The 142,982-nt window shown below is 38.0% G+C and overlaps 1 protein-coding gene and 1 pseudogene across 3 annotated transcripts; one reads left to right on the forward strand and one right to left on the reverse strand.

Moving 5' to 3' along the window:
* Positions 1-2,646: 2,646 nt before the first annotated feature.
* UBE2K (ubiquitin conjugating enzyme E2 K) lies at positions 2,647-83,979 on the reverse strand. 2 transcript variants are annotated; one of them, XM_082653932.1, is made up of 8 exons: positions 83,738-83,979; positions 44,749-44,805; positions 42,727-42,820; positions 38,497-38,555; positions 28,460-28,542; positions 10,315-10,414; positions 7,070-7,198; positions 2,647-6,741 (listed from the first exon to the last, which is right to left on the reverse strand). In XM_082653932.1, the coding sequence occupies exons 1-8, from the start codon at positions 83,798-83,800 to the stop codon at positions 6,667-6,669; spliced, it is 660 nt and encodes a 219-aa protein (XP_082510058.1). In that variant the 5' UTR covers positions 83,801-83,979; the 3' UTR covers positions 2,647-6,666. The 2 variants fall into 2 exon arrangements, with proteins under 2 accessions (XP_082510058.1, XP_082510059.1); XM_082653933.1 differs by lacking the exon at positions 44,749-44,805.
* On the forward strand, positions 72,686-73,933 carry LOC309821787 (polyglutamylase complex subunit TTLL1-like; annotated as a pseudogene). The gene has a single exon. The product of its transcript is annotated as a polyglutamylase complex subunit TTLL1-like (transcript).
* Positions 83,980-142,982: the final 59,003 nt, after the last annotated feature.

Consider the following 142,982-nt stretch of genomic DNA (forward strand, 5'->3'; position numbering starts at 1 on the left):
TGTGCTCTAGAGCCAGAGCGCCACAACTACTGAAGCCCACGCGCCTAGAGCCCATGCTCCGCAACAAGAGAAGCCACCGCAATGAGAAGCCCACGCACTGCAACAAAGAGCAACCGCTGCTGGCCGCAACTAAAGAAAGCCCGTGCACAGCAAAGAAGACCCAATGCAACCAAAAATAAATAAATAAATTTTAAGAATGCACATTTATTATTTGGAAAAATAATTTTTTTAATGAAGAAAATCAACCATGCTAATAATCACCTCAGCAGACTATTATCCTGAATTTGTTTCCTTATTAAAATTTTGCCTTTGTTTTACCTCCAGGTCATGACATCTTAACTAACCAAAGATGAACTACCTCTTCTCCTCATATACACAGAAGTATGACATTATGCAATTAAGAACTAAAGTATCTGTAATGGAATACAACATTTAGGGCCAATTAGATTTTGCAGTCTAAAAGATCTTTTTCTATGGGTTGCATAAACCAAGAACAATGCTATTTATTCTATTCTTCCAAACATCAGAAAAAAAGTGTGCCTGGTGCATGTAAAGCAACTTCAGTAGAAGTCATGAAACCCTACAGTTGAACTTAGTTCATCAAAACATTCTATTCAATTCATACCATGAGGAGTGGTTTGGATATACTTCCCTTGGAATGAAGACCTCACTCTCACCTGAACTGGTTTTCCTTTTCATGCTTGCAAAGGATCCCTCCACATTTCCTATTTTTAAGGAAAACAAGAATAGCATTTTAGGTCTCAAAAAGCTACCAGGTTTAGTAGGCACATATAAATAACAATATTAAGGGATTGTCCCCCCCAAATAACCTGTGACTCTAGGTATCCAACTTATTTTAATCGATCTATTTTAAAAAAGGAGACTGGAAGGTCTCCTTTTCCTTAAAATTCTGTAATTCTATGAATATGGTTAGGAGATACCACCTGAACGTCATTAATCCTGTTCCTCAGTACTACTTAGGACAGGAGGACATTCATCTATCAATATAATACAAATAATAATGAATGTATATAGCAAAGGAATATATATTTTTCACATACTAAAAATGAAGAGCTGAGGAATACAGTAACTAGAGAGCTGAATGTTAGCTGTGTAGGAGATAAAAGTCACTATTTGTTGCTCTTAATAAAAATGAGGTATATTCTGTACATGTAGCTAAGCTTTTACACTGTAAGGGAGAAACAGAGTACTAGGTATATTAACTAAGTATGAAACACTCTGAGTTTCTGAAATTTTGCCCCGTTTTATAGTGTTTGCCTTGTTTTATCTGTGTATCTTGAAAAAAGGCTCTACAAGTATCAAGTATCGTAAACTGAACATTTAAAACAGATTGCCCTTCTTGACTTTGGTCAACATCCTATTAAAAAGTAATTTATGATAAAAGATTAAGTATATTTATAAAGTTGTGCTTTAATATACTTTTACTGAAATTCAATGAGGGGAAATGAACATTACAATATGAATACTTGAGTAGATAGTATATTACTGTAGGAAATACTCCTAAAAACTTTAGAGAATTCATGTTAATTCTTTGATGAATGAAACAAAACACATACCAAGTGTTTACTATCATTTGAATTTGACCATCCTGTGCTAAGGATTAGCATGAGGACTCTCGAATTCCATTTGTTATCCTTGATTTTTAATATGTAAGGATATAGCTTGCTCCATGAAAAGAGCCCTTCATACTGGTATTCCAGTGAGAAGCAATTCCATCTCCAGGCTATAGTAACTCATAAGCCTGCTGAAAGCTGGTAGTAAATACCCTAGAGACACAAAGTTAACAATCAGTTTGCCATATGAAATAATACAAACCCTAACCAACATAGCCTCTTCTAATTATCAGTATCAACAGTGGCAGAAGTTATCCAGTATAACCCAGAACTTGCTGAAACAATTCAGAGTCCTTGTCACTGTATAGGCAACCTTTCCAGAAAGATTTGTGTGCTTACATGAAAATAAATATTACTTTCAGTATCAACTACCTCTGGATTACTCTAAATTTTGGATTAGAATCTAGCCAAATAGTGTTATATTTTCAAATAGTTTTAATGAGAATTTCAATCTATTTTAAAATTCAAAGCACTAATATAATTTATTGCATTTATCAACATATACTCATTACTGTAAAACGTGCCTAGTAGAAATATCTACTTGGTTGTTTTTCTTGTTTAAAGCAATGTGGAGGCTTAACTGTCTGTCTATTGATGAGCACCTAGAAAGAAGATATAAACCATTTTCAGGGGAAAACATGCATGCATTTATTTTTAAGAATTCCCAGTAAGGGGGAAAAAAAATTCAACATCTTTAAAAATGTGTTTATTTTTTAAAAAATCAGTTGTGTACAAAAGTGTTTCGTAGTTTTTAATTCTCAAGACAAATACCCAACCCTCCACCCCCAGCCCACCCTGCTTCAATAGTCTTTCTGGTAACCCACCCAATTTTCCCCTTACAGGAAGTTAACGGCTCAGAATAGATCCTCCTATAGAATTTATCATCACTAACAGATTGTTTAGAATAGAGATCTAGAGAAGCTAACAAGCAAGATTCTTTCTCAGTGAAGTTAATGAAAATCCCTATAATGGCAGTAGACTTCCAGCAGACACCACAACAAAGCACCATCAATTGCTGAAAGCTAAAAAATAGATATTATTTTCAATAGTATTTCATTTTCTATTGGAAAAGTCTTTAAATTACATTAAATAAGTCTCTTTCCCCCCAAAGAAATAGTCTAGCTTTTATTATGATGCCTGTAAAAAGTAGGTAACAGCAAGCACACAAGGATCATTTAACAGCACAGTGCAAATGATATGAATCCACTCACCCCCTAGGACCAAACCGATAAACTGTGCCACACCTGATTATATACAGCAGCACTGAATATATACATATATATGTATATATTCAATGCTTGGTTGAAATAACCAAGCAAAAGGTGACACATTCACAACTTACATTTAGGTGATGATCACAGGTTTATGAGGGTAGATCAGTCCAACAGAGCAGTAACAGAACAAATGGGACAAGTGAGATACTGACATTCCCCTACCCTTATGCCACAAGATTTTTGATCCATATTGCAACAGTGCAAACAGAACATGTAACATAATATGTAGACACGGCAGAAAAGTCACACTTGAAGAAAGGCTATTTATCAGTAAATACTTCAAGTTACCTTATTCCCCAAGTGACGGCAAATAGCTGATGTTAAGCATTTATTTTTAACTGGTACTAAAAGAATGGAAACGCAAATTTTTAAAATCAATTGTTTGTACCCTGGAATTGAAATTTCTTGAACTAGAAAAAGTGATTAAATACAACATCATTTTGTAAAACTCCATGAAATCAAGTTAACTGTAAACAGCTTCCTTTTCCTATCCAAACATTGTTTCCATCTAGGTACAAGAGTATACCTGGCTCCAACTCTTCCAAGCCCAAATCCATCTTTAAAACACCAAAAAAAAAAAAAAAAAAAAAGTTTTTGTTTCCTGTGCTAACAAGGATCGTGGAACATTATTATACCCCTATTGTAGAGTTTTAAAAGCTCAAATCAGGCATACACTTAGAGCCAAGAACTGCTTTTCACATTGATAAACTTACAAAGCAGCAGTAATACGATATGCTGCATTCTGTAGTGCATAAATAAGCAATATCCACTTTATCTGCCAATTTTTTCCTATACTTTAAAATTATTTTGCATAGTTTTAAGCACCACCAGCAATCACAAACGTGAAATACTTCCAAAAAAAGAAAAATTATGTATTTCATTCCATAGATAACTCTCCTCAGAAGCAAAATGGTCAGAATACAAACACACACATATATACTTGAACGTGTTATGTGTTTAAGTAAATCATAGTCACAATTCCAAACATTTGGGGGAGCCAACACAGAGCATCTGATTTAGTACCAGTTTCTCAAATATTTATATATCTTACCGTATACTTATTTGGGTCACAAATTGCTACTCATTCATTTAGTCATCTGTACTGAAATACTACATAACTAATTATTTGTTCTTTTAAAGGTCAGGCACATACTCAGGAAACAGACCTGATTACAGTAAAAGCCTATAGGAGTATCAGTGACTTGTAGCAAATCTGTCTGCCCTAAATGGGATAAAACTATTTATATTTTTTACCACAATTTTTGAGGCCTTCACAACTGACAAATCACAAATGATTGAGAATTATAAAAATAATTTCCATCAGGGTACCTCTTCCCTAGACCTGCACTTTTAATGTTCTTTTTCCGAACATATATAAGACCACAGAAAAGAGCAACTGCCTTTATTTCTATGTTTGGGAAATAAATCTACCTGTAGAAAAATAGGAAAAAAACAAAAACAAACAAACAAAACAACAGAAGGCGACAGTAGGAAATGTACCAGAAAAAGAAAGAGATTATCACATTAAATGTAAATGAGGTAAATTTTAGAAATGAAAAATTCATTATGAAGAACCTCTCATACAAAATATTGTACTTTTCAATTTCCTGGGCATTGGGGATGTTGAACTGTAGTTAGATGAGTAAACCCTAAGGGGCTAATGTGCATAAAAGTCATAGGCAAGGTATAGCTGCCTCCAAGAGCAAAGTATATAATGCTTGACCCTTAGTAAATTCTCAGTTCTTTCTCTCTCATTTGTCAAACCACAGGACAATTAAATATACCCTGATAAAATAGGCAAATAGTAAACTGGGTAGAGGTGTCTGATATTTAAAATAATCCAAATATTACTAATATTACCAAGCCACCCGCCACTAAAAATAAAAATTAATTCTAACCAACAATGGAACAAAACTGTCCACATTTTCACACAATTCCAACCTTACTTCAAAAATATAAAGAAAAGTACACGGTTTCAGCTATTTAAAATAAATAAAGAAAAATCTTGTTTCCTTTGGCATCTTTAGAAAGTAACTAAACTACAACAAAAGGAGGTGATTGTATAAAGAAATTTATACTTAAGCAAACATATAGGGGAAAAAAACAGCAACTTGTGTTTAGTATGCAATAAAATCAACTACAAGAGTTTACTATTGATTAGGAAAGCCTTACAAGTTGTTGGAAGAACCTCCACATCTTAACATTACAATATATTTAATAATGGTTCTTTTATTGCTTCTAAGATTATTGAGAAGTCAAATGAAATTATGCTGAATTTATGGTTCAAAACTATTTTCCAAACACTTAACCATTGTAATTTAGGATAAGTAACACTTGAAGAAAGCAAACCTTTTATAATATGACTTTCAGTATACAGCCTTACTTTAATTCACTCTGATTCCATTACATTTTTGTTATTTTTGCATTGGTCCTGAATATGTAATAATAACTGTGTTTCTACGTATAGAACAGCCTACACAAATCCATTTCACCCTTCATAAAATGGTCACATTAGTGTTTGAGCTTGCAAAACTAATAATTTTCAAACTTTTGAACTTAGAATGAAATGTAAGTTTAATACGTATAGAAAGTCTGACTATGTACAAGAGAAGGTAAAGTTTTCAATTCTCATATTATCAGAAACATCATAAAGAAAGCTAGATTTATAACACACTTCTATTCCTATGTGCATCTGAAGTATGTACAGTAAAACACCAACACAGCTTTCATGTGTCAATTGGGGGAAATGCACACAAGAGTGACTTTTAAAGGATCTGATAAAGCAATCTCTTATAAAGCCAAAATTAGGCTTAAAAAACTGCCAACAGTTGATTTCACCCTTGCAAGTTGTCAAAAAAAAATTTCATCAGTTTAAAAATAGAAAGATGTTAAATTCACTGAAAAATTAAGCTGGGTTCTTTCATTAAATCTGGGAATACTGCAACATCAAGTTTTTACTGTTTTTGCAAGAGAAACGAAACTGGCAGCTCCGTTTTTACATTATTACTTATATATGAAAGTTCTAAGAGTGAAGAATTGTGACAAAACATTCCAAATGGACAACCTAAAAATGGAGCAAGGGATACTGTCCCTCAGCACATTTCCCCACCAAAGAGAGAAATTTACTATTAGAATATTAGCTGTGTGTGGTAAGAGGGGAAAAACAGATATGGTGTCCCAGTCTGCTGACAAGGACAAAAAGGCTCTGAATAGGTCACCATCTTCAATTCTGAATAATCTCATATTTAAGAATTCTCAAATGCTTAAAATGGTGGTCTTTTCAGCTACCCATCCTAAGAAGTCAAGTACAAGCATGCAAGTAAATTCACAGGCACAGAGGATCCATGTTAAAAACAGTTAAGGTAGCTGTGATGCAACACCAACGATTTGAATGGCCCTGACACACTCAAAATATTATCTTAATTATTCAACAAAATCCTGAAGCAAACTCTTGCTAGTCTTGGTACACTGCTAAACACTAAAGTAGCATGTTTTTTCCATGGTTTTAGCTTAGCTCAAAGAATTTTTACACTATTAAGTAAGAAAAAAATTAAAGTATTTCCCCTTTTTAAATTTACAGAGACGTTTAATTAGCTTTATTTACAGAGCAGAGATTTTTTTCAGTCTCCAATGGTGCCTAGATAACATCATTAGGCAAGAATGCCAGTTTAAAAGAAATCTACGCAGAATCCTAAAAATAACAGATGTTGATGCTCCTCAAGAAGGGGCAAGCTTGACTATATCAGCAGCTCTATGTCTCAGTTACTCAGAAGCAATTCTGTTGCAGTCTCTACATCCCAAGATTTTGAAGACAAGGCCACTATTACTGCATTCTGTAGAAAAGAAAAGGGGACAAAATAAATAAATAAATAAAATCTCAAGGAAATATTTTTAAAATACTGCATCACCCACTGTCTTTATATTAAGAAACCACATCTTGTTTTTTTCATTTTTAAGTTACCTTGCACTTCATAAAAAGAAGCTTCTAAAACCAATGACTGGAATCAGCCAAAAAAAAAAAGAAAGATCACTGGTTTTAATAACAAAGTTTGCTTATCAAAATCAGATTTAGGGTATTTTTTTGAGCCACTTTTGTCAGCCAAGGATTTGCAGCAATAATTTAATGAATAAGTAAAAATCAACATGCCTTTATGTACTTACCCTATCAAAGCCCATAGCACATAGGTTTTCTATTTTTTTGGTGTATTCTGGACTAGAAACTGGTGCTCCAGCATACACATGTGCCCAAAGTCGAGCTGTCTGTTTGAACATTTCGGGATTTTGTTTGTACTATATGGGGGAAAAAAATTGATTGGCATGACAATGCAGTTATAATATTCAATATAGTTAACTCATGTCCTAATTGCCTAAAAACCTGATTTTTCTAAGTAAAATGTAGATTCAATTTTTAAAATGTGACTGATTCACTTTCCACTGCAAACACACTATGTCACTCAAGGAAAGACTGTTTAACCTGAAGCTGTGATTCACAAGTTGCACTGAGGAAAGAAAAACAAAAGTAACGTTTATCAACTTTAATCCCCAATTTCAACAAAGTAGCAGAAAACTAATACTAAATGGAGTTATTAGAGTTGTCTCTAAACACTGTGCAGTGGCAAACATTACAGAGATAAACAGAATTACTAGCTTCTAAAATTATGTGGACATTAATAAATGTAACCAACTTCTGTATCAATCATAGCTCAGGCTAGAATACAACTTGACTTTGCTGTTTTGCTAGAGCTGTATTAGTGTACAGGGATTTAAGAAAACCCCATATGCAAAGTCCTAACTTACAGCACATGTTTTGAGATGATTATAAACTCACCATAGAGTACTTTTCAAAAGGTAAGATTTTCCATATGCATTGGAAAGAAGTAAATTTATTCTCAAATATTCTGGGACTACCATTAATTAATAAAGCCAAGTATAAATTTAAAATATTAAATTCACTTTAATATTTCTTAAGATGTTTTATACACATTAAATATTTCTATACATTAAAATGATAAATCTAGTTTCCACCATTATTAAAAGGAAATAAGTCAAACTACTGAACAGAGTTAGAAGAAAACTGAGTCCAACCTCAACCTTTGAGGCTCAGAACTCAACAGGAAATCAAAGCTGGAACTCAAGCCATGTTTCTGACTATCGAAAATGAACCAATAGCACATATATAACACGTTAAACCATAATTCTAAGCACTCTAAGGCAAATAATAGTAGAACACATTAACAAGGATATATACAACATAAGGAGTGACGAACTTTTCAAAGGAAAGTAAGAAGTTTCTAAGAGGAAATGTTTTCTTAGGCAGAGGGAAAATGGCAGACTGGGTGAAATGACATGTAGGAATGATACCATCTTGAACAGCGTGAGTTTGAAGAACAGTAAGAATTTAGGAGATGAAACTGGGTTTACAGACAGTTCAAATCATGGAGGAACTCTTCAAACTAAACAATTTGGACTTATCAAGTAGGTGATAGTAAAGCTACTAATAGGTTTTTAACAGTAAAGTGAAATAAGATTTACACTTTATAAAGCTAACTGCTATCAGTGCAGAATATGAGGGGAAGAAGAGGCTGAGGTAGGGAGCTCCATCAGAGCAGTAAAATGAGAAATTTTTAAACATGTGAATTAAGTCAATCAGAGAAGTATTACGACAGAGAGATACTGGGATACGAGAGAGAAGGAGACATAGAGAAGTACTCCAAGCCTGTGACTGGGATATATAAATAAGCTGATTATATTACAGAACGATGAACAGGTTCACAGGTTTAAGATTCTGCATTCAGTTTTGGGAATGCTGTACTAAGGTACCCATGGAATATTCATATAGAGCTCTCCACTTCCAAACAGGCTCTTGGGCTCAGGACAGAGGTCAAGCCTGAATATCGTTATCAACATACAGGTGGTAATATCAGCATGGATATGATCGTCCGAGTGAGCGTATAAAATGGAAAGTGAAAGAAACAGTGTAAGAACTGAGAAAGTATATTTAAAAGGGAGGAGAGGTAATTCCTTGGTGGTCCAGTAATTAGGACTCCACACTTCCACTGCAGGGGGCACGGATTCAATCCCAGGTTGGGTACAAAAATGCAGGGCGGCAGAGTGGAGAAAGAAGAGAAACAACTGTAGGAAGTAGGAGGGAACAACCACAACTACGAAGATGGGAAAAGAGAATAGTATCTCAGAAGTCAAGAAAAAAAAAATTTCTGGGTTAAAAAACAAAAATAACAGGGCTTCCCTGGTGGCGCAGTGGTTGAGAGTCTGCCTGCCGATGCAGGGCACATGGGTTCGTGCCCTGGTCCGGGAAGATCCCACATGCCACGGAGTGGCTGGGCCTGTGAGCCATGGCTGCTGAGCCTGCGCGACCGGAGCCTGTGCTCCGCAACGGGAGAGGCCACAACAGTGAGAGGCCCGCATACCGCCAAAAAAAAAAAAAAAAACACACACAAGGCTCAATAAATCCTACTGGTTTAGAGCAGGGGTCCCCAACCCCCAGGCTGCGGACCAGTACCGATCCTCGGCCTGTTAGGAACCGGTCCACACAGCAGGAGGTGAGCAGCGAGCGAGCAAAGCTGCACCTGCCGCTCCCCATCGCTCGCATCACCGCCTGAACCATCTCCACCCCACCCCCCACCACCGGTCCGAAGAAAAATTGTCTTCAACAAAACCAGTCCCTGGTTCCAAAATGGTTGGGAACCACTGGTTTAGAGTGTGGGTTGGCAAACTTTCTTAAAGGACCAGAAAATAATTATTCAGGCTTTCAGACAATACTGTCTCTGTCATAATTATTCAATTCTGCCACTTGTAGCTGTAAACAAATGAGGGTGGCTATGTTCCAATAAAACATTATTTACATAAACAGTCAGTCTGGCAGTAATTTGCTAACCTCTGCCTTGGAAATCAAAGATCACAACTGAAAAATATTTATTCCATTTGGCAATTACAAGGTTTTTGATAACCTTCACCATGCAACTACTCAGTGCCACAGTTGGAGCTGATTAACATTATCATGAGGGAAGGATCATCACTGAATTAAGAGACAGACAAATGGATACACACATGATAAAGCACATGAAGTAAAATGTTAATCCATAGAATCAAGGTGGTAGGTAGATATGTGGGTATTCACTGTGTAATTCTTTCAACATTGTGTTTTTGATAACTTCATAATATGTTAGGAAAAAAGCATCTACCATATAAACAAACTACTGTGTTAAAAAAAATCACAAAATTAGGTTTTCACTATTACATCTGATACAATAATCTCACAGCAAGAAAGGAAACCATTTCCAAATTTACTTTCAATAGATGTATGCTTCTGTTCTAACCACTGCAAACCACTAAAGTAAACACTCATAGGTAAGTACAAGAAAGTCGTTCAAAAGCAGCTACCTTACCTGATTTGCTACTACTGCATCTTGTGGATCATCTGGTTCTGCAGCTGCCAGTAGTGCTTGCAATGACAATAATACCGTGCGGAGAGTCATTGCTGCTGCCCTGAAATTCAAAATAGGAAGATATCCCAGTTAAGAACAAACCAAAATAGAGGTTTTCTGAATAAAACATGGAAACTACTGAAGCTAAAAATAATCTAGATTTTTACCTTAATCATATAATTAAGTCTTAGAAATTTATAATTATATATCTGCCTACCCTTTTTTTTTACAACAAATGAGTCATTCTATTTCTTAAGACACCTCAAATTGCCCTTAATTGGCTTAGTTTTTTTCGTATTGCCCGTGTTGTTGACATATCCTTCTGGTCAGCTTTATCTACTGACTTACTTTCTATCCATTTCTATAGACACAAACTTAAAATAAAGTGATAAAGTAACATGTGAAACTTCCTTTCTGTGCAATTCTAAAAACAAGATACTATCAAGCAAATATCCTTTATTTTCAAGAAAGCATAAAATTACTTGGAGGGCATTATGCTAAGTGATATGTCAGATAAAGAAAGACAAATACTATGTATGATAGCACTTAAACATGAAATCTAAAAAATAAAACTAGAGAATACAACAAAAAAGAAGCAGACTCACAGACAAAGACAACAAACTAGTGGTGAGCAGTGGGGAGAAAGAAGGAGGGAGAGGCAATATTGGGATGGGCTGTAAGAGGTACAAATTATCAACTATAAAATAAGCTACAAGGATATACTGTACAACATGGGGAATACAGCCAATACTTTATAATAATAATAAATATATATTATTTTATAAGTATAAATGGAATATAACCTTTAAAAATTGTGTATCACTATATTGTACACCTGTAACTTATAATACTGTATACCTGTAATTAACATAAAATTGTACACCTGTAACTTATATAATATTGTACAGCACCTATACTTCAATAAAAAATTAAAGAAAATTAAAAAATCATTCTATAACATTCTGAAAAGGGAAAATTTTTTGCTTCATATACATAATATTCATGCCTCTAAATGTGTTTATAAAGCAAATATTTATCTAGAAAATGGTATCTACCTAACCAAAAAGGACTCTTAGCATTTCTGTTAAAAAATTACTTGACCACTTAATATACAAATATTTCTGAATACAATAGTGAAATAGCATAGTAGTGAACTATTTTAAAAGTTGAAGATTATTTTTTAAGATGATCATATGGTTTTTATTCTTCAATTTGTTAATATGGTGTATCACACTGATTGATTTGCGTATATTGAAGAATCCTTGCATCCCTGCAATAAACCCCACTTCATCATGGTGTATGATCCTTTTAATGTGTTGTTGGATTCTGTTTGCTAGTATTTTGTTGAGGATTTTTGCATCTATGTTCATCAGTGATATTGATCTGTAATTTTCTTTTTTTGTAGTATCTTTGTCTGGTTTTGGTATCAGGGTGATGGTGGCCTCATAGAAATGAGTTTGGGTGTGTTCCTTCCTCTGCAATGTTTTGGAAGCGTTTGAGAAGGATGGGTGTTGGCTCTGCTCTAAATGTTTGATAGAATTCACCTGTGAAGCCATCGGGTCATGGACTTTTGTTGGAAGATTTTTTTTTTTTTTGCTGTAGGCGGACCTCTCACTGTTGTGGCCTCTCCCATTGCTGAGCACAGGCTCCAGACGCGCAGGCTCAGCGGCCATGGCTCACAGGCCCAGCGACTCCACAGCATGTGGGATCTTCCCAGACCGGGGCACGAACCCGTGTCCCCAGAATTGGCAGGTGGACTCTCAACCACTGCTCCACTAGGGAAGCCCTCTTGGAAGATTTTTAATCACAATTTCATTACTTGTGATTGGTCTGTTCATATTTTCTATTTCTTCCTGGTTCAGTCCTGGAAGATGATACCTTTCTAAGAATTTGTCCATTTCTTCCAGGTTGTCCATTTTATTGGCATAGAGTTGCTTGTAGTAGTCTCTTAGGATGCTTTGTATTTCTGCTGTGTCTGTTGTAACTTCTCCTTTTTCATTTCTAATTTTATTGATTTGAGTCCTCTCCCTCTTTTTCTTGATGAGTCTGGCTAAAGGTTCAGCAATTTTATCTTCTCAAAGAAACAGCTTTTAGTTATATTGATCTTCGATAATGTTTTCTTTGTCCTATATCATTAATTTCTGCTCTGATCTTTACGATTTCTTTCCTTCTGCTAACTTTGGGTTTTGTTTGTTCTTCTTTCTCTAGTTCCTTTAGATGTAAGGTTAGATTGTTTGAGATTTTTCTTGTCTCTTGAGGTAGGCTTGTACTGCTATAAACTTCCCTCTTAGAACTGCTTTTGCTGCATCCCATAGGTTTTGTATCGTTGTGTTTTCGTTGTAATTTGTCTCCAGGTATTTTCTGATTTCCTCTTTGACGTCTTCACTGATCTCTTGGTTATTTAGTAACATATTGTTTAGCCTCCATGTGTTTGTGTTTTTTACACTTTTTTCCCCTATAAATGATTTCTAATCTCATAGCATTGTCGTCAGAAAAGATGCTTGATATGATTTCAATTTTCTTAAATTTACTGAGGCTTGATTTGTGACTCAAGATGTGATCTATCCCGGAGAATGTTCCGTGTGCACTTGAGAAGAAAGTACAGTCAGCTGCTTTTGGATGGAATGTCCTATAAATATCAATTAAATCTATCTGGTCTATTGTGTCATTTAACTGATATAAATATCAATTAAATCTATCTGCTTCTATTGTGTTTCCTTATTAATTTTCTGTTTCGATGATTTCTCATTGGTGAAAGTAAGGTGTTAAATTCCCCCACTATTACTGCGCTACCGTTGATTTCCTCTCTTATAGCTGTTAGCAGTTGCCTTATGTACTGAAGTGCTCCTATTTTGGGTGCATATATGTTTACAATTGTTAAATATTCTTCTTGGATTGATCCCTTGATCATTATGTAGTGCCCTTCCTTGTCTCTTGTAACATTCTTTACTTTAAAGTCTATTTTACCTGATATGAGTATTGCTACTCCAGCTTTCTTTTGATTTCCATTTGCATGCAATATCTTTTTCCATTCCCTTACTTTCAGTCTGTATGTGTTCTTAGGTCTGAAGTGGGTCTCTTATAGACAGCATATATTTGGGTCTTGTTTTTGTACTCATTCAGCAAGCCTGTGTCTTTTGGTTGGAGTATTTAATCCATTCATGTTTAAGCTAATTATCGATATGTATGTTCCTATTACCATTTTGTTGATTGTTATGTTTTTTTTTTTTTGTTTTTCTTTGCAGTACGTGGGCCTCTCACTGTTGTGGCCTCTCCCGTTGCGGAACACAGGCTCCGGGTGCGCAGGCCTAGCGGCCATGGCTCACGGGCCTAGCCGCTCCGCGGCATGTGGGATCTTCCCGGACCAGGTCACGAACCCGTGTCTCCTGCATCGGCAGGCGGACTCTCAACCATTGCGCCACCAGGGAAGCCCATGGGTTTGTTTTTGTAGGTCCTTTTCTACTCGCATTTCCCACTTAGAGAAGTTCCTTTAGCATTTGTTGTAGAGCTGGTTTAGTGGTGTTGAATTCTCTTAGCTTTTGCTTGTCTGTAAAGCTTCTGATTTCTCTGTCCAATATGAATGAGATCCTTGCTGGGTAGAGTAACCTTGGTTGTAGATTCTTCCCTTTCATCACTTTAAATATATCATGGCACTCCCTTCTGGCTTGTAGAGTTTCTACTGAGAAATCAGCTGTTAACCTTATGGGAGTTCCCTTGTATGTTATTTGCCGTTTTTCCCTTGTTGCTTTTAATAATTTTTCTTTGCCTTTAATTTTTGTCAATTTGATTACTGTGTGTCTTGGTGTGTTTCTCCTTGGGTTTATCCTGCCTGGGACTCTGCGTTTCCTGGATTGGGTGGCTATTTCCTTTCCCGTATTAGGGAAGTTTTCGACTGTAATCTCTTCAAAAACTTTCTCGGATCCTTTCTCTCTCTCTTCTCCTCTGGGACCCGTATGATGAGAATGCTGTTGTGTTTAACGTTGCCCCAGAGGTCTCGTAGGCTGTCTTCATTTCTTTCCATTCTTTTTTCTTTATTCTGTTCCGCAGCAGTGAATTCCACTATTCTGTCTTCCAGGTCACTTATCTGTTCTTCTGCCTGTTATCCTGCTATTGATTCCTTCTAATGTAGTTTTCATTTCAGTTACTGTATTGTTCATTTCTGTTTGTTTGTTCTTTAATTCTTCTAGGTCTTTGTTAAACATTTCTTGCATCTTCTCGATCTTTGGCTCCATTCTTTATGAGGTCCTGGATCATCTTCACTCTCATTACTCTGAATTCTTTTTCTGGAATTGCCTATCTCCACTTCATTTAGTTGTTTTTCTGGGGTTTTATCTTGTTCCTTCATCTGGTACAAAGTCCTCTGCCTTTTCATTTTGTGTATCTTTTTGTGAATGTGGTTTTCCTTCCACAGGCTGCAGAATTGTAGTTCTTCTTGCTTCTGCTAAATGTTGAAGATTACTAAAGAACATGCCCATTTTCACCACACAAATTAGATAATTCTAAACCAGTCTTTTTGAACTGGATTCCTCATTTTAACCACAGAACAGAGAAAATTACTAAGTATTTTCTCAATTTCCCCAAGGATAGTATATAAATAGTACCATCCTGGATGCTTAGGAAAAAACTTAATTTATTATCAGCAACAAATGTCTTAAGGAATGCGCCTTCTTCAACCGGTAGCAGCAACATCACTTGGGAACTTCTACAAAATGAAAATTCTTAGCCCTGTCCCAGACCTACTGAATCAGAAACTCTGGGGTGGCTTAACAGATACTCCAAGTGATTCTGATGCAAACTAATTTTTGAGAAATACTACTTCAGTGCATTACAGCTTAAAGCGAATTGAGAAAGGCTGTTCTAAACCAATATAATTAAACCAGTATCACAAACGTGTATATTTTATCTACTAGGGAAAAATTACAATACAAATGGTTCTTAATCTAAAATGCTATCAGAATTGTCATTTATATTAAATTCCAGAAAATGCAAACTAATCTATAGTGACAGCAGATCAGTGGTTGCTGGGGAATGGGGGAGCAGGAAGGGTGGGAAGGAGCAATTACAAAGGGACACTCACTAGGAAACTTTTGTCTATGTTGGTTATGTTCGCTATCTTGATTTGTGATAGCTTCATGGAGGTATCTGTGCATTTATCAAATTGTGCATTTTTAACGTGTACAGTTTAAGATAAATCATACCTCAAAAAGCATTTTTTAAAGTTGTGTTTAAAAAACAAAGCTATCAGAATAAAAAATTTTATTGATCAACTCATCCTTTTAGAGAAGCTACAGAAATAGGAAAAACTTTGGTTACGATGTTTTAAAATTAGGTGAAATGCTAAACTAGCATTGAAAAGAAAAAATTTTAAAAACTTTTTAAACCACTACACATAGTTATATGAAATGGAAATTTTTTTTTTTTTTTGGCTGCACTGCACGGCACATGGGATCTTAGTTCCCCAACCAGGGATCAAACCTGCGCCCCCTGGATTGGAAACATGGAGTCTTAACCACTGGACTGCCAAGGCAGTCCTGTGTAATGGAAATTTCTAATTCTGAAACAGGGCTGGGAAAATAGAAATTATTTTTCTAGACTAAATTTCTAAATTTCCTAAGAGTGTGCACAACTTATTTTCAACCAGAAGTTTTAAAATCTTTAGAATGGACAATATTCTTTTAAGACAGTAATCAAAACATAAAATTCCAAATTTAGTCCTTAAATGTTAATTCTTGTTCTACCATTCATTATCACTATTAACAAGATGAAATCTTTCTTACTTATTTACTCTAACTTCATTTTATATTTGGGTAATTGTACAGAGAATGTTTAAAGGCACATGCACATCAAGAGCTGCCCAGATATATCACCTTGAAGCTGACTTAAACCACTCAAAAAAGGACAAAAGTACAAAATATCACAGAAATAGGATATACAAAGCCGGCTACTCTAATGTCCCACTGGAATTAAGCATCCTGATTTAGAAATCTGTTGTTTTTTTTGGCCACACCACGCAGCAGGCAGGATCTTAGTTCTCCAACCACGGATCGAACCTGTGCCCCCTGCATTGGGACCACTGGGCCACAAGGGAAGTTCCGCAATTTAGAAATCTATAAAAATACTTTAAACAAAATATTAAGTTATATAATGTTTAATTGATCCCACATGATGCGTGGCATGGCCAAGAGAATAAATAAATAAAATAAAATTATTTCAAGGAAATGTATCTGAATATGGAAGAAAAATCTTCAAAGAGTATTTAATTGTATATACTAAAACAACTATTAAACTCAATAATTTTAATTTACAATAAAAACAAATATGTTTACAACTCAACAAGGCAATAAACATTATTCTTTACAACTTAATGAGTTCTACTATTTACGACAGCCAGAACATGGAAGCAACCTAAGTGTCCATCGACAGATGAATGGATAAAGATGTGGCACATATACACAATGGAATATTACTCAGCCATGAAAAGAAATGAAATTGAGTTATCTGTAGTGAAGTGGATGGACCTAGAGTCTGTCATACAGAGTGAAGTAAGTCGGAAAGAGAAAAACAAATACTGTATGCTAACACATATATATGGAATCTTAAAAAAAAAAAAAAACACGGTTCTAAAGAACCTAGGGGCAGGACAGGCATAAAAACGCAGACGTAGAGAATGGACTTGAGGACACTGGGAGGGGGAAGTGTAAGCTGGGACAAAGTGAGAGAGTGGGATGGACATATATAAACTACCAAATGTAAAATAGATAGCTAGGGCCCTGAACCAAGATGGCGGAATAGAAGGACGTGCTCTCCCTCTTGTGAGAACACCAGAAGCACAACTAGCTGCTTGATAATCATCGACAGGAAGACACGGGAACTCACCATAAAAGATACCCCACATCTAAAGACAAAGGAAAAGCCACAAAGAGACGGTAGGAGGGGCGCAAGCACAGTAAAATCAAATCCCATAACTGCTGGGTGGGTGACTCACAGACTGGAGAACACTTATACCACAGAAGTCCACCCACTGGAGTGAAGGTTCTGAGCCCCACGTCAGGCTTCCAAACCTGGGGTTCCAGCAACGGGAGGAGGAATTCCTAGAGAATCAGACTTTGAAGGCTAGTAGAATTTAACTGCAGGACTTTGACAGGACCGGGGGAAACGGAGACTCCACGCTTGGAGGGCACACACAAAGTACTGTGTGCATCGGGACCCAGGGGAAGGAGCAGTGACCCCAGGGGATACTGAACCAGACCTACCTGCTAGTGCTGAAGAGTCTCCTACAGAGGCCGGGGGGGGGGGGGGCGGGTGGAGGGTGGTGGCTGTGGTTCACCGAGGGGACAAGGACACTGGCAGCATAAGTTCTGGGAAGCACTCCTTGGCCTGAGCCCTCCCAGAGTCCACCATTAGCCCCACCAAAGAGCCCAGGTAGGCTCCAGTGTTGGGTTGCCTCAGGCCAAACACCAACAGGGAAGGAACCCAGCCGCACCCATCAGCAGTCAAGCAGATTAAACTTTTACTGAGCTCTGCCCAGCAGAGCAACAGTCAGCTCTACCAACCAACAGTCCCTCCCATCAGGAAACTTGCACAAGCCTCTTAGACAGCCTCATCCACCAGAGGGCAGACCGCAGAAGCAAGAAGAACTACAATCCTGCAGCCTGTGGAACAAAAACCACATTCACAGAAAGATAGACAAGATGAAAAGGCAGAGGGCTATGTACCAGATGAAGGAACAAGATAAAAACCCAGAAAAACAACTAAATGAAGTGGAGATAGGCAACCTTCCAGAAAGAGAATTCAGAATAATGATAGTGAAGATCATACAGGACATCAGAAAAAGAATGGAGGCAAAGATCGAGAAGATGCAAGAAATGTTTAACAAAGACCTAGAAGAATTAAAGAACAAACAAACAGAGATGAACAATAAAATAACTGAAATGAAAACTACATTAGAAGGAATCAATAGCAGAATAACAGGCAGAAGAACGGATAAGTGACCTGGAAAACAGAATGATGGAATTCACTGCTGCGGAACAGAATAAAGAAAAAAGAATGAAAAGAAATGAAGACAGCCTAAGAGATCTCAGGGACAACATTAAACACAACAACATTCGCATTATAGGGGTCCCAGAAGGAGAAAAGAGAGAGGGAGGACCAGAGAAAACATCTGAAGAGATTATAGTCAAAAACTTCCCTAACATAGGAAAGCAAATACCCAGCCAAGTCCAGGAAACACAGAGAGTCCCATACAGGATAAACCAAAGGAGAAACACGCCAAGACACATATTAAGCAAACTGGCAAAAATTAAAGACAAAGAAAAATTATTGAAAGCAGCAAGGGAAAAACGACAAATAACATACAAGGGAACTCCCATAAGGTTAACAGCTGATTTCTCAGCAGAAACAATACAAGCCAGAAGGGAGTGGCATGATATACTTAAAGTGATGAAAGGGAAGAACTGACAACCAAGATTACTCTACCCAGCAAGGATGTCGTTCAGATTCGATGGAGAAATCACAAAAGCGTTACAGACAAGCAAAAGCTAAGAGAATTCAGCACTACCAAACCAGCTCTACAACAAATGCTAAAGGAACCTCTCTAAGTGGGAAACACAAGAGAAGAAAAGGACCTACAAAAACGAACCCAAAACAATTAAGAAAATGGTCATAGGAACATGCATATCGATGATTACCTTAAACGTGAATGGATTAAATGCTCCAACCAAAAGACACAGGCTTCCTGAATGGATACAAAAACAAGACCAATATATATGCTGTCTACAAGAGACCCACTTCAGACCTAGGGACACATTCAGACTGAAAGTGAGGGGATGGAAAAAGATATTCCATGCAAATGGAAATCAAAAGAAAGCTGGAGTAGCAATACTCATATCAGATAAAATAGACTTTAAAATAAAGAATGTTACAAGAGACAAGGAAGGACACTACATAATGATCAAGGGATCAATCCAAGAAGATATAATAATTATAAATATATATAGACCCAACATAGGAGCACCTCGATAAATAAGGCAACTGCTAACAGCTACAAAAGAGGAAATCGACAGTAACACAATAATAGTGGGGGACTTTTAACACCTCACTTACACCAATGGACACATCATCCAAACAGAAAATTAATACGGAAACAAAAGCTTTAAATGACACAACAGACCAGATAGATTTAATTGATATTTATAGGACATGCCATCCAAGAACAGCAGATTACACTTTCTTCTCAAGTGCGTACGGAACACTCTCCAGAAAAGATCACATCTTGGGTCACAAATCAAACTTCAGTAAATTTAAAAAACTGAAATCATACCAACCATCTTTTCGGACCACAATGCTATGAGAGTAGAAATGAATTACAGGGAAAAAAACCATAAAAAAAACACAAACACATGGAGGCTAAACAATACGTTACTACATAACCAAGAGATCACCGAAGACATCAAAATAGGAAATCAGAAATACCTAGAGACAAGTCACAATGAAAACACGACGATCCAAAACCTATAGGATTCAGCAAAAGCAGTTCTAAGAGGGAAGTTTATAGCTATACAAGCCTACCTCAAGAGACAAGAAAAATCTCAAACAATCTAACCTTACACCTAAAGGAACTAGAGAAAGAAGAACAAACAAAACCCAAAGTTAGCAGAAGGAAAGAAATCATAAAGATCAGAGCAGAAATAAATGAAATAAAACAAAGAAAACAGTAGCAAAGATTAATAAAACTAAAACCTGGCTCTTTGAGAAGATAAACAAAATTGACAAACCATTAGCCAGACTCATCAAGAAAAAGAGGAAGAGGACTCAAATCAATAAAATTAGAAATGACAAAGGAGAAGTTACAACAGACACAGCAGAAATACAAAGCATCCTAAAAGACTACTACAAGCAACTCTATGCCAATAAAGTGACAACCTGGAAGAAATGGACAAATTCTAAGAAAGGTATCATCTTCCAAGACTGAACCAGGAAGAAATAGAAAATATGAACAGAACAATCACAAGTAATGAAATTGAAACTGTGATTAAAAATCTTCCAACAAACAAAAGTCCAGGACCAGATGGCTTCACACGTGAATTCTATCAAACATTTAGAGCAGAGTCAACATCCATCCTTCTCAAACTCTTCCAAAACATTGCAGAGGAAGGAACATTCCCAAACTCATTCTATGAGGCCACCATCACCCTGATACCAAAACCAGACAAGGATACTACAAAAAAAGAAAATTACAGAGCAATAGCACTGATGAATACAGATGCAAAAATCCTCAACAAAATACTAGCAAACAGAATACAACAACACATTAAAAGGATCACACACCATAATCAAGTGGGATTTATCCCAGGGATGCAAGGATTCTTCAATATTCCCAAATCAATCAATGTGATACACCATATTAACAAATTGAAGGAGAAAAATCATATGATCATCTGAATAGATGCAGAAAAAGCTTTTGACAAAATTCAACACCCATTTATGATTAAAAAAAACTCTTCAGAAAGTGGGCATAGAGGGAACCTACCTCAACATAATAAAGGCCATATACAATAAACCCACAGCAAACATCATTCTCCTTGGTGAAAAACTGAAAGCATTTCCTCTAAGATCAGGAATAAGACAAGGATGTGCACTCTTACCACCATTATTCAACATAGTTTTGGAAGTCCTAGCCATGGCAATCAGAGAAGAAAAAGAAATAAAAGGAATACAAATTGGAAAAGAAGAAGTAAAACTGTCACTGTTTGCAGATGACATGATACTATACATAGAGAATCCTAAAGATGCCACCAGAAAACTACTAGAGCTAATCAATGAATCTGGTAAAGTTGCAGGATACAAAATTAATGCACAGAAATCTCTTGCATTCCTATACACTAATGATGAAAAATCTGAAAGAGAAATTAAGGAAACACTCCCATTTACCACTGCAACAAAAAGAATAAAATACCTAGCAATAAACCTATCTAGGGAGACAAAAGACCTGTATGCAGAAAACTATAAGACACTGATGAAAGAAATTAAAGATGATACCAACAGATGGAGAGATATACCATGTTCTTCGATTGGAAGAATCAATATTGTGAAAATGACTATACTACCCAAAGCAATCTACAGATTCAATCCAATCTCTATTAAATTACCAATGGCATTTTTTACGGAACTAGAACAAAAATCTTAAAATCTGTATGGAGGCACAAAAGACCCCGAATAGCCAAAGCAGTCGAGGGAAAAAAACGGAGCGGTAGGAATGAGACTCCCTGATTTCAGACTATACTACAAAGCTATAGTAATCAAGACAGTATGGTACTGGCACAAAAACAGCAACAAAGATCAATGGAACAAGATAGAAAGCCCAGAGATAAACCCACGCACCTATGGTCAACTAATCTATGACAAAGGAGGCAAGGATATACAATGGAGAAAAGACAGTCTCTTCAATAAGTGGTGCTGGGAAAACTGAACAGCTATATGTAAAACAATGAAATTAGAACACTCCCTCACACCATACACAAAAATAAACTCAAAATGGATTCGAGACCTTAACGTAAGACCGGGCACTATCAAATTCTTAGAGAAAAACATAGGAAGAACACTCTGACATAAATCACAGTAAGATCCTTTCTGATCCACCTCCTAGAGTAATGGAAATAAAAACAAAAATAAACAAATGGGACCTAATGAAACTTCAAAGCTTTTGCACAGCAAAGGAAACCATAAACAAGACCAAAAGACAACCCTCAGAATGGGAGAAAATATTTGCAAACAAATCAACGGACAAAGGATTAATCTCCAAAATATATAAACAGCTCATGCACCTCAATATTAAAAAAAAACAACCCAATCCAAAAATGGGCAGAAGACCTAAACAGACATTTCTCCAAGAAGACCTACAGATGGCCAAGAAGCACATGAAAAGCTGCTCAACATCACTAATTATTAGAGAAATGCAAATCAAAACTACAATGAGGTATCACCTCACACCAGTCTGAATGGGCATCATCAGAAAATCTACAAACAAATGCTGGAGAGGGTGTGGAGAAAAGGGAACCCTCTTGCAATGTTCGTGGGAATGTAAATTGATACAGCCACTATGGAGAACAGTATGGAGGTTCCTTAAAAAACTAAAAATAAGATTACCATATGATCCAGCAATCCCACTACTGGGCATACACCCTAGGACAACCATAATTCAAAAAGACACATGCACCCCAGCGTTCATTGCTGCACTATTTACAATAGCCAGGTCATGGAAGCAACCTAAATGCCCATCGACAGACGAATGAATAAGGAAGATGTGGTACATATATACAGTGGAATATTACTCAGTCATAAAAAGGAACGAAATTGGGTCATTTGTTGAGACGTGGGTGGATCTAGAGACTGTCATACAGAGTGAAGTCAGAAAGAGAAAAACAAATATCGTATATTAACGTATGTATGTGGAACCTAGAAAAACAGTACAGATGAACCGGTTTGCAGGGCAGAAGTTGAGACACAGATGTAGAGAACAATCGTATGGACACCAAGGGGGGGATGCCGCGGAGGGGTGGGGATGGTGGTGTGATGAATTGGGCAATTGGTATTGACATGTATACACTGATATGTATAAAACTGATGACTAAGAAGAAACTGCTGTATAGAAAAATAAAATTAAATTAAAAAGTTTAAAAAAAAGAAAAGCATTGGCACAAGGAGAGAAAATAATATTCTTCTTCAAGTAAAAAAAAATTAAAAAAGAAAAAGGAGGAAGCTCCCAATTTCTCCTAACATTATCATTTTTTCTTAATTTGCCAAAAATGTGGGATACATGTATATCTATAACTGATTCAGTTTGCTGTACACCTGAAACACAACATTGTAAATCAACTATACTCCAAGAAATTAAAAAATAAATTAATTAATTCAATTAAATAGATAGCTAGTGCAAAGCAGCCACATAGCACAGGGAGATCAGCTCAGTGCTTTGTGACCACCTAGAGGGGTGGGATAGGGAGGGTGGGAGGGAGACGCAAGAGGGAGGAGATATGGGGATATATGTATATGTACAGCTACTTCACTCTGTTATAAAGCAGAAACTAACACACCACTGTGTAAAGAAATTATACTCCAATAAAGATGCTAAAATAAATAAATAAATAAAGCTACTATGATAGGAAAAACAAACAACAACTTAATGAGCTCTCAGAAGAGTGAAGGTGGACCTTTGCCATGCCTTATATATAAAAATTAACTCAACACAGGGAACTATACTCAATATCTTATAATAACTTTTAATGGAAAAGAATCAGAAAAAGAATATATACATATATATGTATAACTGAATCACTTTGCTGTGCACTTGAAACTAACACTACATTGTAAATTAACTATTCTTCAATGTTTAAAAAAATCAGAAAAAAAATTAACTCAAAATGGATGAAAGACCTAAACGTAAGACTAATTTTTTGCAGGGGGGCTGCACCGCATGGCTTGTGGGATCTTATTTCCCCAACCAGGGCCCCGGCAGTGAAGGCACTGAGTTCTAACCACTGGACCTCTCGGGAATTCCCAAGACTAAACTTATTATAAAACTCTTAGTAGAAAACATAGGGTGAAAGGTCCACGACACAGCAGTTGGCCATGATTTCTTGGATATCAAAGGACAGGCAAAAGCACAGGCAACAAAAGAAAAAAATAGAGAAACTGGTCTATAACTACATCAAAATTAAAAACTCCTGTGCATAGAAAAAGAAAAAATTTTTTAAATCTTCCTAGGCAGAGAATACAGTCAATAGAGTGAAAGTCAATAGAGGAAAAGAATAGAATACAGTCACAGAATGGGGAGAAAATATTTACAAATCATAGATCTGACAAGGGAGTTAATACCTGAAATATATAAAGAACTCCTTCAACTCAACAACAAAAAACAAACCTGACCAAGAAAGGACTTAAACAAGCATTTCTCCAAAGATGATATACCAGTAGCCGATAAGCACATGAAAAGATGCTTAACATCACTAATCATTAGGAAAACGTAAATGAAACAATGAGATACCATCTCACATCCATTAAGACAGCTACTGTCAAAAAAACAGAAAATAACGGTGGCAAGGATGTGGAGTAATTGGAATCCTGTGCACTGTTGGTGGGAATGCAAAGGGACAGTTTATTCTCAAAACTGAAGGAAAAATCTAGAGCTGTAACTTTACATTCAATTCATAACAATCTCAATGAGCAAAGTTTTAAGTCTTCTGTATGCTTGAAAACTTTCATAATAAATGCAAGGGAGGTATTCATAAACCATTAAGAATTAATTAGCTAAAAAGAAGCCTAAATGAAAAGTTTTTAAAAGCTGAACACAAGACCAATGGCAAACAATGACAATGTTTTCATAATTAGCTGTAATAAAATTAACACTAAAACAAAACTTATTCTTTTGACCGTAAATACTATAGAAACTATAACATCTTTGATGGTATAAAGAAATGTGTACACTTTTTGTTCTACATAAATTTTAAAACCTAAACTTGGTAATGTGAAAAAATACACAAACAAAAATAAAACTTTCTATTCCATTTATTTTGCTTTTCACAAACTGATTAAATTCATACTACATTAATATTTTTAGCATTTAATGTGTAAAATTAGCATAAATCTATTAAAAACAAATCCTAAAAGGCAAACAGAAGTATGAAATTTCAAAATGTGTTAGCTAATTTTAATTAATCAGTGGATAAAAATAAGTGAGTACTTTATAAATCTATCTTCAGTAAATTAATTTTGCTCAGATCTCAAAAATCAATAAGCACAGTTAATATGGCTAATATTCATTCATATGGATAGGTGGGGCCTTTAATATGTAGAGTAAGCACCAAATTGTGTGTATTGTTGACTAACTTGTCTGTTAAGGATCTTCCAGAAAATCATTAATAATCTATGTTCATTATTGAATGCTACTTAAAAATAACGGCAGCTTTTTTGTTATATTTTTTTGTTAAGGTATAATCAGAGTAAAATGCTTGACAGCTAGATGAATTTTTATATATGTATACACCCGTGGTAACCACCAGCTAGATCAAAATACGTAGTACTTCCAGCACTCAGAAAGCCTCACTCTTGCCCCTGTTATTCACGACCCTACCTACCCACCACTGTCCTAGTTTCTATCACCCAAAATTAGCTTTGACTCATGTTGAATTTCATAAAATGAAATCATACAGTATGTACTCCTTTGTGTCTGGTTGTTGCCACTCCACATGTCTATGAGAATCATCCATGTTGTTTGTGTCAACATGCCTTTTTTTTTTTTAACTGCTATGTAGTGTTCCACTGCATGATTATAGCATTATATATCCATTCTCTTGTTTACAGACATTTGGGTGACTTGCAGTTTGAATAAATCTGCTATGAATATTCTTGTACAAGTCTTTTGGTGGACATATGCACTCATTTCTCTCGGATTTCTCTTGGATATATACCTAGGAGTAGAACTGCTGTGCCAATAGTGAAGGTGTATACTTATTTAGCTTTGGCAGATACTGCTGGTTGAGTGGCTGAACCACATTCTTACCAGCAATGCATGAGAACCATTTGCAAGTGTGTAGTGGCACCTAATTGTGATTTGAATTTGCATTTCCCTGATGACTAATGGTGCTGAGCACAGCTTATCAACCATACAGATATTCTCTTAATGCCCATTTGTGTCTTTTGGAAGAGCAGTATCAATGAGTGCAATTTTTATGTGTTGTCATTTTCTTCCCCAGGTAAAGAGACACCTTTAGTCATAAGAGGTGTCGCAGAAAAACATAATATGGTTTCCACACAGGGTAAGTTACAAAGTTAAGAAATAACCCATACTAACATAAGTTGTTAAATATTAAAGGTAAATCACCATCCACATGTATTAATAAAGACCAAGGTTAACAAACTGTTTTCTAAGATAACTGTTCCAAATTAGCCTAAACATTGACATTTAGATATCCACTGAATGTCAATTTACTTCAATAAAGGGGGGGATATCCACTGAATGTCAATTTACTTCAATAAAGGGGGGGGGCTGACAAACCCATGGATATCCAATCTCACCTATTTTATCTGATGTCTCTGATATCTTTTAGTATTTCAATGATATAGATATGAAAAGACTAAATTCAGCTATTTGACCTGCCTTAGGAAATGGGAATAGCTGATAAAAAGTGTTCTGATACAAAATTTCAAGTTCTCTATATAAACCATAATCTTTCAACTATTTATAGGAAGATAATCAGAAGTGGCAGTACTGCTGGTTTAACTCTGAGCAAGAAGAGAAGACAGTGGAAAATTTTAGTGTGGAGTTTTGTTTTCAAAGGGGTGGAGGTTTCATTCTGTCTGCTGAGAATAGCCTGAGTAAAGTCAGAAGCAGAAGGACAGGCTACTGTAACCGTCCAGGCAAGAGGCAATGCAACTTTGGACCAAGGTAGTAGTAATGAACTGCTGCTAAAATGTTGGCGGTTTCAACAAGAGGATTTGCAGATTTCTCTGGTATAAAGGTACCAGAGAAAGAAGAAAGAAGAAACAAGAATCACGATGAAGTTTTGGCCTTAGCAACTGCAAGGATGTAGCTGCCAAAACTTACATGGGGAAGAAGTAAATTTTGGGCTGGGGAAATAGTTCAGTTTCCAACATGTTTAAGTTTGAGATGTCCATTACATATTCAAGTATAGATGTTAAACAGGCAGCAGGACATGAGTCTAGAGTTCAGAAAATGTGAGTTGCAAGTATATAAACGGTGAAGTTATGAAATCAGATGAGCTCACCAAGGAAATGAGTATAGATTGGAAAAAAGCAGACTTAGCCCTGAGGTATTCTCATGTACAAAGCTCCCGGAGATGAGGGAGGAACTAGTTGAGAAGTCTAGGATTGGGAAAAGGAAGGGGAGAACAGAAGAACTGATGTCCTAGAAACCAAGTGAAAAAAAGGACAATGTCTCTAATACTGCAAATTTTCATTAATATCACTGAACAACAGAGCTATAAGGGGTCTTCGAGATGACTTTATAGATAAAAACATGGAGGCACAGAAATTCAATAAATTATGAAAAGTCACAAATCAAAAGAATGACAGAAGATAAAGTTAGGTCTAGTCCACAATGTTCAATGTTTAACAGTATGGAATACAGATCAAGAAACTGGATCCCAAGAGATGATCTACTGAGGGAGAGGCTTTACTCAGGTGTGCTATTAGAATGGAAAAACAAAACAAAACCAGCAACTCTTGTCTGTTTATCCAATTACTAAATATACCAAGTGACCCATATGCTAAATGCTGTCATCCTGTTTCAGCTTATTCAGGTTCATTTCTTTCCCTTTCTTAACAAATCAAACACATAACTTATTGTTTTCTTCAACCCCAATGTCTTTTTATATCTCGTCTTGGTTGTTCAATCCATACTGTTAGAATATGCCAGGCTCTAATCTAAGAGAAATACATAAAACAACTCATTTACTCTTCTCAACAGCCCTATGAAATAGGTATTAACCCCCAATTTTTTCCAATAAGGAAACGAAGGCAAAAGACCAGGTAATTTACTCAAGCCCACAAAAATGAGTAAATTGCAGAGCCACGATTTTAACCTAGTGGTTAAACACTATCCTGCCAAGATAAAATCATACAAAACATGTGAAAGCACTGTACAAATGACGATACCACCTACAAAGGTACTTCTTAGAATCTTAGAACCTTAATCGCACTCAATTAATACGTTTTAACGTTTTCGTTGTCTACGTTCCATCCAAGTCAGAGCTGATTACTACAATACTTATATTATTTTAGTCTTTCACAAATATCTTTCTGAGATAGCAAAAAATCAAATTTACCAAAGCGACAAATAAAATCCAAGATTTTTCAAGATGGAAAGCTAGCATCTGACATTACCTAATAAATCACTATTTAAATATAGATTCCAATTTCAACTGTAACATATTTTCTCTTATGTACTTAAGAGACTTCATCTAGTTTTAAAATTATTGCCAAATAAAAGTATAATATATGCTTATGTTTTGAGGCAAGTACACATTTAACACTCTAAACAGTCTTAGAATTCATATGAGAGAGGGTTGAAGGTGAATTCAAAATCTCTTACCATTGATCTTTCAGGATATCCAAACAAATAGCCCCTGTGACGGAACTAATATTAGGATGCCATATTTTAGTGATAAACCGGACCTAGAATATAAAGCACATTTGAGTTTTAAAGTACAGAAGTAAAACATATATAGTTTAAATAGAACTATAAGAAAATGAAATCCTCGAGCTAAAAAAAATGCTCATACTTACATCATTTTGCCTAAGTGAAGGGAAGGGTGTAGGAGACAAAGCATTCAGTGAGCCAAATGCTATCAATGACATACATTCTTTTTAAACCTTTTAATAAATGCTCAAAGAAACCCAACAATTAACTAGGTGTTTATAAATTACGTAGCATAGTGTTAGATGCTATGAGAAATTTAACATGGACTAAGATCCATTCAGGTAGATAAAGTAGTACAGAAAATCAAAATATAGATAGTAAATGGCAATTTTTCTAGAGTGAAGGGTGTAGAATAGGTTTGAAGGAAAAAGTAAGCAAAATCAGTACATGGAAACAGAAGTAGAAAGTGACTATAAGATTACTCCTGATTTTTTTGTAGCACTTTTTTTCTTAAATACTTTAAAAAATTTTTTGACAAATATTTAAAGGCCTACTATTATTTGCCAGGCACTGAGGCTCAGAGTTTAAGAAATTTACCCAATATCAAGTAAGTAGTTTACAACAGAAGATACAAACTCACACAATCTAATTTCAGATTCTGAGTGTACTTATTTAAGCATGAAAGAATAAGAAATCAACGATGTGAAAATGCTAACTCTATCACATCACCTTGAAATGAAATCTACTTCATCAGCTCTTATTTATGAGCTTTTGGAGGAAGAACAGGAGGAGGAGGAGGATTATACCTGACACATATATATGATAGTCATCTAGGTCAAAATTCTTTAACATTTAACAGATTAATTACTATGAACCAAGCTATGTTCTAGTACCTTGCAAAAATTAACTCATCAATATATGCTGTGATGAACTGGGAGATTGGGATTGACATTATACACTAATATGTATAAAATGGATAACTAGTAAGAACCCACTGTATAAAAAAATAAAATTCAAAAAATATATATGCTCCAAATGTAAGCTATTTATGAAAAGAAGCTAAAAGAATTATCATGCTTCCACTTCTCTCCCTGTGACTTGTCTATACTATCTGTTCTTAATTCCTCACATATTCACTCACTAACTTACAAGCCATCTGAAAAAGCACTTCCATTCACCAATGACTTCAAAACACTTAAAACTAATGGAGACTTTCCACTCCTTGATCCTTTTTAATTCTTAAAATAACCTTACTGCTTTCAATGATATCTACTTCTTTCCATCCACAGAACACCATGTCTTTAAAGGAGACTATCATTCTTCACCTGGGTTACTGAACAGTTTTTGACTTTACTGCCTTCAGTTTTCTTCCCTCCAATCCATTCTCCACACTGAAACCAGAGAGCCCTTTAAACAAACCTGATTCATGTCACTACTCTACTTAAGGCCCTTTAACGACTTCTCATTCCGTTTATGTAAGCCCACACTGTTAAACTGATTCTAGCCTCGCTCTCAAATCTCACATCTACCCTACATTCAATACAAGTGCTCAACAAGTCATATTTTAAAAAAAAAAAATTTTTTTTTTGGACTCAGGGTCTTCATACATTTCTTCTTTCAATAACACACCTTGATATCCTCTTCTCCTGGCTAACTCCTACTTATCATTTAAGTTTCAGCTTCCATAATCACTTCTTCCTGACCTGTCCTATAGCACCCTGTACTTTCTCCTGTGTCACAGTACTTGATCACACTTCTATCATCTCTTTCTTATTTGCCTGGTCTTCTCTAAAATGCATGGTGTCTATCCTGCTTAGTAGAGCATTCCAAGCATCTAAAGTGCCTCACACTGAATGAATGTGCAATAATATTTATTATATATTTTTGGTTTGTTTGTTTTAATATTTTGGCGACGTCAAATAGCATGTGGCATCTTAGTTCAATCCCCCCAGGGATTGAACCGTGCCCCCTGCAGCGGAAATGCAGTCTTAACCACTGGACCACCAGGGAAGTCCCGAGGAAAACAGAATTTTAAATTACTACTGAAGATGTCAGAAGGTTTACAATTTAGGCAGATGATCTAAGGATGTGTGAATTATTCTTGCTTTTTAAAGAAGAATCTTCAATACATGATTCTCTGAAGACTCTACATGAAAAACAAATATGCTTATATGCAGGACCAAGGAAATTATTAAACTATTTCTTTGTACTACAATCTACAGTTAGAAATAAATAACTTTGAATTTGCAGATAATCTAATAAAGAAATTAATTTTCAAGAGGCCACTCCATTATCTACCAGTACAGATGTAAGTAACTTCTGTAAGTAGTTCTTTGTGTGGTTTTACACTCTTTTATCTATTCCTCTCTTTGTCATTCTTTATCATCAACTATCTCCTTTCTTAGATTTTTCACTTCTTTCTCAACTCTTAATATTACCAATGGTAACCACATATACCCCATCATTCTACGCTCAATTCATATCCATTGTATTCATCACATTCTCCCAGAGTACTACCATCCCCGACCTATAGCAACAAAAATGTACAAAGAACTTGGAAGGGATGAAGTATAAAAGTAACAATACAAAGACATTTATTATGACCTACTTGAGTCATACTTGACTCAAATATGAGATGGTTTACAGTACTAAAATACTTATATGAATAACAATTCAAGTTTCCTTATTTTCACAAATGAAACTAATACTAGCACTGTCTGGGTAACTTGACAACACTCATTAGCTTTGAGGAGCACTCAAAGAATTTAGAAACAAAAATCTTAACACTATGTACACAGTGTTACCAGACTGAAATAAAGGAAGGGGACGATTCTTAGGGGACGATTCTTAGTTATTTATATTGGTACACCATCATCAGTAATCTTATCTCCTCCCACAGGATGCAGCCTATATTTATGCACTCTTTAGTTCAACAAATATTTTACCTTCCACCTCATGGTAGATGTGAGCTCTATTTCCATCAGGAATTTCCAGTTTCAAGCTTGGAACTCAAGGAAGTTACAATATTAAACCTGCTTTAACTAACTTATTGTACAAAAGAAAATGCTATTTTATTTTAAATATGCATGTGCAGAAGGGAAGACTCATTGAAGGCTATTAGCATCGGTATTTATACTCAATTTCATATATAAAAGTACTTATAACACAAAGGAAAAAGAGGAAAATTCACAACCTAATCTCCAATAGTAAGTTCGACAAATCACTGAGCTAGAGTTTTCCTAATTTAATGGGGTTTTCATTCGTAGAATATTATTACAACTTACTTAAAAATAAAGTATGTGGCCAACAAACACATGAAAGAATGCTCAACATCATTAATCATTAGAGAAATGCAAATCAAAACTACAATTAGATATCATCTCACACCAGTCAGAATGGCCATCATCAAAAAATCTAGAAACAATAAATGCTGGAGAGGGTGTGGAGAAAAGGGAACACTCTTGCACTGCTGGTGGGAATGTGAATTGGTTCAGCCACTATGGAGAACAGTACGGAGGTTCCTTAAAAAACTACAAATAGAACTACCATATGACCCAGCAATCCCACTACTGGGCATATACCCTGAGAAAACCAAAATTCAAAGAGAGTCATGTACCAAAATGTTCATTGCAGCTCTATTTACAATAGCCCGGAGATGGAAACAACCTAAGTGCCCATCATCGGATGAATGGATAAAGAAGATGTGGCACATATATACAATGGAATATTACTCAGCCATAAAAAGAAACGAAACTGAGCTGTAATGAGGTGGATAGACCTAGAGTCTGTCATACAGAGTGAAGTAAGTCAGAAAGAAAAAGACAAATACCGTATGCTAACACATATATATGGAATTTAAGAAAAAAAAATGTCATGAAGAACCTAGGGGTAAGACAGGAATAAAGATGCAGACCTACTGGAGAACGGACTTGAGGATATGGGGAGGGGGAAGGGTGAGCTGTGACAGGGCGAGAGAGAGTCATGGACATATACACACTAACAAACGTAGTAAGGTAGATAGCTAGTGGGAAGCAGCCGCATGGCACAGGGATATTGGCTCGGTGCTTTGTGACAGCCTGGAGGGGTGGGATAGGGAGGGTGGGAGGGAGGGAGATGCAAGAGGGAAGACATATGGGAACATATGTATATGTATAACTGATTCACTTTGTTATAAAGCAGAAACTAACACACCATTGTAAAGCAATTAAAAATAAATAAATAAATAAAGTATGTGGGCTTCCCTGGTGGTGCAGTGGTTAAGAATCTGCCTGCCAATGCAGGGGACATGGGTTCGAGCCCTGGTCCGGGAAGATCCCACATGCCGCGGAGCAACTAAGCCTGTGCACCACAACTACTGAGCCTGCGCTCTAGAGCCCGCGAGCCACAACTACTGAGCCCACGTGCCTAGAGTCCATGCTCTGCAACACAAGAAGCCACCACAATGAGAAACCCGTGCACCACAATGAAGAGTAGCCCCCACTCGCCACAACTAGAGAAAGTCCGTGTGCAGCAACAAAGACCCAATGAAGCCAAAAATAAATAAATAAAATAAAATAAATTTTAAAAATAAATAAAGTATGCATTGAATCAAACTTCTTCTATCCTATACTCAGCTGATTCAAAGATACATCTTCTCTGTTCAGAAGTAAACCTTCTGCTCTTCAGGTCAATAGTTTATTGCAGAGTAATAAAAAATACTCTGTAACCATGTTAAGATAAAACAATGTAAGTTTTCAACTGGGTGCAATTTTAGCTGCACAGTAGTGAGAACATGACAGTTAACGTCAATACTTTTACCTCAGAAGGCTTAAAATTAAACCTGAGGCTACATATTAAACATATGTGAACATAATTATGCAAGAAATTTACACAAATATTCCCCACTCTTTCCATCATTATCTACCAGTCAAAATTCAAATCTAATATAGTAAATATCTAGAACATATTTATCAACATTAATTAGCATCTACTCCAAAAGCTTACGGCCATAAATGGGAGGAGTACCATATTTAAAAGAATACTAAATTCCAAATATAACTAACTGGTAGAAGCCAGAGGGAGACAAATGTGGGTTGACTGAAGGAAGACCTTTCTAAATCTTGAAGTTACTTCAACATAGTATGGCTGGAATTGAGACAGTAGTGGCCTGAAGAGCAACATGAACTAGTAGCAAAAACATCAGACAGACCTCAGTTCTTATGTTTTTAGTCCATTTTTCTTGCTTTTCTGAAAAAGGTGGGAGGAGGAAGTGTTAATACAATAGTGATTTCAAAGATTAAATGAAATAATGTATCAAGTGCCTAAGACAGAACCAGAACTATGCAATCACTTTTGATTTACATTTACAGACTACAGAGGGAAATAAACACTTTTATTGAGACAATAATTTGCCCCCATTTAAAGTGCACAACTTCATGGTGGTTAGTACATTCACAGTTGTGCAACCATCACCAAAATCTAATTTTTGACCATTTCAACACCTCAAAAAGAAACTACAGGGACTTCCCCGGGGGTCCAGTGGTTAAGACTCCACACTCCCAATGCAGGGAGCCCAGGTTTGACCCCCGGTCAGGGAACTAGATCCTGCAAGCCGCAACTAAGACCCGGCGCAGCAAAATAATTATTTATTTATTTAAAAAACAACAACAACAACTGGGCTTCCCTGGTGGCGCAGTGGTTAAGAATCCACCTGCCAATGCAGGGGGCACGGGTTTGAGCCCTGGTCTGGGAAGATCCCACGTCATGGAGCAACTAAGCCTGTGCGCCACAGCTACTGAGCCCGTGTGCTAGAACTACTGAAGTCCACACACCTAGAGCCCGTGCTCCACAACAAAAGAAGACACCGCAATGAGAAGCCCGCGCACCACAATGAAGAGTAGCCCCCGCTCACTGCAACTACAGAAAGCCTGCTCACAGCAACGAAGATCCAACACAGCGAAAAAATGAATAAATTAATTAAAAATAATATTAAATTAAAATAAACGAATTGTATTTCTATAAACTGTAAATAAACAATTTGAAAATGAATTAATTTTAAAAAAAAGAAACTACGTAACCAACAGCAGTCACTCCCCATTCCTCCACACTCCTCCAGCCCTAGGCAACCACCAGTCTACTTTTTTTCCACTGTGATTTGCCTCTTCTAATGTTCATATAAATGAAATCATACAATGTGTGGCTTTTTGTGCCTGGCTTTTTCATTTAGCGTGATGTTTTGAAAGTTCATCTATTTTGTAGCACATATCAGCACTTTTATCACTTTTATAACCAAATGTGGTATGGATATACCACATTTAATTTTTCCATTCAGTTGATGGACATTTAGAGCACTTCCATTTTTTGGCAGTTATGAATAGTGCTGGTATGAACATTTGTGTGCAAGTTGTGTGGACACGTTTTCGTTTCTATTGAGTAGATATCTAGAAATAGAACTGCTATGTGTTGTATGAAAGGAGAGAAGGTTAGCACTGCCCTCGACAAGGATGGAAGAAGCTCTCGGGCCTGACAACATGCATATGGTTAAGGCACTGACACCTACTTTGTGGCATCTAACCATTTTTTTTTCAATAAAAAATAAATTTAAAAAAGAAATAAGTGTTGTAGAAGTAGAACTGCTAGGTCATAAGGTAACTCTACGTTTACCATTTTGACCAAAATATTTTTCAAAGCCAGCTCCAACACTTTACATTCCTACCAGTAACGTATGAGAATTTCAAATTAAAGAGGAAATTTAAGCATCAATGCTACTGTATTTTACAACGTTGCAGAGGGAAGCCAACAGACTACTTCAAGAAGGCCCTCTTAGGGTGGTAGTCACTGGTTAATGCTAGCTAATATTTACAGCATGCTTAGTCTGAGCAGGCACTGTTCTAAGTATTGTATTTCACTGAATCTCAGGTACCATCAATTATTCAATACACCATTATTTTATGTACCTTGAGAAAGAAAAAAACTCTGCCAATTAAGTTATAACATCTCATCCACTGAAAGATATATCCTGATTTCAGAGATGTTAAAAATATGAAAAAATATTTCATAGAATTATTGAAGTATTGTTTTTTAAATGGACTACTCTTTTAATCTTCATAATCCTTTCAAAGGATTTTACAAATGAGGAAACACACAGTGGTTAGATAGCTTGCCTAAAATCAAGAAGCCAGTTAAATGCCAGAAGAAAGATTTGAACTGTGGTTGATTATTTTTGTTCTTGGTAGAGTCATATTGACCGTTTCAGAGATTTTGCCCTTATTCCTTCCTCATTAGAAACAAGAAGTAGAGCACAGTGGGCCTTACAGGATCTAGTTTCTATTTAACCTCTAAGCCTCAGTTCCCTCATTCATTAAGACTGTTATGAAGACTTTCAGGAAAGGCATATAAAATTCCTAGCACAAAACAAGTGACAACTGCTACTATCATTATTTAATAGTAAAAATATAGTGGTTGAGAGCAGTCTCTCTTGAGATCTTTTCTTTCTTCCCTCATTTCCATTAAAATTTTTTTAGGCTTTGAGGTCATCCTTATCTCGAAACATTTTAAAATCCTCTTTTCTTAAATTTACAGTATTCTATAATTAAAGTAACCTCAAGTCACTACTACTCATTCTAATGATCACACTGACAACCAAGATTACCTAGTGGAGGGTATCTAGGGTAAGGATGAAAATTAAGTCACAAATGTAAGATGAAAGCTTAATAGTGGTCATCTCCAAGTGGTCATACTGGAGTAAAAAAAAATGTTCTTTTAATTCTTCACTATTCAAATTTCTACAACAGGGGCTTCCCTAGTGGCGCAGTGGTTAAGAATCCGCCTGCCAATGCAGGGGACACAGGTTCAAGCCCTGGTCCGGGAAGATCCCACATGCCGCGGAGCACCTAAGCCCGTGCACCACAACTACTGAGCCTGCGCTCTGGGGCCCACGAGCCACAACTACTGAAGCCCGTGCACCCAGAGCCCATGCTCCACAACAAGAGAAGCCACCACAGTGGGAAGCCCATGCACCACAACGAAGGGTAACCCTGCTTGCCGCAAGTAGAGAAAGCCCACACGCAGCAACAAAGACCCAACACAGCCAAAAATAAAATAAATAAATTTATTTTAAAAAAAAAATTTCTACAACAAACACAAACTACTTTTATAAAAGGCAAAAAAAAAAAAAAAAAAAATCAACCAGGCTTAAAAGGTAGAAACAACCAAAATGTCCATCGATGGTTAAAGGGATAAACAAAATGTGGTGGGTATGTACAAGGGAATACTATTAAGCCTTAAAAAGGAATGGCATTCTGCCACAACTTATAATATGGATGAACCTTAAAGATATTATACTAAGTGAAATGAGCCAGGTACAGAAGGACAAAAATCGTATGATTCCACTTAAATGAGGTACCTAGGGTAGGAAAAATTCATAGAGAAAAAATATAACAGTGGTTACCAGCATGGAATATCAGGGAGTTATTGTTCAGTAGGGAAGATGAAAATGTTCTGGAAATGGATGGTGGTGATACACAGAAAACAATGTGAATGTGCTTAAGTGCCACTAGACTGCACACTTAAAAATGGTTCAAATAGTAAATTTTATGTTATGTATACTTTACCACAATTTAAAAACATCAACCAGGCTTATCAGAAAATAGATATACATAAACAACAGGATAACAGGCACCTCAAACTGGTAGGTGACTCAACTTCACCCTGGAACTTCCACTGCTGTGTCTATATTCTTAAATGGGGGACAACCAGTAGGCTGAATGAATGAATTCTGGAACATTTTCTGAGTGACTACTATCATATGCTCAAGGGACACTATACTTTCAGGAGCCATAGAAAATACAAAGGTGTATTAAGCCGTGGTCTTTGACCTCAGGAGCACAAAAGCTAGTGAAAGATACATATCCCCAAATAATACAATACATTAATTGGTACTGTAATTGTGGTGGTACTATATAAATTACATAAAATGCTATTGGGAGTAGAGGGAGAAACATTTTGACAGGCACAGCGTAATGGAGAAAGTGATACTTTACCTGGACCTCAAAAGAAAAGTAGAATTTTAAATGACAGGGACAATGGTTCAAGTGAAAATGACAGGGAAGTGTGAAAGAATAAGCATTAACCTACAAACAGCAAATAATCTAGGCTGGAGAAAAAGAAACTCATATTGTGGGTGAGGGCAGCAAGAGATTAGGATGGAAAAAAAGACTAAGGTCAGGTTACAGGAGCTTTTAAATGCCCAGCTAAGGAGTTCAGACTATTAACAAGGAAAGAAAAGAAACATGATCAAAACTGCACTTTAGGAAGATTTATAGAACAACAGTGCAAAGAATGAATAGTATGGCAAAGATGAAAGGGTGATCAAATAATAGGCAAAACAGGCGCAGTAATAAAGCTGAATGCCTAAACTAAAATGGTGATGATAGCAAAAGTAAAGACATAAAGGAAGCAATTCAGTCAAAAAATAAGTTTAGGTTAGTTCCCCTTGTTATACACAATCCTAGATTATTGTTTCCTCTTTTAACATTCATCACAGTTGCAATGATTTGTTCATTTTTCCCCCCACTAGAACATGAGCTCCATGAAAGCAAGGACAGCAGCGTAAGTCTTACTTATTGCTATATTGGCACAAAGTACTCAAATAATTGTTGAATAAAGTCAGAGTACTCTCTTCCCTAAAAAATATACTTCTCTGAGGCAAATAAGGACTTGTATAAGGATTCTCTAAATTTGGGAACACTATAAGTTTTTCCAGACCCAGAATTTAAGCCGTTGTCAGATACACATCCTATTCCTGTCTAAAGCCATTACTAGCTGCCTCTGAGTAAGCTTACTTTTCATTCTAATTCCAGAAGCAAACCATCTGTCATTACCTGACATCCTGTCCATGCTAAATTTACACAGTAAACAACTAAAAAATTTGTAATTTTAATAAACACTGAAGTACATATTAATTAAACGAGCCAAGAAAAAGTTCATGCACAAAAATAGGCTTACAATACCTTAGGGGGATTAAATGGATATGTTTCTGGTATTTTAATCTCTAGTTGATATCTTCCTCCTAAAAAATGGGGAAAACAGAAAGTTAACAGTGCTGCTCACCTCAAATATGTAAAGCCAAATATAGTGATAGAACTTTTCAAAACATATACTATTTTATAGTCAACAGATTCATTTTAAAGCTGAAACCCAAAAAGGAAATAAACAAAAGCACTAGTTTTTAATTTAAAGGTTATTTAAAGCATACAGAATACCCATTTTAAACTGATATTAGTTTATCAGTGAATAATTGGAGAGATGGATGAATACATTAAATCCACAGACGATCCAATGCCAAAGACTTCACTGGAACAATTACGTAGCACAGGTTCCATCTCTTTTTGTTTCCTTTAGTCCACACTGATAAGTGTTGCTAAATAACAGGAAAAAATGGAAAGAAAAAAGGAAAAGAAGAAAAAAAGAAAGAAGATAGGAAAGTATAAAGGCATAGGTGGTACAAAGAAAAAGGATACACAGATTACGCCAAAAACTGAAAAATCTACTTCTAGCTGGTTCTCTCAAATGCAAAAATGTCCCAAAGTTTTAATCTGGGACATTAAATTAAATGCCAACACTTCTTGTTAAAATTTAAAAAACAAAATTCAATAGTAAGACAAGAGGCAGGAATAAAGACAAAAACCTAGTCTCTTCCTGTAAATGGGTATACAAAGAGACTGTTCTAACCAGTAACATATAAACAGTAGGCAACATTCCATTTTGGTCTGAAGTTATCTTGAGCAACTAGCAGCTAAATAAGTATTTTTTTTTTTAAGTTTATCTAGCTTCCCATAACTAGGATACTAAAGGGGGAGGATAACTGCTTCTCAGGAAACTCTGAAGGGGGAATCTTGCACTGGATGGCAGACTGGATTTGAATCCTAACTCTACGGAACCTTCCAATTCTAAGATTTTATGATCCATTACCAAAGAATATTTACCATTCCAAAATACAGCAAATAAAACTGAGCTAGTGAAATATTTATATATGAAACTATGCCTGGGATTTGCTTCAAAATAATCAAGGGATGAATTACATCAAAGACTGGCCATGAAATGATAGTTATTAAAGCTGGCTGATGAGTGCCTGGAGGTTTTTGCCTTCTGTATATATCTGAAATTTTCCATAATAAAAAGTAATAAAACAAAAACAGTAATTGTGCTCTAGGAACGCTACTGACTTCAAAATTCCGTACACTCAATTCTCAGTATATCCTGCCACTTCCTTCATTGTTAGAACAGATGAATGTGGATCTAAGAAAAAAACAAAAGAGCAATTCACTTGGTACCACTTTCTTCAAGCTCTTTTGGTGCCAATTCTTCTTTTCTTGCTTATTCCTTTTAATAGAATCCCATACTGACTAATGCACAAGTTGAACTAGATGCCTGAAGCACACAGAATACAGCAGCAGTGAAATATAAAGGAAAGAAGTAAAAAAAAAAGAAACAAAAAAAGACAGGTAAGAGAAGAGTACCTCAAGAAATTTTTGTGTATACAGAGATAACTGTTTATATTCAGAGTTATAAATGCTAGCTTCAAATATAGGTATAATAAATTTAGCCTGAGTAATGTGTACATTCTTCTTTTTCATTCCTATGAATCTTACTTTTTTCATTAAATTCCAAATTACTGTCTCTATAACCTTTCATATAAAGTTGTTCCTTCTTGAATGTCCAAAACAATCTCTTAGGAGCAGTGTGAGAGCCCTGAAATACTATATAAATAATGCTGGACCCTAGAGTCCCCCAAATTCTATTTCTACTCCATATGCTATTGGTATGCTCTGTCTTGCATTATTTGACAACTTCAATATATAATCAATACAGCATTAACCACAGCATTATTTGATATATATCAGAGTAACACAACTAAGGGAGCTTTATGATAACTACATTATTATTATCATAACAGTTTTCACTATAAAACATTTACTTCTTGAAGAACAGCTTTTACTACTACACATTTATAATCTTTAAATGGGGAAGGGATGAATTTTTCAAAAAATACCAAGAATGATTCCATAAATTTAAAACAACTCTTAGGTACAAAGCCTCAAGAACTAAATTGTTCCTCTGCCACTGAGCCGTTAAGGCGAAAGAAGAAAACATGTACAATACGGTCATTTTAACTCAATCTGATTACTTTTAACACTACATAAAATAGCTACCTGATTTCTTAATGATGTTATTAACAATTTAACATTCCACATGTAAACTTTTGCCCTGGCTATTGAGATAAAACAACAACAACAAAAACCTTCAAAAAAAAATCCCTCAAAATTTAGCAAGAGTCCTGAGATAAATATTAGCAAAATATTTTACCCCTGTTCGTATTTCAAAAAAAGTATCTAAGTTTATGCCCTCAAATGTGCTTTTCTTAAACAAAATGAACAACTTCAATAGTTTTATGATAAAAAGAATACAATTTAAGTTTATCTACTTCAAATATATACCCAAGAAGCAAATTAAAACTAATTTTATCAAACATTAATGTCTCATTTAGTGACAGCAGCAGACATAAGCACTTAAAAATGACCAAACTTGTTTCTAACTAATGAATGTGGTATAGTTATAATTTAATCATCCTACAAATAAGTATTGTCCAATTTTTTAAAAATTCATGTACCTTTATTAAGGGTTGCTAAGAAGGTAATAAACATTCTGCCTAGTTCAGGAGATCTCTTGTTTATAAATATCAATTTACTGGAAGAGCTCCATGGTGATAATGCTACTGCCCTAGTATCTTTCAAAAATACATCTAAACAACCTAAAAAGTAATTCAAGAATATTTATAATGTATGCCTTCAAGAAGAAGCTTGTATATCATTACAAACAATATCTGCTATTAAGGACGAACTTGATTTTTATAAGATAACTAAAGATCTCTTCTCCATCTAACAACTGTCAAAAGGACTAAATGAATAGCATCCATGAAAGCATCCAGATGAGGCCTGGCATACAGGAGGCACTCATAAAACAATATACAAAATTAAATAAGTCTAGAAATGGCTCATATGAACTATAAAACAGAAAATAAAATATTGTCATTTAAGATTTGGTAGAATGTGCTTGAAGACATTCTAGGGTCTTTAAAACTTTGAATGAAAAGAGAAACACAGTCTAGAACGTTGAATTTTTCTGAAAAATTTTGGGTAACTGTTCATTACAGAATTGTAGAACCACTACATTCAAAGGAGACATAACCACCACTTCCAATATTCAATCAATCCTGATTTATTCAAGAGCAGAAAGTGATTAGAAACACAGGCTTTGGAGTCAATGGCTATTAGGACTCAAATCCCAGCTGTGCTGCTTAGATGTCTTAGCCAAGTTACTTAACTTTCCTGAGCTTAAGTTTCTTTATCTATGAAACAGTGATAACCGTACTTACCTCTTAAGATTGGTTGTAAGGAGTGAATGAGAAAGTACACGTAAACCTCTAACAAGTAAGAACTCAGTAAGTGCTACTACTACAAATTCCGTGACATGATTTCCATTAAACAAATATTTGAATGCTTATTATATGCAAGAATCTTGGTTATGCTATATAATCCAAATTTACAGTAACACTCACTACTGAAGATCTGCCTAATGAGGAAATAAAAAGCTATAAAGCTTCTTTCTGTATCTTACCACCCAATTCCATGGTCTAAAGTAGCTATAGACTTAGTTTGTAAACACAGAGTTCAGCAAAACTGTCTCCTTTCTATATGTCTTGAAACGATCACTCAAAGCTTTCCTGAATAAAGAAAATTAAATATTTGGAATACAGCCTGTATGAAGACATAGGAGTAAATTACATGCTAAATGACAAACAGGGGAGAGAAGCTTTTCTTTAAAAATTAACATAAGTCAGAAATTTAAGGCAAGGTTTGTTTACAGATACCATATGAAGGGTAACTGAGAGTCCATATAAGTTAAAGTCTTAACATGCTATTTGTTTTATACTGTTAGATTCTAACATAATATAACCTGTAACTTGGCTCTTTGGAAAAAGAAAAAAATTAGCTAAAATTCAGTAAGAAAAATCAGTCTAGATAAGTATCTAAATTTATTATTTAAAAACTGCTGTATATATCCTTAAGCCAAATGAAGTTACCTTTCACGTAGTTTATAAATGCTTGAGATTATTCTGATTTAATGTTTCGGACAAGTTCTAATATGCACAATATTTTGATACAGAAAAAAGTACTTGCCTTCATATGGTGTGTCTGGAGGTCCTGCTATTTCTCCTCTTAATTCTGTAAAATTCTCATCTACAAGATCTACTTTAATTTGATTTTTGCTCGTCTTAAAAATAAACAGAAAATAAATGTTAGTTATATCAGCAAGAAAAAGGCCTATTTTTATTAAAGTATTACCTATAAAAAATTTTGAAACACGCTCTTTCATAAGCTTATCTGCTCTAGTAAAAATAATAGTCTGCTTTTCTAGAACGTAATTAGCCAATCTGAATATTTAAAACAAAAATACTAACAAATTTTAACTGCAATGTTTTTAATGACATAACACCACTTTGAACAACAGTACAATGTCTGGTTGACTTTACAGGAATGTTTTGAGAAAACTAGCAGACACCTTTATTTTATATTTGCTGAGTTCATGTGTGTTAGGTCCAAAGTGATAATTCTATTCATCTGTAGATGAACTCTGCAATTCGATACCCCCGGGCTACATGGGTTCTAGCCCCAACAGAAAATTCAAGATCATTAAAAACTATTTAGGCTATAAGCTCTCACTTAAATTTCTAGATGTTTAGGTTAACTGAAATACTACACCATCAACCAGGATGATGAAAGCTCTAAGTGTCTAATTAATATCGCTTTCCACAATAATTCCTAAAGTCTAAATGCCTCAACAGAATCTTCTAATGCCTTCCTCAAACTGTTTTTCTGCTTAGTTTACTTCAATGGCAATTACTTACTTCTCAAAACAGATTTTTATATTTATCTACAGCTAATTATTTTGTACTTTACACTTCTCAAAGTACTGTCATATCAATATTATCACTTCAATCTCTCAATAACCTTTAACAATCCCTTCTCATAGTAAACAGTGATCATGATTCAGGAAACCTTCCAGTGGGATTCACTTTAACGCTCCCAAGTACCTGCCTGCAAATGGGCTCTCCGCTTACATTATGTAACCTACCCCAGTATCTTACTGGTCTATTCACCAAACACAATGATCCTCCCCTTTTCTCAATTTTTTAAAACATAAATCCTTAATATACAAAGCTCTCCTTTCATTTTTTGGTTAGGATTTTTATATTTATCTACATCTACTTATTTTGTACTTTACACTTTATACCTAAGTGACACATGTACTCTTATGAAAGAAAGCCCGACAAGATTTCAAAAGTAAATTTTTGCTTTTGAACCCACCTTCTTAAACTTGCTTACTGGATGAAACAGTGTAGGAATTATTGTTTTAAGGTCCCTGACTTCCTCCCCTCACCCCCAGGAGAAGATACCATCATTTTCACTTTCTCTGTACTAAACAGTTTAGTACCGAACGTTAAGTACAGAAAAAATACATAATTTAAAACTCAAATTTTAAAGATTTAATGACTCCTAATTTATCTTATCTTTTAATAAGAACATAGGATTAAAAAACTTACTTTATGCATTTTAACTAGTACTGGTTTATTTCATAACCTTTTTCTACATTTGGGATTAAAGTATTTCATATTTTTCTGAAGATAATTTTACCCCCAAATTAAATTTAATTATAAATATGCATAACGGGGAACTTCTTCCTGTGCCCTAAAAAAATCATTATCATCCTTGGTATTTTCAGAAGAGGATGAAATGTACAATTTTAGTAATGGTAAAATACTTTTTCCAGTAAGCACAGGAATTAATGTTAAAATGAAAATCATAGGCACCAGACGTTCGTTCACCGACCAATTTAAGAAACCAAAAGTGTAACTTACAGACATCTATTTTTCTCCCCTACGATTTCTAAGGGAAACAAGAGTAACCGAATCTTGCAAATCGTGAATGCTTTCAAAGTTCTCTATAAGGTTCCCACAATATCCCCTTCCCCAAAAGAAGTAAATAATCCTAAAATGGCAGGATACTAAAGGACACTTACTACACTGAAGTTTGGGGAAGGGTAGAAAGAAGTAACAAATTAGAAAAGCTGCCTTCTAGATTGTCCCCAACTGTTTGTTTAGTAAAATGCTAAGTAAACAAATATTAATAAACAAATATTACCTCTGTCCTCATTCCCCCAAAATTGTAATTCAGAGAAAAGTGAGTCTTTTTTTCACTCTAGGGAAAGAACACTATTCGTGTATGAAAAATTTACTAAACAACTCAAGAAAATACAATCACCATGATGAATCCCATTATAAAGTATTCTGTGTTCTAGGGTAGGGTTTTTATCCACAGATAACCAAAGATAAAAAGAAAATGGAAAGTTAAAGACAGATTTTTCACAGCTTAATTTTTCTATCACGCAACAATTATCATTTATTACATCCATACTTTAATTCAAACATCCAGTATTTCCACAATCCAAAACTCCAACCCCACTGCCCACACAAAATAACTTAAAATCCCACTTTAAGACTCAAGAACTGAAAGGGGAAAAAATGGAAAACAGCAAAATGACAGACAGTATTTTAAAAAATCATGGCCTTGGAAGTCAGACAGATGTGAGGTGATTCCCAGTTCCGCCACTTATTTGTGATGTTAATTCAGGTAAGTCACCATCTAACTCTCAATTTTATTATTGTAAAATGAGAATACACCTCAGAATTAAATGAAAATTTCCTGGATAGAAGTAGCATAGTTACCCTTCTCCTAACACTATTAATTACAAAAACCTTTGATTTCAAAGCCCTATTTTATAAAATTTATTTCACAGGTCTGTTTCCAAACTAAGAATGGAAACTGTAATTTCTAAAAATAAACAAAATAATGTGTTTTCGATTTTAATGACTGCAACAACCAGGGAGGCTGAGGCTTTCGGATGAAACCTTGAATTGTTTTATCACTATACTATTTTTTCTAAGAACTGTTGGAAAGTTGCTTTACTATATTTTCTTCTCCCAACTTATCTGAACACACAGTGGGACCTCTGGTAGTCTTGATTTTTCTTACGTTTCCTTGTGGCTCCAATGCATTTCCAACACATAAAAGGAAAAGAGATGAACAAAAGCTACAGCTCCTAGTAAACAATTTTTTATTAAATATTTTATTAAGATATAACATGCATAAAGTATGCCAAACAGTACATAACACTGAAGTTAATTTGGAAGTGGTAGATAAACGAACATTACTGCTAATAAGCAACAGTGCAAAATTTAAAGCAATTCTAGTAGATTCTCAAGGCCAAGTCTCTTGATGAACTGACATAATCATCATCACAAAATTCTTTCAAATAATTCCTGGGATCTACTACATGCCAGAAAGCAATCTCAACGGTCAGTGAAACAATTAAGTGACAAAACTAAGTCCCTACCCACTTGGAGCTTACATTCTCCTGGGAAAAACTAAAAATTGATAGATTTTATTGAGAAAGCACTAAGTATAAGCTACTGTTGTTTAACCTGTTTAAAACGTACTACCTATGTGACCTTGAGCAAGTTAACTAACCACTCCATACCTCAGTTTCATCCTCAGTCAATTGGGAATTATAATAGTACCTACCACATACAGTTCATGGGGGAATTTAATGAATACAACATTAATGCCTACCAAATAGTAAATGCTGAATGTATAGTAGCCATTTAACACTTCAATATGTTGACTTTTGATAATGATGTTGGAGCAGAAAACTTCTACATAAAGCAAATATTATACTTTAAAGGAATAATTTATCACTTTAGCCTCTCCTATTTATTCTGGAAAAAGTTTTCTAAAATATAATTTAAATCCAAATTTCAGATAAGCAAATATAATTCTAAATGACTCCTAAAGTTACAGATAATTCTCATATGCTATTAAAAAAACTATTAATTTGTTTCCTAGTCAAATCACTACTACCAAAATTCAGGAACACTGCTCATTATTATCATGTAAATAAATGTGAAATTCAATTCTTCCTCATTTGTTGGAAATGAGGCTTGTTTAACACTTGCCATTACTTTCTCATAATTTAACATAAATGACTTATGTTTCCCCTACTATTCTAGGGCTCAAGAAGAAACATTTCCACCTCCTAAGCAGTTAAAAACCTGCTTGGGACATTCACATTTCCAATGCAGGGCTGACATTCACATTTCCAATGCAGGGCTGACATGGAAACTAAGAGACTAGAAGAAAAATGTGAAACTGAGGCCATGGGGACACATTTGTGGTCCTTACTAAAAACCAAATTCTAGACCAGTGCTATCCAATAGAATATAACATAAGCCACAAATGTACTTTATTTTTTTCCAGTTATTCATAAGTGATTGTATTTTTTTTAATTGAAATATAGTTGATTTACAATGTTGTGTTAGCTTCTGGTATACAGCAAAGTGATTCAGTTATACTTATATATGCTTTTTTTAAAAAATGGTAATTATATGACCATTTCTCTTTCTCTTTTCTTTTTTTTTTTAAATTTATTTATTTATTTTTGCTGTGTTGGGTCTTTGCTTCTGTGCGAGGGCTTTCTCTAGTTGTGGCAAGCGGGGGCCACTCTTCATCTCGGTGCGTGGGCCTCTCACTATCGCGGCCTCTCCTGTTGCGGAGCACAGGCTCCAGACGCGCAGGCTCAGTAGTTGTGGCTCACGGGCCTAGCTGCTCCGCGGCATGTGGGATCCTCCCAGACCAGGGCTCGAACCCGTGTCCCATGCATTAGCAGGCAGATTCTCATCTGCTGCACCACCAGGGAAGCCCATATATATGCTTTTTTAAAAAAATATTTATTTAGTTATTTGGCTGCGTCGGGTCTTAGTTGCAGCACTCCGGATCTTTAGTTCAGCATGTGTGATCTAGCTCCCTAACCAGGGATCAAACCCAGGGCCCCTGCATTGGGAGTGTACAGTCTTAGCCACTGGACCACCACAGAAGCCCCCATATATATTCTTTTTCATATTCTGTTCCATTATGATTTATTACAGGATATTTAATACAGTTTCCTGTGCTAAACAGTACGACGTTGTTATCTATTTTATACATAGCAGTTTGTATCTGCTAATCCCAAACTCCCAATTTATCCCTTCCACACCCCCTTCCCCTTTAGTAACCATAAGTTTGTTTTCTATGTAAGTCTGTTTCTATTTTGTAAATAAGTTCATTTGCATCTTTTTTGGGGGGGCGGGGGGCATGCAACTTGCGGGATCTTAGTTCCCCAACCAGGGCTTGAACCCGGGCCACCTCAGTGAAGGCACTGAGTCCTAACCACTGGACCTCCAGGGAATTCCCCATTTGTATCATTTCTTTAGGTTCCACATATAAGTGATATGATATTTGTCTTTCTCTGACGTACTTCACTTAGTATAATCTCTAGGTCCATCCATGTTGCTGCAAATGGAATTATTTCATTCTTTATATGGCGGACTAGTATTCCATCGTGTGTGTATATGTATATGTATATACACATCTTTTTTATCCATTCATCTGTTGATGAACATTAAGGTTGCTCCCATGTCTTGGCTATTGTAAATAGTGCTGCTATGAACACTGGGGTGCATGTATCTTTCTGTATTATAGTTTTATCTGGATATACGCCCAGGAGTGGGATTGCTGGATCGTATGGCAACTCTAGTTTTTTAAGGAACCTCCATACTATTTTCCATAGTAGCTGCACCAATTTACAGTCCCACCAATAACATAGGAGGGTTCCCTTTTCTCCACACCCTCTCCAGCATTTAAAATTTGTAGATTTTTTAATGATGGCCATTCTGACTGGTATGAAGTGATACTTCATTGTAGTTTTGATGTGCACTTCTCTAATAATTAATGACGTTGAGCATTGTTTCATGTGCCCGTTGGTCATCTGTATGTTTTCGTTAGAGAAATGTCTATTTAGGTTTCCTGTCCATTTTTGATTGGGTTGTTTGGTTTTTTTGTTATTGAGCTGTATGAGCCGTTTGTATATTTTGGAAATTAAGCCCTTGTTGGTCATAACATTTGCAAATATCTTCTCCCAGTCCACAGGTTGTCTTTTCGTTTTGTTCATGGTTTCCTTTGCTATGCAAAAGCTTTTAAGTTTGGTTAGGTCCCATTTGTTTATTTTTGCTTTTAATTCTATTGCCTTGGGAGACTGACCTAGGAAAACACTGGTACAATTTATGCCAGAGAACGTTTTGCCTATGTTTTCTTCTAGGAGTTTTATGGTGTCATGTCTTATATTTTAAGTCTTTAAGCCATTTTGAGTTTATTTTTGTGTATGGTGTGAGGGAGTGTTTTACAAATGTATTTTTAAATTTTTCTAGTAATCACATTAAAAAGAGTAAAAGGAAACAGGAGAAATTAATTTTAATATTTACCTCCAATATATTAAAAATTATTTTAATATGTAATTAAAATTTCTGAGATACTTCACATTTTATAATACTAAGTCTTCAAGATTCAGTGTCTAACTTACAATTACAGCACCTGCAATTTGGAATGGCCACACTTCAAGTGTTCTAAAGCCACATGTGATAGGCAGATCCACAGAAACAGAAAGTAAAATATCGGTTTCTCAGGGAGGAGGGGAAAATAGGAAGGATCTGTTAATCAGGGATTCTTTTGGGGGTGACAAGAATGTTCTGGAATTATATACTTGTAATAACTGCACAACCTTGTGAATATACTAAAAACCACTGACTAATACACTTTTTAAAAGAGTAATTTTGGGGCTTCCCTGGTGACACAGTGGTTGACCTTGCAAATATACTAAAAACCACTGACTAATACACTTTTTAAAAGAGTAATTTTGGGGCTTCCCTGGTGGCACCTGACGATGCAGGGGACACGGGTTCGTGCCCCGGTCCAGGAGGATCCCACATGCCATGGAGCAGCTGGGCCCGTGAGCCATGGCTGCTGAGCATGCGTGTCCGGAGCCTGTGCTCCGTAACAGGAGAGGCCACAACAGTGAGAGGCCCGCATACCGCAAAAAAAAAAAAAAGAATAATTTTTTTTAAACTTGAAGGAAAAGAAAAAATCACACATAGCTAGTGGGTACAGTACTGGACAGTGTAGCTCCAAAGAACCAGGAAATAATAGCCTCTCCAATTACAGAAACAGTGTGCCATTAAAATTTTACTTTCTGGACTTTTGTCATCACACTTCACACAATCTAGAATACAGAATAATTACAGTTCTGAACCTACTAATTCCATGAATATTTATTAAGTACCCACCATTTGCAAGGCAAATAGGTACTGGTGGTAAAATCATCAACCAGAAATGTTCTCTAACCTACCTTATCCCCATAAATAGAGTTTTCATTCTAAGGTATTAAGCAACAAATTATATAATTTTTAAATGAAGGATAGGATATCATGAGTCATGATTAAGAAGAGGATTCCCTCAGGAAATCACCTTTAAACGATTTAACTTAGGCAATGACAGCATTTCAGGCAGAAAGTTCATCCTATGCAAAGTAGAGGCGAGGAAGGACTTGGCATGTTTAGAAATTGAAAAGCCACCAATGTGACTAGAATACACAGAATAAAAGAGCAGAAATGAGGGAGGGAAAGTAGGCAGGAGCCAGATTATGCAGGGTCATGAAGAACAATAAGAAAAAAAAGTTGTGACAAGACAAACAGATTTGGGTCTTTTAAAACATCCTGGCTGCAGTGGGAGGGAAATGCCTGGAGGGAGATTAAAGCAGATACAGAGAAGAAGGTTAGGAATCCAGTGAGAGTGATTAGAAAGTACACTGAGATGAAGAGAAGCAGATGAATTAAGACTGGCAGGAGATAAAATTTATAGAACTTAGTTATTATATACTAAAACTGTATGATCTTAAGGAGGGAACAAGGATCACTCTTACGGTTTTGATTTTCCCCTGGGTGGATGGTAAAACAATAACTAAGATAAGGAAACGGGAAATTGAGGGGTCAGAGTTTGGGGAAGAGGGAAAATCAAAAATTCAGCTTTGGACATGTTGAAAAAAGATATTTACGAAAATCCAAAAGGCCAAGTAGACAATTGAAAACTCAGGTCTAGAGTTCAGGAGTGAGCTTGGCTGAAGATATGGTGAACAAGAGGAAAATCCAGGATACTCTGTTATCACTGGCACCAAAGAAAGAAAAATGTTTCAAAGAGAAGAGCAGTTAGGGCTTCCCTGGTGGTGCAGTGGTTAAGAATCCGCCTGCCAGTGCAGGGGACACGGGATCGAGCCCTGATCCGGGAAGATCCCACCTGCCACAGAGCAACTAAGCCCGTGCACCACAACTACTGAGCCTGCACTCTAGAGCCCACAAGCCACAACTACTGAGCCCACACACCACAACTACTGAAGCCCGCACACCACAACTACTGAGCCCGCACACCACAACTACTGAAGCCTGCGCGCCTAGAGCCATTGCTCCACAACAAGAGAAGCCACCGCAATGAGAAGCCCGCGCATCGCAACGAAGAGCAGCCCCTGCTTGCCACAACTTGAGAAAGCCCGCACGCAGCAACGAAGACCCAACGCAGCCAAAAGTAAATAATTTAGAAAAAAAAAAAAAGCAGAGTAGTTAATGTTGCTGAGAGATTAATAACTAATACACCATAAGCTGTATCCTAACTGACTTATATGTAATAATTCATTTAACCCTCACAACTTTATGTGTTTACCAATAAGGAAACTAAGACACAAAGAGATCACACACAGCTAATAATCAGAAAAGCCTGGTTCTAAAGATGATGCAGGAGCCAAGGCATATACATTCTATTTCACCAACTCTTAAGATACCATCAATTATAGGATGCCCCAGTGTCTGCCCAGTAAGAAATACATACCACCATTTACACTATGACACAATATTTACCATTTAGAATTTTTATTTTACACTTAACTCAAAAGAGACTTTAGACTTTACATATATTACTATTAAGACTGCACAAAGAAAAAATAAGCAAAAATTATCTTCTTCACAGTGAAAGCCCTGAATGTGCACACACACAAACTTCCGAAAACACATACAAGAAATTGGCAATGGTGGATCTCTGAGGGTAGGAAAACGAAGAACTATGGATCTGAGGTAAATGGGAGACCATGGTGCTGTTTGAAAATTATTTTAAACACATACACATGTAACTTTCGCTCTGACTGAAACACTTTAAAAAGGCTGAGCAGCAGGGAGGTCTTTGCAAAGTGAAAAGATAAAAACACCCACTATTATTAACTGGATAGTCATGAATGGTGAGGAAATGGAGAGCATGATTAGAGAGAACTCCAAATGTTGGCTATAAAGGGGGAAGTGAGAAACAAAGCAGTAGTTTGGACGAAGAAAGAGGGCAGAAGGTGGGGTTTCTTTATAACATAGCCATTCAACAGTATGTTTAAATGCTCATGACACAGCTATGGTAGAGTTAGACGTTAAAAGTAAGGATGGCAGATAATGTAATGAAGAAGATGGAATGGGGTAGAATGGGTGAAATCCGAAATGAGAAGAATAAATGACTGTCCAAACTGAAAATCAACTACTCTTCTTAGATCCATCAGAGACTTGAAGTCACAGGGTCAACCACAGCCCCCATAACTGGAGAGACAAACGGGCAGAAAAAGACAAACCAGAACAAAAGCTCACAAGCATCTCTGCTTGAACCACTACCAGAGTATGAAAACCTAAATTGTAATTGACATTGCTGGAGGCACAGTGGGGATAAATTTGAGAGTGAAAAACTCCCAGGGGGCCCTACCACTTTTGTGAATTTTCACCTCCAGGATTCCTACAAGGTTTTCACAGTGAAGATCAGAGAAAAATCCCCTCATGCTTCTGGCAAGGGAAGGGAGAAAGTAGCCATTTCTTTTATTTAGAAATAAGCCCAGAGTATTTGATTCTTCTTAACAAAGCCTGCCCGCAAGCGAAACTATTTCACCAGAGCATAACATCAATTGGGGTTTTAACAGATCTAACCAACCTGAGGGAGGGGCAATACCCTCCAGCCCCCTCTAGCCTGACACCTATAGCTACTGCAAATCGTAAACACAGCCTAAACCCTAGCTAGATAAACATAAAAGGTAACACTAAAGACCTACTTGTATAGTTCCTTTTCTAGTACATTATGTCTGGCTTTCAAGAAAAAAATTACAAGGCATACTAAAAGACAAAAAACACAGTTTAAAGAGGCAGAGTAAGCATCAGAACCAGACTCAGATATGGCAGAAATGTTGGAATTAGACTGGAAATTTAAAACTATGACTAATATGCTAAGTGCTGTAACAGAAAGAGTTGACAACATCCAAAACACATGGGTAATGTAAGCAGAGAGATGGACTCTCTAAGAAAGAATCAGAAGGAAATGCTAGAAATGAAAAAGATTGTAACAGAAAAAAAAAAATGCTTTTGATGGACTCATTAGTACATAAATGTGGAGAAAGAATCAGTGAGCTAGAAGAAGTGTCAATAGAAACTTCCAAAACTGAAATGCAAAGGAAAAACACATGAAAAAGACAACAGAATATCCAAAAGGTGTAACATATGAGTAATGGGAATACCAGAAGGAGAAGAAAACAAGAAATATTTGAAGCAATAACTAAGAATTTCCCTAAATTAATGACAGATACCAAATCACAGATCCAGGAAGCTCAGAGTTCAAACCAAAATCTATACCTAAGCATACCATATTCAAACTGAAGAAAATCAGAACAAAGAAAACATCTTGAAAGAAGCCAGAGGAAAAAAAACACCTTGCCTATACAGGAGCAATGATAAGAGTTACATTAGACTTCTCTTCGGATTCATGGAAGCTAGAGGAGAATAGAGTGATACATTTAAAATGTTAAAAAAAAAAAAGCCCCACCAACCTAGATTTCTATATCCAATGGAATTATCCCTCAGAAATCAACAATAAAGACTTTTCAGATAAAAATTAAGGGAATCTATTGCCAGCAGACCTGCCTTGCAAGAAATGTTAAAAGAAATTCTTTAGAAAGAAGGATAATGATATCGATCAGACACTTTGAATGTATTTAAAGAAAGCAACAGCATTAGGAAAGGAATAAATGAAGATGAAATAAAATATGCACTACCCATGAAGTAATGTAGTATTATCTGGAAGAGCATTTTTTGGGGGGGGTTGTGCTACACAGCTTGCAAGATCTTAGTTCCCCAACCAGGGATCGAACCCAGGCCCCCCGTCAGTGGAAGTGCAGAGTCCTAACCACTGGACTACCAGGGAATTCCTAGAAGAGCACTTTTAAGTAAGTGTGTATGGTAATTCAAGGGTAAAGTTTTTTTTTTTTTTAAAGCACAACTGCTACGCTAAGAGAAGAAAAAAACTAAAACTAGAATCATATAAAATGATCAATTAAAAACAAGATAAGGCAGAAAAGAGTGAAAGACAAAAAAAGAACAAGGGCAATAAACAGAAAACCATTTAAAAATATGGTAGGCATTAATCCAGCTATCAATTATGATCTTACATGTCAATGGTCTAAATAATTAAAATACACTGTTGAAGTAGATAAAAAACGGATTCAACTTCATGTTGTCTATAAAAAATCACTTTAAATACAACACCAAAAACACAGGCAACAAAAGTAAAAATAAAACAGACTACATCAAAATGAAAAACTTCTGTGTATCAAAGCATACAATCAACAGAGTGAAAAGGTAACCTATGGAATAGGAGAAAATATTTGCAAATCATATAAATGACAAGTGGTTAATATCCAAAATATATAGAGCTCTTAAACTCAACAACAAAAAACAAACAATCTAATTTAAAAATGGCAAAGTGGGACTTCCCTGGTGGTCCACTGGTTAAGAATCTGTCTTGCAATTCAGGGAACGCCAGTTCGATCCCTGGTCAAGGAACTAAGATCCCACATGCTGCAGGGCAACTAAGCCCACATGCCACAACTAAACAGCCTGCATGCCGCAACTACATAGCCTATGCACACTGGAGCCCACGTGCCACAACTAGAGAAAAGCTGCAACTAAGACCACAACGAAGAGCCCGTGCACCCCAACTAAGACCCGACGCAGCCAATAAATAAATAAATAATGAATGAATGAATATTTTAAAAAATAAATAATAGGGAAACCATTAAAAAAAAATTTAATGGCAAAGTACTTGAATAGACATTTCTCCACAAGATATACAAATGGCCATCAAGTGCATAAAAAGATGCTCAATTCACTATGCAACTATTATTAGGAAAATGCAAATCGAAACCACAATGAGATACCACCTCGCATCCATTAAGATGGCCACTATCAAAAACACTGAAAATAACAAGTGTTGGCAAGGATGTGAAGAAACTGGAACTCTGTGCACTACTGGTGGGAATATAAAATGGTGTGGCCACAATGGAAAACAATATAATTCATCAAAAAATTGAAAACACACACACACACACACACACACACACACACAAAAGATAAAAAGGAAAACAGAATTACCATGTGATCCAGCAATTCCACTTCTGGGTACATACTCAAAAGAACTGCAGCAGGGTCTCAAATAAGATAATCTGCACACTCATGTTCGTGATTATTCAAAAAAGCCAAAAGGTGGAAGAACCCAAGTGCTTACTGGCAGATGAATAAATAAACAAAATGTGGTGTATACAATGGATTATTCAGCCTTAAAAAGGAAGGAAATCTGACACGTTACAACATGGATGCACCTTGAGGACATTATGCTAAGTAAAATAAGTCAGTCACAAAAAGATACTTTATGATTCTACTTACAGAGTCAGAAAGTAAAATGGTAGTTACCAGGAGCTGGGGGTAGAGGGAAAAGGGAGTTATTGTTCACTGGGTATAGACTTTCAGTTTTGCAAGATGAATACACTCTGGAGAGTGGATTCACGGCAACGTGAATGGTTAAGATGGTGACTTTTCTGTGTATTTTACAACATCACAATTTTGAAAAAAAAAGTAAAGGGACGGAGAAAAATACACTAATCCAAAGAAAGTTGTAGTGGGGATTTCCCTGGTGGTCCAGTGGTAAAGAATCTGCCTTCCAATGCAGGGGATGTGGTTCGATCCCTGGTCGGGGAACTAAGATGCCACACGCCATGGGGCAACTAAGCCTGCGCGCTGCAAGTACTGAGCCCACGCTTTCTGGAGCCCACTCACCACAACTAGAGAGAAGCCCGTGTGCCACAATGAAGAGCCCATGAGCTGCAACGTTTGATCCCACATGCCGCAACAAAGATCCCGTGTGCCACAACTAAGACCCAATGCAGCCAAATAAATAAATAAATAAATAATTTTTTTAAAAAAAAAAGAAAATTGTAGTCATTTTAATTTCAGACAAAGCAGATTTCACAGCAAGGAAAATTACCAGGAATAAAGAGGGACATGACGTAATGATAAACATGTCAATTATCCAAGAAGACATTAAAAATACTTAAACTGGGGACTTCCCTGAGGACTTCAATGGGGAACTAAGATTCCGCAAGCCGCTCGGCATGGCCAAAAACACAAAACAAAAACAACAAAAAACTTAAACTGTATGAGCATAACAACAGAGTTTCAAAATACATAAGGCAAAAGCAATAGAACTACAAAGAGAGTTAGATGAGTCCAGTATTACAGCAAAAGACTAAAACACTCCTCTGCCAGTATTTGACAGATCCACAGGCAGAAAGACAGTAAGGACACAGCTGAACTAATTAGCACCAACAATCAAACTGGATCTAATTGATAACCATAGACTATTTCATCCAACAGCAAGATACACATTCTTCTCAAGGTCACACAGAATATTTACCAGGTAAACCATATTTGGGGCCACAAAACACACCTTACAAATTCAGAAGAACAGAAATCATACAAAGCATGCTTTCAGACCACAATGGAGTTAAACTAGAAATCAATTAACAGAAAGATAGCAGGAAAACCTCAAAATACTAAACAACACAGTTCTAAATAACACATGAGTGAAATAAGACATATTAAGAGAAATTTTTTAACATTTCCAACTTTGAAAACAAAAGTACAACTTAACAGAATTTGTGGGATTTCATGAAGTATAGTGCTTAGAGCAAAATTCACACCGAATGCATGTATTAGAAAAGAAGAAAAAACCAATAATCTAAGATTCTACCTTACGGAACTAGAAAAAGAAAAAATTAAATACAAAGGAAGCAAAAGAAAAATTAATTTAAAGATTAGAGCAGAGGGACTTCCCTGGGGCACAGGTTCAATCCCTGGTTGGGGAACTAAGATCCCACATGCCACACAGTGTGGCCTAAAAAAATAAAAATAAAAATTAGAGCAGAAATCAATGAAATTGAAAACACAAAGGAAAATCAACCAAACCAAAAGCTGGTCCTTTGAAACAATCAAGTATATTGATGGGCCTCTAGACAGGTTAACAACAACAACAAAAAAGAGCCAAGACACAAATTACTAAATATCAGAAATGAAAGAGGCCATCTCTACTAATCCCACAGACAAAGGAATAAAAGAGTACTGCGAATGATTATGCTCACAAATTTGATAACCTAGATGTAGTGGACTGATTCTCTGAAAGACACACTCCGTCAAAACAAAAACAAACAGATACTCTGAATAAGGACTGTATTTATTAAGGAAGTTGAATAATTAATAACTTTCCAAAACAAAAAGCACCAGCCCCAGATGGTGTCAAAGATGAATTCTACCAAACATTTATGGAAGAAATTCCCTACAATCTCTTTCACAGAATAGTTGCAAAATACTTCCTAATTCTTTCTGTGAGGCCAGCATTACCCTAATACTAAAAGGAGACAAACACAGATGAAAGGAAAACTACAGACCAATATCTCTCATGAACAGGGATGCAAAAATCGTCAACAAAATATTAGCAAATTGATTCCAATAACATATAAAAATTATACACCACAATCAACTGGGATTTTTTTTTAACATCTTTATTGGAGTATAATTGCTTTACAATGTTGTGTTAGTTTCTGCTGTATAACAAAGTGAATCAGCTATATGTATACATATATCCCCACCAAGTGGGATTTAATCCCAGGTATATACAAGGCTGGTTCAACATTCAAAAATAGAATTAGTGTAATCCAACCAATCAACAGGCTAAAAAACAAAAACCACATGATCATATCAAAAGGTGCAGGAAAACCATGTGATGAAATCTAACACTCATTCACAATAAAAACTCTCCGTAAGTCAGGAATAGAGTGAAACTCTCTCAACTTGATAAAGAATATCTGCAAAAAAGCTACAACGAACATCATACTAATTGGTGAGAAACTCAACACTTTCCCAGTAAGATCGGGTACAATGTGAGGATATCCCCTCTTGCCACTCCTTTTCAACATCATACTTGAAGTTCAAGCCAATGTAATAAAACAAGAAAAGGAAATAAAAGGTGTACATATCGGGAAGGAAAAAATAAAACTGTCTTTGTTTGAAATAATCATCTCTGTAGAAAATCTGAAAGAACAGAGTAATTCCTAGAACAAGTAAGTGATGATACAAAGGTTGCAGGATACACGGTTAACATACAAAAGTCAACTGCCATCCTACATACCAGGAGTAAACAAGCAGAATTTGAAATTAAAAACATAATACCGGGGCTTCCCTGGTGGCGCAGTGGTTGAGAGTCCACCTGCCAATGCAGGGGACACGGGATCGTGCCCCCGTCCAGGAAGATCCCGCATGCTGCGGAGCGGCTGGGCCCATGAGCCATGGTCGCTGAGCCTGTGCATCCAGAGCCTGTGCTCTGCAACGGGAGAGGCCACAACAGTGAGAGGCCCGCATACCTCAAAAATAATAATAATAATAATAAAAACATAATACCACTTACATTAACATCAGAAATTAAAAAAAGAAAAAAGAAAAAAATACTTACGTATAAATCTAACAAAATATGTGCAAAACCTATATGAGGAAAACTACAAAACCCTGATGAATGATATCAAAGAAGAACCAAAAAAATAAAGGACACTACCCAATTTCAATACTTACTATAAAGTTACAGACCTCAAGACAATGTAATATTGGCCAAAGATTTAACAAATAAGTCAATGCAATAGAATAGACAGCCCAGAAAGAGACCCACATAAATACAGTCAACTGATCTTTAAAAAAAACAGCAAAGACAATACAATGGAGCAAAGACAGTCTTTTCAACAACAGTGCTGAAACAATAAGATATACACATGCAGGAAATTCCCTGGTGGCCTAATGGTGAGGATTTCAGCTTTTGCTGCCATGGCCTGGGTTCAATCGCTGGTGTGAGAACTGAGATCCCGCAAAAAACAACAACAACAAAAAAAAACCACACCCTAGGCACAGACCTTACACCATTCACAAAAATTAACTCAAAATGGATCACAAACATAAATATAATATATAAAAGTATAAAGCATGGGTATGACTATGATTTTTTAAGATACAACACCAAAGGAACAATTCATGAAAGAAATAACTGATAAGTAGGACTTCATTAAAATAAAAAACTGTTCTGCAAAAGACAATGTCAAGAGAGCGAAGACAAGCCACAGACTGAGAGACAATACCTGCAAAAGAAATATCCGATAAAGGACTGTTATCCAAAATACACAAAAAACTCTTAAACTTCAACAATAAGATAACAACCTAATTTAAAGATGGGCCAAAGTGGGCTTCCCTGGTGGCGCAGTGGTTGAGAGTCCGCCTGCCGATGTGGGGGACACGGGTTCGTGCCTCGGTCCGGGAGGATCCCACATGACGTGGAGCGGCTGGGGGCGTGAGCCATGGCCGCTGAGCCTGCGCGTCCGGAGGCTGTGCTCCACGATGGGAGAGGCCACAACAGTGAGAGGCCCGCGTACCGCAAAATAAAAATAAAAATAAATTTATGCATTCTACAACTATTATCAAAAAGAGAATAAATAACAAGTGTTGGTAAGGACGTGGGAAAAGGGAACCTTTGTGCACTGTTGGTGGGAATATAAATTGGCCGCAGCCACTATGGAAAACAGTATGGAGGTTCCTCAAAAGATTTAAAAAAAAAAAAATGGATCAAAGGGACTTCCCTGGTGGTGCAGTGGTTAAGAATCCACCTACCAATGCAGGGGACATGGGTTCGAGCCCTGGTCCGGGAAGATCCCACATTCCACGGAGCAACTATGCCCGTGTGTCACAACTACCGAGCCTGCGCTCTAGAGCCCTCAAGCCACAACTACTGAAACCCACACACCTAGAGCCCATGCTCCACAACAAGAGAAGCCACCACAATGAGAAGCCCGCGCACCTGAACGAAAAGTAGCCCCTGCTCACCGCAACTAAAGAAAAGCCTGCACACAGCAACAAAGCCCCAACACAGCCAAAATAAATAAATAAATTTATTTTTTTTTAAAAGAAGGCCAAAGACCCAAACAGACACCTCACCAAAGAAGACACACAGATGGCAAATAAGCATATGAAAAGACACCCTAGTCAAGTCATGGGGAAATGCAAATTAAAGTGAGATACTGCTACACACCTATTAGAATGGCACAAATCCAGCACACTGACAAGAGCAAATGCTGACAAGGTTGTGGAGCAACAGGCACTCTCATTCATTACTAGTGGGAATAGAAAATTATACAGCCACTGTGGAAGACAGTTTGGCAGTTTCTTAAAAAACTAAACATACTCTTACCATACGATCCAGCAATCACACTCCTTGGTAATTACCAAAGGGATGTGAAAAGTTATGTCCACACAAAAACCTGCACACAGATGTTTATAGCAGCTTTATTCATGATTGCCAAAACGTGGAAGCCAATAAGATGTCGTTTAACAGGAGAATGGATAAACAAGCTGTTACATCCAATGAAATATTATACAGCAATAAAAATAATTATCAAGCCATGAAGAGACATGGAGAAAACTTAAATACACATTATCAAGTGAAACAAGCAAATCTGAAAAGGCTATATATTACACAATCCCAACTCTATAACGTTCTGGAAAAGCAAAACTATGGAGACAGTTAAAAAATCAGTGGTTGTCAGTGTTTTGAGAGAGGGAAGGATGAACAGGCAGAGCACAGAGGATTTTTAGGGCAGTGAAAATACTCTGTACAATACTATAATGATAAATACATGTCATTATACATTTGTCCAAACTCACAGAATAAACAATACCAAGAGTGAACCCTAAGGTAAACTATGGACTTTGGGTGATTATGACATATCAATGTAGATTCAACCACTGTAAAAGATATGTATGTTGGTGGGGGATGTTGATAATGGGGAAGGTTATGCATGTGTGGGGGCAGGAGGTATACGGGAAATCTCTGTACGTTCCTCTCAATTTTGCTGTGAACGTGACAGCTATTTTTCTTTTCTAAGTCTTCAAGTTAAAAAAATGAGTACTAAACATTCAAGTGTTCACGATATGTAAAGAAAAAAATAGAACAGAAAGTATTTATTCTATGATTACCAACTACACAAATTTGCAGAATAAAAACTAAAAAGACTGTAAAAATGAAAAACAGCCTTTGCATGTTTCTGAGACAACTGGAGAAATCTGAATATGGACTTTATTACATGATATCGACATGTTTTGGTTAATCTGTTAGATGTAATAATGGTACTTCTGTGTAAGAATATATTTTTAAAGATATTAATACATGCTGAGAATATCAAAGACATTTATATGTGAAGCTATAGAGACAAGATAACCTAGATATGCTTTAAAATTCCCGAATAAAGAAAAGGCAAGATGAAAATTATCCTTGGGCCACTAAAGTATTTCCTAGACCTGGAGGATCCAAAATTATTTGTCAATCAATTACCATATCCACAGACACAACAGAGGCTTAAAATAAAAAGTTTGAGAGACAAAAATATTAGAATATTAACTGTTAAATAATATTAATATATCTAAATAACTAGAAGTTTAATTAGTTCATGGAAATGAAAGGCATTCTGTCAAAGTTGAAAGTTGTTTGTTAAAGTTTATGCAAATAAAAATGAAGATAAACATAAAATGGAAGCACAAAGTTACGAATTCCAACAATAAATTTACACGTTGCTGAACTCTTCAAATGTGTCACCATGTATCTTAAAATCAAAATCCAGGGCTTCCCTGGTGGCACAGTGGTTGAGAGTCTGCCTGCCGATGCAGGGGACACGGGTTAGTGCCCCAGTCTGGGAGGATCCCATGTGCCGCGGAGCGGCTGGGCCCGTGAGCCATGGCCGCTGAGCCTGCGCGACCGGAGCCTGTGCTCCGCAACGGGAGAGGCCACAACAGTGAGAGGCCCGCGTACCGCAAAAAAAACAAAAACAAAAATACTCAAGTAATTTGTTCAGAAATATCATAATAAAACACCACAAAATAAAAACTTATTTTAAATTTTTATCAGTTAATGGCATTCTCTTGTCAAAATCTAAAGGACTATATAAAACTCTCTTACCAACTAATCAGGTGTCAGAAGGCTGTTCTTAGATCTCTTTGTTCAAAAGTCTTGTGATACTGCACAAGCTTTCCTTTACAACATCTATCATCACACAGAGCTAAAATAACTTTTAGTGTGTCTGTACTCTTGTTTGTATTTATGAAAGTTCATAAACTTGTAGACAAAAAATACTGCTTGCAGTATCCGTAAACAAAGTATGTTGCAGCCATCTAGCATTCAGCCACTGCACTCAGTCCTGACAGTGTACCCTTAGGGGACTCAGGATGGAAAAAAGCAGGATACATACAGGCCCTAAATAGTTAAGGTGCATATCAAAGGAACGATTTCAATGAGTCCAAACTCTCCCATCTTCCCATACATAGAAAAGTGTTAAATTCATTACCCTGAGATGTCTGGTTTTCTTTAATTAATGGTAATTTTTTGATGTTCCGACTACCTGGTTTTTGTTGCAAAACTCCTGTAAGTCCTGGCTCCTCCGTTACCTCTTTGGACCAGTTCCTCAGAGCAATATGAGAGGCTATCTTCCAGGCTTAAGTCCTTGGAAAACCCGCCAAACAAAATGTAATTCTCAACTTCTAGGCTGTGTATTTTTTTTCAGTCGACAAACTAGAACTTCCTATGTTTTCTGAATATGTAGATGCATAGAAAAAATTATTAAAGGTTCCTTCTGAAAGACAGGATTAGGATTGAGGGAAGGAAGGAAGGAAAGGGTGGATGGGTAACTAAAACTTTTACTCTGTATATTTCTGTTAATTGAAAAATTTTAACAATGAGACTCTGTACCCTTAAGTAATTTAAAACAACTTTTCTTTTAACCTTCCAAACTCCTATGTCACCTAAGAAAATTTAAGAAGGAATTTTAAAGGGTTCAAACTACTGACAGCAAAAAGGAAAAAAAAAACTAAACAACTGAACCAAACAAAAAGGAAGAAAAACGATGGAACCAGTGACTCAATGAAATAAAATAAAATAAAACCAAAAAGTCATGGGCTCAACTGATAAAATACAGAATAAGTAAACTAAAGGCAGGAAAGAGAAAGGAAACTAAAAAACGAGATAAACCGGGACTTCCCTTGTAGTCCAGTGGTAAAGAATCCACCTTCCAATGCAGGGGACGTGGGTTTGATCCCTGGTTGGGGAACCAAGATCCCACATGCCGTGGAGAAACTAAGCCCACGTATCACAACTACTGCGCCTGCACACCCTGGAGCCTGTGCACCACAACTAGAGAGAAGCCCAAGTGCCATAACAAATGCCACAATGAAGACCGGATGCAGCCAAAAAAAAAAAAAGGTAGAAATAAATAAATAAAATTTTTAAAAACCTTTAAAAAACGAGATAAACCAAAAAAAAGAGAGATAAACCATATCCTGTGTTTACTACACATTAAAAACAGATCATAAATAATAAGTGAAATGTAATATATTAAATAAGAGATTTTTTTTTGATGTGGACCGTTTTTAAAGTCTTTATTGAATTTGTTATAATACTGCTTCTGTTTTATGTTTTGGTTTTTTGGCCATAAGGCATGTGGGATCTTACTTCCCCCGATCAGGGATTGAACCCACACCCCCCTGCATTGGAATGCGAAGTCTTAACCACTGGACCGCCAGGGAAGTCCCAAGAGATTTTTTTTTTAATACCGAAACTGACAAAAATTTAGCAACCACTCTCTAAAAAGCCACCTGGTTCTCAAACATACATTCCACTTTACAAAACATGATCCCACACTGTTTCAAAACAATGAAAGGGACAGAATGATTACAAACACGTTTTATAGGACAAACAATGGCTTTGATCCCCCAAACTCAGCCAGCACAATTCTGAACAAACACAGGTTAGTCTCACTAAAAAGATACACAATTCTCAACAAAATCTTGGTTAACATACCATAACAAACTTAAGTACTATTCACTATGACCAAGAGGGGTTTATTCCAAGAATTCAAGAATACAATTCCATGAAAAATTTTATCAAAAAGGTATTTGGAAATGCCTTTATTTGACAAATACATATGTTAAAGTAACAAAGGATATATATCTAAAACTGAGGCAAAACTATGTTTTCCTTAAAAAAAGGGATAAGAATATTTGCCATCACTGCTACTACTTATAGTAATCCTTCCATCTAAACACAAACTCTTTTATAAAATCAAACATAGACAAATTTATTTTGCATAAACTTTTTTTTTTTTTTTTTGGCGGTACGCGGGCCTCTCACTGTTGCGGCCTCTCTCGTTGTGGAGCACAGGCTCCGGACGCACAGGCCCAGCGGCCATGGATCACGGGCCCAGCCGCTCCGCGGCACGCGGGATCCTCCCGGACCGGGGCACGAACCCGTGTCCCCTGAATCGGCAGACGGACTCTCAACCACTGCGCCCCAGGGAAGCCCCCATAAGCGTATTTTAACCACAATAATTTCAAACAGAAACCAATCTCAAATTACTTTCACAGCTATGACTTGATGTACCCTGCCTCCAGAACTGTGAGAAAATGAATTTCTGTTTATGCCACCCAGTCTATGGTAATTTGCTGTGGCAGCATGGGCTAAGACGTCCACACATTGATTAAAAAATGAGAAAAGGGGACTTCTCTGGTGGCGAAGTGGTTAAGAATCTGCCTGCCAGTGCAGGGGACATGGGTTCAATCCCTGGTCCGGGAAGATCCCACATGCCGCAGAGCAGTTACATCCGTGCGCCACAACTACTGAGCCTGCACTCTAGAGCCCACAACTACTGAAGCCCACGTGCTGCAACTACTGAAGCCCTTGTGCTGCAACTACTGAAGCCCGCACGCCTAGAGCCCGTGCTCTGCAACAAGAGAAGCCACCGCAATGAGAAGCGCCGCTCGCCACAACGAGAGAAAGCCCACATGCAGCAACGAAGACCCAATGCAGCCAAAAATAATAAATTAAAAAATTTTAAAAAAAGAGAAAGAGGAAAATCATTTGTTGCCATAGGAGGTGACTATTAAACCAAATCTATACTCTGATAATAAGCAATTTTCATCCCAGTTAATAATGGAAAGCTCTTCTTTCTAGAAGAATTCTAGCTAGGTAAATATGAAGTTGACAATTAGGAAAATCAATGGATGATGATCCTTTTCAGGTGAAAGGATACTAAAGAGTAAGATATTTGCAAAGGACCAAAGCATTAACTTCAGTTTACTTGCGAACTGCAAAAGGAATAAAACGTACCTTCACAAAGAGATCTTGTGGCTCTCACCTTAATCAAGTGATTACACAATTGACCCGACATCACGAACAGTGAGAAAACCTGATATTACACATATATTAACATAATTCAATATGAAGTACTGACATTACACTTGGAGTCTTGCCAAAAATGTTTAACCTGATAATCCAGTCAAACCTTTATACCTGAACTCCCAGTTTGTAAGAAATACAAATTAAAGCATCACCATGAGGAAATCTCCAGGATTAAAAATGGAGGTGTGTGCAGGAGAACCATCATAAATTTTAAAAGACTAAAAACTACATTCAGGGAATCCCCTGGCTAAGACTCAGCGCTTTCACTGCCATTACCAGGGTTCAATCCCTGGCTGAGGAACCAAATCCCGCAAGCCAAAAAAAAATCCCCAAACAAACAAACAAAAAAACTACATTCATATGCAATGTGTAAACCTTAAGCGGATCCTTCAAAACAAAAATCCAAAAAACTATAAAAGACATTTTTTTAAGTAACATGGGAGATATGGGAAAATATGAATATTAGATACTAAGGAATTAACAATTTTCTTACGTAGAATAATGATACTCTGGTTATATAAAAGAATGCTATTTAGAGGAGATGCATACTCAGCTTTTGGTAGTGAATTATCTTCATAACAGCAGCATTAACAATTGTTGAATCTAGGCAGTGATGACAGAAGCATACGTTCTTTCAACTCTTCCACTTGAAAATTTTCTTAATAAAAAGTTAAATGAATTATTTGTTTTATTTTTTCTGCCACTTACTTGCCCATAGAATGTCTATTTCATAGAACTTGCTCAAGTTCACTGGATAAACTAGGGCTTGGTCAAATGTTTATCTAAATAAACAATGTTTTTCAAAAAAAAAAAGTTAAATAAACAGATAAAATGGAACAGTTAATTTTTCTATCTGACTTTTAAAAAAAGGTTGTATTAATGGTGAGAATATGATGAAATGGGCTGCCTCATACAGTGCCAGTGCTAGAGCAATTTACACCCAACTTTCTAGAAAACACCTTGGTCATAAGTTCAGATACTATGACCTAGTAATTTTCTTCCAGTAATCTATCTTAGGGAAATAAACTCAGATTAAAAAGTATTATGGGGGCTTCCCTGGTGGCGCAGTGGTTGAGAGTCCGCCTGCCGATGCAGGGGACACGGGTTCGAGCCCCGGTCCGGGAAGATCCCACATGCTGCGGAGCGGCTGGGCCCGTGAGCCATGGCCGCTGAGCCTGCGCGTCCGGAGCCTGTGCTCCACAACGGGAGAGGCCACAACAGTAAGAGGCCCACGTACCGCAAAAAAAAAAAAAGTATTATGGGACGTCCCTGGTGGCGCAGCGGGTTAAGAATCCGCCTGCCAATGCATGGGACACAGGTTCAATCCCTCGTTTGGGAAGATCTCACATGCCGCGGAGCAACTAAGCGTGTGCGCCACAACTACTGGGCCTGCGCTCTAGAGCCCGCGAACCACAACTACTGAAGCCCGTGCGCCTAGAGCCAGTGCTCCACAACAAGAGAAGCCACAACAAGAGAAGCCACTGCAATGAGAAGCCCGCACACCGCAATGAAGAGTAGCCCTCGCTCGCCGCAACTAGAGAAAGCCCGTGCACAGCAACGAAGACCCAATGCAGCCAAAAATAAATAAATTTATTTTAAAAAAAAGTATTATGTAAAGATATGCCTTTCAGCAGGAAAGGCTATAACAAGAAAAAATAGAAACAACTTATAAATATTTGACCAAAAAGTGGTTTAGTCAGGCACTACTAAATATTAATATATAAATACTATTTAATTCTAATACTCAAGTTAAACACTAAATATTTAAAAAGAATATTTAATGCCCTGAAGAAAACACAAGATATATTAAGAGGAAAAAGATATAAAACAGTATACATACAAAGATCTTGATTTGATTAAAAGGATGTTTATATATCAACAGCTTATCTGTGGTTGATGAGAGACTTGCCTAATTTGTCATCTTTGTACATTTCTTCTCAATTCTCATACAAGAGCAAGGAAACAGGATTAAGAATGCCTGTGTTCCCGACAAATACTAACAGACTGTAAGCTCTTATCCCCATAATCATACTCTTGATTTTGTCGTTACCTAAACCTGCACCTTCTCCGAAATCCACTTCAAGTTTCTCAGATTCCCAACCTCCGTGGATCAAATAAATTCACTTTGGTACTCCAAACCCAGCTATTAGCTGGCTTCATCAAAACAGAACCACTCTCCCTGACTCTCCCTCATTATCAGTCACCTTTAAGGTCCTCACTTCCTGCTTAGCCAGTTTAGATTCCTTGGGCATTCATTATAATCACTCCCTTGCAAATACTCTTGACAACCTTGATACCTTTCTTCCTGCAGTGTACTCATATGGCAAAGCCCTAATGCTAATTAAACTCATTCTCCAATAAACTAAAAAAAAAATTTAAAAAAACTTCCTGTGTCTGCCCCAAGCAGCACTGCTGGGGGAGGGAGCAGGGAACAACCACCATTAAGTGGTCTGATGTTCAAGTGAAAACCACAAATCCCAAATAGAAACTTAACATTGCCCTAAGTGTCTCTGCTCCTATTAAAGATTAATCCTTCCACTTATGTTAGGAACACCACCCCCTGTTCTTCTCAAGGACTTTGCACCTTCAGTTACTCCTCTCTCTAGCATAATCAATTTCTCCCATCCATCAACATACAAACATACTCTAATATCTACTAGAAATTTTTTTTTAAAGATCTCTGAAGCCATGGTCTTCTCCAGCTCCCCCTCTTCTCTCCTTCCCTGTAAAAGCAAAATTCCTTTAAAAAGTTGACCATAGTTTCCAGTTCCTCATCTCATTCCTCTTAACAATCCACCCCAATAACACATGCACACCATTCCAATGAAAATATTCCAGTCAAGGTCACAATGATCACACTGCAAATTCAACGGTCATTTCTCCCATTTAAGCAGCATGACAAAGTTGACCACCTTCTTCTTGGAACTCTTGTCTTCTCTTGGCTTCAATGACACCATGCTCTCCTTTGTTGGTTCTCGTCAATTCAACTTCAACATGTGCTACGGAACCAGGACAAAAACCAGATTTTGTCCTAGACCCCTCCTTTTCTAACCAAATTCTCCTAGAGTTAAGTTACCCAGTCTAAGCATCAAATTATACCATCTATGTATCTATGATGCCAAATCTCTCTTCAGATCTAACCTCCAGACTCACATAACAACTGCTTAAATTCTTATCCTCCCCACCTCCAGTGTGCTCTTCCCACTCCTCAACTCAGAAATTAGCACCACCATCCATCTAGTTGCAAAGACAAAAATCTAGGTGTTTTTCCAGCTTCTTCATTATTTCTCTACACCATCAGCAAGCTCTGGTGACTCCACTCTTAAAACATAACCCAAACACTTCTCTTAAGCCTCCTCTATTCCACCCTAACCCCAAGCTACAATCATCTCTTGCCTAGGCTACCTAGAAAGGCTTCCCGAGTTCATTCCTGCCTCCTATCCCCAACCCCACATGGGAAGTGCCTAACAAATTTCCTTCTCCTTCCTTACTAACAAAACCCTCATTTTAATTGGGGAGCAATGTGCTCAGCTAATAAACATTTCCTAGCCTACCTTAAACCAAGAAGTGATTATGACACTGTGGTGAATAAAAAAATAAAAAGGTTACTGAATGGAACCTCAGATATCTCTTTTAAAGGGAGTGAACTCAGCTGGCGGTGCCTGGTGCCTTTCCCTTTTTACAATTCAGATAGGCTGCCTGGTCCTCTGATAGCCATTCTGAGAGTTTAGGGACAAGGGTCAAACTCCTAAGAATAGTAACCTGAAAGTTACAAGTAGATTATTAACACTATAAAGCCCCTAACCAAACAACTTTGGGATACTTCCCCTCCAGACTTTTCCTATTTATTTCAATCACTACTACTGTTTCTTTTGTTACATCCAGCAAAACTCAACCTTTAAGTAGTAAACGTTTCCTCACTATCTTCAGGGTCAATTCATTCCCCACAGCAGCCAAAGTGATCTTTTAAAAACACGAATTCTGTCGTTTGCTTTAAATCCTCAAATGGCTTGTGTGTGATCTGGCTCACACCTACATCTCCAACTTCATCTTGCACCATTCTCCTCCCTCACCCACAATACTCCAGCCACAACAACCTCCTTTTGGTTGCTTACACACAGCAAATTCATTCCCACTTTAGAGCTTTTACACTAACAGTTTCCTCTGATCTGGACTGTTCTTCCCCAGTGACGTGCTTCTATCATTCAGATCTCAATTTAAGTTTACAATTCTAGGATAAGCCTTTTCTGAGCACCCAATCAAAAACAACCAATTAATTTCATCTGGACAATATTATTATACAGCTCTGCACTGCATTTATTACTTATTTGTCTGTCTTCCCTTATCCCACTCATTACTATATCCCCAACACATATCACGGTGCCTACCATAGAGAGAGCCCTCAAATATCTGTTAAAGAGCTCTTGGTACTGATAATACAAAGATGGATGAGCCATGATGCCTACCCTTGAGAAGCTTGGAGTCTAATAGGGAAAAACAACTTCAAATGATTAAAAATTACAGATTTCGGTTTAAAGTCCCATGGGAATTGTATTCAATGCCCCCCCACCCCAAAAAACTCTAAATATGTATATATATGTACATAAATAGATAAAAAGAAAGGAAAACCAAAATTAAGATGTATCTCTGTATATGTGAAATATTTCATAGACAAATATTTTTTAAAGAAAAGAATTATCTCTGGGAGTGAGATTACGGATAATTTTTACTTTATAATATAGTTCCCGGTATTTTTCAAAGTTTAGTAAGTTTCTTACTTTTATATTCACAGAATTTTGACTATTTATTTAAAAGAGAAAAGCAATTAAATGGTTTACATTCTTGACTATATAATTATTAGCTTTCTATGTGCATGTAAGAGTTGATCATCCTAATATATGACTAAGTTAATTCCAATTTATCCTCCCAAGTATTAGTTTAAGGGTTATTCCCAAGGAACTCTTTCCCTGAGTTTAGGTTACCTCATCCTCACAGTTCTCCTTACTTAAACTCAACAAACATAACTAGCTGTTCAATGTCTCACCATCTTACTGGACCATAATTTACTCCATAACAGCATGGACCATGTCTAGCTTATTAACAAACACTGGTGGCATTCAATAAATATTTGTTGAATAAATGAAGAAAAATGTAGAGTTAACTAAAGAGTTTAAACTAAACCATAGGATACAGATGATGTCATATATAATACTAAATAGATGCCCCCTGAGATCTTCAAAGGGGAAAACTACAAAATAAAGCAAAAAAGATTCTTTCCCACCATCTTATTTCCCCAGTTTTGGGCTTGGACAGTACACCATCCCAATTCAGGACCTGACTACATTATCAACAGAAACCCAACTTCACTGGCGGCCACCTTTATCAACATATTCAATTCTTCCTAGTACCAGAAGCAGGATGAAAGGTATTACTTTCATAGTGCTTGGGGATTAGCTCCCTGGAGCTTAAGAAATACTGAACCTCATTCAGGAAAACAAATGCCTCCTGCTCACCAGGCAATGTGCTAAGCAATGGAGGATGGAAAAATCAGTAAGACAGGTCTATGTCCTCAATGACACACATTCACAGTTCCATCAGACAGATGGAGATAAAGCACGTAAGTAAACACCTAAGTATATAATCAAAGTATGACCAAGCCAAGAGACGTTAAAAAAAGTCTGACATATATAACCTTCTAAAATCTCATCTAGCAATACACACTAAATTCTTGCACATTTGTACCAGCAAGAAACTGGAAATAACCAAATATCCAATGCACAGATGCATAAACTGCAGTATATTCTATACATATATTTTAAAAATAAAGGAACTAGTACAGAATGATTTAAGAAAAATGAAGCACAAAGTGTTTTATATCACTGCTGAAAAGCAATAGTATCAGACAACCCACAACTAAGTACACCAATCCCAAATAAGATGGTTCACATGAAACAAAGAAACCTAAAAGTAAAGCACTCCACAGTCACTTGAGAGAAATGGCTGCATATGCTAGTTAGCCCTGCATTTGTAATCACTAGAAAAATCCATAATCACACAAAGACTAAAAATAATGAACAGAGTAACACAGACCTGTCCTAAACCTAGGCAAAGAGCACTTTCAGCAATAGCTCCAAAAGATTAGACACCTATCAAAGATTTGGGCGGGGGGGGGGGGGGGGGGGAGGTGTGGCATACTTTAAATGTTACTAAGCCTATTACATTTCAGGCACCATACTGGATGCTGAAGAGAAAAAGATGAATAAGAATCCTCAAGGAGCCCAATGATCTAGCAGGAGCAAAAAGACATATATACAATTACCAAAAATATAATAACTGCTCTAAAAAAAAACCCCAACAAAGTGATATTGGAGAAAAAAAAGTAAACTGTGGGTTCAAGAAAAGCTTATCAGGGACTCCCTGATGGTGCAGTGCCAATGTAGGGAACACGGGTTTGAGCCCTGGTCCGGGAAGACCCCACATGCTACGGAGCAACTAAGCCCGTGCACCACAACTACTGAGCCTGCACTCTAGAGCCCATGAGCCACAACTACTGAAGCCCTCGCACCTAGAGCCCGTGCTCCACAAGAGAAGCCACCGCAATGAGAAGCCCGTGCACCGCAATGAAGAGTAGCCCCCGCTCGCCACAACTAGAGAAAGCCCACGCGCCACAACTAGAGAAAGCCCACGTGCAGCAACAAAGACCCACTGCAGCCAAAAACAAATAAATAAACTTTAAAAAAGGAAAAAAAGAAAAGCTTATCAGAAATGGCATTTTAGGAGAAGTAAGTTTTTCAAAAGGCAAAGAAAGGAGGTTAAGGACTTATTCCAAGCAGACAGAACAACTCAATATAGCTAAAGGCTGGAGGGAGAGTGAGGGTCTGAGGTATGTTCAGGCATAAAACTTAAGTTGAGACTTGACAGGAAATAAGGAAAGGTAGGCTAGAACAACAGTAAAAAGGTTTTGACTTCATGCAATAGGGCGTAGACAATGTAAAGGAAAATGACAAAATAACGTTTTAAAAATTAAATCCAGGGAGGCAGGGCTGGGCCGCGGTGCGGGGCCACCGTCCTCTGCGCTCCTGGGCGTTCCTCCGCGCTGTGAGCCCCACAGGAGGAAGTCACAGGAAAACAATCTGACATCAGATGAGAATCCAAGTCAAAACTGGGTGAAACTGAAGAGAAGTTGGACGTTCCCACTGGCTCCTTAAGTACCTATGGATTATGGCAGGAAAAGTGAAATGGGTCACTGATATCAAGAAGTCATTGCTGGGCTTCCCTGGTGGCGCAGAGGTTGAGAGTCCGCCTGCCGATGCAGGGGACACGGGTTCGTGCCCCAGTCCGGGAAGATCCCACATGCCGCGGAGCGGCTGGGCCCGTGAGCCATGGCCGCTGAGCCTGCGCGTCCGGAGCCTGTGCTCTGCAACGGGAGAGGCCACAACAGTGAGAGGCCCACGTACCTCAAAAAAAAAAAAAAAAAAAAAAGAAGTCATTGCTGATAAATAACTCTGAAAAGACAGGATGGGTCCAAGTGACAGAAAACAAGGACTGGAATTTTTACTGGAAGAGCAAGCAAACCATCCGCAATGTTTTTAGTGTCAAAACTGGCTACCAGCTCTCAAATGATCAAATAGTCAACCATTTCCCGAACCACTATGAACTGATGCAGAAGGATCTGATGGTGAAAACCATCAAGAGATACTGGAAAGAGCTGGAGAAGAAAGGGAGTCCTTTAGCAGAGAAGGACGAAAGTGGGAAACACCTCTACCTGGACTTCGTCCCTGTCACCTACATGCTGCCCGCCGACTACAACCCGTTCGTGGAGTTCAGGAAAAGCCCTTCTAGCACCTGGATCATGAAACCTTGTGGCAAAGCTCAGGGAAAGGGCATCTTTCTGATCAACAAGCTCTCACAAATCAAAAAGTGGTCCTGGGACAGCAAAGCATCTTCGTTCATGACTCAGTACCAAGGAAGCCTACGTGATCTCTCTGTACATTAACAACCCGTTACTAATCAGCGGCAGCAAGTTTGACCTGCGTTTGTATATTCTGGTATCTACGTACCGCCCACTGCGCTACTACATGCATAAACTTGGATTTTGCTGCTTTTGCACAGTAAAATACACCCCGAGTACCAGTGAGCTGGATAACATGTTTGTTCATCTCATTCAGAAACAAGGGGAGGACTACAACCACATCCACGGGGGCACGTGGACCGTGAACAACCTGTGGCTCTACCTGGAGAGCATCTGAGGCAAGGAGGTGACCAGCAAGCTGTTCAACGAGATCCACTGGATCTTCATGCAGTCCCTGAAGGCCGTGGCACCCATGATGAACAACGACAAACACTGCTTTGAGTGCTACGGCTACGACATCATCATCGACGACAAGCTGAAGCCCTGGCTGATCGAGGTGAATGATCCCCATCCCTCACTTCCAGCACTGCCAACGACCAAATCCTTAAGTATAACCTGATTAATGACACCCTCAACATCGCGGTCCCTAACGTTGAAATTCCAGACTGTAAATGAAACAAGTCACCCCCAAAGGAAGTCCTTGGCAATTATGAAATCCTGTATGACGAGGAGCTGGCACAAGGCGACAAGGCTGACCAAGGGCTGAGAAGTCCACCGGGCCAGTCGCTGGGGCCCAGAGGGGGCCGATCGAGAGACTCCAGGACAACCGTCCTCACAACCTGGAAGTGACCTCTAGTGAGATCAAGACTCCAGCCTGGACTTGTCACTGCACCCACCCTTGCTGAAGACCTATTTTGGCAATTTCCTTTTTCTAGAGCTTTTTTCCTTTCCTAAACCCTGTAATAAAGGCACTTCTTTGGAAGGTTAAAAAAAAAAAAAATTAAATCCAGTGGCATGGCGCCAGTTGAATTAGAAGTTGGGACAGACCAAAGGCAGAGAACTAAATGTAAATAAGCAAACTATTTTAATATAAATAGTCCATCTGAGAAATGAAAACCTGACCTAAGATGATTCACAAAAAACGCAAAAGCGGAAACAAAGACTCAGGAGATAAATGGATGATGGAGGACGACGAAATCAGTAACTTACAAAGGACAGTAAGAGAAGTTGAAGAAAAACCAGAAAAGTCGTATCAGAGTAACCGAAAGGGGAAAGCTCTAAGATGGAATTGGAAATGTGGAAGAAAGAGGTACAAAATGGACAACTGCTGAAAAGTTACTTTTTGTTTCACAATTTAGAAGATATTGGTAATGCCTGAAAAAGTAGTTTCAATATGATATGATAGAGACAGAAGAAACCTGAGTACAGAAGTTAAGGAATGAATTAACTTTTAAGAACCAAATACAGGAGAATATCTTTATGATAACCAGAGTAGGAAAAGATTCCTTAAACAAAATACAAAAACCACACCATATAGGAAAAGACAGACAAATTTGGCTATTTAGAAGTAAACTCAGTAAGATCAAAGATACAATAAAATTAAGTGAAATAAGCCAGCAGAACAAATAATGTATAATAATCAAATTCATAGAGAAAGAAAACAGAATGGTAACTGCCAGGGGTTGAGCATTGAGAAGTAAGGAGTTAGTGTTTAATGGGTACAGAGTTTCAATTTTACAAAAAGCAAAGTCTTGGAGATGGATGGTGGTATTGGTTGTACAACAATGTGAACACACTTAATGCCACTAAAATTGTGCACGTAAATATATACAGGATGAGGGACTTCCCTGGTGATCCTGCAGTTAAGACTCGTCGCTCCCAATGCAGGGGGCCCAGGTTTGATCCCTGGCCAGGGAACTAGAGCCTGAATGCTGCAACTAAAAGATCCTGCATGCGACAACGAAAATGCCACGTGCCACAACTAAGACCCCAGTGCAGCAAAGTAAATAAATATTTTTAAAAAATACAATGAAAAGTTTTATGGGGCTTCCCTGGTGGCGCAGTGGTTGGGAGTCCGCCTGCCGATGCGGCGGACACGGGTTCGTGCCCTGGTCCAGGAAGATCCCACATGCCGCAAAGCGGCTGGGCCCGTCAGCCATGGCTGCTAAGCCTGCGCGTCCGGAGCCTGTGCTCCGCGATGGGAGAGGCCACAACAGTGAGAGGCCCGCGTACGGCAAAAAAAAAAAAAAAAAAAGGGTAAGGAATGCAAACACTAATTTTACAAAAGAAAGCCTTATGGCCAATAAACACAAAAACATGCTTAATATCTCTACTGACAAGGAAAATGAAAATTAAAATAAGCTATCATTTCATATCCATCAGACTGACAAAAATCTAAACCTTCCAAATGTCAGGTCCCTAGAATTCTTACTTACTTCTAGAGCAAGTGTAAATTGATACAATCATTGGGAGAATAATGATGCAATATCAAGTCATGTAGAAGCTGCAAATACACTCAGATCCTGAAAGTCTACTTCCTATAAAACCCTTATGTGCCCAAGAAAACAACTATAATAATGTTCAATGCATCCTTTTTTATAATCTCTAAAAGTTGGAACTATGCGCCATCAATAAGAGAATGAATTTTTAAAACTGTGACACGAAATACTCTACATAGTAGACCCTTGAACAACGAGGGGGGTTAGGGATACCGACCCCCTGCTCAGACAAAAATCCAAGTATAACTTATAGTTGGCCCTCCATATACCCAGTTCCTCCACATCTTCACATTCAATCAACAGTGGATTGTGTAGTACTGCAGTATTTACTATGGAAAAAAATCCGCATATAAATAGATTCATGCAGTTCAAACCCATGTTGGTCAAGGGTCAACTGTAGTTTAAAACTGAAGAACTAAAAAAAAATAAATTTAAAAAAATAAAATTGAAGAACTAGAGCATATGCATCGTCACAGATAAATCTCAAAAAACAACGCTGAGAAGAAAAGTTGCAGGAGATGTAGAATATTATAAACCATCTATGAAAAAAAAATTTTTTTAAGTTTAAAATACTAAAAAGTGATTTTACACTCAAAAATACTGTGTTTATCAATAGTAAAAACAAAAATATGAATGGGGGGATATACTCAACCCCAGCATAGTGGTTACTTAAAGAAGGAAAGAGAACAGAATGAGCTTTGTCTGTATGTTTTGTTTTATTTCTTGGGGAGGTGGAGGAAGGGCTAAACCCAGTATGAGTTAAGATCTATTAAATCTGGACCATGGATATAAAGGTGTTCATATATTATTTCTTAACTTCTAAGTCTAAAATATAATTTTTTTAAACATCTTTAAAGATAATGGATAGGAAGCAAGCAGCAGATATGATTATACTCTATTCTTTCCACCATAACCAGTAAACAGAGTCAGAGACCTGGTTTTAAACCCCTGTTCCACCAAGTTACTCGACACTAAGGAAACTTACTTTCTTCAGAGCTGCAACTTTCTAATCCATAAAACAAGAATAACACCCATCTCATAAGGCTGTGATATATATAAAATATCGGATAGTAGACATTCAACTACAGGTAGTTACTGTTTTAAATTTGCAGTAAAGGCACTTCCCTGGTGGTCCAGTGGGTAAGACTCCATGCTCCCAGTGCAGGGGGCCCGGGTTCAATCCCTGGCCAGGGAACTAGATCCCGCATGCATGCCACAACTAAGTAGTCCACATGCCGCAACTAAAGATGACGTGCCACAACTAAGACCCGGAGCAGCCAAAATAAATAAATAAATGTTAAATTTGCAGTAAAAGTAAAGAACTAAGGGAGGAAAAGGACAAGGGTTTTGAATGAAATGAATTTGTCTCACCTTTTCAGAATTACATAACAGAACATACGACAGATGTCACATGGATGTGACCACGACTTTCTAGTTTCCAAGACCCAACTTTAAAATAGGGATTTTACAAAGGAATTCAAGATTACACACCAGAGGATTAGCATATGGATTCCATGGTCCAGTTAAAGGAGACCAGAGCCATGTCAAGAAGTCCAAAATAATCCCATTACTCCATATTACATGAAAGGCTCCCAAATAATTTACTTCTTTTTCACTCAGAAAGGTCATTTTAACACAAACTTCTCTCCAATTTATAACTGTCTCCTAAAGAAAGACTAACCAACATCTTCAGAACAAAGCCCACATACATTCTTTTGTATTCCCCTTGGCCACCAGCCCCCAAAGGTTATTTGCACACAAAGAAACAATATCAGAAGTACTAAAGTCCCTCATCATGGTATTAAGCCTTTTCTGGAGGCAAATTCCCGTAGAGCTATCACTAAACCATTGAAGGAAACCTTTATGGTCCAAGGACAACAATAAGCAGAGTATGAAAGTACAGTTAATTTTGACATCTTAGCAGCTATCCATTTACTGAATGTTCCAAGCACTGCTCTAAGCACTGTAAAGCCTCTCTTGATCTCCCTATTTACAGATAAGAAAGCTGAAACAGTCAGTGCTGTAGGTATTAAGCAGAAAAGCCAGGACTGAACGCTGATCTAATTCCAAAGCCCACACTCTTAATCACTAAGCTAAACTCACTACATCATGCTTGGGGAAGTAAGTATCTCTGCCTCCTGGCAGACTTTTCTCACAGTAAGAGAGAAAAGCAAAATATATTTAAATACAATACTCAATATTGAACTGTCACCCACTGTTGTACTTAGTTTTATTAGCATTCAGCTTTTATATTGTTTATGAAAAGTATAGTCCCATAAAGCAACCATATATAATGGTTGGAGTAAACTGGTATGCCAAAATCTTGGGTGAAGTTCACCATTAACCAGATCTGAGTCACTGAGCAACAATCAATCTCTCTAGGCCTCAGTTTCCTGATCTTATAGATGAAGTTTTTGACCTAGATCTAAGGTCTCTTTCAACTTTAACATTCAACACATTTTCTAAGACACTGTTAATGCATGCTTTGAACAAAGACTTTGAAAGTCATCTTTTGAAAACCTTTAAAATGAAATCATATAGTATATGCTCTTATGTCTATCCTTTTACTCAAATATACTCAAAGCAAAAAACAAAAAAACATACTCAGGGCTTCCCTGGTGGCGCAGTGGTTGAGAATCCGCCTACCGATGCAGGGGACGCGGGTTCGTGCCCCGGTCCGGGAGGATCCCACATGCCGCGGAGCGGCTGGGCCCATGAGCCATGGCCGCTGAGCCTGCGCGTCCGGAGCCTGTGCTCCGCAACGGGAGAGGCCACAACAGTGAGAGGCCCGCGTACCGCAAAAACAAAAACAAAAAAAACAAAAACAAAATACTCAAAGTTAGTCTGTGCTATTAAAAACCAAGAAAATGACTGGAAAGGGGTGGGGTGTGGGGATTCTGATGGTGCTGGTAATATTAATATTCTGTTTGTTTTGGGTGCTGGTCACACTTTATTGTATGTACTTTGTATATTACCATTTATTATTTTGATATGAAAAAGGTGGTTTTTTTCTCCAAAGAAAACTTATGTGTTCTAATTCCACAACTATGTTTGTGTATATCAGAGCTGTGTAACCTTTTTGTTATAAATATATAAATGTGGTGCTTTGTGACCACCTAGAGGGGTGGGATAGGGAGGGTGGGAGGGAGACACAAGACGGAGGAGATATGGGGTATATGTATATATATAGCTGATTCACTTTGTTATAAAGCAGAAACTAACACACCACTGTAAAGCAACTATACTCCAATAAACATGTTAAAATAAATATATAAATATATATATATTTATATATACACACATATATATAAAAATGTGTTTCTTGCCTAATTTTGTCCATAACCCTGCTCCCTAGTTCCAGTTCAGGCATCTACAGAAGAGATCATTTACTTGTAAATTACAGTATTCCTGTAATTCCTTTATGACTGTCTCCTGAAATTCGAAGTCAGTCTTAACTTTCCTTTGGAACCTAGCTCAAGAACCTCCCTACATACACATACCCTCAGAACTCCCATAGCATTGATTTTTTGCATCTAACATTTTTCTCTTCCTCCAACCAGGTAAGTCTTTTAGGGCTGTTGTCAATATGCTCAATAACTGCTGATAACATATTTACTGAGAAATAAGAATATATATTCTTTACAAAGGGGTGACCTGCAAAGGGATCCCAAATGCATCTAACTCTGTGCCTGACAGACAGAGATCAAAGCCTTTATAATAACCAAAAAAAAAAGAGAGAGAGAGAAGAGAAATGCACCCCAAAGAGTATTACTTGGACAGGCTTTTTGTTGTTGTTTTTTTTTACCTCAAATCTATAACACTTTCCTTGCTCAACCTACACCCAGAACCTCTTAAGGCACACTATCTAAATAAGTTAAACTGATCTATAATTTACATAACTGTAAAAACATACCACTTTTCTATTAGTAAAAAACTGTTCAAATTCTGGTAACATTAGTTTACAGCAGGAAATTTCAGCTTTTTCCTTACATCAAAAAGGAAAACGTTTAAAAGAAAATGATGATAATTAATTGATAAGGGTCAAAGTCTTAAAACAAAAACAGAACATTCAAACCTAGTAGAGCCATGCTATATAATTTTTTGTACCTTTACTTCCCATTCATTCAACTTTTAAGAAATTATACTACACATCCTACCTAGTTAACAGTCTTAAATGTTCTTCTAAAGAGTTTTGTCTACAGCAGTGGTTCTCAGCATTTGGCAAAGTCTGGAGACATTTTTAGTTGATATGACTGGCAGGGAGAGGGTAGGGAGGTGGAGGGAGGATTGCCTGTGCTATTGGCATCTAGTGCTATTAGTCAGGGATAGTGCTAAACATCCTACAATGCACAGGAGAACCACCCACAACAAAGAATTCATTATCTGCCCCACATAGTGCCAAGGTTGCATGGTCTATAGAAATCAAGAGACTTTCTTCTAAAGATTTGCAACTAGTTCTACACAGAATAATCAAATATATAAAATTTAAAATAAAAGATACAAAAATCCATTTAAATACTTAAGGAAAACGTATACAATAGTAGTTTTCATGAAACCAATTTGTTAATGCCATAGATTTAAATATTCCCTATGAGAATCCTAGAAAATCCTAGCTAGCAAAGTGCAGCTACAATATGAAAAAAACTACAGGTACCATACAGCACAAGAACAAGCAAGAGTATGTGCACTGATTTAAGGGCATTTTTACTTCACTGAACATCAAATTTAAAAATATTTTCCATATTGAAATGCAAGTAAACCTTTAATTACAGGTAACACTTATTTTAATGTTTAAACTAACAAATTAGGTTGTGTTTAAATCCTTTAATCAGTAATACAAACCAGGTTCAATTATTTTTAAATAATTAAAAGTATGCCTACCTTTGGCAAGTCATGACAGCATAGTACAATATAAACACAAGCAGACTTAGATCTACATCTCAAAGCTACACATTTGCGGACAAATAATTTAACTTCTCTGAATCTCAATTTTCTCATCTAAGAAATAAGAAATCTAATTCAAAGACCTGTTCTTGAGAATTAGCAATAATGTATATAAACAAATGGAAATGAGAGCTCCTCTACAAATGGTGGTTAATTGTTAATACCAATAATAATTGATAGTAAATAATAATACAACCTATGAATACAGATTATAGTTTTATTCTATCCTCATAAGCAACAACTCATTTATGTAATTCAACTCAAAAAATAACCATAAAATGTAATTTAAATCAATTTTCCATGCCTAGCAACTTTGAAACATTACTTAAAATTCACACTCAGATTTAAATAAACCTGACACATAAAGGACAGACTTCCGAACAGTTTCAGGAAAAAAGGCCTACATGGTTTATTTATTTTGAGTAAATAATGTATTAGCATGACTCAAAATTCAAAAGGGATCTTTTGATGCCTGTTGCCCAAGACACCCAATGACAGAGAAGCAATCAATGTTACCAATTTCTCATTAATCCTTTCACCTATACAGACAAATACACCTATTCTCCCACTTCTGATACAAAGGGTGGCCTCCTCCCACTATTCTGCACTGTGCTTTTCACATTTAATTTATCTTGGAGGCTGTATTTTAACTAACAACACGCTCCAACAGTGGCCACTTACAACTTCTTATGGCCCGAATTCAGCAAATGTCAGCTATCTTTACTAAGGCACTTAAAAGGGGAAAAAAAAATCCTTAAAATCAATCAGGAGTCTTAGTAAACACAAGCATATGAAATAAACTTTGGTAAAATGGAGATTTACATGAGGAAATACTTGATTAATTGACCAGCCACTCAAATACTGCATTTACCTACATAAAAGGAAACACGTGGACGGTACTACAAGTTCTTCAATGAGTTGAAAATAATCAACATAATCCACTTATAGAACTGGACCTAGTAAAATATCAATTAAATAAAATATTGGCGAAAATAAAGCTATTTACTGGTTATACATTCCAATATCTGACCCTTTCCTAAATGTTCTTTTCACTTACTTTCTGGAATAAGTTTCATTCCAGATTTATAAAGGTACTGTCCTTAAAAAAATAAATTTTCCTGTTTGTATTTTCTGTTTTCTTCCTCTGAAACACTATGTCACTTGAAGCAAGGCTTCATCATCCCTTACTCAATATAGAGCTGTATTATTTTAACAATATGTATTACTATAGCAATACAAGATTTCTTTTAAGCATCAATTTAAGTACTAAGAATATCATGGTGAAAAGTCAACTCACATAATGCAGAGACTATATGAATTATAAGAGCAGTAACTTACCACTTTTAATTAATAGAAAATAACGCATTAAAGTCTTATATTAAGTGTCAGGCTTGTACAACCGTATCATAGAAGAAATGTTTTAGGCTACTGGCAACAATATTAGCTGCAAACTTTCATTAGGAAGATATATGTCAACTGTCCTGGAATATATTTTCTTATTAGAGAAAAACTTAGAATCACTGTTTCACTGTATATCAGTACAGGCATTTACGACTCTTTTTCTGCACTGTACCACAAAAATACAAAGTCATCCTTCCATTCAGAGTTTTGGCACTTGAACAAATACAGAGGTCAGAGTACATACACATGCTCTGTAAAACCAATCATTACTTATATACTATTACATTCAGTAAATCTGCTAGGATTTGGCATTTTTAAATAATTTTAAAGAATTTTCTCCATGTCTAACTGGAAAAATACATAATCACTTTAGACTCCAATAAAGTTCAACTGCTATCAGACTTACGTTAATAACTCATCACATACTTAAAATGCTGAATTTCACAAATCATTAAGATTAAAGTACCAATGTAAGAGTAAAATACAAATAGCAATAATACATCCAATAATGATATGTGACATCTTGAAAATAACCAGTCAGTATTTTTAAACTCCCTTTGTTGAATCCAAGGAGGAAAACAACCTAGCATTCTTCTTGATTTGGGTATGAAAAAAAAACTGTACTGACTCGTTCATAATTTTGAGTCAAATTACTAAAACACTTTAAATATCTTACATTAATAAGTGCGGCTAATACAAGAGTATCTAAAATTTCCAAAGGACTCAAGAGCAAGTTAAGACAAAAATTTTTTAATCATTTCAGATATAAATATGTTGGGATAAACCTACTTACTTAAAAAGGAAATATAACAATGTATTAATCTGCTGAAACCTCATGTTTTTTAATAGGGATGTTCTTCAAAAGTAAGAATCAAGTTAACTATGAGGGACATCATAATGACAACTATGAGGGACATCATAGTGAAGTTTCATGGCACAACACAACAGTGTCACAGAGGCACTGTCTTGGGACACTCTGTAACTTGTAGACAGTATTTTGAAATAAGCTTCTCGTACACTCCATTATTTTATCCTAATCCTAGCTAAAAATATTTAAATGCCTTTAATACACCAAACAACTTGCCTTTACCCAGTCAAAAAGCTTTAGATGTCAATCGAAAAGAGGCCTAGATGTCGGGGTAAGTAGAAATGAGATAACGGTCTAATATGGAATTAATTTCCTATCTCAGGTGAAAATTCCCTTATCCCTCCCCCCACTCAAAGAAGACAGCACCCCATTATGCCTTCTCTTCTCTCCCAATACCGAACTGAGAGGGAGTAACTCTGAACGTCCTTCTTTCATCAATACCTAAGGACTCGCATCGCTCCTTCCTTAAGGAAAGGACCGTGGCGGCCAGACTAGTTATAACCCAGAATACCCTTAAAAAGAGTGGGCCTTTGGGCAGCGCGGCTCTCCGGATCCAGTTACCACCTTTCCCCTTCCCCCAACCCACTTCCCGGGCTTTCTCAGGCTCGGCCTGCTCCCTCCCCACCCTACAGCCACACTTCCAGCTGTTGCCACTGCCTTGGGGCTCTCTAGAGCTCACACCCCGCCGATAAGCGCCCCTCCTCCATCCGCCCCCCTAGCCGTATTCCTCCCCAAACCACCCGCCCGCGAGACCGTCCATCCCAGGGCCCTGGGAGGGGAGGGGAAAACGGCGGAAGGAGGGGGAGACTGCTGCTTCCCCACAAGCAGAAGGGTGGCAGCAAAGCAGGCCACCCGGGGGTTACCAGGGATATTGGGGTCGCCACTGGAAGGGCCCTCCCGCCCTGGGCTGAGGTGGGGGACGTCCGGGAGTTCATTTCTGACCTCCTCGCTCTTCAGCACCTCCTTGAACTCCCGCTTGATTCGCTGCACCGCGATGTTGGCCATGTCTCCGCCCGCAGCTGATTCGTACCCGCCTCCTCCGCCACCGTTACGACCACCGCCACCGCCGCCACCTCTTCCTCCACCGCCTCCTCCCTCTGCGAGTCACACCGGTGCACACGAACGCGGCCAACGCCACCCCTGCCGCCGCGCTCTCCTGAGCGTGGAATCACCTCCGCGCCCGGCCACCAAAATGGCGCCGGGTCCGCGCATGCGCACGACGCTGACCCGGCCGGGCGGCGCAGCCGCTGCCGTCGTAGCCCCTTACGCCACAGTCGCGAACCCGCGCCGCGCTGCGCCGCGCCTCGCGTCTCTGCCCGAGCTGCGGCCGCGTGGCTCCGCCCTGCCGGCGTTTGGGGCCAGGAGGGTGCGGCTTCTGCGCCGGCCGGCGCTACCCAGGCCTCCCCGGTCTTCTCCGGCGCCTCCTCCTCCGTACGAACCAATGTGATATGGTCGAGGCTTCCAGAATTTAGCCTCTAACCGAAGGTTCGAATCCAACCTGACCGGTTCACGCGGCCCCACTCGGCTCAGAGCGCCGCCCTGACTCAGCCAGACCCAGAACCCACGGGATTAATGTAGTCGTGTGTGTCTAGTGTCTGAAAACACTGTCCCGGAACTCAGTCCGGCCCATTTTCTATTGGTAAAGAAAATCTACTGCGGTTCGTTTTTGTTCTGAAGCCAATAATACTGTTACTACAATCATCCCAGGATCTTTCCAGGTATAACAAATCATTAAATTAAGTATGGTCATTGTTGGGTCTCAGTTGTATCTAAGACCGCTTACTCCACAGAGATGCCTGAGAGTTCAGAAGCCGGATGTTGATCTTTGACCTACTTAGATAATTGATGTCAAGCCGTGGAACTAAAACCATAGTTTTTAAACTTGAATGTACATCAGAATCCCTGGAGAGCTTGTTTAAAAACAAAAAAAAAAGATTGCTGGAGTGTAGTGTGGGCCTAATAATTTGCATTTTTAACAAGTTCCCAGGTGCTTCTGCTCCTGCTGCTGGTTCAGGGACCACACTATGAGAACCACTGAACTAAGCCCTGTAAAAATAGTTTATAAAGTGAACAATGGAGAAATAGTTGCTCCTTGGGGACGAAGGGCAGCTTCTGTAAGCCTAGGGTCTACAACAGTGTCTGGAGCTAGTAGGCAGTCAATAAATATTGAATGAATAAATGAGTAAAGATAAGAGTAAAATATTTTAAGTGGAAAGTGAATTTGAAAGTGGTTGCTAGGGCTTCCAGTAACTAATATGGTTTTGATGCTGAGGGATGCTTTGAATAGAGAACATTTTGTAATAAGTAATAACGTTTATTTAGAAGTTTATATTTCTTGCATTTCTTTCACCTAACCAATCAGTAAAGTGTCCTATTAGAAGAATATCATAAATACACCGTCTTAGCAAAAATTACCAAAATTGTGGCAGTAGAAAAGAAAATAGCCACTGGGGGGTGAATCATTCAGTGGAGGCACATGGCAAAAAAGAATTTATTGAACTCCTGCCGCGGGAACCAAGAGAGGATTTTAAATTCCAGCTCTCCTCCATACCAGCTCTCTCGGCCAAACTTGGTCTCCTCTTCTGCAAAATAAGGAAGCTGGATGAGATGATCTCTTTCAAGTTTTAAGAGTTTAGAAATCTAAAACATCATCTCGAAACATTCCCGTAAATGGACTAATTAACTGTAAAACCCTTCCAGCAGAGCCCCCTAGTGGTCCTAACAGGAACCGACTATACATGTGGGTCATGGCCCAATAAATTATTGGTATAATGTATAAATCATGCAATGCTATGTGAATTTGTGCTAGTACATTAAAAATAGTAATTTCGAAGTGTGCAAAAATTTTTTGAATACTTTATATTTATCACCTTCATTCAGTCCCCAGTATTAATCTTGGAACTTCAAAGAAATTTACAACACTCAAATCACTGGGAGACTAATTAGAAGGGTATGCTAATTTCTTTGGGGAAGAGAGGTTTGGTAATTTTTAAATGCACATAATCATTGGTCCTGAAATTCCACTTTCAGTCCATTTTTACAGTCCTTCCAGAGAATGAGGCAACTGCATATAAACTGACCTGAGACGATCCTCAAAATACATTCTAAGGGAAAAAGAGCATTATGCTAAAAGCAATGTGGTATCCTGGATTGGACCCTAGAACCACAAGGACATAATTAGTGAAATCTGAATAAATTCTGTAATTTAGTTAGTAGTATTGTAGCAATGTTAATTTCCTAGTTTTGACATGGTACTATGATTGTGTAAGATTCTAACAGTAGTAGAAGTGAGTAGAGTATACAAGATTCTCTAAAATTTTCTGTAAATACAAAATTATTCCAAAAGAAAAATTTTATTTAAAAAAACCACTATTCAGTCCAGATTGTGTGTAGTATACCACAAAGTATGTGATGGAAGAAAGGAATATGCTTGTGAATCCATAAAATATCACTGGAAAAATACATCAGAAACTGACAGCATCATTGTAAAACAACTATACCCCAATGAAAATAAATAAATAAATAAAATAAAAATGTACAGAACATTAAAAAGAAAAAAAGAGAAACTGACAGCAGTGGTTATCTCTGAGAAAACAGCTTAAGTTCCTTGGGGAAGGCAAAGTGGGAGACTTTTCATCATGTATCCCATTGTAAATTTTACCTGTTCAAAACTAATTTTTAAAAAATGAGTTTCCAGTAATGCAGATTATAAGCTCTTCACTATTATGATCTAGTTCTGATTGCTTACTTCATTACATAATAAATTAAACAAATAATTATTGAATGCCTACTATGTGCCAGGCATAATCTAAGCCCTGGAGGCATACTAGTGAACAAGACCAAAAAAACCCTCGAATCGTAAAAGGATTTGCATTCTAGCAAGGATAAGGAAAAATTCATCTCAAAGTATAGTCTGAAGGCACCTGGGGGGCCCCTGAGATGTCTTCAGGAGTCAATGTGCAATGCCCAAACTATTATCATAATAAAACTAAGATATTATTTGCCTTTTTACTGTGTTGACATATGCACTGATGATGTAGAAGCAGTAGTGTGCAAAAAATTACTAGTAATAATTTTACTAATGCTATACACTCACTATTTGAAAATGCCAGTTTCACTTTAGAATGTCTTCAGTGAAGCAATAGAATTTTTTAAATTTATTTATTTTATTTATTTATTTTTTTTGACTGCGTTGGGTCTTCATTGCTGCGCGCAGGCTTTCTCTAGTTGTGGCGAGCGGGGACTACCCTTCATTGCGGTGCGTGGGCTTCTCATTGCAGTGGCTTCTCGGAGCACGGGCTCTAGACACGCGGCCTTCATTAGTTGTGGCGCATAGGCTCAGACTCTAGAGCGCAGGCTCAGTAGTCTTGGCGCACTGGCATAGTTGCTCTGCCGCATGTGGGATCTTCCCAGTCCAGGGCTCGAACCCATGTCCCCTGCATTGGCAGGCGGATTCTTAACCACTGCACCACCAGGGATGCCCCAGAAATTATTTTATTAAACTTCAACTTTAAAGTACATGTCAATATTCTATATGATACATGGGAAAGGTACATAAAGGACTTCTGCATACCAAAGTTCATAGTAAAGCACTTGTGCAAATGGTTGCGTTGCAAGCTGAACTTAGCCACTTTTTTCAGGGAACACCATTTTTACTTAAAATAATGATTGAGACAAACTATGTTTATTAAGAGTTGGGTATTTGGCAGGCGTTTTATCAAAAATGAACAAGGTAAGCCTATCATGTCAAGGAAAACAACTGGCAGAATTTGTTGAAATGATAAAATTCAAGCTTTCAACTGAAAATTAGAGGGTTTTTTTTTTAACCCATAAGAAAACTTTTTAATATGCGTCTTATTTTTTAACAAATTATATACAGGAAGTTCTACACATATAATGTATGTACATTATAAACCACACAGATATTTTTTAAATGATACAAAGGCAAATAGGTTCTAATATTTTCTTTTCCTAACTCCTAAGGCTTAGAAAATTAGAGTTTTAGAAAACATATCTGCCACTGTGACTTGACAGCTTCCCAATATGCTTAAAGACCTTTCTGATTAAGTTGGGTGATATTAATAAATGTGATTGCTAGAAATTATGCAATGAAGTATGTCAACGTTTGGAAGCTCTGCATAAGTTAGTGAGGCAATAGTTTCCAAGTGACCAATGCATGATGTCACAAAATCATGCATGGGTAAAACATCCATTCAAGGATCAAGACAGACCAATGGATTTTAATGTAACAGAATACAAAAAGTTCATTCATAACATTTCAGATTCCATATTGCACCTAACCTTTGAGAAACTACCATTTGCCTAGATTTAGTTATCTGAAAAAAGTTATTAAAATATTCTTTCCCTTTCCACCTACATATCTGCGTGAGGCTGGATTTTCTTCATGTACTTCAACCAAAACAACATGTGCAACATATTGAATGCAAAGACATACATGAAAATCCAGCTGTGTTCTATTAAGCCAGGCATTAAAGAGATTTTGTTTGGGAAATATAGTTATTTTTCACTGAAGTTATACTCTTTATATAAGCATGTATGGATTTTATTATAGTTATTAATAAATGTTTCAATAACTTCTCAGTTTTAATTTCTAACACAATGTTGTTTAACCCACATAAACAAATGCTTTTTGGAATCCTCAATATTTTTGAAGAGTGTAAAGGAGAACATCTGAGTATACCGTGCTGCTTAAGCATGAGATTTAGATATAAAAAGTTTCCCAATTTCAGAATATATAATATATGTAAACATTATTTATGTGAACGTTGTGAAATTGGCTTTAGATAGATGGAGGAAAGTTCATCTGGTAACTCTTCTGATGTCTCTAACAGAACAATGTGTTTTGATGTGTTGAAGCACATAAAAAGAAATGTGACAAGGGATAATTGTGCTTAGCTGACCCCTGATAATACTCGCCTACATTGGAACTGTTCAAGTCTTCCTTTTTGTAGCTTCTGATAGTTACTATTACTGCTCTACAGATTCAAATTTCCTGTTCTAAATGCAGAGCAATATTTTTTTTTTCCTACAGCCCTTTCCTGACCTTGTGTTTTGCCAGCTTTTTGAGACTTTTTTCTTGCGTCTCTTACCAATGCCTATTCTATCCAAGTCTGTCATTTAACTCTCTTTTTGAAACACTCAGTCATAACTCTAAAGTCATTTTGCATTTTTTCTCCTCTTTCACTGAGTCCTTATGGTTCCCATCTTGTTAGCTCCTCTCCTTGTTACCCACCCCAGCTGGGGTGAGGAGCTCTAGCAGCAAGAGTAGAAAGCAGCATTTAGATCTGCAGTCAAACTGCATATTGATTGTAATGCACACTGTATTATCCCAAATATAGAGAATAGATCAGAAACCCCACCATTGTGGCTTTCAGAATATCTGCAGCATGGAGTAGAAAGCTTGTTTCAGTAGCACAGAATATGCTTCCTTGCCTTAAATTACTTATTGTTCCTGTCATGCACAGAAGTTCGTTAGGTGGGAGGTTTTTTAGGAAAGGACCTCATAATTCCACTCTGTCCAAGGAATATGCAGCTACAACTGGGACATGGCTATAAGACCTTCATACTCCACAGTCAATACACCAGCCACCGTTCTGGTAGACTGCCCTCTGCTGATCATCCCATTTGTTTTTGCTGAGTTCATGAATTCCTTTCTGTCCTCTAAACCAGAGGCCTCTCTTTTAGAGCCTAGAATCACTGGAGCCCCAATGCAAAACTCCCAATCCTCCAGAAGCTACTCTTCAAAATCCTCTTCCTCTGGTTGTCTCAAAGGCCATGAACTAGTCAACATGGGACTTCCTGCTAATTAAAATCCACAACTAGCTTCTACCTACTCAGCCCCTCAATTATGTCAATTATTTTTTTTTAATATTTATTTATTTGGTTGCGCTAGGTCTTAGTTGCGGCACTCTGGTTCCTCGTTGCCACATGCGGGATCTGGTTCCCTGACCAGGGATCAAACCTGGACCCCCTGCATTGAGAGCATGGAGTCTTAACCACTGGACCACCAGGGAAGTCCCACTTATGTCAATCATTTATCTTTCATTTAGAATACAGATTTTCACAAATCATATAAGCCTCATCAAATTGGCCAGATATTCTTTATTTGCTCCTCCAAATCCACTCTCCAATGTTTTCTACTTTGTGTGCCTAGATGCTGGAAGTATGGGCTACCAAGTAGCTGTTACATGTAGAAAGCTTTCTTACCATCTGGATTCCAGTTGAGCATGGCCAGTGGAAGGCTCTGGCAGGAGATGAAGCCAAGGGTTAACAATGCTACCTTTCCCTACCAAAGCCCGCAGTTCTGATAGCTCTTTCCTTCAACTGCAGCTACAGCTACTGCTATAGCTCTTTCAAGATCCCAGTAATCATGCTCCCCTATCCTTTCAAGCCTGGAGGTGCCAAGAGCTCCCTGCTGTTGTTAGCCTTTGCCAGCTTCCTTTAACTTTTGTAAACAGTCTCTTCTTTTTTTTTTTTTCTTTTGCAGTACGCGGGCCTCTCACTGTTGTGCCCTCTCCCGTTGCGGAGCACAGGCTCCAGACGCACAGGCTCAGCGGCCATGGCTCACGGGCCCAGCCGTTCTGAGCCATGTGGGATCTTCCCGGACCGGGGCACGAACCCGTGTCCCCTGCATCGGCAGGCAGACTCTCAACCACTGCGCCACCACGGAAGCCCCATGTAAACAGTCTCTTAACAAACCCTTCTCAATATCCACCGGCTTCCAGCCAGGATCCTGTCTGATACACCAAGGTAAAACCGTAAGTTCTTACTCTCCTGGATGTTGTTATTATTGAGAAAAATTGCCTGTTGATCTCTCCTGCTCTACAGCCTCTACATCAGGATTACTTAGAGGAGCTCAGAGTTATAGCTTTCCCCACTAAGGTGAAACTCTGAAGGGCCAACTGAGGTATTACCCTAAGAACAATAGATAAATATCTTTCCCTTTATTGGTGCTCCCTGTAGTGGCGATTCACACCGACTTCCACCTCTTTATAGCTCGGCATTTCAACTGTACGATCCTAGGGAGTGACTCCTTTCCAGGGTGAACAATCCAGCTTTATCTCTTTCCCTAGAGGCTTAGGGAAGCATATACAAAAGAATTCCCCCATACCCTCTGAAGTTAGCAAGCACCATGACTCAGACACTCTCGGGAGACCCTACAGTAACATAATGAAAATCATAATTGAAAGCAGCAGGAGACATATTTATCATATAAATATCTCAGCAAAAGCACTGTGCTCAGCATTTTTTTTTAATTTTAAATTTTATTTTATTTATTTTTTTATACAGCAGGTTCTTATTAGTCATCAATTTTATACACATCAGTGTATACATGTCAATCCCAATTGCCCAATTCTTCACACCACCATCCCCACCCCCCAGCAGCTTTCCCCCCTTGGTGTCCATACGTTTGTTCTCTACATCTGTGTCTCAACTTCTGCCCTGCAAACCGGTTCATCTGTACTGTTTTTCTAGGTTCCACATACATGCGTTAATATACGATATTTGTTTTTCTCTTTCTGACTTACTTCACTCTGTATGACAGTCTCTAGATCCACCCATGTCTCAACAAATGACCCAATTTCGTTCCTTTTTATGACTGAGTAATATTCCATTGTATATATGTACCACATCTTCCTTATTCATTCGTCTGTCAATGGGCATTTAGGTTGCTTCCATGACCTGGCTATTGTAAATAGTGCTGCAATGAACATTGGGGTGTATGCGTCATTTTGAATTATGGTTGTCCTAGGGTATATGCCCAGTAGTGGGATTGCTGGATCATATAGTAATCCTATTTTTAGTTTTTTAAGGAACCTCCATACTGTTCTCCATAGTGGCTGTATCAATTTACATTCCCACGAACAGTGCAAGAGGGTTCCCTTTTCTCCACACCCTCTCCAGCATTTGTTGTTTGTAAATTTTCTGATGATGCCCGTTCTAACTGGTGTGAGGTGATACCTCATTGTAGTTTTGATTTGCATTTCTCTAATAATTAGTGATGTTGAGCGGCTTTTCATGTGCTTCTTGGCCATCTGTAGGTCTTCTTTGGAGAAATGTCTATTTAGGTCTTCTGCCCATTTTTGGTTTGGGTTGTTTGTTTCTTTAATATTGAGGTGCATGAGCTGTTTATATATTTTGGAGATTAATCCTTTGTCCGTTGATTCGTTTGCAAATATTTTCCCCCATTCTGAGGGTTGTCTTTTGGTCTTGTTTATGGTTTCCTTTGCTGTGCAAAAGCTTTGGAGTTTCATTAGGTCCCATTTGTATATTTTTGTTTTTATTTCCATTACTCTAGGAGGTGGATCAAAAAAGATCTTACTGTGATTTATGTCGAAGAGTGTTCTTCCTTTGTTTTCCTCTAAGAGTTTTATAGTGTCCGGTCTTACATTGAGGTCTTGAATCCATTTTTAGTTTATTTTTGTGTATGGTGTTAGGGAGTGTTCTAATTTCATTCTTTCACATGTAGCTTTCACATGTAGGTCCAGTTTTCCCAGCACCACTTATTGAAGAGACTGTCTTTTCTCCATTGTATATCCTTGCCTCCTTTGTCATAGATTAGTTGACCATAGGTGCGTGGGTTTATCTCTGGGCTTTCTATCTTGTTCCATTGATCTTTATTGCTGTTTTTGTGCCAGTACCATATTGTCTTGATTACTATAGCTTTGTAGTGTAGTCTGAAGTCAGGGGGTCTGATTCCTCCCACTCCGTTTTTTTCCCTCAAGACTTCTTGGGCTATTCAGGGTATTCTGTGTCTCCATACAAATTTTAAGATTTTTTGTTCTAGTTCTGTAAAAAATGCCATTGGTAATTTGATAGGGATTGCATTGAACCTGTAGATTGCTTTGGGTAGTATAGTCATTTTCACAATATTAATCCTTCCAATCCAAGAACATGGTATATCTCTCCATCTGTTGGTATCATCTTTAATTTCTTTCATCAGTGTCTTATAGTTTTCTGCATACAGGTCTTTTGTCTCCCTAGGTAGGTTTATTGCTAGGTATTTTATTCTTTTTGTTGCAGTGGTAAATGGGAGTGTTTCCTTAATTTCTCTTTCAGATTTTTCATCATTAGTGTATAGGAATGCGCGTGATTTCTGTGCATTAATTTTGTATCCTGCAACTTTACCAGATTCATTGATTAGCTCTAGTAGTTTTCTGGTGGCATCTTTAGGATTCTCTATGTATAGTATCATGTCATCTGCAAACAGTGACAGTTTTACTTCTTCTTTTCCAATTTGTATTCCTTTTATTTCTTTTTCTTCTCTGATTGCCGTGGCTAGGACTTCCAAAACTATGTTGAATAATAGTGGTGTGAATGGACCTCCTTGTCTCATTCCTGAGCTTAGAGGAAATGCTTTCAGTTTTTCACCATTGAGAATGATGTTGCTGTGGGTTTGTCATATATGGCCTTTATTATGTTGAGGTAGGTTCCCTCTATGCCCACTTTCTGGAGAGTTGTTTTTAATCATAAATGGGTGTTGAATTTTGTCAAAAGCTTTTTCTGCATCTATTCAGATGATCATATGGTATTTCTTCTTCAGTTTGTTAATATGGTGTATCACATTGATTGATTTGCGTATATTGAAGAATCCTTGCATCCCTGGGATAAATCCCACTTGATTATGGTGTGTGATCCTTTTAACGTGTTGTTGGATTCTGTTTGCTAGTATTTTGTGATTTTTGCATCTGTATTCATCAGTGCTATTGCTCTGTAATTTTCTTTTTTTGTAGTATCCTTGTCTGGTTTTGGTATCAGGGTGATGGTGGCCTCATAGAATGAGTTTGGGAGTGTTCCTTCCTCCGCAAATTTTTGGAAGTGTTTGAGGAGGATGGGTGTTGGCTCTTCTCTAAATGTTTGATAGAATTCACGTGTGAAGCCATCTGGTCCTGGACTTTTGTTTGTTGGAAGATTTTTAATCACAATTTCAGTTTCATTACTTGTGATTGTTTTGTTCATATTTTCTATTTCTTCCTGGTTCAGTCTTGGAAGATGATACCTTTCTAAGAATTTGTCCATTTCTTCCAGGTTGTCACTTTATTGGCATAGAGTTGCTTGTAGTAGTCTTTTAGGATGCTTTGTATTTCTGCTGTGTCTGTTGTAACTTCTCCTTTGTCATTTCTAATTTTATTGATTTGAGTCCTCTTCCTCTTTTTCTTGATGAGTCTGGCTAAAGGTTTAGCAATTTTGTTTATCTTCTCAAAGAAACAGCTTTTAGTTTTATTGATCTTTGCTACTGTTTTCTTTGTTTCTATTTCATTTATTTCTGCTCTGATCTTTATGATTTCTTTCCTTCTGCTAACTTTGGGTTTTGTTTGTTCTTCTTTCTCTAGTTCCTTTAGGTGTAAGGTTAGATTGTTTATTTGAGATTTTTCCTGTTTCTTGAGGTAGGCTTGTATAGCTATAAACTTCCCTCTTAAAACTGCTTTTTGCTGCATCCCGTAGGTTTTGGATCATCGTGTTTTCATTGTCATTTGTCTCTAGGTAGTTTTTGATTTCCTCTTTGATTTCTTCAGTGATCTCTTGGTTATTTAGTAACGTATTGTTTAGCCTCCATGTGTTTGTGGGGTTTTTTATGTTTTTTCCCCTGTAATTCATTTCTAATCTCATAGCATTGTGGTCAGAAAAGATGCTTGATATGATTTCAATTTTCTTAAATTTACTGAGGCTTGATTTGTGACCCAAGATGTGATCTATCCTGGAGAATGTTTCGTGTGCACTTGAGAGGAAAGTGTAATCTGCTGGTTTTGGATGGAATGTCCTATAAATATCAATTAAATCTATCTGGTCTATTGTGTCACTTAAAGCTTGTGTTTCTGTATTAATTTTCTGTTTGGATGATCTGTCCATTGGTGTAAGTGAGGTGTTAAAGTCCCCCACTATTATTGTGTTACTGTCGATTTCCTCTTTTATAGCTGTTAGCAGTTGCCTTACGTATTGAGGTGCTCCTATGTTGGGTGCATATATATTTATAATTGTTACATCTTCTTGGATTGATCCCTTGATCATTATGTAGTGTCCTTCCTTGTCTCTTGTAACATTCTTTATTTTACCTGTTTTTTTTTTTTCCTTTTTTGCGGTACGTGGGCCTCTCACTATTGTGGCCTCTCCCGTTGCAGAGCACAGGCTCCGGACACACAGGCTCAGCGGCCATGGCTCACGGGCCCAGCCGCTCCGCGGCATGTGGGATTTTCCCAGACCAGGGCACGAACCCATGTCCCCTGCATTGGCAGGTGGACCCTCAACCACTGTGCCACCAGGGAAGCTCACATTCTTTATTTTAAAGTCTATTTTATCTGATATGAGTATTGCTACTCCAGTTTTCTTTTGATTTCCATTTGCATGAAATATCTCTTTCCATCCCCTCACTTTCAGTCTGTATGTGTCCCTAGGTCTGAAGTGGGTCTCTTGTAAACAGCATATATATGGGTCTTGTTTTTCTATCCATTAATGAAGCCTGTGTCTTTTGGTTGGAGCATTTAATCCATTCACGTTTAAGCTAATTATCGATATGTATGTTCCTATGACCATTTTCTTAATTGTTTTGGGTTTGTTTTTGTAGGTCCTTTTCTTCTTTTGTGTTTCCCACTTAGAGAAGTTCCTTTAGCATTTGTTGTAGAGCTGGTTTGGTGGTGCTGAATTCTCTTAGCTTTTGCTTGTCTGTAAAGCTTTTGATTTCTCCGTCGAATCTGAATGAGATCCTTGCTGGGTAGAGTAATCTTGGTTGTAGTTCTTCCCTTTCATCACTTTAAGTATATCATGCCACTCCCTTCTGGCTTGTATTGTTTCTGCTGAGAAATCAGCTGTTAACCTTATGGGAGTTCCCTTGTATGTTATTTGTTGTTTTTCCCTTGCTGCTTTCAATAATTTTTCTTTGTCTTTAATTTTTGCCAATTTGATTACTATGTGTCTCGGCATGTTTCTCCTTGGGTTTATCCTGTGTGGTACTCACTGCGCTTCCTGGACTTGGGTGGCTATTTCCTTTCCCATGTTAGGGAAGTTTTCGACTATAATCTTTTCAAATATTTTCTCTGGTCCTTTCTCTCTCTCTTCTCCTTCTGGGACCCCTAAAATGCGAATATTGTTGTGTTTAATGTTGTCGCAGAGGTCTCTTAGGCTGTCTTCATTTCTTTTCATTCTTTTTTCTTTATTCTGTTCCACAGCAGTGAATTCCACCATTCTGTCTTCCATGTCACTTATCCGTTCTTCTGCCTCAGTTACTCTGCTATTGATTCCTTCTAGTGTAGTTTTCATTTCAGTTATTGTATTGTTCATCTCTGTTTGTTTGTTCTTTAATTCTTCTAGGTCTTTGTTAAACATTTCTTGCATCATTTCAATCTTTGTCTCCATTCTTTTTCCGAGGTCTTGGATGATCTTCACTATCATTATTCTGAATTCTTTTTCTGGAAGGTTGCCTATCTCCCCTTCATTTAGTTGTTTTTCTGGGGTTTTATCTTGTTCCTTCATCTGGTACATAACCCTCTGCCTTTTCATCTTGTCTGTCTTTCTGTGAATGTGGTTTTTGTTCCACAGGCTGCAGGATTCTGTGCTCAGAATTTGATGCAACTACATTTTATTCTTTTTACAGTGATTTTGATGGGGACTTCCCCGGCAGTCCAATGGTTAAGACTCTGCGCATCCACTGCAGGGGGTGTAGGTTGGACCCCTGGTTGGGGTACTAAGATCATGCATGCTACACGGTGCAGCCAAAAAATAAAAATAAAGTCTTAATATAATTAATTTTAAAAAGTGATTTTGATGTGTTAACAGTAGTATGAGTTCTTATACATCTCTAACCTATTAGCATAACATTTTATTAAGTTGACATTAGGAAGGAAGTTAAAGAAAAAATAGTTTAAAGTAGCATTTTGTAACTTAGTATTCCACAGTTTTGTTTCTTTTTTGTTTGTTTGTTTTAATAAGTTTTTACATTTTTTAATATATATATTTTTTATTTTTATTTTTTGGCTGCGTCGAGTCTTCATTGAGGCATGCAGGATCTTTCCTTGCAGTGCACAGCCTCTTTCTTGCAGCACCAGGCTTCTCTCTAGTTGTGGTGTGCACGTTTTCTCTTCTCTAGTTGTGGTGTGTGGGTTTTCTCTTCTCAAGTTGTGGCTCACGGGCTCCAGAGCACATGGGCTCTGTGGTTTGCAGCATGTGGGCTCTCTTGTTGAGGAGCACAAGCTTAGTAGTTGTGGCTTGCGGGCTTAGTTGCCCTGCGGCATGTGGGATCTTAGTTCCCCAACCGGGGATCGAACCCACGTACCCTGCATTGGATGGTGGATTTTTTACCACTGGACCACCAGGGAAGTCCCAGTATTCCACAGTTTTGTATTCTTGATTAAGGAAGCTACATTCTTACATTTCCCAAATGAAAAGTACAGGAAAGCACTTAGCTACTACAACAATTAGAGTTTCAAATATGTGTAGACTAGTATGTAGACTGAGCACACTTACTGCTAAATAGAATTATTTTTTAAAAACACAAAGCCTTATTCTTCACACTGGATAATTAGATTTTTAGATTTCTGTCATTTTATTTTATTTTTTAAATTAATTAATTTATTTTTGGCTGTGTTGGGTCCTTGTTTCTGTGTGAGGGCTTTCTCCAGTTGTGGTGAGCAGGGACCACTCTTCATCGCGGTGCGCAGGCCTCTCACTGTCGCAGCCTATCTTGTTGCGGAGCACAGGCTCCAGACGCACAGGCTCAGTAGTTGTGGCTCACGGGCCCAGTTGCTCTGCGGCATGTGGGATCTTCCCAGACCAGGGCTCGAACCCGTGTCCCCTGCATTGGCAGGCAGATTCTCAACCACTGCGCCACCAGGGAAGCCCCTTATTTTATTTTTTAAAATAAATTTATTTATTTATTTATTTTTGGCTGCATTGGGTCTTCGTTCCTGCCCGTGGGCTTTCTCTAGTTGCAGCGAGCGGGGGCTACTCTTCATTGCAGTGCACGGTTGTCTCGTTGTGGTGGCTTCTCTTTTTGTGGAGCACAGGCTCTAGGTACACAGGCTTCAGTATTTGTGGCTTGCGGGCTCTAGAGTGCAGGCTCAGTAGTTGTGGCCCACGGGCTTAGCTGCTCTGTGGCACGTGGGATCTCCCCAGACCAGGGCTCGAACCCATGTCCCCTGCCTTGGCAGATGGATTCTTATCCACTGCGCCGCCAGGGAAGTCCCAGATTTCTATACAGGTTCTTGCTAGGCTTCCTTGCAACCCCTCATCTCAGGCTTTTTTATTTTTTGAAATTTTTGTAAAATATACAAACATAAAATTTACTCTTACCCATTTTTAAAAAATATTTATTTGTTTTTATTTTTGGCTGTGTTGGGTCTTCATTGCTGTGCGCAGGCTTTCTCTAGTTGTGGCAAGCAGGGGGCTACTCTTTGTTGTGGTACACAGGCTTCTCATTGCCGTGGCTTCTCTTGTTGCAGAGCACAGGCTCTAGGCGTGTGGTTTTCAGTAATTGTGGCACACGGGCTCAGTAGTTGTGGTGCAGGGGCTTAGTTGCTCCATGGCATGTGGGATCTTCCTGTGCCAGGGATCAAACCCATGTCCCCTGCTTTGGCAAGCGAATTCCTAACCACTGCACCACCAGGGAAGCCTTACTCTTACCCATTTTTAAGTGTGCTGTTCAGTGGCATTAAATACATTCACATTGTGTAACCATCACCACCATACATCTCTGGAACTTTTTCATCATCCCAAATTGAAACTGTACATCCATTAAAAAATAACTTTCCATTCCTCTCTTCTTGCAGCCGCCAGTAACCGTTATCCTACTTTCTGTATCTATGAACTTGACCATTCTAGGTATCTCGTGTAAGTTGAATCAGACAATATTTGTCCTTTTGTGTCTGTCTTATTTCACTTAACAATGTTTTCAAATTTCATCCACTCTGTAGCATGTATAAGGATTTCCTTCCTTTTTAAGACTGAAAAATTTAAGATTCCATTGTACATATATGTCACATTTTGTTTATTTGTTCATCATCCATCAAAGGACAACTGGGTTTTTTTCATCTTTTAGCTACTGTGCATAATGCTGCTATGAACATGGGTGTGCCAATTCTCTCTTTGAGACCCTGCTTCAGATCTTTTGAATATATACCCGGAAGTAAAATTGGTGGATCGTTTGGTAATTCTATTTAATTTTTTGAGGAACCACCATACCATTATCCACAGTGGCTGTGCCATTTCACATTCCCACCAGCAGTTCACAGGGGTTCAGATTTTTCTACATCTTTGTCAACACTCATTACTTTCTGTTTTCTTGGTAATAGCTATCCTAATGGGTGTGAGGTAGTATCACATTGTGGTTTTGATATGAATTTCGCTAGTGATTAGTGATGTTAAGCATCTTTTCATGTGCTTATTGACATTTGTATATCTTCTTTGGAGAAGTGTCTATGTATGTCCATTGCTTATTTTTGAATCAGGTTGTTTGTTTTGTTGTTGTTGAGTTGTTGGAGGTTTTTAAATATATATATGTATTTTGGATATTAATCCCTTATTCAGATATATGATTTGCAAATATTTTCTCCTATTTTGTGGGTCAACTTTTCACTAACTTGATAGTGTCTTTTGATGCAAAAAGTTTTACATTTTGATGCAGTCCAATTTTTTTTTTGTCACCCATGCTTTTGGTGTCATATCTAAAAAAATCATTGTCAAATGCATTGTCATAAGATTTTCCCCTATGTTTTCTTCCAAGGCTTTTATAGTATTAGCTATTTTATAGTTTTAGCTGTTTAACTGTCTTTGATCCATTTTGAGTTAATTTTTGCATATGGTGTAAGGTAAGGGTCCCACTACATTCTTTTGCACGTGGATATCCAGTTTTCCCAGTATCATTTGTTGAAGAGACAGTCCTTTCCCTGTTGAAGGGTCTTGGACTTGTCAAAAATCATCTCAAGCTTTTAACCACAGAAGGTTATTCTTATCTTTCTTCCCAGGCAAAGCCATATATTTGAAGAAATGACACTATAATTATCAGTATTTATGGATGCTCAAGTAACTATGACACAAGGGGTACATGGAGAAATAAGATATGGACTCTGGTCCTGAAACTATCAATTTGTTGGGGAAGATAGAATATCTCATTAAAAGACAACTACAAATACAGGATAGCACATGCTAATTTTAAAATAAATGACTCAGAAATTACATGTCTCGAGAGTTCAGAGGTTGTGGTTTTAGGAATGGATTTTAAATATGAAGTTACCAGTATGTACACAAATGTTCATAGCAGAATTTTTCATATCAACCAATAAAAATAGAAACAATGCAAATGTCCATCAGCTGATGGATAAACAATATGTGGATATATATATACACACAATGAAATAGTATTCAGTAATTAAAAGAAAGAAAGTACTGACACATGGTGTAACATGGATAAACCTTAATAACATTATGCTAAGTGGAAGAAACCAGTCACAATGGACCACATATTGTGTTATTCCATTTTTATGAAATGTCAAGAATAGGGAAATCCATACAAAGTAAATTACTGGTTACCTAGGTATGGAGGATAGTGGAGGAACAGAAGGGAGGAATGGAAAGTGACTGCTAATGGGCATGGCGTTTGTTTTGGGGGTGATGAGAATATTCTGAAACTGATTATGATGGTGATTGTAGGTTGAATCGTGTGGTATGCAAATTGTATCCCAATAAAGATGTTATTTGAAAAATAAACACAAATAAAAAACCTCACCAACGACATCTCTCTAGGGAAAAATACGAATTTTATCATATGAGATCATATACATCTCAATAAAGCAGTTAATAAAAAAGAAAGAAAAGATAGTAATCCAGAAAGAACTATAGTCTGGGCCAGATGACCTGTTTCTCTTAGGTTTATATAATCCTATCAGAAACAGTGCAAAAGAGTGTGAATTTTTAATATCTGAGGCAATGAGTAATTATTGAAAGTTTTTGATTAAGGTAATGAAATACTAAAACTGTGTTTTAGGAAGATTGATACTGGCAGCTCTCAGTAGGCTGGACTGGAATGGAGAGGGACTGGAAGAGGGAAGCCTGCTTGGGTGGCTGTTAAAATATTCTAGAACAGTAGTTTCCAAATTCTGTCCAACAGTGTCCGTATCACCTAGGAACTTGTTAGAAATGCAATTCTTGGTTCCCACCTCCGAGCTAGAATCAGAAACTCTAGATTAGGGTCCAGCAATCTGTGTTTTAATAAATCCTCCTGGTGATTCTGATGCAGGAAAATACTGAGAATATTTCTGCTCTAGGAGAAAAGTAATGGGTATCTGAAAGAAAGTGGTAATAATGTGAATGAAGAAAAGCTTATGATGTGTAGGTAATATATTTCCAGCCAGCTATTTGAAAATAAAGGCAAGAGGAAGGAAGGAAGCAAAGAAAATTCACAGATTTCCTTTGGTATCATTAACAGAAATAAGGAGGCGAGAAAGAGATGCAGGTATAGGAAGAAGACAAGGAGTTCAAATGTTTACATTCTGAGCTGATTTATGAAGCGAACACTGTTAATTGCCTATCCAAATTTATTTCCCTCACCTGCCCCATCCTCCTTCTTAGCCAAGTCCCTTTTTGTTCAAGCGTTCATCCTCCACGCAGCCGTGTGCTCAAGGGAGTCTAGGTCCCTCCTAAGACCTAAACGGCGACCTAATCTTAATTAGATTAGGCATAAGCATGTGCCATAATTCTGGCCAGTGAGCAATGAAGGGAAATCTGTGGGGGGTCTGAGATAGAAGGAGCTTTCTTCAAAAGGACTTAAAGCAGGGTCATTCCTTTTTCCCTGCCTCTGGGTTATAACACTGAGGTGGAACTCATGACTGTGAGGGTACTATTTAACAGTGATCTGGAAGTTCTAAACAGTTCAAAATTCCAAGGAATAAAAGGAACATTTTGAGTGCTTAGTTAGTGTTAGGCATGCTTCAGGTACTTTACACATGTGATTATGTTATTAAAATGTAAATTAGGGCATCCCTGGTGGCGCAGTGGTTGAGAGTCCGCCTGCTGATACAGGGGACACGGGTTCGTGTCCCGGTCCGGGAAGATCCCACATGCCACGGAGCGGCTGCGCCCGTGAGCCATGGCCGCTGAGCCTGCGCGTCCGGAGCCTGTGCTGCGCAACGGGTGAGGCCACAACAGTGAGAGGCCTGCGTACCGCAAAAAAAAAAAAAAAAAAAAAAAAAAAAAATGTAAATTAACTTTTAATCTATAATAACCTCATTTTGCAGATGAGGAAACTGAAACATGGCAAATTAAGTAACTTGCCCAACACAAAGTTAAATACTAGGAAGTGAAAAAGACAGGATTCCCATAGGTCTTTGACTCCAGAGCCTACACCCTTAACTTCAATGCTTAAATTACAGTGATCAGAAAACAAGAGACAAGATTATAATTATTTGTATGTGCTCTGACTGTTTACAAAAGAAAGAAAAAGTATCAATTGGAAAATTTTTTGGAAATATTGAATTCAGTACATGTAAAAAATTAATTAGTGTAAATCTCAACTAAATAGAACTGGGAGATCAGAATAGGGAACTCTCACGCCCTGCAATGATAACAGAACCCAACAGGAAGGAGGAAGACTCCTTTTTTTTCCCCCGGCAAGGACTCAGCCAGTGAAAAGCTATGGACTCTCTGTTTACTACAACCCTCCCAAATCCTTTTGCATCCTATAAAAGTGTTCTCCTTCCCTTGCCATGAGGGGGACTGCATATGGTTGCAGATCCCAAATTGCAATCCTCTGCTGATCCCAAATAAACCCATCTTTGCTGAAGAGATATCTGGCAGAATACTTGTTTTAGGTTAACATTTTGGTGGCCCATATAGGGACCAGAGAAGACCCCAGAAGACTCTGGGGCTGGTGAGCAAAGAGGTGCAGTTCCTACAAATTGAGCCCACTGTACTCACTGCTTTTGTCACCGACCCTGAAGCTTGGAGGTACATCTTTCTCCAGGATCCAAGCTCACACCCTTTTTGCATTTTGAAGGTCCCCAGGTTTTTAAGGTTTTTTTCTTCCAAGTTAAGTCCTGGTTCTGTATTCGAGTACTTGTTTGGCACTTTGTTCTGATTTTTAGATCAGACTGTTTGAATCAAAGGTGGCTGACAATGCCTTCAGCCCATTCCTTTGGAAACAGGGGCTGCTTCATGGAAACTGTGCCAGGTTTTTCAGCTGGAAACTGGCTTTAAAAAGCCTTTGGTCTGGCTCCTCCAGGACCAAGCTGTTTCCTTAGAATTGACTGTGATTAACTTGCAAACAGTTTGAACTGAGCTGTTTGAACTGTAAGGTGTTTGAGCTGTTTTAAAATTATTCTTTAGGGACTTCCCTGGTGGCGCAGTGGATAAGACCACATTCCCAATGCAGAGGGCCCAGGTTCAATCCCTGTTCAGGGAACTAGATCCCGCATGCATGCTGCAACTAAGGAGCTGGTGAGCTGCAACTAAAGAGCCCACCTGCCACAACTAAGACCTGACACAACCAAATAAATAATAAAAAAATTTTTTTAATAAATTAAAAAAAAAATAAAATTAACCTCTGAGAATTGAAATCCAAGTTATCTAAATATTTTGAGGGTGCTCCCTCCACAGGTTTCCAGCTGATTTTATGTTTAAGAACAATGGTCCTTGCCATGCTCATTTCTAACTAAATGGACTGACCTGACCAAAGGCAATTTAGAATATCAGTGACCATTATGGGGAGCTCTTGAAATTCTCAAACTTAATTTCCTTAAAACCAAATTTAATTAAAATAGCTCAAAAATTTCAAGAACTGAGTGGAATGGTTATTTCATCTGGTATTTTGAGGCTTCCCAACATTATCAGGAGTCTAAATTTGCCTCTGTAAAATAAAATTTTAAGATGAAATAAGGCAAACAATTAAAGACAAAATGACTCCCAAAGCTTCAGGCTCTTCTTCCTTGGCTTCTTTATTTCAGGCTCTGCCTCCAGTGCCATCTTGTCTCTCTCCTGCTCTACCTCTGGTGCCATCTTCCCACTTCCTTTCTATGCCACCTATACCTCCTCTATACCCTCAAATTCCCCCACACAAACTCTGTCACCAAACTTCCTCTTTTCTCTGAAACTTTTCCGACTCCCTTTTCCTCTGAACTTGTCAGAACCTATCCCTTTAAAATTAAGCCTTCTGAGGATCCAAATGCCAAATCCTTCATTTCTTGTATTCGCTAGACTAAAACTGAACTGCAAGCCATAGTCAAATATTTTCCCAAAGTAACTGAAGATCCTCACAGATTTGCTGAGGAATTTAATATTGTCATTCAAACTTATTGACCTGGTTTTTCTGACATATATCAGCTAGTTCATATGCTTATTGGTGAAGGACAGGCCCAGCAATTAGATGAAAACTGCTAATTGGGAAAATCCTGAAAGTTCTCTAGAATTACAACCAGGAGACCAGTCTGCTAACTTACTATATAATCAGGTTTGGGCAATTGCTAGGCAACTTCACCAAGCAGTTCCTAGAACTTTTCCAAAGCCCATTGATTGGAACAAAATTCAGGCTTGCACACAAAAGTCTGATGAATCTGTTCATGTCTACCACAATTGATTTCATATTATTTTTGAAAATCCGGTCTTCCATCATATGTTGATTCCACCTGGGTAGCTTTTAATTCTATGTTTATTAATTGGCCAAACCAGGACCTTTCCCTCTAGTAAAAAGGACCAGGATGGAATGGAAAACTATATCCACTCCATATTTAGTTAATCTGTCAAATCAGCTCTCTCACACTCTAGATGAGTCACCTGAAACGAAGACCACCAAAAATCTGAATCTTCAACTGCAGCAAACGAATGCTTCTAAATGAAACCAAAACCCTCCTAGTTTCTGCTATTATTGCAAGGAGCAAGGACATTGGAAAAGAGAGTGTTACAAATGTAAGCACTTTAAGTGTCTTCAGTCCTCTAATCAGCCTTTCCAACATCCTCCCAATTCTCAATGACAGGGTTCTGAGGAACTACAAGGGTTCTTCCCAATTCTCCCTTTTAATTAGCTTGGAGAAACATTTCTCCAGATTGGGGATTAATCTCTTTCAGTTCTAACTGACACTGGAGCCACACTCTTGATGCTTGACCCCACTGCTATAAAACAGCCCCTGCCTCAGAGTACTAAAACAGTTCAAATAGTGGGGATCACTAATGAACCTCAAGAGATACCTGTCTCTGAACCTGTTCCCATTTGTTTAGGCCCTTTGAGAGATACACACCCTTTTCTCCTAATTTCTCCACCCTTACCCATTTATTAGGCTTGAGACTTCTTAGAGAAATATAGTGCCAGAATTTCTCTCTCCCAAAAGTGCGAAATAATTCTAGAATTTGACAGTAGTTATCAAAATAACCCACCAGGTGAATTAAATGATCCTTTGACATTTTTAATTTGTTCTATCTCTGACAGTACTAGAACAGATTCTGGAAGCACCTTCCTAATGGACAAAATTTCCAGCTGATGTTGGCAGAATTCATAGCTCACTTCCCATCCCCATTCAAATACATCCCTCAAAACCTCTTCACAGAATTAATTAATACTCTGTGTGTAAAGGAGCCCTTCAAGGCATACAGCCAATAATAGAAGATTTTAAGGCTCACAGCCTCATTATCCCTTGTACTAGCCACTGTAACAACTCCCAATTTACCAGTGAGAAAACCTAAGGGCTGAGGGTACAGGTTTGTCCAGGACCTCCAAGCAATAAACAACATCGTTATCAACACCCTGTTTTTCACAGCCTCAATACTGTTACTAACTTGCATTCCCACAGGATGTAAATTCTCTGCTGTAATTGATTTATGCAGTGCATTCTTTAGTATTTCAGTTGATGAAGCTAGCCAATATCTTTTTGCCTTTGCTTGGGAAGAAAAACAATTCACTTGGACAGTGATGACTCAGGGTTTTACTGAGAATACTTGTGTCTCTAAGATCATGAAGGCTGATTTGGATGATATAAAGTTCCCTAGAGGCCCTACTTTGTTGCTGTATGTGGATAATTTGCTCTCCTTCTCAAGCCTCCTCACAGGAAGGCAGCATTCATTTACTAAATTTTTTTTTTTTGCTGTACGTGGGCCTCTCACTGTTGTGGCCTCTCCCGTTGCCGAGCACAGGCTCCGGACGCACAGGCTCAGCGGCCATGGCTCACGGGCTAGCCGCTCTGCGGCATGTGGGATCTTCCCGGACCGGGGCACGAACCCATGTCCCCTGTATCAGCAGGCGGACTCTCAACCACTGCGCCACCAGGGAAGCCCCATTTACTAAAATTTTTAGGCTTAAAAAAAAAACAAAAAAAAATAGCTTTAAAGGGACATAAGATAACCAAAGAAAAATTACAGTTTGCCCAAACCCAGGTTTGATACTGAGGGCATCCGAAATCAAAACAAGGGTTCCACCTAGATCCAGATAGATTTCATGGTGTTCTAAGTGTCCCCAAACCCAAAACTAAACGCCAACTGCAAGGTTTTCTTGAGCTATTTGGTTATTGCTGAAATTGGATTCCAAATTTTTCTCTTATGGCAAAACCTCTATTTTACTAAACAATAACAACCTCGACCCAATTTTATGGGAAGAATGGGACCACAGGCTTTAAAGGAGAGTTTGATGAACCCACCTGCCCTGGGCATCCCAATGATCAGATTCCCCTTTTCCTTTTTGTATATGAAAGGTAGAGACTTCCCTGGTGGCACAGTGGTTAAGAATCCGCCTGCCAATTCAGGGGACACAGGTTCGAGCCCTGGTCCGGGAAGATCCCTCATGCCTGGGAGCAACTAAGCCCGCGAGCCACAACTACTGAACCCACATGCTGCAACTACTGAAGCCTGCGCTCCTAGAGCCCATGCTCCACAACAAGAGAAGCCACTGTAATGAGAAGCCCATGCACTGCAATGAATAGTAGCCCTGCTTGCCACAACTAGAGAAAGCCTGTGTGCAGCAGCAAAGACCCAACCCAGCCAAAAATAAATAAATAAAATATAAAATTACTTAAAAAAAAAGAAAGAAAAATAAAGTAATGTCCTTGGGGTACTCACCCAAAAATACAGGGACCACCATCAACCCGTAGAGTATTATAGCCAGCCATAGGGAACACACGGATACCTCCCTCATTGCCTTAGAACAATTACAGCCACCGCCCTTTTGATTAAGACCAAGAAAATCATCGTGGGATCCCTTTTAACTATTTTTATACCTTATGAAATAGAAATTCTCCTGAATTCTTATCACACTCAGCATTTCTCATCAACCACATTACCTCCTATGAGGTCCTTTTGTTAACTGCTCCTCACAAAGCTCTTTTACAATGTAGTGACCTTAACCCTGCTACTGTTTTCCCCTTTGTCACTGATGAAGTCCTTCACAACTGCTTAATGCTGATGGATCACCTCCTGACTCCTCATAATGATCTACAAGAAACTCTTGTAGGTAATGCTGACTTTTTATAGTTCACGGATGGTTCTTATTTAAAAGGTCAAATGATGGCAAATGTTGTGCTGGGTATACTATTGCAACTCCTTTGATGTTGCTGAAGCAGCATTTTTACCTAAGGCTACTTCAGCCCAACACGCTGAATTATATGCTCTTACATGGACTTGTATTTTAGCCAAGGATAAAACTGCCTGTATGTATACTTATAGTAGATATGTTTTCAGAGTAACTCATGATTTTGGAATGCTGTGGAAGCAATGTGGCTTCCTTCCTTACAAAAATAAAAATGGCCCCTAAGTTCAGGAATTATTAGATGCAATACTTTTACTTGCCCCTTTAGCTATTAATTACTAACATTTCAGGGAATTCTAAACTTGACTCTTTGGAAGGTAAGGGAAATTACCTTGCTGATATTTCCACAAGGAATGCTGCCCTTAAAGGGACCAACAGCAGCCAAAGCTCTGTCATTGTCCATAGGGATATTACCCCAAATGATAACTTCGAAAAACTGGCTAGAAAAGGCCAGCAATTGGCCTCAGAAAAGGAAAAACAAGATTGGAAATTCAATAATTGTTGGTTTGATAAAAAAGAAAAAGCTCTGGTTTGGACTAAATAACAACCCAGTCCTATCAGAGACTCTAAAATTTCCACTCCTCACCACTGGACATGAATTAAACCATTGGTCTACTGACAAAATGATAGCCTTCTTTTTTTTTTTTTTTTTTGCGGTACGCGGGCCCCTCACTGTTATGGCCTCTCCCGTTACGGAGCACAGGCTCCGGACGCGCAGGCTCAGCGGCCATGGCTCACAGGCCCAGCCGGTCCATGGCATGTGGGATCTTCCCGGACCGGGGCACGAACCCATGTCCCCTGCATCAGCAGGCGGACTCCCGACCGCTGCGCCACCAGGGAAGCCCCATGACAGCCTTCTTGAATCACCATTGATGGGAAAACATTAACAGGGCCACAAAAAGTGCCTGACTCACTTGTCCCATTTATCCGAAGTACAACCCAATGAAGTCTGTTTGTACTGCTCCCAGACATTTTGAAGTGCCTGATGGACCATTCAAGTTCTGGCAAATGTATTTCATACAACTTCCTCCTTCTCATGGATATAAATATATTTGTAGTCATGGTCTATTTGTTTTCACACTGAACTGAAGCCACCATTACAGTATCATACAGAATAGTTTCACTGGCCTAAAATATCCTCTGTGAATGAAGTGACGAATAAATGAATGGCTGTCATAAGCCCACGTGGTCATTGGCTCTGAAACAAAATTACCTCAGTTTGAATCTCATCTCCCCACTTACTAGCTGTGTGATCTTGGACAAAATGACTTAACCTTTCTGTATTTCAGCTCCCTCATCTGAAAAGGCTATAATTGTTACCTTATAGGATTGTTATGAAGATTTAAAATCTAGCACAGACTTCTCCTTCCTGGGAGAAATGGAGCAGATGTACTTTTCCCTATTCCTTCCACTAAATGCAACTAAAATCCCTGGATATTCTATATAAAACAAAATATAAGAAGACTCTAAGAAATGTAGAGGGAAAGCAGACCAGCTAAAGATGTCAGGACCCAAGGAAGAATATAGTGGTGAGTTCCTTGGGTTTTCTTTTCACCAAATATATTCCAGTCTGGATACTGGAGAAGCCAGCAGCCTGGAAACACCAATGGTTGCAGACAGAAAAAAAAAAAAAAAAAGCCCCAAGAGAAACCTGCTCTCTCCAGCCAAAGGACCAGGAAAGGGGCAGTCTAGCAAAACAGAAAACCTTTAAACAATAACTGCTTTACTTTAGGCAAACATCACAGAAAAGAACTGAGGCTCCACCCACACAATCTCCCATAAAGGCCCAGTGGGGAGCCAAGACTTCCACTCTTTCCAGGCTGTAATGAGTCATCCCACACCCCCTGCCAGGGTAGTAACAGAGAAAGCCAAAGGGAGAGCCATGACTTTCATCTCTGCTTGGTGGTAAAGACCACCAGATCCTCCCCGCCCCAGCTGTCAGTGGAGACCTTATGGGGAGCCTGGACTTGCATCTGCACCCAAGGCACCCATCCTCCTCCTTGCCCAGTGATGTCAGAGTAAGCCTAGTAGACAGCCAGGACTTTCACCACCTCTCAGTGGTAACAATGCCATATGCCCCTCCACGGAGTTGGCAGAGGCCGCAGAGGGAGCCAGAACTCCCACCCCAATTCAGCAGTAATGAAATGCCCCTCCCTCCACCGAGGGTATCACAGAGGAGAGCCAAGACTTCTCACACCTGGCAGTGATGAGGTAGCAACCTCCTTTACCCACCAGAGCAGCGTCAGAGGAGCCTTGCTAAAACACAAGCTCTAAATAAGATCTAGAGTCTTATTAGAACATCCCAAATGCCCAGGTTTCAGTAAAAAAATCACTCATCATACCAAAAACCAAGAAAATCTCAAAGCGAATGAGAAAAAGACAATTAACAAATGCCAACACCAAGGTGACACAGATGTTAGAATTAGTTAACAAGGATTTTAAAGCGGCCATCAATTGCAATTATAAGCATACTTGAAACAAATGAAAAAATAGAAAGTTTCAGCAAAGAAATAGAATGTCTTAGAAAAGAAATAGGTTATAAAGGAGACCCAAACGGTAATTTAGAACTAAAAAATACAATAACCCAAATAAAAATCTTGATGGATGGGCTCAACAGAAGAATGGAAATTTGAAAGAAATAACCTAGCCTGAACAACAGAGAAAATGGATTTTTAAAAAAATTAACAGATGAAACCTGGAGATATATGTATACATATAGCTGATTCACTTTGTTATACAGCAGAAACTAACACAACACTGTAAAGCAATTATACTCCAATAAAGATGTAAAAATGAAAAACAACAACAAAAATTAACAGAATCTTGAGGACCTGTGAGACTATAACAAAAAATCTAACATTCATACCATCAGAGCCCTGAAGGAGAGGAGGCAGACAACAGGGCTAAAAAAGCATTTGAAGAAATAATGGCTGAAAATCTTTCAAATCTGGCAAAAAAACATAAACATGCAGTTCATGACTATATGACTGAACTCCAAACAGGATACTTAAAGAAATTATGTCAGGCACATCATAATCAATCTTCTGAAAACTGAAGACAAAGAAAAATCTTGAAAGCAGTCAGAGAGAAATGAAACATTACCTATAGAGGAGAACAATTGGAATAATAGCAGATTTCTCATCAGAAACCACAGAGGCCAAAAAGAAGGCTCACAAAACTTTTGATGTGCTGAAAGAGAAGAACTGTCAACCCAGAATTCTGCATCCAGAGACAATATCCTTCAGAAATGAAGGATCAATTGAGACAACCTCAGATGAAGGAAAACCAATAGAATATGACACCAAATTCACCAAATTAAACCTACCCTAAGACAATGGTCAAGGGAAGTTCTCTTCTAAACAGAAAGAAAATGATAAAAGAAAAAATCTTGGAACAACAAGAAGGAAAAAAGGGCTTGCTTCCCTGGTGGTGCAGTTGTTAAGAATCCACCTGCCAATGCAGGGGACGTGGGTTCGAGCCCTGGTCCGGGAAGATCCCACAAGCCACAGAGCAACTAAGCCCATGCGCCACAACTACTGACCCTGCGCCCTAGAGCCGGTGCTCTGTAACAGGAGAAGCTACCGCAATGAGAAGCCTGCGCGTCGCAACAAAGAGTCGCCCCCGCTCGCCGCAACTAGAGAAAGCCCATGCGCAGCAACGAAGACCCAACGCAGCCAAAAATAAATAAATAAAGTAAATAAATTTATTTTAAAAAATGAAGGAAAAAAGAACACTGAAAGAGCAAAAATATAGGTAAATACAGTAGACTTTCCTTGTCTTGGGTTTTCAAAGTTATGTTGGGCAGTTGAAGCAAAAATTATAACACTGTCTAATGTCATTCTCAATGTATGTAGAAGAAATCATTAAGGCAATTATAAACTGAGGAGAATAAAGGTACATAAAGGGAGGTAAGGTAAAATGTCAACACCAATAAATTTTCTCCATATGTGTGAGAAGATGACATATAACTATGCACACACATTGTACTGATGTGAAATTCCTGGTTTTGTTGTTGTTCAATAATTATATGAGGTAACCATTGGGAAAAACTGGGTGAAGCATATGTGGGACTTCTCTGTAATGCAACTTCCTGTGAATCTACAATTATTTCAGAATTAAAAGCTATTAAAAAGTTAACATACAGGGACTTCCCTGGTGGTCCAGCGGTTAAGACTCCGCACTCCCAGTGCAGGGGACCCGGGTTTGATCCCTGGTCGGGGAACTAGATCCCGCATGCAATGGGAAGAATACCTTTTAAAAGATATTTGTATAGTGAACAGCCTTGGAAGAAAGAGATAGTGTCTTCCTCTGGGGCAGAGGGCAGATTTGTTTCCTCTGCAGTATAATCAGACAATAATATGATACTGTCACTCTCCAAGGCAAAGGTTGGGCAGATTTGCTTGCAGCCCATTATAAAAGATTGGGAGGGGTTTTTTGTTTTCTGTTTTGGTTGGGGGGTGGGGTACAAAATGAGCTGTATGAACAAGAAGCTTATGCAGCCTGCTATGCTGTGAGTAATAAAATCCTCTATCTGTAACCTGGGAGTCTCATGTCTTCTGCTAGATCCATGAACTGTGTGGGCAAAATCTGAGCCTCTACAGTTTGTAACACTATGCACAGAGGTGAATTCTGGGAAATGTAGCTTAGCTAAATTGACAACACAAATCCAATGCAGAGGACCAGAGGGAGAGAGGGTGCGGGGGGAGGAGAGACACAAATGTGGCAAAAAGTTAGCACATGGTGCATCCTGAGGAAAGCTATGTCAGTATAAACGGTACTAGTCTTTCAACTGAAATTTACAAAATAGAGGAAAAAAATCACTCAGACTGCTATGAGAGACAGTAGAGTGGGAAGAGTTGAAGCAGGGGTATTAGTTAGGAAGTCTCAAACAGCTATCCAAATCACAAACCAGAAATCTAGTAATAATACTTCGGTCAGGACCTAGACTAATAATCTCCTAAATGGTGATCCTGCCTTGAGTCAAGCTCTCTACGAGTCATCCTTCATCTTGCTGCCAGGATGATTTTCAGAGATCTTTCTCTGACCAGTCATTTCCCCACTCAAAACCCTCTCATCCAGGGCAAGGTTCAAATTCGTGTACATGGCATATATGGCATCACAATCTGTACCTCACACTCCATTTACACACTGCACTAGAACATTGGTCATCTTTGTTTCTACACACATCATGTTCTTTACATGGCGTGTCTGCTGTCTGGAATGTCCTTTCCACCTTCTTGCTGCATACTTATTCACTCTTTCATATCTGTGACTGCAACATTCACTGGTGTTCTGTGACACTTTCCTGAACCTCACAATGAGAATATCCTCTTTTGCACTATTTCACTCCCTTGCACATGCTTCACTTGTTTCACACATCACACACTGTTGTATTTTTTATTGACAAGGCTATCTTCCCAACTAGGCTTTGAGTGCCTTAAAGTCAGAGACTGACTCATAGTTATAATCCGATGCGAAGGACAGGCAATATGTGTGGCAGCTGTTCTAGAACAGTTCATTGAAGTGAACTGAAAATCCTGCCACATTAAGAGAATTTAGGAAAAGCAGAGCAGACATAAAATGCTGAACATAAACTTTGCAGTAGCTGAATCCTAACATGCCCACCCAAAGAGTCAGCTCTGAGTCACCTCTTTTGAGTTTCAAAATCACATAAATGAGGCTTCCCTGGTGGCGCAGTGGTTGAGAATCTGCCTGCCAAATGCAGGGGACACGGGTTCGAGCCCTGGTCTGGGAAGATCTCACATGCCGCAGAGCAACTAGGCCCGTGAGCCACAACTACTGAGCCTGCGTGTCTGGAGCCTGTGCTCCACAACAAAAGAGGCCGCGATAGTGAGAGGCCCGTGCATCACGATGAAGAGTGGCCCCTGCTTGCCACAACTAGAGAAAGCCCTCACACAGAAACGAAGACCCAACACGGCCAAAAATAAATTAAAAAAAAACCCAAAAAACAAAAAACTTGTATGACCAGCATATATAATTTTTTAAAAAATCACATAAATGAAGCAACTGAACGTAGAATCTAACCACTTACTTTGAAGAGGGTTTCTTGCTAGTTATTTGGGGAAATACAAAATTATGTAAATATCTTTTTTTAAATAGAAAACCTGTGGATATTCAAATCAAGTATTAAATTGCAAGGCTATCTTATCTCTCCAGAGAGAATGAATAACTTGCAAGGGGGGAAAATGGTCTAAACAAAATTTCTATTATTAATATACAATAGTATTTCTTTTTTTTTTTTTTTTGTGGTACGTGGGCCCCTCACTGCTGTGGCCTGTCCCGCCGCGGAGCACAGGCTCTGGATGCGCAGGCCCAGCGGCCATGGCTCACGGGCCCAGCCGCTCTGCGGCACGTGGGATCCCCCCAGACCGGGGCACGAACCCGCGTCCCCTGCATCAGCAGGCAGACTCTCAACCACTGCGCCACCAGGGAAGCTCTACAATAGTATTTCTTATTTTTCCTGTATTATCATTTTGTACTTTCTGAGAGATGGAACTCAATTTCTATTTCTACCATTTAAACGGGCTTCCATTTAAATCTAAAAAAAGCCGAATGCAGAGAAACAGAGAGAAGAGTGGTGGTTACCAGGGACTGGGGGATATGGGAAATGGGGAGATATTGGTCAAAGGGTACAAACTTCCAGTTATAAGATTAACAGGTTCTGGGAATCTAATATACAGCATGGTGATTATAGCTAATAATACCATATTATGTACTTGAAAGTTGCTAAGAGAGTTGATCTTAAGTGTTCTCACCAGAAAAAAGAAATGGTAATTATGGCACAGGATGGAGGTGGTAGCTAACACTATGGTGATTATCATTTTGCAATATATAAATGTATCAAATCATCAGGCTTGTACACCTTAAACTTATACAGAGTTCTATGTCAATTATATCTCAATAAAGCTGGGAAAAAAAGGCCTTCACTTTAACAATAAAGTTGTTGAATTGCTGTCTGATACTCTACATTTTAGAGAAAATGTTATAAATAGAATATAGTTATTATTTCATAAAAGAACAGCTATAAAAATGCTTTGAAATAGGTAAAATATTTTTAAAAGCAAGGTTTTGTACTAAGCTGCCTATGATGTATTTTAATAAATTAATCCCAAAATACTAACTTGTAATAATAGTGTTTAACAGCACTAATACAGAAAACTGATGTTCTGAGCAAGAAGAACGAGGAACAGAAGTTGTAATAGATAACAGATGACAGAGGAAAAAGCAGAATTCATCAGCTCCTACTTTGCTTTCATTTTCCATCACTGAGAGCTATCCTCAAATTGGAAAGGGTAGGACCTACATGGGAAAGAGGGAATTATTATTATTATTTTTTGGCCGCACCATGCAGCTTGTGGGATCTTAGTTCCCCGACCAGGGATTGAACCTGGGCCCTCTACAGTGAGAATGCAGAGTCCTAACCACTGGACCGCCAGGGAATTCCCCTCATTTTCTAAGAAAAGAAACTGTAAGCCTGTGAGCACATTTTTCCTTGGCAAAATTCTGGAACGGATAATTAAGCAAATGCTTTGTGAATCTTTAGAAAAGTGGTAAAAACAAGGCCCAGCTTGAATTCACTAAGAAATAGGTGGATGTTGCTGATAGGTTTCCTACTCTCCCTGGTCTGACCCCTGCATGGTCGTACAAGGGAAGAAAGTGGGCCTTGGAGTGGAATGAGGCTGAATTTCCAAACACAGCTCCACCACTTACCAAAAGTGAGGCTTGGACACAACTTCTCTGAGCCTGTCATGTAACCCAAATGTAATGGAGCTTCTTTGGGCTAACTCTGCTCTCATCCAGGGCCTTCTTGGAGACCAATCTCACACACATGGTCTTACCACAAAACAACAACAACAATCCAAACTTTGAAGGCATTGATAAATAATGGGGATTATATTATATATGACACATCAAAAACTTCATAAAAATCCCCTTATCTAACCTGACCCTTTCCCTAAGTTCCCCCTAGGGAATCTACATCATCTCCTTCACTTCTAACTCCCTCAAAAGAACAACAACAACAAAGATACTCCACAGCTTCTCCACTTATACATCTGCTTTCCCACCAGTCAGTAAAAGAACAATACTTAGAAAAATATGTGGTTAACCAAAACCAAACTACATCCATGTATGCCCTAGGGAGCCTGAATTATTCTACCATAGCAAAAATTAAAATAATAATGCCTACTTCACAGAGTTTTTGAGAGGACTATATTTAAAATAATATATGAAAAAGGCTTAGACTGGTCACTCAGTAAGTATTCATCACTATTATTTTTCATCACTACTGTCACTACTGTGGTAGATCAAGAAAATGGTGTGAACCTTGTTTTTTGAGGCATTTGACAAATCTTCACAAGTAAGGAGGGCTGGATGATAGCACAGTTTGTTGGAAGTTCAAATGATTTCTACAAGGGTGAAATAGAAGTGTCCAGCAGTTTGTCAAAGCCCTCCATAGCCCCATCCTGTTAATCATCTTCATGAATCACTTAATATGAATGAGCATACTGGAAGCTCATTATCAAGTTTACAGATAGTACAAAATGGGGGGTGTTTAATAGGTGATAAGCTAAATGACGGAATGAAGAATCCAGAAGATCTAAAAAGGCTGATCCAAAAGGTAATTTAATACGGGTTAATGTAAAACTGAGTTGTGTGTTTAAAAAAAAACCCTGCTGCTTAAAAACAGAATGGTGAGGCTTGGATTTACTTGTATATCAAGTGAAAAAAAAAAAAAAAAAACCCCAGGAAAGTCTTCTTGGCTACAAGATCAAAATGAGCATTCAGTATTGCATGAAAGTTAAACAGCAACTACAGCCCTACAAATAGAATGCAAAGAGAGGTGTCTGATTTTGAGTTACATTCCCACTTCCTGTAGCATAGAGTAGTGGTGTCATAGCCTCAAGATCCCAGCTTCTAGTCTTGGCTCCGAGCAATCATTACCTGTGTGACTTTGGCAAGTTGGTGAACCTTTCTGGGAGCTCCTTAATCTTGAAATTCAAGAGAAGTAGGGAGGAAAGTTTAGACTAAATTATTTGTTATTGTTTTTTACATCTATTTATTTATTTATGGCTGTGTTGGGTCTTCGTTGCTGCACACGGGCTTCTTATTGTGGTGGCTTCTCTTGTTGCAGAGCACGGGCTCTAGGCATGCGGGCTTCAGTGGTTGTGGCACACAGGCTCCGTAGTCGTGGCTCACAGGCTCTAGAGCGCAGGCTCAGTAGTTGTGGCGCATGGGCTTAGTTGCTCTGTAGCATGTGGGATCTTCCCGTACCAGGGCTTGAACCCATGTCCCTTGCATTGGCAGGTGGATTCTTAACCACTGTGCCACCAGGGAAACCCCCTGGACTAAATTATTTCTGAAAGAACTCTGGCCATGAAGTTCAATTTCAATTATTTAATTCAAGTAGTTTAAGTAATTTAAACTAATTTACCTTAGGAGATTAACTGCCACTTTAGATATGAGGGATATATTAGTGGTTATAAGTGATATAAACCCAACTAAAATTATTTTAGGTAAAATGGAAGTATATAGGCTCTCCGAATGTGAAGAATGGTTCATGAAATCATGAGAATAACAGAGAAGCTGGACTTCAGGAACACTGATGTCCACACAAAGAGAATTTGGTTCTGAGGGAAGTAAGGTTTGAAACTGGTTAGCTGATGTAGATGGGAAAGTCAGCCTAGAGTGATAATTTAGGGAAAAAGGGAGAGGCAACAGGAACTAAGTTTTGTTGAATGTCTACTATGCGTCAGGTTCTACACTAATCTATTTCAAGTATGCTATCTTCTTTAATCCTTACTTTTATAGAAACTGAAATTCAGAGTGGTTTAAGAAACTTGCCTGAAGTTAAGTAGTAGAACCAAAGAAATGGCAATGGCCAATGTAGTTTTTAGTGGTGTGGCCTAAAGATGCTTGACTAACAATGTGCTTGTAGATGGTGCTTAATGATGCTAGCATAGGGAATTCCCTGGCAGTCCAGTGGTCAGGACTCCAAGCTCTCACTGCCAAAGGCCTGGGCTCCATCTCTGGTTGGGGAACTAAGATCCCGCAAGCTGTGTGGCAAGGCCAAAAATAAAATTAATTAATTAATTAAAAAAAATAATGGTAGCACATTTATAGCGCTTACTGTGTAAAAATAACTATTCTAAGTGCTTTATGTATGTTAACTTTTTAAAAAATATTTTATTTATTTGGCTGCACCTGGTCTTAGTTGCAGCACTCGGGATCTTCACTGCACTATGTGATATTCTTCACTATGACCAGAAGGGGAAGTCAAATACAGCAACATTTCAAAAATGATTTTCTCTTTCTCTTAGTTATGGAATAACAAGCTTCTTATTTTTTTACTTTTCAGTTTTTTTCAATTTACTTCAATGAAAAAGTATTCCCTGTATTCAGGAAAAACCTACAGCTTTAAATATATGTATATTTCTTTTTTACACTTATAATTGTCTTGCTTCTACCCTGGGGTGGACACACTCTATTTTGAAGGTCAACATTGCATTCTGGGATTGAGTTGAAAAGGTCATTAACTAGGAGAACAGTAGAAAACAAACAGTGCACCAAGGAATTGGGACATAATGCTTCTCTCTAACATCATGCACACATTCTAGATACGAATAAGAGTAAAGGTGAAAAGCAAAAGGAAGTACGAATGCCAAATGAGTTTATCCCCATTCTATTGGTAAGAAAGAATAGGTTAATTGATATTGGGTAGACAATTTGAAATCTCTGCCTAGCAATTGAGACCTAAGAAATTATCTAATTCATACTCATTTTGCAAATGAGAAAACTGAGGCCTGGAAAAGTTTGCCTCCAGTCACATAGCTTATTAATTATAACAAGTTGGAGTAGAAAGAGCATGGGCTTCTAGAGTCATAGTCTGGCTCCACCACTCCCTAATTGTGCAAATTTTGGGTCAGGTTATTTAACTTCTCAGAGTCTCAGTCTCTTCATTTTCAAAATGATAGTAATCTTACCTATTGCAATTGATTGCTGTGAGAATTAAATGTATAAGTACATAGCTAATCCCAAATAGACAGTTGGTGTTCAATAAATTTTATCTTCAAATTCCTTCTGGTTATTTGCAAAGCAAGGTCACCATCTATAACTCGTAGAGATTGTACAGTATACTGCTTTGAATAAAGAAATTTGTAAGACTCAAGTATTGAAGTGATACCCTTGTTATAAAACAGTGGTGCTGGAAACATTTTAAAGAGTATGCAGGACAAAGAATTAAACTATTAAAAAAATTTTTTTAATTATTCTTATTTTTAAAATATTTATTTAGGCTGCTCTGGGTCTTCATTGCAGCATGCAGGATCTTCGTTGCAACGTGTGGGATCCCTCAGCTGCAGCATGCGGGCTTCTTAGTTGCGGCATGTGAACTCCTAGTTGCGGCATGCATGTGGGATCCAGTTCCCCCACCAGGGATCGATCCCGGGCTCCCCTCATTGGGACCGTGGACTCCCATCCACTGGACCACCAGGGAAGTCCCCATATTTTAATTTATATATATTGTTAATACCTATGATGGTTAATTTTATGTATCTATTTGACTGGGCCACGGGGTGCCCATATATTAGGTCAAACATTATTCTAGCTGGGTATGTGAGGGTGTTTCTGGATGAGATTAACATGCGAATCAGTAGACTAAATAAAGCAAATTTCCCCCTAATTTAGAGAGTGGGCCTTATTTAATCAGTTGAAGGCCTGAATAGGGCAAAAAGAGTGACCTTCCCTCAAGTAAGTGAGAATTTTTCCTGCCTACAGACTCAAACTGAAACATCAACTCTTCCTGGGTCTCTAGTCTTCCAGCCTTTGGAATGGAACTGAGACATTGACTCTCCTGGTTCTCAGACCTTTGAACGTGGACTGGAAGTACACCAGCTCTCCTGGACTTCCAGTTTAACTACTCACCCACCCTGCGGATCTTGGGACTTGTCAGCTCCCATGATTACATGAGCCAATGCCTTGTAATAAGTCTCTTTATAATTATAAATAATTATACACACACATACATCCTAACGGTTCTGTTTCTCAGCAGAGCACTAATATCATACCAGAGGTATACACGTGCACATACCTATTCCTCATGTTTTCATAACAGTCAACAAGTAAGTATCCATTTCAAGGAATGCTTATGCAAATCCACAAGAAATTGGGAAATACTGAGCAACAGTTAACGTCTCACATCTGATAAACCTCTTAAGAATATATCCGCCTCTCTGAGAGCACTGCTCTTCTCCAGAAGAACATGGCTAGTTCCAGGAGAAGTAGAGGTGACTTAGGAGCAGCAGAACCAAAGAATACATGTCAATCAACTCATTCCTAAGAGGGTTACCTTGAGGGATAGAAAGTTTGAGCAACTCTTTTTTAAACTTTCCTATTCGTGGTGGCCTCAAGCAACCAGCTTTTGCAATGCTCTATCTATGGCATTCTTTTTAGTGGACTTGGCAATATCATGGATCTGTCTCTTCACTGGTTGGTGACTGGTGGCAGCTGGATAGGGAATCCATTAAATAGAACACATTTTTCTAATCCTTTCATACGTTTGGTGTAAGTGCTATCATCAATTCAACATTAAATCAATGTTTTATGATTCTGGCTTTTAAATCGCTAAAATAGGGATAATAATGCCATCTATATATTTTTAAATATGGTAGGAAAATTATAAAAAGTAAAAACATTATAAAGTATTATAAGTTAATACTTTTACTTTTCAGATGTGTTGAAATGGTGCAAACACAAAACATTGCAAACACTAGAAGGCACTATTTCTCTACTGAGGCAGAAAATGTTCTACCACAAATTTCTTGTGTACTAAACTCCTTCTCTTGTCTATTTCCTTTTCAAGAACAAAAAGTGCAGTGTGAGAAACTTTAAAATATACATTTCTACAATGTACTAAGCAGTGTACAGAAAAGGGAAAAGGAGAACTAGTGATATAAAGGACACAAAGAAAAAACGTAAATCCAATAAAAAGAAGACAGAAACAAAAAAGCTGCAAAAGACGATAAAGGGGAAGACAGATAATGAGAAGAAAATGAGGTCAAAGCAAGTTTCTTTCTTTTTTTTTTTTTGCGGTACGCGGGCCTCTCACTGTTGTGGCCTCTCCCGTTGCAGAGCACAGGCTCCAGACGCGCAGGCTCAGCGGCCATGGCTCACGGGCCCAGCCGCTCCGCGGCATGTGGGATCTTCCTGGGCCGGGGCATGAACCCGTGTCCGCTGCATCAGCAGGCGGACTCTCAACCACTGCGCCACCAGGGGAGCCCAAAACAAGTTTCTTTATACAATATAATATGGGAACCGTTTTCCATGTCATAACTCTTTGTCATGTTATATTTAAAAACCCTAATTTATAATTAATCAGTGGCTCTCTAGGTCTGTGCTGTCTTCCCTTTCCAATCTTCTCACCCATCCTGTTTCTCTTAACTGCACCTTGCAGGGAGGATACTGGGAATGCATCAGAATCTATAATGAAGACAAGAGTGACTGAGGGGTTTGGAATTAACCGTGGAAATGCGAGTGCTGTTTTGATAGTACTGGCTCGTAGGAAGGAAAGTAGACAAATGTCCTACTTATCCCTCCCTAAAAAAGTTGTGTCTGAACAATTGGTTCAGACTTACAAAAAAAATTGAGGGGATTGTGAATAATGGAGAACTAAACAGTCCTGGACTATTTGGTTAGAGGCTTTTTTAAAAATTTAACTTTTGGGACTTAAGGTTTCACAATAGCTTGAGGTTCATTTGTTGTTGTTGGTGGTGGTGGTTTTATTTTTCTCTCTTCCTCTGAAAGGATGCCTTCTTCACCTTTTAAATGTTTTTTTAAAAATATTTATTTATTTATTTTGGCTGCACTGGGTCTTCGTGTGGCATGCGGGATCCTTAGTTGTGGCATGCAGACTTCTTTGTTGCAGCATGCATGCGAGATCTAGTTCCCCAACCCGGCTCCCTGCATTGGGATTGCAGTCTTACCCACTGGACCACCAGGGAAATCCCCACCTTTTAATTCTTGACAATTAAAGGAATCCAGGAGGAGGCAGCACAGAGCTGCCTGGCTGCTGAGGATCTGACCTAGTTTTAAAGAGTGATCTTGAGGTTGGCTTCTACTAATCTATCTTTGAAATCAACTTAGAAAAGTAAACAGGAACTGAAAGTCACATTTGTCAAATCAAATATTGTACATTTAAGGGCCAAGGCAATCATGTTTGATTGAGACTCAGGAAATTTTACTAACTGTGCTTTGAGAACAAGGAAATCGAAGTGCCTCATTTAACACATTTAGATTGGAGGTTAAAACCCCTGGCCAAACAATTTCTCAGCAATAAATACTCTGTTAAGCTATGAGCTCTCAGAGAGTCATGTCTTGCATCTTATACACCTCAACTTGTTTTTGTACTCACAAAGCCTAGTATATATCAGGCACTCAATAAATGGTAGTTGAATGAATGAACATGAAAACATTCTCCTGGAGTTAGGCATTCAGGCTATCAACTGTTTTGTTTTGTTTTGTTTTCCTCCGATCTTTTTTGTCCTTGCTTTCATTGAACCATGCTCTTATGTTGGAAAGTATTAATTAACAATCTCTTTCTCACCTCTTATCAGGAAGAGTGTCTGAATCCAAAGAACATAATTGAGACTAGTGCCAATCTCTGAGTTAGAGGGAGAGAGGAGACTTTAATAGCCAGTAAGTAAATTTGTGGTGCCCTCAACTTCCTTGGAGGAGTAGGAAAAAAAATTGGGAAGTTATTAACTCAACTGGGGGTCTTGATGACAGAGGACACATTCTTTCTTCAGTATGAATTTAGACTTTGATGCCTTCAAGAAAAATCATTAATGCAAGTCCTTGGGAGATATTCTCACCTCGTATATGACCAAGGGACTGGCAGTGTTAATGCTCACCTAGTTGAAGTTCAGAAAGTTCTTGTCTAGCAAGAGAAAATTAGTATTGATGTGCAATATAGTCAGTCTTCTTATAGTGATTTGTGCTGCCTTTCTTCTGCTCTTGTAGTCCCTCTTTGAGACCATAGGGCTAGACTAGGGAAGATTAAGGGAGAAGGGTCCAGGGGATGAATCTCTTCCTATGGAAGGAACAAGAGCAGGTTTTTCCCCCCCAGGAATAGGGTGGGGTTTGTAGGACTGAGTATCTTAAAGAGGGGGTACTTGGGGTAGGGGAAGGGGCAGAGCCTGGAATTTCCTGTTAGGAATGGAGGGGAGAGCCCAAAGAGGACTCCCTCCTAATGAAATCTTTGGGTGCTTTCCCTTTTGGAATGCAAGGGAAAGTTGAAGTTAGTTGATATGTTAACTCTTGCCTCTTCTATAGTATGATTTTCTATATAAATAATTAATTCCTATTCCAGCAGAGTCTGTTGTATTTATATGTGGAGGCTGAAGGGACAGGGTAGTGAGAAGGAATGGGCTCTTCTACCATATCCTTTTTAAGCACTCCAGTAGAGATAGGGTATAAGCCCAGCAGGTGGACTGTGGCTGTTGACTAGAGACCTCAAATCTTTGCCAAGTGGACCTCTTCTCATGATATGAGTGATCCAAGAAAGACCAACACAGAAGTGAGCCTTTACGACCTAACCTTGAAGTGCCATACCATCACTTCTGCCATGGTCACATAGACCAACCCTGATGCATTGTGGGAAAGCATTACAGAAGGGAGTAAATACCAAGAGACAAGGATCATTGGGGACTAGCCTGGAATTTGGCTACCGCAGATGAAATTCCTAAATTTATTTGATCATAACATCTTTTTTGAAAATAATAATTTCCTGGGGCTGTTATTCTATGGAACACATTTTAGGAAATGCTTTTATAGGTAATGGAAATCCATTGGAGTTTCTACAAGATTGTGACATGAATCTATCTATGGTTTGGAAGATTACTGGCAGAAACATGCTGAATGAATCTAAGGAAGAGGAAAGATTAGAGAGATTCCAGTTACGAGGTTTTACAGTGTTGTAGATGAGAGGTGATGGAAGTGGGGAATGGGAATTGGGGAGGAAAGGAGGAACCAAGGTGAGATATATTGTGGAGGCAGAAACAACAGAACAATGTGATTGCGAAAGAGGGAGGCATCCAAAATGACTTGGATTTCTGGCTTAGGTGATTAGGACCATAATAAGTCCATTAACTAACATTGGAAATACAGAATGAGGATCAGGTTTGGGAGAAGCTTTGATGAACTCACTTCTAGATATCTTGAAATTTTGTGTAAGTAAGCCTATTTACAGTAAGGAGCCTATTTACATGAATACATAAATTAACACATTTTGGGCCACAAACAACAAAAACCCCTATTCAAAATGGCTGAAATGATAAAGACAGTATTCGGCTCACAAATTGGAAATCCAGAGGTGGGATTGGCTTTAGGGGCGACCTAAAGTGTCTCCAGTTCCATTTCCCAGTGATTCTCTTGGCTCTGCTCTCTTCCCTATGTCAGCTTCTTCCTTAGGCTGGTTTTTAAGAAAACTGCAACTATTCTGGCCTCACACCTGCACATGACTATACTGGAGAAAAAAGGGCCATCTCTCCCCCTGAATTGGTCTTTCCTCATTTGTCAAAGCCAAGATTGAATCTCATGTCCAGCATTAATCAGTCCCTGAGGCCAGAAGAATTCTTTGTGCTCATGTAAACCAATTACTGGCAAGGTGGTTGGATAGGATTCTTAGACCATAGAATCATTCTTAGACCAATGAAACCTGCCTCTGGAACTAGGGTGTAATGGATATAGAGGAGATAAAGTCCACTGGAATGAGTCCAGTAGGCAATTGGAAATGTGATTCCAGAGCACAAAGAGTTGTAGATTTGGGAATCATTTGCACTGATGTTAATTTGAAGACTTGGCAGAATTTGAGATCATGTAGGGTGACATTGTATGGTAAGAAGAACAAGAGAACGTTGAGGAGCAGTTACATTAAAGGGTCAATGCTTAGTGATGGCAGCCAGCAAAAAAAGTGAGGCGTGGCCAGAGAGGCAGGTATTTGTGGAACCAGGGTAGTAACAGCTTCTCTGTAGCCATGAGAGAAGCAAAAGAGTTTATTTTTCATTTGTTTTTTCTTACCTCTCCAACTCAGTAGTTCTTCATAAGCAAATATGCCATGTCATTTATTTCCTTTCCTCTCTCACAATGTCTTTCAAAGTCTCATATATATGGCAAATGCTCAGTAATTATCTGTTGATTGATTTTTTTTTTTATGATGGAAAATTTGGCTAAGAAAGCACATTTTATGTATAGGGAAAAGTGTAACCAAAAGCAAGAACATTTGAAGAACTCTGGATTTAATTAAACTCAGACATTGGTGTCATATTTAAAAAATTGTTTTTGAAACTAAAAGTTATTTTTGTGCTAGTAAAACCACTAGGAAGCATCTCCTGAGTATACTGCTGTCTTCAGAAACATTGTTTAAAACATTTACTAAAAATATGACAAAATTTTTTAAAATGTAAAAGTTTGCATTTGGAAAAAAGTCCACCTTATGTAATGTGAATTTAGTGGTTCTTCTGTTGCTTTTCTCCTCTCAGAATATGAGTTTAAATGTGTACATTTTGCATATAAGTAAGATAAGGGCAAAGAAGCACCTCTTTATCAGATAGTTCAGCCTCTGTTTTAAAAACTTTTATTTTGCATTATCTAATTTTATCATGCAATGCCTTCTCAACATTTGTGTAGGCAGGGATTGTTTTGCTTCATTGAAGGGAATGGGCACCTGATAAAATCCCCAGCACACTAGGAAGCATCAGGAATCACACTGGGAATTAATGAAACTTTTGATTTATTGACTGATTGATTCTTTAAGATTCTAGCGTCTATGCCATGCACAGTTTACAATTAACACTGGATGATGATGATGATGATGAAGAAACTATTTTATAAAAGTGGAAATTTAATTGGTGCTGTGACCTATAAATTATGCACAACTTATATAAAAAAAGAGGTAGAATAAATTCTTTATGCTGAATTCTGCATTTGAAGTAATCACTTTTGGGTAACTAAAGTCTAGTAAGCTGCTTTATTTTCAGAAATTCTTTCTCCATTGTTGCCCCTAGCCACTCAGCACAGGTCATGAAACAATGGCCTGAAACAATGTAGAGACAAGAGTTTTAGAGAACAGAGATTAAAAGCTCTGGCTCTGAAGTCAGAAAGTTGGAGTGGAAGTTTTAAATTCCAGTTTTAAATTTCTCAGTTTCCTCATCTGTAAAAAGGTAATAATGTTATCTATTGCATTATTGTGAGAATTACACACAGCGTGAAAGCCGGACATCAAAAATGTTCAGCTATTGCTGGCTAGTGACTGTTAGGTTTTATTTTAGACTGTCCCTGATGATCTATCTACTCCATTTGCAAGTAATTCGTGGACATAGTCATCCATAATTTAATGGCAGTTGCTGCTTATGTGATTTCCAGTATTTGGGTGGAGAACTATTTATCAAAGCCAAGGACTCTGTGTTCTGTTTCTGTGTCATGTTTATTCAGTCATTAAGTAACCACAGTGTCTTGTCTTTGGCCTTATATTACTCAGTATCTATGATTTAATTGTTGAAAATGATATCTGGACCCAAATTATGTTTGTAAGTCAGGTCAGTCTTCCAGTAGAGAAAGCAGGCCTCCGCCCGTATAGATCATCTGCTCAGAAAACTGCATCCTAGATTTTGTTCCTGGTTCAAATACAAATCCCTGGGTTTTTATAGTTTTAGAGTAAGACTTCTTTGTTCTTATACTGTACTTTCAAACTATTGCCAATATAATCTCTTTTTCATTCTTGTCATTTGGATCTAACTGATCTTATGCTGTCTCAAAACTTTTGCCCTAGCCCTAGATAACTTACATTCAAGAACTGAGAGTTCTGTGGGAGGTATCTGTTTCCAACTTCTTCCCATTTCAATTCATGTTGGATGCTACAAAGTATTTCATCAGACATACCAACTTATTCATGAATACCTCTCCTTAAACTTCCCCGGAGTCTCATTTAATTTAATTAATTAATTCGTGTATTTATTTATTTATTTTTGGCCACACCATGCAGCTTGTGGGATCTTAGTTCCCTGACCAGGGATTGAACCCCGGCCCACAGCAGTGAAAGCACAGTCCTAACCAATGGACCGCCAGGGAATTCCAATCAGAGTCTCATTTTAGACATAAACCATGGTGTCCTTAGCTCGGAGTTAGGGGAGACTGTAGGATTATATGTTTTAAATATCATAAAATCATTTGTTGGAATCTGACCATACTCTTGGCCAACCACACTGTGATATCATAGCAGTTGAAAGTTTAGCCAAGTATTTTAATTTCAAATAAACTTCTATGTGTTGAAGATGGTTCTGACTGGAATTGGAGCAGCCAGTGTTGACTCTCCTCTTAAGCAGTGGCGGGTCTAGAGTCGAAATATTCTGCCTATTATTTTTTCTCCTAATTAGGTAATATTATATCCTTTTGTCATCCTTTCTTATCTTTTAAACAGAGCCCCTGATAATAACCTAACCTGTATGGGCTTATTGTCTTAGAATACTTTATTTAATGTGTAATATCTATACGTGCCCTAACAGTAGTAGTTAAATAGAGTTTTATTGCTAAAGAAGATTCAAAGGACTCAAAATGACAATGCTTGTAAATTTACAGTTTAAGGGCTTCCCTGGCCTGTCCAGTGGTTAAGATTCCGTGCTCCCAATGCAGGGAGCCCAGGTTTGATCCCTGGTCAGGGAACTAGATCCACATGCCACAACAAAGATCCTGCATGCCGCAATGAAGACCCAGCACACCCAAATAAATAAATAAATATTTTTTAAAAGATAAAAATATAAATTTACAGTTTATTACAGGAAAAGAATATATCAATGACATAAAAGTAAGGATTGCATCCCTGCAAATGCTGACTCACTGTAAGGGGTCCAGAGAGGCCAGGTCTTGCTGCTTTGTTCACCTTCTGTAAGAGTTGAGGTCAGATGCAGTGGTGGTTGGGAACCACTGATGTGAACACAGAATACCTTGAAAGCAGAAAGCCCCAAATGGAGTCTTAGGTGGAGTTTTTTGTATTTTCTGGTCACATAGACAAATTCCTGCCAAATAACCTGTCTCAACAGCAGAGCTGAAACCAGGTGTAAAACACTGATCTCACTGATATTAATAATCAATGTTGACAAAGTGGTACAAACTGCAACTACCCCGAAACTCCTCTGACCCATGGTTACAAAACAACACTGTTAATGAATATGTTTCATGCCTTGACCAGGGTCAGTGCCATGCAGGAACTTTAGCAAAACAGTTCAGGCTGATTCCTGACCTGTTGAAGTAAGGTTCACAGTAAGGTTTACCTGTCACAGTAAGGGTCACCACCCTAATCTGTGGTCAAGACCTTTCTACGACAAAACAATTATCCTTAGTTTGACAGAAATTAACTTGCCTTACAATCAGAATGCACACACAGATTCTAAACATTTGCAATAATCAGTGAGGAGTTGGTACAGATTTAAACAGAAACTAAACCATTCAATAAGAACAGCATAACTTTTCTCATACTTTCATAATGATTTTATAATTCTTTTGCCTCCCTGATCTATAGCTATCTGAACTTTAAGGAATACATCTGCTGAATGATTAAGAACCATGATCAATCTACCATTAATTAAGTTAACATCTTCCTTAGGCTAATTCTTCTCCATAAGAATAATGTCCTATGAAACAAAAATCAAAAGACATAGCCACATTAGTATTTTTCTATGTAGTCATAGTTAGAGATCTCCTTTTTCATTCATTTTGAGAATGTAGACTACTTCTGGATGTTTGTTTTTCATTCAGCTCACTTCTTGGCTCTTCAAAACGGAAAAGGTTTTTTCAGGGTCTTTCTCCCCAACAGGCATTGAAGTCCAAGCTAAGACAGAATATTATTCTTTTGTTTTAAGCCTCATCAGAATTGCTGGATTTTCCCTTTTGTAAAACACATTTATTGGCTCCTTTCCTCTCAGCAATAGTTTCACCTCTCTTTCATTAATCATTAATTTAAATCCAAACCTTTCCTCCCTGAAATAGATCCCTGTGGTTCAACCACTGGGCTAGTCCATTTGACTTGTAGCAAGATGAGACATGGCTGGATTTCCCTTTCAGTCCATACCTAATTGTAGGGGGTCAGATTGGGTAAGTAGAGAAAAGGGAGCTATCCTGTCCACCAGCAACAAAACATTGGTACAGTTAGCCCCAATGTGGCAAAGTGGGGGAAGGGATAATCTATCCCACCAATCTCTTTGGAATTCTTGCATTATGTTCAAATTAATAGCAACAGTATCTTGTTTTACATTATCAGCCTCTGGAGCCCTTAATTACACACCTAGTCTAGAGACTACGAATTTGGCATTTGTTATGGACTGAATTTTGTGTAACCCCCCCAAATTAATATGTTAACCCCTACTCCCAACGTGATGGTATTAGGAGGCGAGGTCTTGGGGAGGTAATTAGGATTAAATGAGGTTATGAGGGCAGAGTTCTCCAGAATGGAATTAGTGTCCTTATAAGAGTCACGTGGGAGCTTGCTGCTCTCTGCTCTCTGCCTTATAAGGATATAAGCAGGTGCAGTTTGCAGCCTGGAGGAGGGTCCTCACCAGAATCTGACCATGCCAGAACCGTGATCTCCAACTGCCAGCCTCCAGAACTGTTGTTCATAAAGCATCCAGTCTATGGCACTTTGTTATAGCAGCACAAACAGACTAAGACAGCATTGAAATCAAGAAAATTATGGAAGACTTGTATTTAAATTCCTGCATCATTCCTCATTCTCTTTTCCCTACTTCCACTGTAAAAGCATAACAATTTATCTAATGGAGACATGACGTTAGTCAACTTCGTGTTAAGTTGCAAAATACAAACTATAGGTTTGTAGACCAATCCTTCAATCCATCGTCACCCCTACATCTTTTTAAGCAGTTGTGTTTAGTTCAATTGTCTATTAATCTACCACTTTGAGGGTGATAAAGAATATGATAAGTCCAGTCCATTGAACGTGATGTTTCTTTGCCCATTTTAGTACCATGTGGGCAGAGAAGTGAGTGTCTTGATCCAAGGAAATGTGACTAGGAGGGCCAAACTGGTACGATATTTTTGTTCTAACATTTTTTTTTTTGGCTGCACCACGTGGCATGTGGAACTTCTCCGACCAGAGGTTGAACCCATGCCACCTGCAGTAGAAGTGCAGAGTCTTAACCACTGGACCACCAGGGAAGCCCTATTCTAACTTTTTGATAGTATTGAAAACATTGGCTTCAGTCACTGGGTATGCAAAGCCAAACCCAGAATATGAATCAGGTTCTGTCAATACCCATCTAAGTTCCCCTAGGGCAATAGATAAAGGGTCAATATTACCTACTTGCCAGCTATGAACTGGACATTCTCCCTTGGGAATACTTCCCAGGGCTAATTGCAAACACTGCTTTTCTGATAGCAAACAGAATAATTATTATTAATGGTTTAAGCTTCAGTAAGGGGCACTGGTATATTTGTCATTTGGTCCATCGATGCATGGTTTGAATTCCCCCATGTCAACTCATTTCATGGACCCAGGTTGCCACTTCAAGTGATCAAGCTAAGTCATCAACTTGTTGATTCCTTGCATAAGGCTTCTTTGCTGAGCATTCACATGTCCCACTTTGGTTTGCTCTTAGAATTTACATAAAGATTTCCAAAGTGCAGTACCCCTTTTATCATCCAGTTATCTATGGCCCACTTGCCAGACCAAATTGCATATCCATTGGTCAAGAGTCAGTACACACTCAAAAAATAGGACATTTACTTGTATCTAATTCTTCTATCACTGACAGGAATACATCCTATAATTTAGCTCCCTGGACCAAGTTGTTCTTATTTTCCCTCATGAGAATTTTACTATCTGCTGGACACCAAACCACAGCTTTCCTTACTGAGCCATGACCTTCAATTCTGGAACATCTATCTGTGAACCAGGCAAATTGCCTAATATCCTTGAAAAATTGGTTGAAGTGAGGGGCCCAATTCCACAACAGCAGCAGGCAAAGCCAGGTGTAGGTTACTCTAAAGGCTCCCATTTTGCATCTTCAACTAGTGTTGGCCAAAAAGTCGATGAATGTATCATTTCTTTTTAAATTTTACCTAATAGAGGAGAAATTTCCATTCAAACATACCTACACCAATTATACATTCAGGTAGAGGTGATACTTTCACATAAATTTAAAAAATCATACATTCTACATTTCTTTTTTTTTGGCCACACTGCACGGCATGCGGGATCTTAGTTCCCTAACCAGGGATCGAACCCGTGCCCCCTGCATTGGGAGTGCAGAGTCTTAACCACTGGACCACCAGGGAAGTCCCATACATTCTAAATTTTAACCATATTTTAATTTTCATTCCTTTTTCAGTAGCATGCCATATCCCTTAAATTAATTCTATCACCCTAAGGGGTTGATTAGCAAGCCTAACCAGTATTGTACATTGTGCACATATATTCAATGGATCTAAAAGTTTATTCTTTACTCCCAAGCCATTTTATATAATCTTGGTGTTCAACTGATATACCAAATTATCATCTTGAGCTGAATACTGTAAGAAAAAAGAGCTCATAAATCAGTGGCTGGATAAAATACCCTATAGACAAACATTTTTAAATTAGGGGTGGAGGTTGCATAGACCACTCGACTCCATTAATTACACCTTTGGATTTCTTATTGATAGGAAGGATTCTCAAAGATTGCGAGTATGTAAAGCTGTAATAGGATTTGATCAGAGAAACCACTGGGAATAATATAGTATTTTTTATAGAGATTTGACCTTACACAATTGTGGAAACTGGTTAGATAGTTTATGTATGGCTTTTGCTTCTAGGTCTGGTGCTGGACCTGATGCTAGCATGGCAGGAAGTCAAGAAGGAAAGATGGACATGAAGTGGGGAAGAACAAAGACAAGCTGGAACCTGCCTTGGTCCCTTACCACCTCTAAGCCTCTAACCTTAGTGATTCAGATGACCTGCAATAGAAGCTAGTATCCTTCATTATGAAGCTAAATGTACAGTTTACCCAGGAGTAGAGTTGGAGAAACTGACGAAGGAGATCCAGCAGGAGATGGATTGCTGTGGACCCAGCTGCTGCCTCACATCTCCAAAGTGAGTCAAAAAATCAGTGACAACCTGTGTGAGCTACAGCAGTACCTGATACTCTGCACTGACCCTCTGAGTGTAAAAAATGACGACAATGGTGAGTTGTATGGTATGCGAATTATGTCTCAAAAAAGCTGTTTTTTTTGGTTTTCTTTTTAGATAGCTGCTGTTTTACTGCTGCCTTCTTAAATCTCGCACAAAACGTCTTTTATTGTCCAGGCTAACCTTGTAAGTATGTAGGGGAGGGAATTTCTGGGAATCATAGCTCCGCTTAAATAAGTTACCACTGTATAAACCTGCTGCAAATGTTTTCTGTTCTGTTATATAAATTTTTTAATTTAGTTAATTAATTAATTTATTTTGCTGCACTGGGTCTTCGTTGCTGCACGTGGGCTTTCTCTATTTGCAGCGAGTGGGGGCTACTCTTCCTTGCAGTGTGCGGGCTTCTCATTGCGGTGGGTTCTCTTGTTGCAGAGCACAAGCTCTAGGTGCACAAGGTTCAGTAGTTGCGGCTCGCGGGCTCAGTAGTTATGGCTCACAGGCTCTAGAAGGCAGGCTCAGTAGTTGTGGCGCACGGGCTTAGTTGGTCCGTGGCATGTGGGATCTTCCCGGACCGGGGTTTGAACCTGTGTCCCCTGCATTGGCAGATGGATTCTTAACCACTGTGCCAAAGTCCCAGATTATATAAATTGTGTTTAAAAATGTAAACTTTGAAGCTAGATGGAGAATCCATGCTCTAATTCTAATAAATTCATCATTGGATATCAGTAAAAGGTTCTCTATCAATATCTTTGCACTTTAAAAAATGGTGTGCTTATAAAGGTAATTATAGGACTAAATAACATGGGAAAGCGTTAACTAGTACTAAAAGTTATATTTGTAAATACTTACACTTTTTTTTTTGTCCCTAAGAATAATACAAGCTATCTATTATTGTACCAGGAATCGTTATTTTTCAAAAAGCAAATACAGGGCTTCCCTGGTGGCGCAGTGGTTGAGAGTCCGCCTGCCGATGTGGGGGACACGGGTTCGTGCCCCGGTCCGGGAAGATCCCACATGCCGTGGAGTGGCTGGGCCCGTGAGCCATGGCCGCTGAGCCTGCACGTCCGGAGCCTGTGCTCCGCAACGGGATAGGGCACAACAGTGAGAGGCCCGCGTACCGCAAAAAAAAAAAAAAAGGAGTACATATTGTATGAATCCATTCATAATATATAAAATTCTAGAAAATGCAAAATAATCTGTAGTTACAGAAACTAAGATCAGTGATTGCCTGAGGGGGAGAGACTCGGATGAAGAGGAAGGAGGGATTACAAAATCAACACTTGGGTGTTCTACATAAATTAGTTTCCTTGGTTGTGGCAATAGTTTGATGGATGTATACATATGTTAATTCTCATCAAATTGTACTCTTTAAACATGTGCAGTTTCTTATAAGTTAATTTTATCTCACTAAGATTGTAAAAAAAAAAGAAATCCTTGATCTTTTGCACAGAGTTATAAAAACTTCTTGGTGAAAATTGGTATAGTTTTAGTGAACCTCACTTCATACAGCAGACTTATTTATGAAAACTTGCAGTAAGCTAAATATGGATAAACAAAGTAACATTTTTAAGCATCAAGGAAGTTCTTTATGCAGAGAATTCTTTTTTTTTCTTTTGAATTAAAAAATTTACATACAAAATTGTGTGTATGTGTGAGTGTGTGGGTACATTTCTAGGAGATTTTATACACCCATAAGTTCTTGTAACTACCACCACAGACAGTCTAGAAAACAGTTGAGCACCTGAATGAATTCCCTCCTGCTGCCCCTTTGTATTTACATCATTTTCCACACCTAGTCTTGCCTACCACTGACCTGTGTGCATTATATCTGTTCCTATATTTTAGCTTTTTTCAGAATGTCATATAAAATGGAAACATACAGCAGGTAATCTTTTAATATTGGGTTCTTTCACTTAGCATAATGCATTTGAGATTCATCCATGTTGTTGTATGTATCAGTAATCCATTCCTGTTTATTGTTGAGTAGTATTCCATTGTGTGGATGAACTACAGTTTATTTATCCATTTATCTATTGAAGAACAAGTGGATAGTTTCCAGTTTGGGACACTTATGTATAACAATACTTATACAGAGAATTATTTTACAAATTAAAAACTCTTTGCAGTGTAAATAATCGTTATTTCCTTTAATAGTTTTGTAAAATTTAGCCTCTAATGTATCGAACTTCCTTCAAGAGGGGCACCTTTTTTTTTTTTTTTTTCTTTTGGCTGCGTTGGGTCTTCGTTGCTGCACACGGGCTTTCTTTATTGCAGAGAGCGGGGGCTACTCTTGTTGCGGTGCGTGGGCTTCTCATTGCGGTGGCTTCTCTTGTTGCGGGGCACGGGCTCTCGGAGCGCGGGCTTCAGTAGTTGAGGTGCATGGGCTCAGTAGTTGTGGTGCACCAGCTTAGTAGCTCCGCGGCATGTGGGATCTTCCTGAACCCGTGTCCCCTGCATTGGCAGGTGGATTCTTAACCACTGTGCCACCAGGGAAGCCCTGGAATCTTTATATCTTTTATATCTTGACCTGGGTGGCGGTTACATGGGTATTTACATATGTAAAAATTCAAGTTGTATACTTAAGTTTTTTGTTTTTTTTTTGCGGTACGCGGGCCTCCCACTGCTGCGGCCTCTCCCGTTGCGGAGCACAGGCTCCGGACGCGCAGGCTCAGCGGCCATGGCTCAGGAGCCCAGCCGCTCCGCGGCATGTGGGATCTTCCCGGACCAGGGCACGAACCCGCGTCCCCTGCATCGGCAGGCGGACTCCCAACCACTGCGCCACCAGGGAAGCCCCATACTTAAGATTTTTAACGTGGATTCCCAGTTGTCCCAGCACCAGCACAGAACTCCACACAATGATTTGCTCATAGAAGGCGCTCAATTTAATTGAACTGAACCAAGATTGCAACAGCAAGACCTGTCCTTCTACAAGCACTCAATAGGTGTTTGTTATCATTGCAGATTGTGATGACTATTTGTGGACTGTGAACCTTCTTCCTGGTCCAAGAAACATTTGCCTGGAAGTCAGTTACATAATGATTAACTAAAGCTACAGTTATTCCAAGTTAGTACTTTCTCTTTTTCTCCTTGAGATTTTTAACTCAAAATGGAAGATTTGGGCAGGAAATGGAACATGTTTTCTTTTTACAATAGGTCATGTTCATGATTTCGGTTTTATCAAAATATTGGTTGTAGATAACTGTGCTATGATGTCTCTCATTTCCTTTCCACCCTTTCTCTGCTTTAAATTAGCTTGTCTGTGCCTCTTCCTCCAAGAGTTTGCTCACATGTGATATTCCCTTTTCAGCCCCCAGCCCCCAGGAGTAAACTAAGCTAGGCCAATTGGCTTTTCTCTCCCCAGAATTTGGAATTGGGATTTAGAAACCCCAGAAGTCTCTTTGGCTGCTTGAAATGGGTAATATAAGGCTGGTATGGGTATGAATTGCATATGCATTTGTGCATATATGTGGTAATGGGCCATTGTCTAGGACCATGCTATACCATGCAGTACCACTTGACTCTTGGGAATCTTTTCACCATTCCAAACAGTAGAAATAAACAGTGCCCCACCACTCTGACACCTCCCTCTCTCAGCTTTCCCTGCTCTCTCATGTCTCTTTTTCTATTCCCTAGCAGCACCAGGACAATGGTTTGGCAATTTTTAGTCCAGAGGCTATCACCAATCTCAACTCATTGAAGCTGATAATGGTTCAGAGGGTTCAAGCACCCCTACTTTATTAGTGATTCTTTTGGTGACTCCCTCCCCAGTCTTAGAGAAGGGGAAAAATCTCTACCCTCTTTCACAATGTAAGGAGAGAGAATAACCTCTCTTTAGAACACTGCCTTCCCCCCAAAAGGCAACCTTCACTTGTTCTGTCTTCCCCTTATGTGAGGGAGGGGAGAGTGGTGCAGGTAGTGATGATTTTCTTAACTGGTACCTCTCACTGGGCCCAGTGGGGAAGGGATAGACTCCAAAAGCTGATGGTTCTTCAAACATAGAATAGGTAGCATTGTGTATTCTTAGCTTTGGGCTCAAAAACAGGATCTAATTTCACTTAAAATGAAAAAAGTCCCTGACATAGACAATGATATGAGTTGGACTCCTTTCCAATGCTGTTTCTTATAATTAGCAGCATAAGTGAATCATTTCTGGTAGTGACTTGCAAATATGTGCATAAGACAAATTTTACAAGTTTCAGTACTGGTTGGTTTTTTAATAGTCTAGTTCATTACTGTTTACAAAGCATTTTCACACATATTGTGCCATTTAATTAAGTGTCTGGGCTGTCACTGATCCACAACCCTATCCAGAGATTACATTGGAAACTTCCAGAGCACCCCTGATATCCTAGTTTACTTTCCAATTACCTTTCCTCCTCAAGGTGCATAGCCTCCTTTCCAGATCCAAAAGAATTCTAGTCAGAGCTGATCATAGATTAAAGCCTGTCTCAGGAAAGAACATCTTTTCATCAATTTTATTCTCTCATTAATTTGGCATTTAGATTATTTTTAACAATTGCATTGGAATCCATTTCAGGATTTTTGTACTGTCTGCATATCTACCTTTATTTATCTTTGTTACAATATAAGAAAAAGCACAAGGCCCTGTGGAATTCCTGGACTTCTTGACCCCTCCATGATTCTATTTCCTCTTTTTTTTTTTAATGTTTATTTATTTATTTGGCTGCACTGTGTCTTAGTTGTGGCATGAGGGATCTTCCGTTGCGGCATGTGAGATCTAGTCCCCTGATCAGGGATTGAACCTGGGCCCCCTGCATTGGGAGCATAGAGCCTTAGCTGCTAGAACACCAGGAAAGTCCTATTTCCTCCTCTTTTTAACTCTTACAACCTTTGCTAGTATGCCATTTGGATTGTGGCTGAAGCTAAAAGACTGTGGATTTAATCACATAAAGAGATAATATAATGGTTAGGAAGAGGCATTTAAAATCCTCCTGTAATACTTGGGGGTCCTTCAAGATTTACAATCCTAAATATCACATTAGGAGAAAAAATATCCTGATAGCAGAAGGTGATATCCTTTTAAACTTTAGGGAAAAAGATTGAAATACCTTTGTGACGGATTAGATGGAGATTGGGGAATAAAAATAGACATAGCTTAATGAATTCCAGAACTCAATTATCTCTTTGTGTGTGTGTGTGTGTGTGTGTGTGTGTGGGTGTGGGTGTGGGTGTGTGGGTGTGTGTGTTTAACATGATCCAGAGGATGAAATAAGTAATATTTCTAAAAAGAAAAATGTTGAAGCGCAGTTGGCAACAATACTGAAGCTATCACATCTGTTTCTCCACACTTATTATTAAACATTATCCCCAAGGTCAGAGCACAAATAGTTTGCCTTGTATTTATTTCATCCTAAATGTCTTTCTTTCTTCCCATAAAATTTCTGAAGTCTTCCTTATTTTCCTTCAGGAGGCCCCCTTCTTCAATTTTTTATTACACAAAATCTTGAAAAATCATTCTATTACTTTCTTAAAAATTGGTACATAGGATATTGTCAATATATCAATTACTATATAGCAAACAATGAATATATAAAATCTTGTTTGCCTTTGAAGTTTTAAATTATGAAAATACAACTCATGTTCTCTATCTTCAGGAAATAGTAAGATAGCAATGAAATGTCAAACTTTTCAAAATATAGGAGTAATTTGATTTATTCCTATGACTATAAAAGTGAACATGCTTTCTCAAGATCTATTTCTACTGAATTTAAGTTGTATAACTACCTTCAAGGTTTTACACCGAATAATAAAACAGCTCTACTGTGAATTTGAACTGCCTCATTAACTTTACTGGAGTGGCATTTTTAACCAAAATTAATTCCAAACAAATTAAGAGTTTAAATATAATAAATAATTCAGAAGTTAGAAGACATTTGAACTAAATATTTATTAAATGTTTGGATCTGAATGTTCTTTGTAGGCCTCAGGATTTTCATATTCATAAATGTGCCCCTAGTGCCCAACACACAGTAGGTATTCAACAAATACCTACTGAAATGAAGATAACCTTCTAGCTCAGAAGTAAAAAACAAACAAACAAACAAGAATCTCAAAGGAAAATAGGAAGCAATTGACTAAATTTTTAAAATTTAATCTTAGTACATTAAACTTATAATGAATAAAATGAAAAAGAAGATAGTGAAATGTAAGAGTATTTGAAGAAAATTTGAGAGATGAAAAGTAGAAATCTTTATTTAAAAAATTCCATTTGGGCTTCCCTGGTGGCGCAGTGGTTGAGAGTCCGCCTGCCGATGCAGGGGACACAGGTTCGTGCCCAGTCCGAGAAGATCCCACATGCTGCTGAGCCTGCGCGTCGGTAGCCTGTGCTCTGCAACGGGAGAGGCCACAACAGTGAGAGACGCGCGTACCGCAAAAAAAAAAAAAAAAAAAAAAAAAAAATTCCATTTATAATAGCATCAAAAAGAATAAAATATTTTGGAATAAACTTAACCAAGGAGGTGAAAAACTAATACACTGAAAACTAGAAACCACTGCTGAAAGAAATTAAATATACAAATAAATGGAAAGACATTCTGTGTTCACAGATTGGAAGATTTTATATTACTAAGATATTGATACTATCCAATGATACTATAGATCAATGCAATTCCTATCAAAATCCCAATGACATTTTTTTTGCAGAAATAGAAAAATTTATCCTAAAATTCAGATGGAATCACAAGAGACCCTGAAGAGCCAAACCAATCTTAAAAATAAAAAGAACAAAGTTGAAAATCTCACATTTCCTGATTTCAAAACTTACTATAGAGCCATGGTAATCAAAATAATGTGGTACTGGCATAAAGATGGATATATATAAACACAAATGTAATAGAATAGAGAACCTAGGAAAGCAACACTCACATATATAATAAAATGATTTTTGACAAGGGTACCAAGATCACTCAATGGGGAAAGAACAGTCTTTTTAAACAAATGCTGGGAAAAATGAATATCCAAATGTAAAAAATGAAGTTGGACCCTTACCTTATACCATATATAAAAATTAGCTGAAAATTGATTAAAGACCCAATGCAATAGCTAAACTATAAAAATATTAGAAGAAAACAGAGGAAAAGCTTCATGGCTTTGGATTTGGCAATAATTTCTTGGAGATGATACCAAAAACACAGGCAACAAAAGAAAAAATAAATTAAATTGGACTTCATCAAAATAAAAGATAAATTGAACTTCATCGAAATTAAAAACTTTTGTGGACATTATCAACAGACTGAAAAGGCAACTCACAGAATGAGAGAAAATATTTGCAAATCATGTATCTGATAAGGGATTAATATCCAGAATACATAAAGAACTCGTACAACTTAACAACAACAACAAAAAAACAACGAATTAAAAAATGGGCAAAAGGGACTTCCCTGGTGGCACAGTGGTTAAGAATCCTCCTGCCAATGCAAGGAACATGGGTTCAATCCCTGGTCCAGGAAGATGTCACATGCTGTGGAACAGCTAAGCCCATGTGCCACGACTACTGAGCCTGTGCTCTAGAGCCCGTGAGCCACAACTACTGAGCCCACGCACCACAACTACTAAAGCCCGCATGCCCTGGAGCCCGCACGCCGCAACTACTGAGCCCACGCACCGCAACTACTGAGCCTGCGTGCCTAGAGCCCGTACTCTGCAACAAGAGAAGCCACTGCGATGAGAAGCCGGCGCGCCACAACGAAGAGTAGACCCTGCTCGCCACAACTAGAGAAAGCCTGCGTGTAGCAACGAAGACCCAGTGCAGCCAAAAAAAAAAAAGAAAGAAAAATTGGGCAAAGGACTTGAACAGATCGTTCTCTGAAGAAGGTATACAAATTGACAATTAGCACATGAAAACATACTAATTATCAGGAAATACAAATCAAAACCACAATGAAATACCAACTCACACCCATTAGGATGGCTAATATTAAAAAACAAAAACAGAAAGTAACAAGTGTTGGTGAGGATGTGGAGAAATTGGAACCCTCATGCACTGCTGGTGGGAATGTAAAGTGTGTGCAGCTACTGTGAAACAGTATGATTATTCCTCAAAAAATTAAATACAGAATAACCATATGATCCAATAATTTCCCTTCTGGTTATATACCCAAAAGAATTGAAACCAGGGGCTTGAACAGATATTTGTACAGCCATGTTCATAATAGTGTTATACACAGCAGCCAAAAGGTGGAAGCAAGCCAAGTTTTAATCAACGGATGAATGAATAAACAAAATATGGTGTGTGTGTATATATATATGTAACATGGATGACCTTAAATTATGCTAATTGAAATAAGTCAGTCATAAAAGGATATTGTACAAGTCCCCTTATATGAAGTACCAAAAGTAGTCAAATTTACAGAGACAGTAAGTAGAATGGTGGTTTCCAGGGACTAGGAGGAAGGGAGACTGGGGAGTTACAGTATAATAGGCACAGAGTTTTAATTGGTAAAGATGAAAATGTTCTGGAGATAGATGTTGGTGATAGTTGCACAACAAGATGAATGTATTTAAAGTCACAGAACTGTACACTTAAAAATGGTTGAGATGGTAAATTTTATGTTATATATATTTAACCAGTTAATGGATTGACTTGTGTCCACCCAAGTTAATATGTTGAAGCCCTAACCCCCATTGTGACTATTTGGAGATAGGGACTTTAAGGGCATAAGTAAGGTTAAATGAGGTCAAAAGGGTAAGCCCTAATCCAGTAGGAATAATGTCCTTATAAGAGAAAGAGAAACCAGGAGTGCCTTTGCATTGGAGGAAAGGCCATGTGAGGACAAAGTGAGATGGTGGTCATCTGCAAGCCAGGAAGAGAGGTCTCACCAAAAATCAACCCTGCCTTGATCTTAGGGATTTCCTGCCTCCAGAACTTCAAGAAAATAAATATCTGTTTTTTTAAAAAAATAAATTTACTTATTATTATTTTTTTTTGGCTGTGTTGGGTCTTTGTTGCTGTGTGCAGGCTTTCTCTAGTTGCGGCAAGCTGGGGCTATTCTTCGTTGCAGTGCGTGCGCTTCTCATTGCGGTGGCTTCTTTTGTTGCGGAGCACGGGCTCTAGGCGCACGTACTTCAGTAGTTGTGGCACATGGGCTCAGTAGTTATGGCTCGTGGGTTCTAGAGCTCAGGCTCAGTAGCTGTGGCGCACAGGCTTGGTTGCTCTGCAGCATGTGGGATCTTCCCGGACCAGGGCTTGAACCTGTGTCCCCTGCATTGGCAGGCAGATTCTTAACCACTGCACCACCAGGGAAGCCCCTAAATAGCTGTTGTTTAAGACATCCAGTCTGTGCCATTCTGTTATGGCAGCCTGAGCAGACTAATAGAACCACAATTTTTTTAAGTTAAAAAAAATTATTAATGATATTTTGAATTGTAAAAATAATGCATTGATATGAAAAAATTCAAATCACACAAAGGGCAAAAAAATCATAAGGAAGCCTCTCACCCCATCCCCAGAGTAACCAATGCCAATAGTTATAAGAATATCTTCCAGAATGCTTTTATGAATATATAAAACATATATTTATATTATAAACACTTTCTTCTTCTTCTAGCAAGAATCAAAGTAGGGTCTGGTTCAGAAAGGGAAGATACCTTCAAGTTTGTTAATGCGTAAAACATAGTTTAACATATTCATCCATTCCATCCATTATATATTTAGATTATTTCTAGATTTTTTTTCCTCCGTCATAAAATGTGATTAACTTCCTTATAGTCACTTAAAATTATTTCTGTTCTCGAGTTTTTTAGATCCTAACGTACAATGCAACATTTAGCCTTTCCATTACTATTGTTTACGTAGGTTATTTCCCTATTTTTCTCCCATCATATAAATGTAATTCATATCTCTACAATGTTACTCTTTTAAATTGTTTCATTAAGTTCCTAGTAATGAAAATCGGTCAACAGATGTGATACGTTTATGGAACTTGGTATATATTGCCAAACTGATTACTTGCCAACTTACATTTCTACAGCAGTGTTAACAGTACCAATATTAGATACTCCTCTTTAAAAATATCTCCCTCTGAGGCTTTCCTGGTGGCGCAGTGGTTGGGAGTCCACCTGCCGATGCAGAGGACACGGGTTCGTGCCCCAGTCCGGGAAGATCCCACATGCCGCGGAGCGGCTGGGCCCGTGAGCCATGGCCGCTGAGCCTGCGCGTCTGGAGCCTGTGCTCCGCAACGGAAGAGGCCACAACATTGAGAGGCCCACGTACCAAAAAAAAAAGAAAAAAAAAAAAAAAAACTCCCTCTCTGCTAAAAAAAAAACTCCCTAAAGTAGTAGTTAAAAAAGGAAATCTTAATTTGCATTTTTGATTACTACTGAGATTGAAGATTTTCAAATATCTATTAGTCATTAGTATCTCCTTTTTGTGTGTAAACCATCAACTCATACTCTTTACTCATACCTGTATTAGAGGCATTAATATCTTTCTTATTGATTTGTATGAGTCCTTCATACATTATATTACTCCTTTATCTATCAATATTTATTCCAAATATTTCCCAGTTGGTTTCTGTCTTTTAATTTTATGTGTCCATCCAACAAATATTTACTATCTACTATGTTCCAGGTACTATGGTCGGAATTCTACGTTATTTTCTAAATTACTTTATATAGAGAATTACACACATACTTTTTCATTCTTCCATTGTTTGAAGTTTTGAAAGGTTGAACTTAGATCAGGGCAAAAACCCACATATGATTCTGTATCACTGTCTGAGTGTCAGAGCTGGGCCTTTCTATCTCTCATGAGATTGCAAGCAGATGTTGGGCAAGGAGTCATTGAATGCTTGTTTGGGGTTGCAGGATGAGCCCAATCAAGGTAGTTCACTCACATGGGGGTAAAGTGGTGAAGCTGTTGGTGGAGGCTTTTGTTCCTCTCCACATGGGCCTCTTTATACACAGGTCTGCTTGAGTGGAGTTTCGTGGAGCCTAGCTTCCTCCAGAGCAAGCAATCCAAGAGAATGAAGTGGAAAGCTGCAATCAGTGCCTTTATGACCTAGCCTCAGAAGTCACACACCTTCAGCTGTATTCTACAGGTCAGAGTAGCCTTCATTCAAAGGGCTGGAGGAGTATATATTTCCAGAGTGGAGAATCACTGGGGGTTTTCTTGGAAGCTAGCTACCAAAGATCCTAACATCTTGATTTTCCTGTAATTTACTTTATAAAGCAAATACTGATAATTTTGCAATATTGTGTACCAGTCCAATTTTGCAGCATACTGTTCTTTTAAACACAGCTGTGTTTTCAAACACATATGTGTGCATGGGTGCACCCAAGTATTTGAGACTTTCTGTTCCACAATTAAGGTTCCACAGATTAAAGACCCTCTGTTACAAGGTCAGCCTATGAACTTCATTAGGGCACTAGATTCCACTTCAAACTCTGAAATTTGAGTAAACAGAGTTCAAGAGTGCAGAGTAACAGCCAAGTAGCTGGACTTCTATCTACTTGTAACCTGTTAATTAACTAGGAAA

The sequence above is a fragment of the Grampus griseus genome (assembly GCF_964374135.1).
Source record: "Grampus griseus genome assembly, chromosome: 4".
In the NCBI taxonomy this organism is placed as follows: domain Eukaryota; kingdom Metazoa; phylum Chordata; class Mammalia; order Artiodactyla; family Delphinidae; genus Grampus; species Grampus griseus.

Bases quoted from the DNA above. Each gene is read 5' to 3' on its own strand.
- UBE2K (XM_082653932.1), bottom strand. From the start codon at position 83,800: ATGGCCAACATCGCGGTGCAGCGAATCAAGCGGGAGTTCAAGGAGGTG. The intron at 7,199-10,314 runs GTAAGGTAGCTG...TCCCCCATATAG, and splicing joins ATGCAGTAGTAGCAAATCAG to TACAAACAAAATCCCGAAAT. The intron at 6,742-7,069 runs GTAAGTACATAA...TCTTTTCTACAG, and splicing joins GTGCTATGGGCTTTGATAGG to AATGCAGTAATAGTGGCCTT.